General features: G+C 41.9%; 1 long non-coding RNA gene and 1 pseudogene across 1 annotated transcript; both read right to left on the reverse strand.

The window, feature by feature from the left end:
• Positions 1-44076: 44076 nt before the first annotated feature.
• On the reverse strand, positions 44077-119678 carry LOC140206368 (uncharacterized). Its single transcript, XR_011888129.1, has 3 exons — positions 119577-119678; positions 89617-90056; positions 44077-44135 (listed from the first exon to the last, which is right to left on the reverse strand). It is a non-coding gene; the product is annotated as an uncharacterized lncRNA (long non-coding RNA).
• On the reverse strand, positions 86475-87608 carry LOC140206367 (sin3 histone deacetylase corepressor complex component SDS3 pseudogene; annotated as a pseudogene).
• Positions 119679-144179: the final 24501 nt, after the last annotated feature.

The following is a 144179-nucleotide window of genomic DNA, read 5'->3' on the forward strand; positions in this document are numbered from 1 at the left end:
CCCAGAGGATTGTGGATCTGTGGAATGCTCTGCCTCAGAAGGCAGTGGAGGCCAAATCTCTGGATGCTTTCAAGAAAGAGTTAGATAGAGCTCTTAAAGACAGTGGAATCAAGGGATATGGGGAGAAGGCAGGAACGGAGTACTGATTGTGGATGATCAGCCATGATCACAGTGAATGGCGGTGCTGGCTCGAAGGGCCGAATGGCCTACTCCTGCACCTATTGTCTATTGTCTATTACTTAGATTCATTGATGATTCAGAAATCTGATGGCAGAGGGGAAGAAGCTGTACTGAAACATTGAGTGTGTGTCTTCAGGTTCCTATCCCTCCTCCCTGGTGATAGCAATGACAAGAGGGCATGTCCTGTGTGATAGGTGTCCTTAATGATGGAAGTGGCCTTCTGGAGGCATCATCTTTTGGAGGTGTTCTCGATGCTGGAGTAGTTAGTGCCCATGATGGAGCTGGCTGAGTTTACAACTTCCTGCAACTTCTTCCCATCCTGTCCAGTGGCCCCTTCATATCAGAGAGTGATCAGCGACCCGTTAGAATCCTCTCCATCAAATATCTGTAGAAATTTGACAGTCTTTGACTTACGCCTCCTGAAACTCTTATTTATAGCCACTGTCATGCCTTCTTTGTAACTACATCAAGATGTTGGGCCCAGGATGCTAGATCTTCAAAGATGTTGACAACCAAGAACTTGAAACTGCTCACCCATTCCACTACTGATCTGTCGATGAAGATTGGTGTGCATTCCCTTGACTCCTGGCTCCTGAAGTCCACAATCAATTCCTTGGTCTTACTGATGAGTGCAAGATTGTTGCTGTGACACCACTCATCCAGATGATCTTCCTCACTTCTGTATGCTTCCTTCTCACCATCTGACATTCTTCCAACAACAGTGTGTCATAGGCAAATTCATGGATGATGTTTGAGCTCTGCCTAGCCAGACAGTTGTGGGTGAAGAGAGTGGAGCAGTAAGTTAAGCACTCAGCCTTGGGCTGCGCTAGTGTAGGTTGTCAGCGAGGAGATTTTATTTCTGATCAGCACTGACTGTGGTCTCCAGGTCAGGAAGTCACGGATTCAGTTGAAGAGGGAGGTACTGATGCCCAGGTTTTGGACTTGTTGATTAGAACAGGGTATAATTGGGATGAACACTGAGCAGTAGCCAATAAATAGCAGCCTGATGTAAGTACTGTACTACTATTGTCCGGGTGACCCACGGCTGAGTGGAGAGCCATTGAGATTACATCCATTGTAGACCTATTGCAGTGATGAAACTGCAGCAATTTGTCCACGTGTTTGCTTCGGCAGGGATTGATCCTGGCCGTGCCCAGTCTCTCAGTACTTCATTACAGTAGTTGAGTGCGACTGGGGACAGTCATTGAGGCAGCCAACCCTGCTCTTCTTGGGCACTGATATAACTGTTGCCCTTCTGAAGCAGGTGAGAACCTCCGACTGCAGCAGTGTGAGATTGAAGGTGTCCTTGATCACTCCCACCAGTCGGTTGGCACAAGTATTCAGTGCCTAACCAGATACCCCAATGGGCTGCAGAACATTTTGATACTCTGCTTTTAATGATTGATTTTAGGATGGAAAGTTGTAGTGGAAAGCAGTGTACAACCTGATGAAATTTCTAGTCCTTGAACATACCATAAATGGTAATGAATCTGGTCACCTTGTAGGTTCTTTCAAATGAAATGAAGTGAGGCGCTTTATGTTTACTGAAAACCGCAACACATTTTATTGAACTCCTAAACGTAAGCACGTGCTAAAAATCTTTACGTAATAAATTTATCACGGCAGACCAGCTTCTCAGTGAAACCCCAAATCGATGTCAGTGGTTATGAACTGTGTACATTTTTCCCAATAATGTTACCATGTTACATCACGCAGCAACCCTGCCCGCACCCCCCTCATCAGGATTGTGAGCCTGTCTGGGGCTTGGATGAGCCACCCGGCTCGGGTCTTGTGTTCCATGGGTGGAGGAACCGCAGGTGCCTGGGGCTCATCCAGAGATGCATTGACATGCTCATGATCATGTTGTGATGCCAGGAGCATGGCAGTGGAATACGTCAAATCTTGGTGGGCCTGTTTAAGGAGATCTATTGAAATATAGATTCAGGTTTGCCCTCTTATCTATGATAAAAAGTCTTTCCTCCCTGCTCGAAACCATGGAATGGACCATCATTTGGGAGGTTGTACATCATGGCTGACGTAAACAAACTAGGTGAATGTAGGTCAGCAGGAACCCAGCAGTGCTGTATTCCATGATGGAAGATAGGAATAGGTGAAAAGGAATTGCATTTACCAAGGCAGATGGAATGCCGTTGACAGGCTGACCAGGTGGTCGTGGTTTCAGGAATGAAATCACCTGGCAGTTGTACTGGTTGCTTGTATACCAACTCTGCCACAGACAACCCAAGGTTTTTTTTTAATCCTTTTTAAAGTTCTCAGTCCTAGCAGGACCTGTCAGAGATGATCATGACAACACTTATTGGTCAGTGAAACCCTCAGAGCAGCCCCTAAGGAAGCAGTGAAAGCAATCACTTAGGCCATTGGATTGTGGGTGATACGCCGTGGTGTGATGTAGCCTAACACCAAGGTTCTGGGCCACCACAGCCCAGTGGTCTGAAATGAAGTGGTGACCACGGTCTGAGGAAATATCAGATGGAGTGCCAATCTGAGCAACTCAAGTGCTGATGAACGATCGAGCCACAGCTGCGGCGTTGGTACACCATGGTTAGATGATGCATGAAACTGCGGAAGAGAGGAAGAGGACAAACGAGGTCCATATTAACACGGTCCAACTGTCACTCAGGGACCTCAAAGAGCATCAATGGTGCCTGAAAACGACGGTTGATTTTTGCCTGCTGGTACTCCACACAGGCTGTGGCCCTTTCTGACACTGTGTCAAACAAACTCTAGTGCAACCAGTTTCTGTGAGGCCTACCAGCCCGGAGGCAAGAGGCTATGTGTGGAGTCAAAAACAGTCTGCCTCCAGTTTGTGGACACTATGGGACGAGCACGACTAGTTGAGACATCACACAGTGGAGAAACCCCAGCTTCCCCGAACTTAGTGTCATTCAACTGCAGGCTCGTGGCTGCTGTTCAGTAAGCCTGGACCTCTGGGTCAGTAACTTGGCTGGCTGCCATGTGAGCATAGTCAAGCCCTATTTGTACAGCTTCAACAGCTGGCTGTGAGAGGTAATCAGCCATAGCAATAGTTTTCCCCTTGATATGTTTAAATGAGTTGTAAACTTGGATACATTGGTCAGATGGTGTTGCTGTTGTGCAGACCAAGGTTCTGATATTTTGGCCATTGCATACACGGAGGGTTTGTGGTCAACAAACACTGTGAAATGGCAACTGGGTAGAAGAAAATGAAAATGCAGACAGCCAGATTGAGACTGAGAAGCTTACAGTCAAATGTGTTCTACTTCCTTTCAGAGGGACAGAGCTACCAGTTGAAGAAGCCAAGTGGCTGCCACGCGCCTCTGACCAACTGCTCATGTAGAGCACCCACAGCATAGTCTGAGGTGTCAGTAGTACTGGCTATAGGTGCGTTGGGGATCAGGAGTGTCAGTGGGGCTGCGTTAAAAAGAGCTCATTCGGTATTATCAAATGCCCTGGTCATGTCCGCTGACCAGTCAAGCATTTGATCAGGGGTTTTACCTTTAAGCGCACTATACAGAGAGAGCACAAGTTCAGCAGCTTGCAGAATGAAGTGGTGATAGAAATTTACAATGCCTAAAAACTCCTGAAGTTTTTTAGTGGTGCAGGGCAGTGGGAAATCCGTAATAGCAGCTACTTTTGAAGGGAAGGGTTTTGCATCTTCTGTGGAGATGCGATGGCTGAAGAAAGTCAATGGTTGACATCTCAAAATGGCATTTAGCAGGGTTAGTAATCATCCCATGTTGGCTTAAGCCTTCAAAATGTATGGAGATGAGATGTATATTCAACTTCGGATGCAGTGGCAACAAATATGTTATCCAAGTGAACAAAAAGAAAATCTGTCTTTTAATACAGAATCCATCAGCCATTGGAAAGTCTGTGCTGCATCTTTCAGTCCAGATGGCATGCACAGAAACTCAAAGGCCAAACATGGTTATCACAGCTATTGTGGGAATATACTCCAAGCCAACAGGCACCTGATGGTAGCCCTTAACTAGATCGAGTTTGGAAAAAAAAATTAACTTTCCACCTAAACGTGCCAAAATGTCTTAAATGTCTGGGACTGGATAATGTTCAGGATGGCGGCAATGCATGTTGGAAAACTCATCCTTCATGGTTGCCAACTTTTCTGAGTCCAGTCTATGCACATGGGCATGTACTGATAGGCCAGTTGTGGGAATGTAGTGCTCAATCCCACGTTTTGTGACTGAAGTGGAGTTTGTGGGCTTGGTGAGGTTTAGAAATTCACCCAGCATTCGAGTGAACTCACATGTGGCGGTGCATATGCTTGACAGAGTTGACGTGGGGAAATTTCTGGGGAATAGGGTATCAACCCAAATTCCTTGACATCCACTAGCCATCAGTTCTTAAGATCAACTAACAGTCTTGGGCACACAAAAAATCTGCACTAAATAGAGGTCGAGCCACCTTAGCCAAGATGAAGTCCCATGTGTAATATCACCCACTGGAGCAGAGTGTCACAGTCTTATCCCGTAAGTCTGGATCCTGCTGCCATTGGCAGCCTCCAGTGAGGTTTCATTGCTCATTGCCTTCTCATCAATAGGCGATACTGCAGCACACTCGCTTATCACCCTTGTTATACAGAAAGCGCTTCTGTGAAAGAGTGTCCATAATGAACAGTAGATGACCTTGGCAGCTGCAGCCCATGGTATTCACAGACCTCCGATGTCCTAGTGCACTGGCACAGTTGAACCTGTAAGGTGGTCGGCACTTCTTAACATTTCTGCCAAAATAAGTGTGGTAAAAACACAGACCTAGCGTAGTCTGTTGCACAACTGCAAGCATTCTTATGTTGGGGGTCCTTGCTGATTGGGCTTATTGAGGTAGAGAAAGGAGGTGGAACGATGAACCATTGCATAGCTGAGTGTAGACTATCAGCCTTTTTAGCAAGCTCCCTATAGTCCTTCCCGTGTGCATTAGCAAGGGCTATGCGAACTTGAACAGACATTTGTTCACTGAAGAGTTCTTAAAAAATAAAACGAGGATGGTGATTTCCCCAGCAAAGACAGCATGTGGTCCATTAGCTCCAAAGGTTTACCATCACCGAGGTTGGGCAAGGAGAGGAACTGTTTGGTGCACTCAGACTCCAATTGTCCAAAAATCAGTAAAAGGTGAGTTTACAGTGATCAGCATTTATCCTGTCAGGTGGGTGTTCCAGCAGAGTCAACACCCACGCTGTCATGGAATTCCTGAGCAATTCTACCATGTAGCAGAATTTGGTCTTGTTGGTGGAGATTTCTCGCGGAAGTCATGGTCCGATCCGTGAAGTCCGCATTCCGGTTCACGGTCCGGTCCATCGACCCTTGCTCTAGGTTTTCCTGTCTACCCTGTTTCTGTTCCTGTTTGAGCACTAATTGAGGCAGCTGTTTCTCATAGGGGCTGGCTGCATAAATACCTCCAGAGACCAGGGCAGGGTGCTGGATTGTTCTTGTCCTTACTCCTCGTATCCCTTCCCCTGCCTTCTGTTTCCTCACCTGAAGCCTTACCTTCTCTTGCTGGTAACTCTCGCGTTGCCTTGCATTGCCTGAAGCCTTGCCTTGTCTTGCTGGTAACTCTCGCCCGAAGTCTTGCGTTGGAGCGACCCTGTACCTAGCTCCCTTCCTGTCCCTCGCCTCCGTCAGGTAAGCCAGGCCAGATTGCCGTTACCCTGAGGTGGGTCCTGTCCCTTCCTGTCCCTTGCCTCCATCGGGTAAGCCAGGCCAGATTGCCGTTACCCTGAGGTGGGTTCTGTCCCTTCCTGTCCCTTGCCTCCGTCGGGTGGAGATCCGTGCCCTGCCCAGGAGTACTGCGTCCTGCCCAGGAGGAGCTTCAAGCCCCCAAGCCTCGACTCAAGTCTCAAGCCGAGCCGAGCCCCAAGCCAAGCTTCAAGTCTCTGGTCTCAAGCCTCGCCTCAAGTCTCTGTTCTCAAGCCTCGCCTCGAGTCTCTGGTCTCCAGCCTTGCCTCGAGTCTCTAGTCTCCAGCCTTGCCTCGAGCCTCTGGTCTCAAGCCTCGCCTCAAGTCTCTTGTCTCCAGCCTCGCCTCAAGTTTGAAGACTCCAGCCTCGTCCAGCCTGCCAGCCAAGTCACGTCCTTGTCTAGTTCCGGGGTCTGAGCCAGAGGCAAGACCCAGGTTCTGGGTCCTTGTCCAGTCTCTGGCTCAGAGTCCAAGCCCGGGCCCCTAGCTCTCTTGTCCAGTCCTGTTCTGGGTTTCGGGTTTTCGTGTCCATGTCCTAGTTCTCACCCTGTATCCTAGTCCTGTCCCTAGTACTTCAGTGTCTGTGTCTTGCACTTGGGTCCGTTCCCAGCCACGCCCTTATGACAGCAGAGCGAATTGGGCCTCAACTTGTACAAACCAAGCAATGGCATTTTGCACCCCAAACTCCAGCAGTTTCAAAGCGACAGCGTTGTCCGAGATGTTCAATAACTCTGTAATTGTCCTAGAGAATCGGGGTCACCAATGTAGGTTTTTGCAAATAAAGCAAAGTGAGGCGATTTGTGTTTAATGAAACATGTAACACATTTTATTGAACTCCTGACCCTAAACACAAAAGAGTGCCAAAAAGCTTTCATGTAATAACATTGTCACATCAGACCAGCCTCTTAAAGTGAAACCTCAACTCAATGTCGGAGGTTGTGAATTACTGTATGTACCTCTGTATGTACCTTATGTAATTCTCTGAATTATATTACCCTACAAGAAAAATATCAATAAAATGGAAGGAAAACAGGCAACATTTATAAGATTACTGCTGGGATTTGAGGATCTGAGTTGTAGGAAAATATTAGCAACACACATCAAAGTTGCTGGTGAACGCAGCAGGCCAAGCAGCATCTGTAGGAAGAGGTGCAGTCGACGTTTCAGGCCGAGACCCTTCGTCAGGACTAACTGAAGGAAGAGTGAGTAAGGGATTTGAAAGTTGGAGGGGGAGGGGGAGATCCAAAATGATAGGAGAAGACAGGAGGGGGAGGGATGGAGCCAAGAGCTGGACAGGTGATAGGCAAAAGGGGATACGAGAGGATCATGGGACAGGAGGTCCAGGAAGAAAGACAAGGAGGCTCCTGTCCCATGATCCTCTCATATCCCCTTTTGCCTATCACCTGTCCAGCTCTTGGCTCTATCCCTCCCCCTCCTGTCTTCTCCTATCATTTTGGATCTCCCCCTCCCCCTCCAACTTTCAAATCTCTTACTCACTCTTCCTTCAGTTAGTCCTGACGAAGGGTCTCGGCCTGAAACGTCGACTGTACCTCTTCCTACGGATGCTGCTTGGCCTGCTGTGTTCACCAGCAACTTTGATGTGTGTTGCTTGAATTTCCAGCATCTGCAGAATTCCTGTTGTTTGCGTAGGAAAATATTAAATAGGTTAGGATTTTATTCCTGGAAGCCTTGGATAATGAGGGGAAATTTGATGGAGGTATACAAAATTGAGGGGCATAGATAAGGTAAATGCCAGTAGGCTCTTTCTACTTGGGTTGGGTGAGAATCAAACTAGAGCTCATTGGTTAAGGGAAAAAGGTGAAATAGTTAAGGAGAATATGAGGAGGAACCTCATATCAGAGGCTAGTGAGAGTGTGGAACAAGCTGCCAGTATAAATGGTGGATGTGGGTTCAATTTCAACATTTAACATCAGTTTGGATAAGTACATGGATAGGAGGGGTATGGAGGATAATGGTCTGGATGCAAGTCAATGGGAGTAGGTAGATTAATAGTTCATCATGGACTATGTGGGCCAAGTGGCTTGTTTCTGTGCTGTCATGCTCTATGACTTTATGAATAAAGGTAACCCACTTTGTGTTGTTTGCTGTTTTAGTTTCATTCTACACTACTTGCTATGTAGAATTTGGGCAACTTCAGGGATGAGTAAGAATGACAAAGGAATATCTATGGGAAAGTTATCAAATCAACACCAAGCTTTTAAGAAACTAAGGCGTCTTGATAAAGAATGTCGGTCACAAAGGATAATTGTTTCAGCTTTATTTTAAATTGTATTTCAAAACATTTGTTTTGGTCTTGAATATACAGTCTACAGCCATTATAGGCTCCCTGGGATGAGCAGTTAAGGGAGAAAGTGTCTGGCTCTTTCACATCACACGGATATAATTTTATTGTTAGACTATTGATATTTCTGTTGTGCTTGCACAGACTGACGGCCATTCACACCCTCATTGTACCTAAAATAGCGTGATGTCATCCAAAGAGAAGTTGGAGACTGATATAGGAACAAACCTCAAGCCCCCTTGAAAGAAGTTGAAGGTGGCAGGCACGTGGCTTCTGGATGCAGGTCCAACCAAATTTGATGTTGACGTATCTACACTCACTTCAAAGGCGACGTCATTAGTCCCCAGGACCATCAAGTTTTCAAAGTCTAGGAAGATCACCCACAGAGTAAAGATCCACTGATCCTGTCTGCCTTTTTTATTATTACCCACATTGGGCACCAACAAACTCTATATCCAAGGAAAGCAACTGACTCAGTTTTTGTTGGATTATGGTGGCCCTAATTCATTGCATACTGTATGTCACAGCTTCTCATCATAGTGCAACCAATGATACAAAACTTGCAAGTCATTTTATTCCTGTGTCATGCCCAATTTTACAATGTCCTCATTACTCCAATAAAACTAATCTTCAGTCGAGGCAAATCACATCTTTCATGTTTCGGTTTCTGAATTTAACGATTTCAGTTGATCAGGATTCCAGCAATTTTCTCCCCAAGATTTTCAAGTCTAAAGTTCACATTCAAAGGAATTTTATTCCCAAAGTTCATATGTTACCATTAATACCTTGAGATTCATTTTCTTGTAGGCATTTACAGGAAAAATAAAGAAATACAATAGAATCTATGAAAACCATGCATAAATGAAGACAGAAGAACAACCAATGTGCAAAAGAGGAAATAAAATAGAGCCCTGGGGGCTCCTGTGTTGGGGGGGCAGAGGTGAGGGTGCCCATCCTTACCATCTGCTCGCGATCCAACAGGAAGTCCAGGATCCAGCTGCACAATGTGGAGAGCAGGTCAAGGTCTCTGAGCTTTTTGTTGATCGGGGGGGAGGGGCACAGGGGAGTGGAATTATGGTGTTGAATGCTGTCCAAGAACAGCATTGTAACATAAGCATCCCTCTTCTCCAGGTGAGTGAGAATGGTGTGTAGTGCTGTGGCTATGACATTGTCTGTTGATAGGTTATGTCAGTAGCTGAATTGTAGGAGTTTCCAGTGTGGGTGGTAGCATGCTGCAGATGTAGGCCTTTGCCAGCCTCTCAAAGCATTTGCTTATGATTGAGATGAGTGTGACAGGACGCCAGTCGCTCTGACATGCTACCTTGGAGCGAGATCTAAGGCTTCTGTACCTCCTGCCTGATGGAATTAGTGAGAAGAGTGCATGCCCTGGTTGGTGGAGATCTTCACGATGCTGTTCCCTCGTGGCAGCCCTTCCATGTAAATGTACTCAATGGTGGGGAGGGTTTTGACTGTAATGGACTCCACAACTTTATGTGGTCTTCTCATTCCTGGGCACAGGTGTTTCCATACCAGTCTGTGATGCAACCAGTTAGGATATTTTCCAATCCAGCTACTGATTTCCAGCATTTCCTCCAAACTTTACACTGCCATTCTGCATTTTCTACCCATATGGAGATTTTTTTTTTTTCCCATTGTTACATGCTCAAGGAGATCTGTTCATTTTAGTGAGAATGATGTAATGGTTTTTTGGAGGTCATCTGATGTGATTTTCCTGCTGATGTGAGGTCACGTGATGACATGTGCCCCGTGACTATATAAGAGTCAGGTGACGCAGTTGGTTTTTTTAAGTTTGTAGATTTCCAGGTAGAATGTGTGCCTCCATTTCTGTTGCATTTGTTTTTGTGACGCAGTTTCATTTTTAAAACGGTTGTGTGTTTTGTTGAAAGATTCCATATTATTTGGATTGGAAATTTGTGGCTGGATGTGCCAATTTACTCAATTCCAACAGTTGAAGGGAAAGTGAAGAATTTATCGAAGGATCGAGAGAAGTCGGCATCGTTTGGCAGTTTAATAAAGAATCGACTTATTGAGTCTTCGTCGGAGGAGTACTTGCATCGAGATAACTCTTGCCAGAAAGAGCAAGGGGTTCATGCAAAAAGGTGCTCTCTTTCTCTAAAGGAATTTAAGGTCAGTTGACTTAAACTGTTTATTTTCGGCATCGTGAATCCTGTGGACAGAACCAGCAGTAAAGGTGCGTCTGTGATGAAATCTTTCACCAGAGAAGTCTCTCCCAATTGAATGTGTAAAACTGTTGGACTTTCGAAGTTATTGCTTTAAGAACTATATCTGACTGTATCGCTTTAAGAACTGATTTCGCATTTAACGCTTTAAGAACCAGAGTCATGTGGCGAGTTGGTGAATGGCTGCATATCTGTTAACTTCCGGTTAAAGTTTTTGTTTGTTTTTTTCCCTTATCGTTTATACATGTTTAATAAATGTTTGTTTGTTTTTATATAACCTGTCTCAATTGATATTCATTGTTGCCATTTATGTAACACCATGCACTATCAATTCCTTTACCATTTGATCTTTCTGCCTTCCAACGATCACAGACCTTCTCTTTGGTTCTCTCTCCTCTTCCTCTCTCAGCAGAATTATATTGCCTGCTGCTAACTAATCCCACATCTGTTGAGAGATCATTGCATCAGGCCTGCACAGGTAGGCACCTCCTAGTCTCCACCCAACTAACAGGAATCACCTGCCACTCATTTCCAACTTATCACCGGCAGCCTATTTAAACCCAGTTTTCATCCACAGTCTTGTTCACCCATCAAACTAGCCAACCTCAACCATTTGCTTCTGGCCTTCAGTTACCTTGTTGCCTGTAGTCTGTAGTATCTGTTCTCACTCATTTTGTGGTTTGTTATCTTTGCAGTCTATTATTAAGCTTGTCATTCATCCTGAATCATCTCTGTTAGCTCTGCTTTTGAGTCAAGCCTCTTCTACATTTCCTGACAAGATGGGTGTAATGGTAATTGACCCAGCATAGTTTGCTTGGCTAAGAAAGTCATCTGCTGACACAAGTACATTATCCAGGTGCAGAAGCAAACTATTGACCATCTGCTTGCCACTTATAACCAACTCTTTCTCATTACAGAAACCCCTCATCAGTCAACCTTCTCCCTGAGAAACCCTGATTTCAGAACCCGAATGTTTTGATAAATCCCAAACCAATGCTGTGACTTTCTATCCCAGTGCATCGTGTGCTTTGAACTCCAGCCATTTATGTATTCTACAGACCAAGTCAAAATCAGCATCTCTTCCTTGCTGGGTGATCTCTGACCTGGGCTACCACTGAGACATTAACACCACCATATGCAACAAATATGAAGAATTCACTGCTGAGATGTGCCAGGCTTTCAACCATCCAGGAAGTGGAAGAGAGGCTGCAGATCAGATACTTCACTTGCACCGAGGCCCACATTCTGCGCTGGATTACGCCACAGAATTTGGGTCCCATAGTGCAGCAGGACTCTGGGACCACTACTAGATCATTACTATCACAGTATCTCGGAGCACTTGAAAGATGACCTATCTACCTGGGAGATGCCCACTGACCCTAAAGGCCTCATCACTTTGGCCTTTCGTATTGACAAGAGTCTAATGGAATGACTATGCAGAACCAAAGTTCCAATCCCAGAACCATTTCAGGCTGCGGGACCCCTATCAGCAGTGCCTCCAAAACCAGGCAGTTAAAAATACTCCCCCCCCGACCCCCAGAGTCCCGGACTGTGAGCGTCAGTGAAGAAAGTACTTGTTCATTTACTGTGGAGCAACGAGTCTCCCATGCATCAAATGTCCACTGCATCCAGGAAAAGGGACCACCAGGTAGAGACGAGTGGCCTTCTATCTAGTAGTCTCCCCCTAGCCCCTCATTTCTGCACCATAGTTCAACTCACTCTCTCTGGCCTCATCCATACCCCGACGGTTCTACGCACAGGCGAGGTTCTAGTGGACTCCAGCACAGGAGGCAACTTTCTGGACTGAACTTTCTGTGTGCTTGGACTCCCTACCAACTCTATTTCTCAGCCCTTCTGCATTACGGCCATTGGCAGACATCCTTTGGGGCTTGGATTGGTCAGAGTGTGCGGATAACCTTTGCACACGAGCATTGGAGAGCACCGCGAGTCCATTCAATTCCTCTTTGACTAACCCAACACTTCTCTCACCTTGGGTTACCACTGGCTCTCCACTTAGGACCCTCACTTCACCTGGTCTTCCAGATCACTGCTGAGATAGGGACCCACCTGCCTGCAACGTCAATCAACTTCACTCTGTAAGTCTGTGGAGATGGAGGAAACCCTCGAGCTCACCGAACTCACACAGAAATAACGTACAGTGACTTGGTGATTTCCTTCAGTCAAAGGGAAGGCAGCTCCCTGCCACCTCACAGACGACACAACTGCTTAATCGACCTACTACCGGACACCAGGCCTTCCAACATCGTCTGCTCTCCCCCTCCCCTCCTGAGACCCAAGCCATAAATGATTACATTGCAAAAGCTCTACAGCGCAGCTTCATTTCATTATCTCATTCCCAGCTGGCGCAAGGCTTTTGTTTTCCAAAAAGAAAGATTGGGGTGGGGGGAGGGGGGTCTCCATCCAAGCATCGACTACTGTAGACTCAATAAATTCACCATTGAGAACCATGACCCTCTCCCTTTGATGGAACGTGCGTTCAAAACACTCCACAAGACCCAGATATTCACGCAACCTGATCCGCATCTGCCAGGGGGATGATTGGAAGATGGCATTCATAACACACGTTGGCCACTATGAATACTTGGTGATGCCTTTTGGACTTTGCAACAGTCCAGCCATTTTCCAAGCCACCTTAATTAGATCCTCCAAGATATGCTACACAGGTATGCGTTCATCTACTTTGATGACCTCCTCATCTTCTCCAAGAACCCCCAAGATCACACCTGTCACTTCTGTTCAGTTGTTCATCGTCTCCTCAAAAACCAACTGTACTGCAAGTTAGAGAAATGTCAGTTCCACATCCCAGTCACTTCCTTCCTGGGTTATATCCTTTCACCCCAAGGCAGAACCATGGGCCCAGAGAAAGTGTGCAACATCATTGTATGACCTCAGCCATGCCCCCTCAAACAGCTACAGCGTGACTTGAGTTTCTCCAACTTCTACCACCATTTCATCAGGAACCATAAACAAGTCACTGCTTCTCACCTCCTTCACCAAATCACCTACCTCACAAGTAATCTAGTCTATTGTGGCAGACCATGCTTTCAAGGAGCTCAAGAGATACTTAACCTCTGCTCCCATTCTCCACCATTTGAAATTCTTTACCTTTTGTGGCAGAGGTGGATGCATTTGAGGTGGGCAGCAGGGCCATCTTCTCCCAGTGAGAACCAGATGGGAAGACATGCCCTTGAGCCTTCTTCTCTCACAAGTTCAACTCTACATAGTGCTGTTTTGAAGTAGAAGACAGCGAGACACCGACCATTAAATGGTCCTTTGAAGAATGGAGTCACTGGTTGATGGGAAACACTAAGCCCTTCCTAATCTGGGCTGACCACCATATCCATAGAACAAACCCACCAAATTAACCCATTAATTAACCCACCAAATTAATCTGGGCCCTCTTCTTTGAGCAATTCAATTTCACCATATCCTACCGACCTAGCTCCAAGTACACTAAGGTGAATGCCCAGTCACAACCAGTCGACCCTCAGTCCATCATTCCATCCTCACAGATTCTCAGCCAATCATCTGGGATCTTGAGAACAAGATCTGCCAGGCCCTACAGTACATGCTTGCACTTGCCAACACCTGACAACAGCATCTACACCTCAGTGGCTGTGCACTCTCAGGCACTCCAGTGGGCCCACTCCTCACCACTTCAGCCCTCACTGGCCACCCAGTGTGCATGGCAGGCTCTGGATTTTCCATTATACCAGCTCTGGTGGGCCACCATGAGCACAGATGTATGTCAGTTTGTTGCTGCCTGTCCTCAGCACCAGTCCAATTCCTCAAAAGAAAAGAAGTAGCCTTCTGTTCTCCCACTGTCCTTGCTGGCACCCCAATACCCATTGTCCCACAATCCATGGATTTCATCACGGGTTTGCTTCCTTGCGATGGGGCCACTGATCATGACAGTGGTGGACCGGTTCTCCAAAGCAGCCCACTTCTTTGCGCTCTCCAAACTTCCGTCAGCTGCTGTGATAGCAGACCTGGTTCTCCAACATTTAGCTTGCCTCCACAGTATCCCTCAGGATATTATGTTGGACTGGAGCCTGCAATTCTTCACTTACTTCTGGCAAGCCTTCTGTTCCCTCCTCTGCACCTCAGTGGGTTTGTTCTCTGGCTATTATTCGCTGACCAACCTTCAGTCAGAAGGTATCAATAAGCAAGCCGAAAAGTGCTTTACTGCCTCTAACTCTTCCACATGGAAGAAGTATCTGCTATTGACCAAACTGTCCTACAGTCTGCACATCTTCTCTGCTAAAAGTGCCTTATGGCTAGGAAACCCATTGACCCCCATGGAGGAGCGAACTGTGAAGGTCCCGTCCACCATTTGTCGTTACTGGAATGCCTGGAAGTGGGCACAGAGGGCACCCTAGCTGACAACCATACTTACTCCTGCTAAGCCAACCACTGGTGGTGCACATCCAGACTTCTCCAGCCTGGGACCATATTTGGCTATCCACCCGAGATTTGCCCCTGTGCACTGACACCCACACGCTCTTGTCCTGGTGCACTGGTCCCTTAAAAACTACCCATCACATCAAACAAGTCACGTACCACCTCCAGCTGCCACTGACTCTCGGAATCACATCTACCTTCCACATGTCTTACCTCAAGCCAGTTGTCCATGGACCACTACACTCACCCTAGCCTACAGCTCCGGAACCTAGGATAGTGAGCTGGTCCAGTATGCACAGTTCACTGATTGATAGATTCATGTCATAATGGGCAGGGTGTGCTATACCTGGTCGACTTAGAAGGCTACAGACTGGAGGAGAGGTCTTGGTGCTGTCTGGTTTCATCCTGGATCCATCGCTCATTCAGGAGTTCCACCAGACCTGTCCAGATTCTCCTGGGCTATTGCCAATGAGCAAGAATCACCTGCTACTTGTTCCCAAATAATGACCAACAGCCCTTTTAAACCCAGCTCTCAGCCACAGTCCTTGTTCACCCATTGAACCAGCCAGCCTCAACAAGTTGCTCCCTGCCTCCAGTTACTTTGCTCCCTGTGGTGCTTGATATCTGTTTTCTCGTGCTTTGTAGCTACACATAGCTTTTAAGTTTTGCAATCTATTATTAAAGTTGTAATTCATTGCTGAAACGTCTCTGCTGCTCTGCTTTTGAATCAGGCCTCCTCCACATTTCCTGACACATTTTGCGTTTGCCAAAATATTGATTCTGCTTCTCTCTATAAATGCTGAGTGTTAACAATTGTATTTCTTATTTAATCTATTTTCGCAGTGTTGTATCTCTCATATCACTCTTCTCTTCTGAACGCCAACGTTTATCAACTTCCTTCACAAAAGTCCAAAAAAGCTAGGCAACTATGGAGGTAGAGTCTGGTCGGTACATATCCCTTCCTTCAAACTCTTTAAACCGAACAGCACTGTGGGTGTACCTGCACCTCAGGTTCAAGAAGGCAGCTCGTCACCACCTTCTCAAGGGAAGCTAGGGATGGGCAATAAATACTGGCCACATCCTGTAAATGAATGAAAAAAAAGAACTCATTTGGTTGCTGACAACAGTGACGAAGTGCGGAACAACGCACATAAAATGCTGGAGGAACAGCTATGCAGGGAAATAAACAATCAACATTTTTGGCCAAGACCCTTCATCAGGACTGGAAAAGAAGGGGGCAGAAGTCAGAATACCATGGGGGGAGGGGGAAGAGTACATGCTGACAGGTAATGGATGAAACTATGTGAGGAGAGAAGTGGGTAGATGGACGAGAGGTGGGGGGTTTGATATGAGAAGTGTGGGGGTGATAGGTGAAAGGAGTAAAGAGCTGAAGAAGGAATCTGATAAGAGCACAGTGGATCATGGAATAAGGAGAAGGTGGAGGGTAAACAGTGAGGTGATGAGTAGGTGAAGAGACAAGAAGGGATAAGAGGCTAACCAGAATGGTGAATGAAAAAAGGAGGAAGAGAGAGAAATTATCAGAAATTGGAGAAATCAATGTACATACCATCAGGCTTGAGGCTACACAGATAGAATATGAGGTGTTGCTCCTCAATTCTGAGCTTTGCCTCTTCGTGGCAGTACAGGAGGCCATGATCAGACATTGAGAATGGAACATCTAACTGAAATGAGAAGTCACCGAGAGATCCTGCCTTCATCTCTGCTGCCACCTTGCACCACATAGATTACCATCTCTGTTTTCAGGACTCCTAGTTTGGGCCCAGCGAGGATCCCAGGTAAAAGGTAGGATCACTCACCTATTTCTTACATCTATCCCATCTTACTTCATCCCCTCCTCCACATATCTACCTTCCCCCTCAACTGGCTTCATCTATTTCCTGCCAGTTTGTATTCCTTCCCTCCTCTCACCTTCTTAGTTGGCTTCTGCTGCTTTCCTTTCAAGTCCTGATGAAGGATCTCAGCCTAAAACATCATTTATTTATTCCCACCATAAATATTGCCTGATCTGCTGAGTTCCTCCAGCATTTTGTGTGTTGTTGTTGTTCCTTTCTGTGCCTTTAGAATATCAGCCAGCAAGCTTGCCCTTTCTTTAGCATTTTTCTGTTTTTATGAGGCTGAGTTGCTAGCCAGACGCTCAGACCAGCAAGGATGAAAAGCGTGCAAGAAACTAGCCAGATTCGAACCTGGGGCCACTCACCACTACACCACTGGCTGGCATTTTTTGTATGTTGCTGAAGAATTCCAGCATCTTTACAAACACAGGAGATTCCAATGTGATCAACTGCCCTTTTCTGGCATTGTCATACATCCAACCATGCATTTAAAAAAAAGGTGTATTCAATTGCACCCTCTTTCTCTTAATTGCAGTCATTCATCCCTTATTGTCTTTTATCCTACATTTGCCATTTTCTTCCAGGTTGGCTGTGAAGGCTTGTCAATGAGGGCAGAGCAAATTGCAGAAAATTTCCTTTGCTATTTATACATCATTGAAGAACTAAAAATTCATTGAAAATGACACAGAAATCCATCCCCATTATGCTGCTGGACACTAACCAAGAAATTTAATACACAAATAAAAGAAATGAGATTAAGAGAATGCAAACAACAGGAATTCTGCAGATGCTGGAAATTCAAGCAACACACATCAAAGTTGCTGGTGAACGCAGCAGGCCAAGCAGCATCTCTAGGAAGAGGTGCAGTCGACATTTCAGGCCGAGACCCTTCGTCAGGACTGACTAAAGGAAGCGTGAGTAAGGGATTTGAAAGTTGGAGGGGGAGGGTGAGATCCAAAATGATAGGAGAAGACAGGAGGGGGAGGGATGGAGCCAAGAGCGGGACAGGTGATAGGCAAAAGGGATACGAGAGGATCATGGGACAGGAGGTCTGGGAAGAAAGACAAGGGGGGGGACCCAGAGGATGGGCAAGGGGTATATTCAGAGGGACAGAGGGAGAAAAAGGAGAGTGAGAGAAAGAATGTGTGTATAAAAATAAGTAACAGATGGGGTACGAGGGGGAGGTGGGGCATTAGCAGAAGTTAGAGAAGTCGATGTTCATGCCATCAGGTTGGAGGCTACCCAGACGGAATATAAGATGTTGTTCCTCTAACCTGAGTGTGGCTTCATCTTTACAGTAGAGGAGGCCGTGGATAGACATGTCAGAATGGGAATGGGATGTGGAATTAAAATGTGTGGCCACTGGGAGATCCTGCTTTCTCTGGCGGACAGAGCGTAGGTGTTCAGCAAAGCGGTCTCTCAGTCTGCGTCGGGTCTCGCCAATATATAAAAGGCCACATCGGGAGCACCGGACGCAGTATATCACCCCAGCCAACTCACAGGTGAAGTGTTGCCTCACCTGGAAGGACTGTTTGGGGTCCTGAATGGTGGTAAGGGAGGAAGTGTAAGGGCATGTGTTGCACTTGTTCTGCTTACACGGATAAGTGCCAGGAGGGAGATCAGTGGGGAGGGATAGGGGGGACGAATGGACAAGGGAGTTGCGTAGGGAGTGATCCCTGCGGAATGCAGAGACGGGGGGAGGGAAAGATGTGCTTAGTGGTGGGATCCCGTTGGAGGTGGGGGAAGTTACGGAGAATAATATGTTGGACCCGGAGGCTGGTGGGGTGGTAGGTGAGGGCCAGGGGAACCCTATTCCTAGAGGGGTGGCGGGAGGATGGAGTGAGAGCAGATGTACGTGAAATGGGGGAGATGCGTTTAAGAGCAGAGTTGATAGTGGAGGAAGGGAAGCCCCTTTCTTTAAAAAAGGAAGACATCTCCCTCGTCCTAAGGGAATTAAGAGAATGTTATTTTGTCCATTAAGTCAGATTTGTCTTTCAATAAGATATGAAGTGATCTTCTCTATTTTCTCTCAATACTTTTTCCTCATTGGATTCCATTTGTATCCAAAAATCTGCTTTTTATCCTCGTCATATGAGCATCCATACCTTTCTGCTGCAGAAAATTCCAACAATGTGCAACAACCAAATGCTTCTACATCTTACTACTGAATGACCAGATCTGTTCTCAAAGCCATAACCCTTGATTTTCAACATGCCAACCTGAGGAAATAATTTTTTCAGCATCTTCTCTGTCAAACCTTCTGAGAATCTTTGAAGATATTCTGCCTTCTAACCAATGGCGAATACATTTCTACTCCACACGATTTTTCTTGAGACAGTTCCCCTGTCTCAAGTATGGTTCGAGTAAAACTTTGTTGGCTTTATCTCTAAAACAAGCAAGCCTCTTTTTTCTTAGATGGGGAGAAGAAAACTATTTATAATGTTCTAAGTCTGATCGCACCAAAGTCCAATATTATAGCAATGAGACTTATTTGCTTTATTATTTCAGATTCCCTGAAATAAACTCACATATACAGTTTGCCTTTAGCTATTTTAAATATAAGTAGTGGAAAAAGTATTTCCAGTGTCTGGTGCCTAGCTAGCAAATAGGATCATGGAATTACACTGTGCAGATAAAGGCCTATCTGCCTACCATATCCGTGCTGACCTTCAAGTAACCAGCTACACTAATCCCGCTTTCCACTTACAAACACTAGCCTTCTGTGCCTTGGTGACTCAGAGCTTGCCTAGATCCTTAAATGTTGTCAGAGTACCTGTTTGCATGATTAACTCAGAGAGCAGTCAAAATTGTAGCTGAATTGAGCCAATAAATAAACTCCAGTAGGTCAGGTTAAAGGCAATTACTCTTCTTTTTAGATCTTATCCAGGTATTTCCTGATACTTTTGTGTATTTTCATTAGGAATCAGCACATTAGGCTGGCTAATGACTTTGGCAGATGATGCAGACTCACTATGACATTCTGAAAATGTTTCCAATCTACATTTTGCCTCAGATTGAACTTTCACTCATCCAAAATCATTTGACCAAGGTACACTTCCAAACTCTGAACACTTCTCTGGTTGTATTTGTCCCCACATCAGATCAAACAAAACCGTTTTACTCCATTGAAGCAGGAAGACCATCTTACAACCCAATGATTCATTAGCCTCCTCGACGGTAGGGTTGCAGCTCTCTTATTTTTTGCATGTCATTATTAATTTTGGAATCAGATGGCAAGTAACATTGCTGTCCAATGATACTAAACATTAACCTGGAAAAACTGCCGGCATTTTGGTTGCTTATATCTCCCTCACAGTTTATAATCCTTCTTTTTGCTGGCGATTTACTCCTCTCTTGGTGGTGATCCTCCTTCCCAGCTACTTTTAATTTCCCACATCCTGCCCATTCAACAAGTTCTGCAGAGTGTAAGTGTACATCAGATAACTGGGTAAACTATATGGTATGACTTTTGATTCACAGTTGTTCCAAACAATGCCAGGGAACTCACAGAAACTTGCTAATTTTACCATTGTTTGTTTTACTGAAATTACATTGTATGGTGTACTGTATTACAAATGTTTAGGCAGTAGTGTTTTGAGGTCCAATAGGTAGTCAAACAGATCTTGTAAAATCACTGACTGCAAGGTGCCACAACACAGGTAAGCATTCGAAGGATCTATCTGATGCTACGACCTTTGCATATTCTAGCTCCAATATTGCTTCTAAAGTGTAGAGCATGGAAATGTTAGATGGCTGTAGATTTTACTAGCAACTCACATGTTCTTTTGGGTCTATTTTTGCAGCAGTACTATCTTTAGTGAGTCATCTTTATACCAATCTCAATGTATGCAAGTTTTTCTTGCTGCATCCCCAACTAACCTCCTGTGTGCTGAATACGACTGTGGACATAGCTATTGCTTTGCTGTTTAATGAAAATATACATGTTCTATGTACAAAGAAGAATGCATTGAGTAGAAAAAGTAAAACATTGCCTGTTCTGGTAGAAATCTTTTATACAAACATTGTGAGAAAATTAATGTTGTTAAAAAAAGAATTTAAAACAATTGAAATGTCCAGAGTTCATGAAGGATGCCATATAAGGGCAAATTGATTATTTCTCATATTTGCATAGAATCATGGAGTTCATTGTTCTTAGAGTTTATGGTCATTTGGAACAGCATGAAGATTGCACCAAACTCGCTTGACTTGAGCCCGGTGGAATATAGCTGCTCATTCCCATCAGTTCCAGTGGTAAAACTGGTGTCGGGCTTCACCACATCACACTCTCCCCATCTGCTTCTTTCCTAAGTCTTTAACTACATTTTGTATTTAACTGCATTTGTAGATACTATGCCAGTAATGAAATCCCTTGAGGGTAAAATATTCTTTGTGGTAGTTTGCGGTAATGTGCTTGAATATAACAGGGAAAATCTTGAAAGTTGTTGAAAAGAAAACAATATATATTGTTTTGGGTAATAAAGATGATTTCAACATCGAAACAACATTCAGACCAACTTGCACAGCATGACTTTTTTATGTTTCCCTGCCTTATAATAATATTCAAGGAACACTAAACTTTCAAAGCTCTTTCTAGAATTTAGTTTGAAGCTTGAGCTATTTTAATAGCAAGAGCAGTTTTGCAGAAAAACATAAATTTTAAAGATTTTTTTAACCTAACCAATATTTAAAAAACTGGAAATGTTCCAGACAAGAAGATACCCAAAGACTGATAGGAGGGGCATTGCTTGGCATCTATAAGAGGATGCTTAAAAGTTAATCTGTGCGCACTTTTAAATATAAATTAATTGTTGCAAGGTCAAATGCGACAGCTGAATATTCATTCCACACCAGAACTGGCTGAGGCTTCTTTGTAAACATTTACATGTTGCTCTAGAAGAATGGCAAGGTTTATTAGTCTTGAAGGGCATGGATCAAACCAGATGTAGGTGATCAGGCACTGTAACAAGTAAGTGATGAATCCTCCGCTTCTGAATTCAGTAATCTGAACCAATCATGAACCTCATCATCATCATGAAATCCTGGTCTACATACAAACTTCATAGAGCTATCTTTAACTTGCCCCCTGGAAATACAACTCTGTGGTTTATGAGCAGTGAACTTGATTTCTGAATGTTGCTGCAGCCATCCTGAAGAAGGTTAAAATAAATGAAAAGAAAATTATAAATAATATCCCTATGCTTGACAGAAGTTTCTGTGAATTTGTTCTACTTCAGAATTTAACTTGCTATGTGCTAATTTCACTTGTAATTTCATTCTATCAGGTAGCAAAGAACCTGCAAAAGTGTTAGCCAAATGGTTTTTCTGCATTCTAAAGACAGCTGCTCAATTATCCTTTTAATGCTTAACTTTTATGTCTCTTGCATTGAGTAATATTTAACCCTCATTCAATATATTTTGGTCATGATCACTTTGCAACTTATGACCACAGTTTTTCCCATGTTTCAATCATGCCTATTTCAAAATGACTTCATTGTGTTGCTATTCCATGCCAGAACATGGAATAGATGAAAAGTTCATTATGTAAATGCACTCCTTTTTTTGCCTTAATTCTGCTTTTAACCGTCAGATGCCAAAAACTTAAAATGGATTCTTGATGATGCTGGGCAATTCCATTACAATCATGAGTGGATAGGCAGCTCCGCAAATGGAGAGGGTGCAGAGAAGAAGAGAGAAAAAAAAATAAAGGCCGCCATATTTATAGTTAGCTTTTTAGGAGAGCATCTCATCTTCAATAAGTTTCATCAAGAGGCAATCTGTGAGGTATTTTCACATTATCAAGGAAACTCTGAACAAGGGTTTAGCTACTGCAATGATTAAGCCTGGAAATTTAATCCATTTATGTCTAATGTACCAATCAGCTCACTTACAGATGCTGCATTTAGGAAGTTTTAATGTGAAAGCGACCATATCTGGTGGAAGACCTGCCCCTTGGGAAATGTTTGAAAGTTGTTCAAATCTGTATGCCTTACTTTTTCATTGTGTCAATCATACACTTGATGACATCATCATCACCACTTTACTGAGGGAAACTGAAGAATACTGTGCAACCAACAATTTTTGTTTTTCCCTCCCAGTAAAGCAAGTAGCAAGCCTCACATCTAGGAGATGTCCACTAAAGGGTCCTGAATGAGACATTACTGTGATTTTATCTGCTTTTGTCAAGCTGAGTTTTCAGTGCAGAGTACATAGCTGCATTGGTGCTGGGTTTCACAGTGCTCACTGCAGACTTTCAAAATCATACACTGCAAAGTTTGTCTGAATAACAAACCTACAGTGCTAAAAGTAGGACAGAACTCTGCCTTTGATGTCAACTTGGTTTATATGCCCCTCCTGGAAGAAAGTATATTCACTGTCTTGATTGATCTACATAGTTTCATATTACTATTTAACTATTTATGGTTTTATTACTATTTATTACTTACGGTGCAACTGTAACGAAAACCAATTTCTCCCGGGATCAATAAAGTATGACTATGACTATGACTATGACTATACTATGACTATGATCTAATTGGCCATCGCTTACTTAGAATGTCCCATGAATACATGGTAGCTCACCTCCCAAACAAACTGTCCTTGGAGTATACAGTAGCTAATCTTCAGAAACTAGCAAGAAACTGTTTAATCTGCAGTGCCCACACACCAAACTGAGGTGAGCTGAATTTAGTAATTGAGTTGTAGTATGTAGATGATGCTCATACTTGTGCATGCACAGAGGCCGATCTCCAAGACATGCTTTTACTCGCTCACCAAAGCATATGATGAAATGGGTCTTATTCTCTACAGCCACAAGATCAATGGAGACACAAAAAACTGCAGTTGCTAGAATGTGAAGCAACAAACAATATGAGCAGAGTAGGCAGCGAGACAGAAAACAGAGACAACCTTTTATAAGAGCAGAGAAAAGTTAACATGCTTACTGTTCAGATAAAGGATGGAGTAGGAAAAAATAAAAAGGACAGTCTGTGACTGGATGAAACACAGGAAAAATTAATTGATTATGAGACTGCTGGATGGTGAAAGAAGGTCATGAAAGAGTAAAGAAACAAAAAGATTGTTCTGGGGAGGTGTCGTTTCAGAAGCACTTTAAGCTTGCAGTTCAATGGCATCTAATAAAATCAACACTGAAAATACACAGCATACCATAATTAATGTTATGGGTATGGCCCTTCACCTCACGGTGTAATCAGGTGACAGAGGACTGGAGGATAGCTAATATTGTTCTGCTTTTTAAGAATAAGTCAGGAAATTATAGGCCGGTGAGCCTGACATCAGTCATGGGTAAATAATTGGGAGGTATTCTAAAGGATATGTTATATAGTATTTGGATAGGCAGGGCCTGATTAGAAATAGTCAAAATGGCTTTGTGAGGGGCAGGTCATGTCTCACAGCACTTTTCAAGGCAGCTACAAGAAGGTTGGTGACCAGAAGTTGTTGCATGGACTATAGCAAGGCCTAAGATAAAGTCCCACATGGGAGGCTGGTTCTGAAGTCACTTAGCATTCAGGATGAAATAGTCAATTAGATTCAACATTGGCTTGGTGGGAGAAATCAGAGAGTGGTGGTAGATAGTTTTCTCTCTGACGGGAAGCCTGTGATTACTATTGGCAGCCAGGATCAGTGCTGGGTCCATTGCTGTTATATGAATTTAATGCAAATAACTGTGAGGTGTTGCTCTTTCGGAGGGTAAGACCTCAAACGAGAGTAAGGCTTACACAGTGAATGATAAGGCACTGAGGTGAGTGGTAGAAGAAATGGACCTGGGAATACAGATCTATATAATCCCTTGAAAATGGCAACACAGACAGTTAGGGTCAAAAGGAGAGTTTTTGACACATTGGCCTTCATAAATCAAGGCTATATGAGTTAGAATGTTATGCTGAAGTTGTATAAGACTTCAGTGAGACTGAAATTGAAGTATTGTGTGCAATTCTGGTTATCTACTGCACCTACAGGTAAGAAAGATATCAATAAACTTAAAAGTATGCAGAGAAAATTTACAAAGATATTGCCAGGACTTGAAGACCAAGAATTAGAGAGAAAGACTGAACAGGTACCCTCATCATTAATCAACAAACTTCAGAACCTAGGTCTCTGTACCTCTCTGTTCAAGTGGATCATCGGAAGACCACAGTCAATGCAGATCAGAAATACCATCTCCCCCTCTCTGAGAATCAACACTGGGATGCATCAAGGATGCGTGCTTAGCCCACTGATCTGCCCTCTCTACACCCATGACTGTGTGCCTAGCCACAGCTCAAATGCCATCTATGAATTGGGTGATGACACAGCTATTGTTTGCAGAATTTCAGATGGTGAGAAGGAGGCGTACAGAAGTGAGGTAGATCAGCTGGGTGGGCGGTGTTACAACAGCAATCTTGCACTCAATGTCGGTAAGACCAAAGAGTTGATCGTGGACTTCAGGAAGGAGAAGTTGTGGGAACACACACCAGTCCTCGGCAGTGGAGAGGGTGGGCAGTATCAAGCACCTTGGTGTCAACATCTCTGAAGATCTATCCTGGTCCAACATATTGAAGCAATTACAAAGAAGGCATGACAGCAGCTATATTTCATTAGGACTTTGAAGAGATGTGATGTGTCACTAAAGACTCTCGCAAATTTCTACAGATACTGTGGAGAGCATTCTAACTAGTTGCATCACTGACTAATGGAGGGGCCACTGCAGAGGACTGGAAAAAGCTCAATCATGGGGAGTAACCTTTCCAGAATCAAGGACATCGTCAAAGGACAATGTCTCAAAAAGGCAGCCTCCATCTTTAAGGATGGCCATCACCCTGAAAATGCCCTCTTATCATCAAGGAGGAGATACAAGAGCGAGAAGACACAATGTTTAAGGAACAGCTTCTTCCCTTCTACCATCGGATTCTGAATGGACAACAAACCCATGTATATTACCTCTCTAATTTTTTCCCTCTCTTTTTGCATGACTTATTTAATGTTCTTAATGTGGCTTGTAGTGTTTTCTTATTTTGTCTTGAACTGTATGCCAATGATATTAAATCTGATTCTGAGATGAGGACTTTATTCACTGGAATATAGGAGAATAAGGGGAAACATAAGGCATACAAAATTATGAAGGGTATAGATAGAGTGAATGATTGCAGGCCTTTTCCTATCAGTTTGTGTGAGACTAAAACTAGAAGAAAATGGTTAAGGGTGAAAGCAGAAGTGCTTAAGGGGATCCTGAGGGAAGGCTTCTTCACTCAGAGGGTGGTACAATTGTGGATCAAGCTGCCGGTGAAAGTGATAGTTGCGAGTTCAATTATAAAAATTAGGAGAAGTTTCGACAGATACATGAATGAAGAGAAATGGAGGCATTGCACAGGTAGATGGGACTATGTGGAATACCAGGCTGGTAGATTTATGGGACTATGCAGAAGACCTAGCTGGTGCTACATGGAGGGTTTTAAACTGGAGTTGCGGGGGATGGGAACCAGAGTACATAATTGATAGTGGAGAGGATGTGAACCTCAGACAAAGTCAGGAATCAAAAAGTTGAGCATGGTGCAATTAATGTCCTGAGCTGCATATACATCAATGCAAGAAGCATCATAGGAAAGGGAATGAGGCAGGGAAGGAGACAAAAGTCTGTGTGGGGGATCACAATACCATTAGTTTCAAATTCATAGACATAGGTCAAATATGGCTATGCAAAGCCATAGGTCAGGTCCACAGGTTGAGATTCTAAATTGGAGAAAGGCCAGTTTTGATGGTACCAGAAAGGATCTGGCAATGTGGATAGGAACAGGTTGCTTTCTGGCAAAGATGTACTTGGAAAGTGGGAGGCCTTCAAAAGTGAAACTTTGAGAGAACAAAGCTAGTATGTATGTGACTGTCAGAATAAAAGGTAAAGATTACAGGTGTAGGGAACCTTGGTTTTCAAGAGATATTGAGAAACTGGTTAACTGAAAAAGGGGGTACATAGCAGGTATAGACAGGTAGGAACAAATGAGGTGCTTATGGAGTATAAGAAGTGCAAGCGAACACTTAAGAAAGAATTCAGGAGGCTTAGAAGAAGGCACGAGTTTACCCTAGCAGACAAGATCTGTAGAATCCCTTGGTATTCTCCTTCGCAAGTTAAGAGCAAGAGGATTGCAATGGACAAAATGGGTCCTCTGGGAGATCAGAATGGTAATCAATGCATTGAGCCAAAAGAGATAGGGCAGATTTTAAATGATATTTCTGCATCTGTATTTACTCAGGAGATATACACAGAGTCTATAGAAGTGAGGCAAAGTGATATCAACTTCATGGACCGTATACAGATTACAGAGGAGGAGGTTTCTTCTGTCCTGAGGCAAATTAGGGTGGATAAATTCCCAGGCCCTGACAAGGTATTCCTTTGGATTCTGCAGGAAGCGTGTAGAAATTGCTGAGCCCTAGCAGAGATATTTACATCATCCTTAGCCGAGGAACCAGAAAATTGGAGTATAGCTAATGTTGTTCCACTGTTTAAGAAAGGCTTTAAAGATAAACCAAAAAATTATAGGTCTGTGAGCCTAACATTAGTAGTAGGAAAGTTATTGGAAGGCATTCTAATGAACCAGTTACTGTATCTGAGTACTTGGATAGACATGTTTGATTAAGGATAGTCAGCATGGTTCCATGTATGATAGGTCATGTCTAACCAAGCTTACAGAATTTTTCGAGGAACTTACCAGGAAGGTGGATGAAAGTAAGGCAGTGGATATTTTCTACGTGGACCTTAGCAAGGCATTTGACGAGGTCATGCATGGAAAGTTGGTCAAGAACCTTCAGACCCTTAACAGTTAAGTTGAAGTAATAAATTGGATTAGACATTGGTTTTGGGGGAGAAACCAGAGAGTGGTAGTAGAGGGTTGCCACTCTGAATGGAGGCCTGTGATCTGGGATCCTCACGGATCGGTGCTGGATCTGTTGTTTGTCAACAATATCAATGATCTGGATGATAATGTGGTTAACTGGATCAGCAAATTTGCAGACGACATTAACATTGACGGTATAGTAGACAGCGAGGAAGGCTATCATGGCTTGTAGCAGGATCTGGACCAGCTGGAAAAATAGACTGAAAATTGGCGGATAGAATTTTATGCATTCAAGTGCAAGCTATTGCATTTCAGTAGGACCAAGCAGGGTAGGGCACAGTGAACAGTAGAGCACTGAGGAGTGTGGTACAACAAAGGGATCTGCAATACAGGTCCACAATTCATAAGACAGGCATATCGGGTCGTAAAGAAAGCTTTTGCCACATTGGCCTTCATAAATCACAGTACTGAGCACAGAAGATGAGATGTTATGTTAAAGTTGTATAAGACATTGGTGAGGCCTAACTTGGAGTGCTGTGTGCAGTTTTGGTCACCTACGTACAGGAAAGATGTAAATATGCTTGAAAGAGTACAGAGAAAATTTACAAGAATGTTGCCAGAAGTGGAGGACCTGAGTTATACGAAAAGATTGAATAAGTTAGGACTCTAACAGGTGGGCTGAAATGTCTGTTCTGTGTTGTGTGCTCTATGACTTTATGATTCTACGCCCATATAACTGTATTAGGTTTTCTTGTACTCTAATGTGGAAGTTTAAAAAATACACATAAACTAGAGCTCTCAGCTAAACAGCTGTGAACAATGCACTATCAGAAGTAGCAACCCCACCAATCTAGAAGTAACAGCTAATAAACATGAGCATCAAACCAATATACATATACTTACTAACCCTGAAATTCTTCAGTTGTTGGACAAGTGTAAGCATTCATCCTTTATTTCAGCCAGATGTCTCAAAAGATTAATTATATCTAACTAATAAGCACAGGAGATTATGCAGAAACTGGAAGTCCTGAGCAATGCACACAAAATGTTGGAGGAACACAGCAGGTCAGTCAGCATCTATGGAGGGAAATAAGCAGTTACATTTCAGGCCGAGACCCTTTATGAGGACTGGAAAGAAAGGGATGCAGAAGCCTGAATAAGAAGGTGAGGGAGGTGGGGCAGGTGAAACCAGGTGAGGTGGAAGGTACATGGGGGAGAGAGATGAAGTGAGATGGTGAGAAGTGATAGGTGGAAGAGGTAAAGGATTGAGAAAGAAGGGATCTGAAAAGAGAGGAGAGAAGACTATGAGAGAAAGACAAGGAGGAGAGGCACCAGAGCGAGGTGGTGGGTAGGTGAGAAGATAAGGGGTAAGAGGGGTGTCAGAATGGGGAATATAAAAAAGGGAGAAGGAAAAGGAGGAGAAAATTATCAGAAGTTAGCAAAGTTGATGTTCTTTCCTAACTTAATGTAGTCACTTGCATTTACACTGTCATTTATTTCATTTAACCTTCGGTCCATTTGCTTTCTGAACTTTGGTGGAAGCTTACATCCTAAATTAATGACCAATAAGCAGAGGCTTTGAAATAATATTGTATAAACCTTACAGATCAGCATTGGGCATGATCTGCCAAAAGTCACAGCACAAAAGACCTTTTTATTCTATTATTTTAATGGAGTTGTTAATTTGTTTAAAGTGAATTAATTAACCCTTCTGCTAAAGTAGCAGAGAATATTCCCAACTATGTATACAAAGAAATCACACACTAGGATTTTATTAAGTAATTTCAAATCGTGCCTGCGGAAGTAATGTTAATTTTCTCATATGACAGGACAGATGCACATTAGGTTGTTGAAATGAGCAATTGTCCACTGCTGAAGCAATATTTCATTGTCACCCAAAACTTGACCGTTTATTAAAAGTAATGGCCTAGAAATTCAATCAAATAAGAGCATGATTTTTAATTGCTACCTAATTGTTTCATAGAGTAAAATCAATCATGAGACATGATCGCAACCTAAGAGATTGCATAACACAAAGCGACTTTCAATTCTGGGCTTCTTTGCGAGAGATGTACCAATGAATAAAGCTTGTGGAGTGTGCCTCGACAGTATCTATCTGCAATAGACTACTGGAACTTGTGAAATTAAATTGCTGATATATAATTGTCACCTTGCCCTGTTTAAAACAATGTCAATAATTTGCAGGTTTGTTGGGAAGTCATTTGAAGCTCAGTTTATTCAGTGTTTTTATGATGTTTTCCATTCATTGCAGGGTATTTCTGGTTCTGTTGAGCATTCAGGAACAGGAAAAGAGTAGCCAAAGTGGAATTGGAGGAAGGAAGTTAAAGATGTTCTGGTTAAATTTGTCTGTCTCCCCTGCAATGAAAACCATCTGCTGGAAGAAACCAGCAGGTCAGGCAGCATCTGTGGAGGCAAAAGGACAGTCAACATTTCAGGTCATGACTGTCCATCGTCCCTCCACACATTCAGTCCTAAAGCTGGGTCACCATCTGAGACATTGTCTATCTCTCTGAGTTCCTCCGGCAGTTTGCTTCTTGATTCAGATTCTATCATATGTAGTCTCTTGTGTCTCCTCCTACGGTGCATTAAGAAGTAGTCTGTAAGCCAGTCTAATAGAGCTGATAATTACAACATATAATTATCTCCAGGAGACATCAAGAGCTTCAGAACATTCAGAACTTCATTACAGACAAACAGTAACCAGTCCATGTGCTTACTTTACATATACATTGTAATGATTGTGATGAATAAATATTTTTGTTAATCTAATGAAATTAAAAAGCATATAACCACCAACTAAACACTTCTGTGCAAGTGCTTTCTGCCTGTCTTTGCTGCTCTATTACATCCGGTCAATATTTTCCCTGGAGCTAAAGTGAAATTGGAAATGGTCACTGTTCAACAGAGGAAGAAGCAGCAGCTAGCTGTGAAAAGTGATTGATAACGCCACTGGGATCAAATGACCTGTTGTAAGACTGCAATATCTCATGCTGAGAGGCAACGTCATGGGTGTGCTACCTGAATGGAAACTGCAAGGACACAGTCAAAGTGGCAATGGTGCGAGCACAGGTGGTGTCACCCTGAGAGAGAGAGAGAGAGAGAGAGACAGAGACAGAGAGACAGAGAGACAGAGAGAGGACAGCCACCTCCGCCATCATAGAACCACTGCTGATATCTCAGATCTGGTCATCTGCTTCCCTGCTTTCTGTTGGACTGCTGTCAGAGCTGTGAAGCCTGTCACGACTGTGGAAACTAAAGCTTAGCGAGAGCCTATAGTCCAGCACTCAGACGTTGAGTGGTGTCTGGCTGTGTTGCAATGCAAGCTGTGATCTTTGCAATAATATACACAAACTTGGTATCACAGTCACAGTAAGGGAGGGACACCCCAATAGCAGCAGGCATTAAGGTGCAGATGGGGAGGCAGCTTTTGGAAAGGTGCAAAAAATAACAAAGTTGTTCTCATGAGTAATTTCGGGTTCCCTAATATTGATTGGCACCTCCTCAGCACAAAATGTTTAGATGTGGTGGAATTTGTTACATGTGCCCAGGAAGGATTCCTGGCACGGTATGTAGACAGGCTGACTAGAGGAGAGGCCATAATGGACCTGGTGCTACGTAATGAACCTGGTCAGGTTACAGATCTCTTGATGGTGAGCATTTTGGAGACAGTGTCCACAACCCCTGACTTTTAAAATAGCCTTTGACAGGGATAGGAGAAGACAACATGGGAAAGTACTTAATTTAGGGAGGATGAAATATGATGCCACTAAGCAGGAACATGGGAGCAGATGTGCTCCAGAAATGCACGATGGAAATGTGGAGGTTGTTTAGGGAGCACTTGTACAGGACTCTGGGTAGGTTGGTCCCACTGAGGCAGGGAAAGGATGATATGGTTGACTAGATATGTGGAATATCTAGTCAAGAGGAAGAAAAAAATTATTCTTGAGGTTTAGGAAGCAAGAGTCAGACAAGACTCTGGAGAGTTACAATGTAGGCAGGAAGGAGCTTAAGATTGCAATTAGCAGAGGTAGAAGGGGGCGGGGGGTTCAGAAGCCCTTGTTGTGTAGAATTAAGGAAACACCCAATTTTTTCTAAACATATGTGAAGAACAGGAAGATAGAATGATCAGGGATAAGAGAGGAAATATGCCTGGAGTCAGAGGATGTGGTGGGGGGGGGGGGGGGGTGGTCCTTAATGAAAATTTTACTTCAGTGTTCACCAGAGAGAGGGACCTTGAGGAATGTAACGTCAGCACAGAACAGGCTGATATGCTGGAACATGCCAATGTTAAGAAAGAGAATGTGCTAGAACATTTGAAAAACATTATGACGTGCACCAGGTTACTACAGAAAGTGAGGGAAGAGATTGTTTCGAGGCTTTACATCCTCACTGGCCACAGGGTGTAGCAGCAGAGAATTGGAGGGTCGCAAGTATTATTCCTTTGTTCAAGAATTTAAGAGGAATATCCCTGGTATTACAGCCCATGGAGGAAGCAATAAAACAAATTGATGAAGGCAGAACAGTGAATTTGGTGCATATACATTTTAGTAAGATGTTTGATAAGGTTTCTTATGGTAAACTTATTCACTAGTTCAGGAGGCATGGGAGCCAGGGAGAATTAGCTGCATAGATTCATAATTGGCTGGCCTGCAAAAGGCAGAGAGTGGTAGAAGATAGAGCATATTCTGTTTGGAAGTTGGTCACCAGTAGTGTTCCACAGGGATCTGTTCCGAGACCCCTGCTCTTTGTGCTTTTTATACATGACCTACATGAGGAAGTGGAAGGATGGATTAGTAAATTTGCAGATGACATGAAGGTTGGTGGTGCTGTGGATAAGGTTGTCAGAGGTTACAATGAAACTTGAAAGCAGAACACAGGGTTAATTGCAGGATTATTAACTGTGGAGGAACAGTGGTATCTTGGGGTTCACATCGATAGATTCTTGAAAGTTGCCACACAGTTTACAGGGTGATTAAGGTGGTGTAGAGTGTATTGGATTCCATAATTAGGGGATTAAGTTCCAGAGCCTTGCGGTAATGTTGTTGCTTTATTAAACTCAAAAAGTTCAAAGGTTCATTTATTATCAAAGTATGTATGCAGTATACAACCCTGAGATTCCTCTCCAGGTAGGCACAAAACCAAGAAAAACCATGGAAGTCAGTTCAGAGAGAAACAGCAACTCCATCGCTCACACGAATGAAGAACAGCAACACAGTCATCAACCTCCAAACCCCGCTCCCCCTGCACAAAGCACAGCAAGAACATGGGACCCCCAAACCCCCCTTCTCCTCTCACAAAAATTAACAAAGAACGCAACAAGAGCATGGACTCACAAATCCCTCTACCCCCACCCCCAAACAAGAAAACAATGAGAAAGAATGGGCCAAAACACAGAATATAAAAACCATAAGACTGAAAAGGTCCATAGACCACAGCCCAAATCTGTAAACAGAGGACATTGGTAACATCCTCCAATGTCATCGAAAGAGGAAGACCTGCAGGGGCCTATCCTCCGAGCACAGCGATAGACCACACAGGCTCCTTGTCCAGCAGCAGAGTCGTCGTAGGCCACACTAGCTTCTTCTCCTTCTCTTTCTCCAGATCAGCAAACCGAAGGCAGGTAGTCGTTACTCACCTTCTGCATTTGCCTCGATGTTTCAGTCTTCCTCGTCACTTTAATCAGGAAATAATGGAAGCTTTAATCAACGAAATTGGGTCGGACGTAAGCCCTCACCCCATCTTATAATTCCTTCGCCTCGGGGCTTGCGCTTGCTGCCTCTTCTCGAAGACAGCAAAGTGCTGGATCTCTCAATCGATCTCCAAGCTGTAGGCCACAGGCTCTAACAGTTCCACAAACACATTTAAGATGAAGAACAGTCATACAAACAGTGAAATAAATAGTTTCATGGTCTATAGAGAAGATATTAACCGAGAAAGCGTTTTACGCAGGTGGCATCTTGGCTGGAGGGTCTAATTAGACCGAAAGAGGCCTCTGTGAAATATTGTGTCCTAGTTGTCTAGGTATGCAAGCCTGAGCAGTATAATATATGGAAAGAAAGCTGTTACCCATGTCGCAAGCTCCCCTTCTCTGTGCAGCTGATGAATCCAAAGGAACGGCAGAGTTTAACGTAGCTTTACACCAGCAGCATTGCAGGAGTTGCCAGTCAGCATTGAACTGTCTTAGAGATTCCAGCTCCTGACTTTTGCTTGGGATTTACTCCCGAAGCCTTCCACATGAGTGGGAATAACTGCAAGGTAGTGCAGGTTTGAGATCAGATTTTGCTTTATTTATTTACTTATTGGGATACAGCACTGAATAGACCCTTCCGGCCCTTCAAGCCGTGCTATCCAGCAGCCCCCGATTTAATCCTGGCCTAATCACCGGACAATTTACAATGACCAACTAACCTACAAGCAGTACAACTTTGGACTGTGGGAGAAAACCAGAGCACCTGGACGAAGCCCATGCAGTCACAGAGAGAACATACAAACTTCCTACAGGCAGCAGCAGTAAGGAGTTTGCATTTCTAGATGAACTGCCACCACAGCTGACAAGCCCCATGGGCCCAAAGTGTCTGGTTTTAATGCTGTTGCCCCTTCTCCTGTCAGTAGAAATGATTCTGCCAGGCTTATTAGCTAAGTCACATGTGAAGGCCAGGAGCTGGACTTGGTTGTCAGAGGCTATTTGAGGTGCATGCCATTAGGAGCATTTAAAAGGTAGTGGGAGTTTGTCCCCATTACAACCCTTGGTTATAGCAACCTGAAGGAACTCTAGTGAGACTACACTTGGAATATTGTGTTCAGTTCTGGTCACTTCATTATAGGAAGGTTGTGGAAGCTGTAGAGAGGGTGCAGAGGAAATTTCCCAGAATGCTGCTTAGATTAGAGAGCATGCCTTATGAGAATACGTGATTAAACCTGGACTTTTCTGCTTGGAGAGAAGGAGGATGAAAGGTGACTTGATAGATGTGTACAAGATAATAAGAGGCATAAACAGAATGGAGAGCCAGTGTCTATTTCTCAGGTGGAAATAGCTAATACAAGGGGGCATAACTTTAATGTGTTTGAAGGAAAGTATAAGGGTTTGTTAGAGGTTTTTTTTACACAGAGTGGTAGATGCAAGGAACGTGCTGCCGGGGATGGTGGTAAAGGCAGATACATTAAGGACATCCAAGACACTCTTAGATAAGCATATTCATAAGACAAAACATTTGGGAGGGAAGTGTTAGATTGATTTTGGAGTAGATTTTGGCACAACATTGTGGGCTGAATTTCCTGTACTGTGCTTACTGTTCTTTGTTCTATGTTAGAAGGAGGCTGAACATCATCTTATTGATGTCAGAGATGGGATCCGAGCTCTAAGAAAAGTTTGAACTTAAATTCGTCCATGTATTTAGACATTTCACAGAGGGTATTGGGAAAGTCATACAATGCTCTAAAAATCTTGCACACTTTCTGTCTGATATCTACGTTACTGATCCATATCTGACTCTTTTGGGGCAGTACTTAAATTGCTAAGGCATAAAAGGCTATAGACCAAGTAATGGCAAATTCCAAGATCTGACTTGAAGCATGAGACTGACGAGCATACTAACATTATTCTTCCTCCGCAGAAAGCAACAATTCTACCCTCAAGGCCAAGCCAACTGATAAACCTTGATTGACGGATGTGAGAAAGGCAGAAGGAATGTTCATGGCAAGGAGAGTGCATATGAGTGTCCCACAACAGGCGTTTCAGCTATTGTGGGCCTGACATAGAAATAATAAAAGGCATTATTGAAGCTGCAAATTGTCGCAAGTGAGATTTACTTCAATTTCAATCACTGCAGCAGAGAATAGGGAAATGGCTCTTTAATGCTACAGTAGAGAACAGGGAGATGGTCTTGTAGCAGAGAGATAAAGGGGAGTGCTACAGGACTGGTACCAGACTGGGGTAGCCTGAACCAGTTCAAGCTGACCCAAACTACAGGTTAAAAGCTAAAGTGAACTATTGTAAATGTGAGCCTTCTTTGATAATAAATTTACTTTGTACTTTGAAATTTTTGCACCTTGAGATAGAAAATCACTCAGCTCGTGTAGCACATGAGACACTGAAGCCTGGTAGTGTAAAATGCTTACTTCACTCTATGTATATACACAGTGCATGTGGGTAGAGATAAGGGCGGCAAAATAGATTAGAAATAGTAAGAGAATAATAGAAACTTTGGATTGTGGAGCAGTCATTCCAGGATGAGTGAATCTGCTGTTGATGGCAGCTTGCAAAGAAGAATATTTATTCTGAAGGTAAACCTCAGTCTCCCTGTGAATTCTTTTCATCTACAATCACAAAGCATTGAAAACCGAACAATAATATATAATCACATTTAAAAGAATATGATATTAACCACCTGCTAGGAGATGGTCGTTGATTGCTACATGTTCTCTGGTGTATACATCAGGAAATCAAATTCATGTTAATTATGCCAAGTCAAGTTATTCATTGGTGGGTTCCAAATCCTGTCCAAAAGTTTGATCACAGTGACATCAGCATCAATTGCAGGATATAAAATTTAACAACAAAAAGCCATGAAATTCAGGGCTTTCAACTTTAGATGATTTTGGTTGGAAATTGATTTTGAGTGCAAATGATGTTTTTCTTCCTCTTCACAATGTGTCACTGAAGCCTGGTTTCTGGTTACAAATATGTTTTTCTCAGATCTTTACTTCCTTTTCCACCTTCCTGTTCCAGAAAGCACTGTTTTGCTAACTTTTTCCCCAGGAATCCTTCTGGTTTCTACTAAATATGCCCATACTATGGCAATCTCTCCCAATTTCTTCGATGCTTTTTTAAAAAGATGTTTAAAACAGAAAGAAAAACAGAATGCCATCAACTAATAGAGGATTTATTCTTAAGGATTCACAGGTTGAAGTAAACTTCATCTAATATGTTTTCTTACAGTCTGACGTCTGACCTTTACTGTTTATATCATCTTTATTGAATGCAACATAAACAGATGGGCTTCATAAATCAATGAATTATTTCTTCCCTTATTGCCTCATAACCTCTGGGGGCAAGATCAGCCCCCAGATGTTCATCTCATAGCTGTTCGTTGAACTTTGACATGAAACAACTGGTCTTTGCAATTTTCCCACAAATTGGTCACTACGCTTGATTATTGAGCCATAAGCTACAGAGCAGGAGACACTGAAAGAATTTGTAGAACATCAGGCTCATTCTTGATTCCTTTCTACATTCAAACTCAACAGCTGGTGGACATTGTAAATTCAGATAAATAAATCTGTATTTTATTTTAAAGCCAATCACTGTAATGGTAGCGATGAAACTGCAGGTTTGTTGTTAAAGCCCATCTGGTTCACTAATGTCCTTCTAGGGAGGAAATCAACCATCCATCTTGAGTCCAGCCTGCATTTAATTTCAGACCTTCAACGATGCAGTCAGTTCTTAGTGTCCCTCTGCGAGCCATATAGTACAAGGGCAATTAAGAATTAACAATAATTCCTCACCCTGACAGCATCATGAATGAATAACAAAAGAAATTCTGAAATAGTTGAAGAGGACTGAGAGTTTTGAAACAAAACAAGCAATATGATACACAGACATCAAGCAGGGAGAGGATTTGAGATCCAACCAGTGGGCAAGAAAAGCTGAGACAATTAAAATAGCATATGAAGTGTAGCATACAGTTGTACAGAAAGGATATTGAGACTCTTCTAAGACAGGTTTTGTCAACTATTACGTTGTTTAGGAAGCTTTTGAAATATAGGAACAGTTAAATGTCATGTAGAAGAACAAGATTACCGGAGGTATCAAAGAGCAAGGCTATTTATATACCATCGTTAACATTTCTGTCAGGACATCTCTAACACTTTTTACCTATAACGAGGCTTAATCACTTTTGTGGGAAATAAAGCAGCCAATTTATCCACTGCAATCAAAACAAGATAATTTGTCTTTCTGTAGAGTTGATTAAGGAATAAGTGTTGACCAGGAGATCAGACATAATATTCCTGCTCTTCTTTAGTCACATCCTACTTATGACAAATCCCTCAACATTCATTCCATAAACGCAAAACTACTGAGGAATACTAATTACGATATTATTCTTTAAGATGCTGTCATATTACCTATTTCAGTCACCAGACCAACACATGGGATTTGATGTCTCAGAACCATATATCACATTTGTGTACAGATCAGAGATCTCTCTTACGGGCATAGTTCATAATTCCATATCCAGTGAAGTATTTGCAGATAAAGGCAGAAAGCAGTAAAGAGGTCAAATGGATGACAGAAAATTTAATAGATCAGACTGTATTAAAGCTCAAATTATCACAACTGCCACTTCTCTACATCATGTCACCACAGAGAAAGGATTGGCAGTAAAAGGCCATTAATGCATATGTTGATGAGGTGGGGCAAGCTCCTCGAACCTCTCCTCATGATGCTGGTGTACTGAGTGGAAATGAAGTCAAGCAAAAGAATCATTAACTTGCTAACATGTGAAGAATGTTATATATAATTGAATGGTTTTAAACAAGTAAAAGTGTCAAAGCCATAAATAAACCCATGTGGACGGTTTCCAATGTCTCAGAAAGTGTGGCTCCAGGGCAGGATTTCAAGTAAGACTGAAGTGCAGGATCCTAAAGTCCCTCTTCCCCAACTCCCTTGTGTTACAAAACTGTAACGTTTTAGAAATGAACTCAAGAGAGTTCACACTGAGTCAGGTTTTAATGTTAAAACCACTATCTTTATTAGTATCTACTCATAACATAGTAACTCAACCAAGATAAACAAAAGCTAACAGTGTTATGTGTATATATGTGTGTAAATATAGCTCGCAAACTGTCGAGCTTGGGGGAGCAAGGCTTAGAGTCTTGAGATGGTAAAATAGGAAAGTTCAGTCATCAACGTAATAATCGATGAGAGAGAGATATTTGTAATCCAAGGTAAAATGTAGAGAAAAGTTAAGTACGAAGTATTCCACAGTTTCCACGTCAGGTAAACGAAGTAATAGTTGTCGAAGATCTTGTCCGTAGAATCTGTCCACATACGAATTATCACCAAAAGTGACCTGTCACAGGAATATTGTCTTCGATTGGTTACCACACAACATACCCAGGCAAGGGTTAACACAAGTGGTCCCACAGGGTATTTCCAAAATCCACTCCTATGGATTATATGAAGTGACAGTCACACATTCGTTGTGCCCAGTATCGTCGATTAACCCAATCTTTTGGGTAATGGGAAAGCTTTAGACTTCACCCATTCTGGAGCAAACTTGCCTCAGCAGTTCGTAGTTCCATGTCTTGCAAAGACTGCGAGAGTAACTGTTCCCTCTCTCTGTCTGTGCCTGTGTTTTTAATCTGCACAGACTGCGACAGTCTGTGACTGACGTCATAGTCGTCTCACTCAGGTGCTCTTAAAGTAACACTCACAATATGAGCCTACATATCTCATAACACTTGCATCCTACTGGCTAATGTACCATCATTAACAAACAAGATTGCGGACTGCTGAGCAGGTTGCCTTATCAGATGGACATAAGGGATAGTTGTTTCACAGAGTCATGGCTCGTTTCCAATTTTCCTGACACAGCATTCCACCTCAAAGAACCATTGCAGGGACCAGACAGCAGTGATGGGTAAGGGAAAAGGTGGTATCTGCTTTTTCATACACCCATTATGGTGCATGGATGTGGTGGACTTGCCCCATTCCTGCTCCCCTGACCTCAAACATCTGGCAGTGAAGTGGTAATCATTAATCTTCCATGAGGGTTCTCCACCGGTATCTTGAACACAGTCTACACCTCTCGTGAGGCAGATATCAACTTCGCACTTGAGGAACTTATTGCTGTGATCAACAAGAATGAAGCAGCATACCCAAATACTTCCACATTGTGGTGGGAGACTTTAATCTGGCTAGTTTGAAAGCGTCTCTGCTTAACCACTATCAATACATCACCTGCAATACTAAAAGACTCAACCTACTCTCTCACTGCTGTGCCGCCATCAAGAACACCTACTGTTTCATCCCTCTGGCACTCTTTGGTAAATCTGAGCATCCGGCTGTGTTTCTTCTGCATGTTTGCAGACAGAGATTGAAGAGCACAGCACAGGAGAAGAGGACCATAAAGAGCCGGACAGCAAAACCATAGGAGCAAACTTGGGATTACTTTGAATTGGGCTGGAATATGTTCAGGGATTCATACGCAGAGCCAGATGAATATGTAACAGTCATCACCAACTTCATAAGGACATGCATGGATGAGTGTATCCCCACAAATACATTCTGAGACTTCCTCAACCAGAAGCCCTGGATGAACCAGGAGATTCATTTTCTAGTGAGAGGTAGATCGTGGCCTTTAGGGCTGGTGACCTAAAGTTATATAAGAAATCCAGGTATAATCTCCAGAAAACTGTTGTCAGCACATGGAGTCAATTTCAGACTGAACTGAAAACACGGATGTTGTCAGGAACCCTACGGACCTGTGCACATGTACTTATTAATTGTCTTATCTGGAGCTGTTAAGCCTTCGAGCTTTCTGTTTAATCTTGTCAAGTTTATTTTGACTGTCACGGGTTTTCCATGTTCTGTGATTATTTAAAGGAGTCTCCCAATTAGCACCTATTGCAGGGTCCTTGTATTTCAAGAATGACTTGTCTCGTAGTGTTGGAATTCCAATGAATAAGCTCTTGTTTCTGTATCTACATGTTGTTCCTCCACACCTGGGTTGAGTCATTTGTCAGCATACACCGTGACAGTAGGACCCAGCCATAGATGGACCCAGCAGAGCTTCAACGGTGGCTTGTACATCGGTCGGCTGGAGGCAAGGGTGCCTTCTATTCTCAGTGCTTGTCCTAAGGTTATGTTCCAAGTTTCCCAAGGCTACTTTCTGAGTTTCTCAGGTCCATTTTCTGAGCTTCTCTAGTCTACATTCACGTACAGGACCTTGTGTCATACGGAGGTAGCTGGGATCGGACTTAAGTGCAAGACACAGACACTGAAGTACCAGGGACAGGACTAGGATACAGAGTGAGGGCAGGGACATGGACACGAAAACTGGGAACCTGGAACAGGCCTGGACAAGAGAGCTAGGAGCCTGGGCTTGGACTCTGAGCCAGAGACTGGACAAGGACCCATTACCTGGGTCTTGCCTCTGGCTCGGACCCCAGAACTAGGCAAGGACGAGGCTTGGCTGGCAGGCAGGTCGAGGCTGGAATCTTCAGGCTTCAGGCTAGGCAGGCTCCTCCTGGGTAGGGCGCAGATCACCTCCCGACGGAGGCATGGGACAGGAAGGGACAGAACCAACCACAGGTAACGGCACGACAGCCTGGCTTACCTGGGTGGAGGCAAGGGACAGGAAGGGAGCTAGGTACAGAGTGGCTCCAGGACAAGACTGCAGGTGAGACGAGGCGAGAGTTACCAGCAAGACAAGGCAAAGCTTCAGGCAATGCAAGGCGAGATGAGAACTTCAGGTGAGGTGAGAGTTACTGGCAAGACAAGGCAAGGTTTCTGGCAAAGCAAGGCAAGACGAGAACTTCAGGCTTGGCGAGAGTTACCGGCAAAACAAGGCAGGGCTTCAGGCGAGGAAACAGAAGGCAGAGGAAAGGATACAAGGAGTAAGTACAAGAACAATCCAGCAGCCATGTCCTGGTCTCTGAAGGTATTTATGCAGCCAGCCCCAACGAGCATCAGCTGGCTCAATTAGAGCTCAACAAGAACAGAAACAGGGTAGACAGGAAAACCTGGAGCAAGGGTCGATGGACCGGACCGTGAACCGGAATACGGACTTCATGGACCGGACCATGATACCTTGCTATAAATGGACTCAGCAGAGTTTCAACAGTGACATCTACATCAATCAGCTGGAGGCGAGGGGCCTTGTATTCTCAGTGCATGTTCTGAGGCTAAGTTCCAAGGTTCAGGTGTCCATATTCTGAACCTCGTTCAATGTTGTCAAGGCTTCCTGGGTCTCCCATGACCCTCCAGGTTTCCAGAAACTATTCCAAGTTTCTGAGGACTATTCTATGTTTCAGAGTTTGATTCTATGTTCCTGAGTTACATAAATGTTTCTGAGTTATATGCAATGTTCCCAAGATTACAAGCCCTGTCTTGAGAGCAGCAGGACTGTCTTGAGTTCCCCAGAGCTCCCTGGGTCATCAGGCACCAGCCTTGGGGAAGAAGGTACTATCTGGAGCTCTGTGGGCCTGTTCATTGGCATTTGTTAATTGTCGTCTTATCTAGACTCATTAAGCCCTTGTGCATCCTGTTTAATCTTATCAGGTTTATTTTGACTGGCATGGGTTTGTTGTGTTCTATGATTATTTTAAGGGGTCTCCTGATTACCGCTTATTGAGGGGTCCTTGTGTTTTGAGAATGATTCACCTTGTGGCGTTGCTCAGTTGAACCACTGAAGTTCTGTTGAAATTCCTATGAATAAGCTCTTGTTTCTGTCTTGACATGGGAGTCTGTCATTCCTCCACAACTGGGTTCAGCCATTAGTCAGCGCATACTGTGACAGATGGATGCTTGACAAGTGTGGCAAAGCTTGCTCAATATAACTTCCTGCAAAGCGAGATCAGGTGGCATCAAGTGTCAATGATTCACCATTTCTGAATGAGCTCAATGACTTTTATGTATGTATTGATAAGAAGAACTATCTCACACCCACACGATTCTCCACATCTCCAGTCAACCCTACAATTTCAGTTTCTGAGGCTGACATCCAGACGTCCTTCAGAAGAGTGATTCCTCGAAAGGTGCCTGGCCCAGACGGCATACCTAGCCAAACACTAAATATCTGTGTGGTCCAAATGGCTGGAGTATTTCTTAGACAGAGTTAACCTCTCACTTCAGCAGTCCGAGGTTCCCAACTCTTTCAAAATTGTGTCTATTATGGTGAAGAAGAGTGTGGTGACCTGCCTCAAAGGTCACCATCCAGTGGCAATAGCATCATCAGTAATGAGACCTTTGAGAGGCTGGTTATGGCACAAATGAATTCCTGCCTCAGAGATAACCTGGGTTCTCTCCAAGTTGCCTACCATCATAATAGGTCAACAGCAGGTGTAACTCCTCTGTGTCTTCACTCTGCTCTGGACCATATGAACAACAGAAACTCACACGTCAGGTGGCTGTTCATTAACTGTAGCTTGGAACTCAACACAATTATCCCCCCCAAACTCGACACCAAGCATCAAGACTTTGGCCTCTGCAACTGGATACTCAACTTCCCGATCAGCAGACCTCAATCAGTGAGGATCAGTAAAAATATGGGTGGCAATGGTAGCATAGCGGTTAACGTAACTCTTTACAGCACCAGTTCAATTCCTGCCACTGTTTGTATGGGGCTTGCATGTCCTCCATGATTCTCTTCTGAGTGCTTCAGTTTTCTTCCACATTTCAAAGATGTACGGGTTAATAAGGGTTAGTAAGCGAAGGGCAAGCTCTATTGACCCTGGTAGCATTGTGACAGCTGTAGGCTGAATCCAGACTGTATTAGGTGATGTTGCAAAACGACACATTTCATTGTGTGTTCTGATGTTCCTCTGTACTTGTGACAAATAAAGATAATCTTTCTCTTATCTATTAACATCTCTTTCTCGCTGGCCATCAACACTGGGGCACCTCAAGCTTGCATGTTTAGCCCCCTGCTCTTCTCTCTATATTCACATGTCTGTGGCTCAACACAGCTCCAGTGCCATTTTCAGATTTGCTGGTGACACTACTGCAAATCACAGGTGGCGATGGCTCAGCTTACTGAAACAGGATAGGTCACCTGGTTGAAAGGTGCCATGACAATAACATCTTCCTCACTAACAGTAAAACTAGAGATGATTGATGACTTCAGGAAAGGGAAGGAGGACAAATGTGTACCAGTCAACATTGGAGAGAGACAGCTGCCTTAAATTCCTGGGTATTAACATATCCAATGATCAGTGAACATAGCACACAGATGCAATCATGAGGAAAACACATCCACATCTTTATCTTCTTAGGAAGCTCAGCTTATTGTCAAACACTCTAACGATCTTCTTCAAATCTACTGTCCAAAGCATCCTGACTGATTGCTTCATGATCTGGTATGGTAATTTGAAAGAGCAGGTTTCAAGAAGCTGGAGAGAGTGGTGACTCAGCCTGGTGCCTTGTGGATAGATCCCTCCCCGCCATTGGTACAGTAGGTGCTGCTGCAAGACAGAAACATCTATCATCAAAGATCCCCACCATCTGGGTAATACCACCTTTCTGCAGCTACCATTGGGCAGAAGGTACAGAAGTATGAAGTCCCATACCATCAAGTTCAAAAAAATACTTCAACCATTTGGTTCTTGAACCAATTACACAACCCTAATCATTACAGTTTAGCAACACCCTGACCACCTTTCACTAAAATGGACTTACCTGTTATTTTCTTGTGAAAATCATGTATAATTTTTGTTTAATTTATGCTTTTCTTGTGAATACTCCTTGCATGATGCTATGTGTCCGTGATGGTGTTGCAACTAAGTGTTTCATTGCACCTACTCTATGCAGACACGTACTTTTGCATATAACAATAAACTTGACTTTGACTTCCATATGTGTGGTAAATGCATCCAATTCACCATGTGCAGTGGCAATGGCTTGCAGGAAGATTCTTCTGCCTAGGACAACAGAAAAATCAGCAAATAACATAGAGTAGGATAGATTTTTAACTCTGATAGTTTAAAGCTCAGAGAAGTGGCTGAAGTGTCAACAAGTGAGTTGGCCCAAACTGCCTACAATTGCCCATTCATGTTTGACTTGGGGCTTATGGAAATCACGTCATGACATTTAACAAAAGGAAGACGCTAAGATTTTTAGATTCAAAGAAGTTTGATCTAAAATTAATGTAGAAAGCTACGGAACTGTGTAGGACTTAGGCACCTTTGACACGTTGTGAAACTGAATTCATTTAAACATAACTGTGCATTAAAGCAATCCAGAAGACCTGTTCATTACGCTATTGTGAATAACATTACCATCACTAGGCTTTTCACTGATATTAAGGGAAACAGAAAATCCGAAGAACTTAGTGAGTCAGTCGTTTATGACATCTTCAATACGTGAACTATGGTGGAAAGAACTGACCGTTCATTGATAGATTGGTAAATTCTGTAGTGCAGGAGGCATCTGTCAGGCAAAAACGTATAATTCCTGCTTATACAACATTAAATGAATGGCTAGTGGATGAAACTCAAACGAAAAACCAAGAATGTCAGGGATCAAACGCAGAGATTTAAAAGACAATGAAGAGAATGCACAGAATAAACATTATAGAAACTGGGGGATATTTTGTAATGTGAAAAGCTGCATTTTGAAAACTTGATAATTGGAGGTTAGATTGGAGAAAGAAGAACAGAAACTGCAGCCACAAACAGAGAAGGTGACATACATCATATATTATTATTTTGACAACTGTATTCACCCCACTTGTTCATGATTGGTTCAGATTGCAAGGTATTCTTATTTACATTTTCATGCAAAGAACTTGCATATTCTGCTGTTGTTGTTATAGTCACAGCTGGAAAATGCAAAACAGTTGCATTTTGTTTTTTTTTTATTCAAGAATCAGCCACGATTTGCAAAGTACTGCTGGCATATTAAATATGTCTCACACCTCTTCGTAACTATCTGATACAATTTGTAATTTTGTGTGGGAATTGCAATAATTTGAGTGAACAAATGCATTTACAATCAGCCTCATATTATTTCCTTCTGATTCAAATGGGTTTCTATTGGTTACCTGAGGGCAATGACAAAGCAATTATTTACATTATTTTTAATGTGAAATAAACTAAATGATATTGGATCGAGAAGTGCCTTAGTGTGGATAAAGCACAATGTTCCAAATAGGAGAGTAGATGAAAAAAAAATCAGTTGAGAAGATACCGGTGTTTGGAGGTTACTGTACATCCAAAGTGACACCTGGTTAATGTGAGGTGTTAGCTGTGGTGGATGATGTGCACACACAGGGAGTGTTGTACCCCAACTTACCCAGACAGGGCCAACACTTACTCACGCCCACATGCATCAAATCAGCCACCATCATCCCCCTTCACCTTCAGAACTAAAACAACATCCACCCTGCAGCTCTGACACCAATCATCATGAAGTGCTTTGGACAAGCTGATAATGGAACATATCAACAACTCCATTCCTGCCACTTTAGACATTCGCCAATATGCTTACTGACAGAACCATAGCATCTGTCTTGCACCAGGCCCTGACACACCAAGAAAACAAGGATACTTATGTTAGAATCATCACCAACAATGATGAAATGGTCTAAGAGAGGAAATGGAAACGCTCAAAGCCAGGTGCCAGGCAAGTTGCCTCTTCCTTAATGTCAACAATATAAAGAAGATGGTTATCAACCAGGAGAACTCATACCATTAACACCCAGCGACTTCTAGAGAACTCGCACCACTTTCATCCCGCTTTATGTTGGTGGCACAGCGGTGGAAATTGCAAGCAGTTTGAAACTCCTGGAAGTGCACATCTCACACAGCCTCTCAAGGTCCCAGAACACATCATACAAAACCAAGAAAGCTGATCAATCTTCTTTCTGAGGAGGCTGAAAAGAGCTGGACTATGCATGTCCATACCACTGTTGTTCTGTAGATGTGCAGTAGGATGCATCCAAACAAACTGTATCACTGCATGGTGCAGAAACTGCACTGAACGGACAAGAAGGCTCTACAACACATTGTCAGAGTGCCTAATGCATCATTGGCACTAGCCTACCCACCATCAAAGACCTGCAGTATATACAGAGAGGTGCCAGGAAAGGGCCAGTAACAACATGAAGGAACCCACCTGCCCTGCTCATGGGCTGCTTGTCCCACTTCCATCAGGGAGAAGGCTACCTAGTGTCCACAAGTCTCAATAATAGTTACTTTCCCCAAAACAGTAAGGCTGATCAACACTTCCACCCACTAACTCCACCACTACTTTGTGGTTACCTGTCATTCAGCTTATATACAGCTTGGTGTCACTTTATGGACACACAATCAATCTATGTATATATGCAAACACGAGGAAATCTGCAGATGCTGGAATTTCAAGCAGCACGCATAAATGTTGCTGGTGAACGCAGCAGGCCAGGCAGCATCTCTAGGAAGAGGTGCAGTCGACGTTTCGGGCCGAGACCCTTCATCAGGACTAACTGAAAGAAGAGCTAGTAAGAGATTTGAAAGTGGGAGGGGAAGGGGGAGATCCAAAATGATAGGAGAAGACAGGAGGGGGAGAGATGGAGCCAAGAGCTGGACAGTTGATTGGCAAAAGGGATATGAGAGGAACATGGGACAGGAGGCCTAGGGAGAAAGAAAGGGGGAGGGGGGGAAAAACCCAGAAGATGGGCAAGGGGTATAGTCAGAGGGAGGAAAAGGAGAGAGAGAAAAAGAATGTGTGTATATAAATAAATAACGGGTGGGGTATGAGGGGGAGGTGGGGCATTAGCGGAAGTTAGAGAAGTCAATGTTCATGCCATCAGGTTGGAGGCTACCCAGACGGAATATAAGGTGTTGTTCCTCCAACTTGAGTGTAGCTTCATCTTTACAGTAGAGGAGGTCGTGGATAGACTTATCAGAATGGGAATGGGATGTGGAATTAAAATGTGTGGCCACTGGGAGATCCTGCTTCCTCCGGCGGACAGAGCGTAGGTGTTCAGCGGAACGATCTCCCAGTCTGCGTCAGGTCTTGCCAATATATAGATGGCCACATCGGGAGCACTGGATGCAGTATATAGGCTATTTTACGTATTTATACTTATTGTGTTTTATTATTAGTATTAGTATTGCGTTCATTATCTCGTGTTTTTTTTATTTTGTGCTGCATCGGATCTGGTGTAATACTTACTCTGTTCTCCTTTACATTTGTATACAGGAAGTAACATCGAACAATCTTGAATGATGTATGAGCTGTTGCATTCAACATGTGCATATCAGATCTCTGATAGAATCATGCAGTGTGAAGTATCAATAAGTGCACAGTGTTGATTGGATACCTGAGCTGACATTTTGGAATTAAATGCTTCAGTTATGCCCTCTTGTAACCATGTAGAGAGACTGTGAGGAACGTAAGGCAGTTGATGAGGCAAAATTGCCGTCAGTTAGATGGGTTGAAGTGTGTTTATTTTAAAGCAAGAAGTATCAGGAAGTGCGATGAACATAGAGCATGGGTTAGTACATGGAACTACGAGGTTGTGGCCATTACAAAGAATTGGCTATTACAAGGGCAGGAAGGGCTGATGGGTGTTCTGGGATTTTAGATGTTCAAGAACGGCAAGATGGGAGGTAAAAGAGGTGGGGGAGAGGCATTGATTATCAGGGATAATATCACAGCCTCAGAAATAGAGAATGCCTTGAATAAATCATCGTTTGATCCCGTGTGGATGGAAGTCTGAAAGAGGAAGGGAACAATCACCCTATTAGACAACAGAGACCCTGAGGAATAGATTGAGAGGCAGATTTCAGAAAGATGCAAAAATAACAGTGGCTTCAAATTCCCTAATTTTGATTAGCACCTCCTTAGTCTAAAATATTTAGATGAGGTGGAATTTTTTAGGTGTGTCCTGGAAGGATTGCTAACACAATCTGTAGACTGGCTGTCTAGAGGAGAAGCCCTACCGGATGTGGAACCAGGGAACGAAGCTGGTCCGATGTCAGATCTCTTTGTGGGTGAACTTTTTTGAGACAGTGACCACAACTCCATGACCTCCTTGTGGGACAGGAGCAGACGATATGGGAAAACACTTAATTGAGGAAGGGGAAATTATGATGCAATTAGGCAGGCACTTGGGAGTGTAAATTATGTGCCACACATACGTGAGGAACAGGATGATGACTAGAGTGAGGGTAGGACTAATCAGAGATAGAAAGAGGAAGCTTGGGCCTGGAGTTAGTGGAGATAGAAAATGTCTTAATGAATACTTTACCTCAGTATTCAGCAGTGACAGGGACTTGATGTTTGTGAGGACAGCAGAAAACAGGCTGATGTGCTGAAGCATACTGACATTAAAAGAGAGAATGTGCTGGAACTTTACATTAGGATACGTAGGTTCCTGGCACCTTTGGTGATGATCTTTGCATTCTCAATGGCCAGAGGACTGGATGGTTACAAATATTATTCCTTTGTTCAAAAAAGGTAAAAAGGATAACCCTGGATAATGTAGAACAGTGATTCTTACTTCAGTAGTGAGAAAATTATTGGAGAGAATTCTTAGAGACGGGACTTATGAGCATTTGGAGAATCATAGTTCAACTAGGGAATCATCAGCATGGCTTTGTGAGGAGCATATCATGCCTCTTGAACCTGATTGAATTCTCTGAGGATGTGACAATGCACATTGATGAAGGAGAACAGTAAATGTGGTGTATATAGATTTTAGGAAGGTGTTTGATAAAATTCCCCATGGTGAGCTCATTCAGAAAGTCGGGAAGCATGGGATCCAAGGAAACTTGGCTGTGTAGATTCAGAATTGGCTTGCCTGTAAAAGGCAGAGGGTGGTAGTAGATGGGGCATGCCCTGCCTGGAGATCTGCGACCAGTGCGTTGCAGGAACCCTGCTCTTTGTGATTCTTATAAGTAACTTGAATGAGGAAGGGAAAGGCTGGCTTAGTAAGCTTGCAGGTGGCATGAAGGTTAGTGGTACTATGGGTAGTGTACATGTTTGTCGTAGGCTACAATGGGACTTTATTAGAATACAACGCAGGGCTGGGAACTAACAGATAGAGTTCAATGCAGAAAAGTGTGAAGGTCTTTGTAAGGTCGAACTTGAAGGCAGAATTCAGAGTTAATGTCAAAATTCTTAACATTGTGAAGGAACAGAGTGACCTTGGGAACCATGTCCATAGATCTCTCAAAGTTGCAGTGCAAGTGGACAGGGTTGTTAAGAAGGGATATGGTGTGTTGGTCTTCACTAGTTGGGGTTTGAGTTCAAAAGCCATGAGGTAATGTTGCAGGACTATAGACCCTGGTTAGACTGCACTATGAAAATTGTGATCATTTCTGATCATTTCATTATAGGGATGTTGTGGAAACTTTGAAGAGGGTGCAGGATGCTGCCTAGATTAGGGAGAATGTCTTTTGAGGACAGATTGATCAAACTAGTGCTTTTCTCTTTGGAGCAAAGGAGGGTGAGAGATGGCTTGATAAAGAAAAGTTGTACAAGATGACAAGAAGCATAAATTGAGTGGACAGCCGAAAGCTTTTTCCCAGAGTGGAAATGGCTAATATAAGGGTGCTTTTACAAGTTGCAGCCAACCGTACCAGCTTTGGGGGTTTAGACGCTCTAACTCTCCAGAATATGGCTAGCTGGCATAGCCCCTTTTAAAGATTCAGAACCGTCCCGCTAATTGTCACTCATGCCTTGGGCACCAAAAATTGTGTATTCAAAGAGCATCTGAACAGAGCCTCAGTGCTGAGTTGTAAGCCTTACTAGTGATATTGTCTAGTCTTTGTTTTGTGCTCAGTTCTCGATCCAGTTTGATACCGTGTCTCGATCCTAGCCTCAGATAATCCAGCATTTGGGTCCAAACCATCCTCGTCAACAACTCTCGGCACGGTACGATTGAGTCAGTATGGAACCAGTGGAGTATCAGAGTCTTTCTTCCACTATGACCAGCCACAGCAAAAATATTCCCAGACAGAGCCTGGAGATACGCGAACTCCAGGTAGCTATTGGTCAGCTTTTGCAAGGAGGAAGACAAAGCTGCTTGGGAGAGCCAGTCGGTCCCACTACGGTACCAGTATATCTTCCAACCCTGGAGAGATTGGACAGTGACCCGGGCTCATCCTCATTCAATGCTCATTAGTGTTCAAACTTCAGCTGTCCCAGTTCCCTTCGGAGCACGGAAAGGTGGTCTTCATTATCTCTCTTCTGACTGGAAGAGCCCTGGCCTGGGCCACCATGCATTGGGAACAAATGTCAGAGGTTTACTCGGATTCGGAGGAAGTCATGGCTGCCATGAGGAAGGTGTTCCATCATCCTGCTGGAGCCAACTGAGGCTTGGACTGCCAGATGAAGATTCAATAGGGCGGATAGTCAGCAGCCAGCTTTGTTATTGAATTTCAGATGCCCCAGGAGAATGGCTGGAACAGGGAGGTCTTGACCACTCTATACTGCCATGGACTCAAGACAAACTGAAGAATGCCCCCAACCTCGGGAAGCCAAAAGAGGACAGAGGTTCTGGTCGACCAATTTATTCATCTCTATGATCGACTGGCGGAGCATAAGTGGGACTATATCAAGAGGTTGAAGAGAACTAGGCCGAGCCCAGCCTCAATGCATCCTAGTTCCAATCCCTGATCTCGGACAATGACCGGCCCGTATCCTGCTCAGAATTCCATCTAGCCCATGAAAATCGGCCGCATAAGAATCTGCACTGATGAGAGATTCCGATGTTGGAGTCGAGGTTGCTGCTTTTACTGTGGGGAAGCAGGTCACCTGCAGGCTGAATGTCCGAAGTTGCAGCCATCGGGAAGACTGCTAAGACCATCCAGTGTTGGGGGACTGTGACAGTAGCAGTCACTACGCCTAACCTCTTGGATTTTGGTGTCATGCTGAGGGCCGAGATATCCTGGGATATGAACCAACGAGAGGTGAATGCTTTTTTGAACTCTAGGGCAGCTAGAAATTTCCTGGACTTGGGGACCGCCTGTTAGCTCAACACACCGCTGCAGAAGGTGAACCAGTCCGTGCCCACAACTGTCCTGGATGGACATCCGCTTGGTTCCAGGCAGAACCGGCAGCAGACACACATCTTGCGGATGAGGATTATGCAGAGGACATTAGTCTCTATATCATTGAGTCTCCTCACATACCCTGATTGTCGGGCATCCTTGGGTGTCCTAGCATAACCCTTCCATAAACTAGAAGGAAGGGAGGATCATTGCATGGTCCACTCGCTGCAAGAAGTATGTTTTTGGCTTGGTGCTTCGACCCCTAGATGCTTCCAAGACTATTGGCCGACGAGGGGGCAGACTTCTGTTCAGGGTAACTTGGAACCTTCAAGAAACCCAGTCCTACCTTCAAGGGGAGACAAGCCAGCTCCAGCCAACAGGCCCATGCACATCCCGACCCTAGGCAGTCAGGGGTGCGCTGGAACTGGAGAGAGAGGATCTCTAGTTCAGGAGCAAACCAAGGAAGTATCCAAGCAGTTGAAGCCAAAGAGCTCCAGTTACCAGGTCCCATCTAAGGGGAAGGCTTCAAAACAGAGACCCTTGAAACCTAGTCCCAGGAGCACAGGGACCATTTGTCGAGCCTTACTGCCAATGTATGAGGATACGGACGAGAACTTGAACTGTGATTTACCCTCTGTTTCAACTGAAGTCTCTAATGAACCCTTGGAGAAGACCCTTGGGTCTGCCAAATCACCCTTGCTACCTAAGGAGCCTCAGGAGTTGTCGTTAGAGGAAGGTTTTGGGATAATTGCAGCTCCCAAGCCTGTAGAAATACCTTCCATTTACAAGGATTTGGAAGAGGTCTTTAGCAAGAGAAAGGTCTCGATTCTTCCACTACACCACCCCTATGACTGTGCAAAATATCTACTACCTGGTACTTGTCCTCCGCGAGGTCGAATATACACGCCTTCAGGTACAGAGAGAAGAGCTATGGAGGAGTGTATAAAGGAGGCTCTTGCCCTGGGATTCATTCAGCTCTCCACCTCTCAAACTGGTGCTGTTTTCTTCTTCATACAGAAAAAAGATGGGGTCCTGTGGCCATGCATTGATTATAGAGAGTTGAATCGCATAACGGTCAAGAATCATTATTGTCTTCCACTCATGAACCCTTCCTTCGAGATTCCCCAAGGGGCAAGAGTATTGTCAAAGCTAGAGTTGCAGCGTGCGTACAATCTGGTTTGCATTAAGGAGAGTGACGAGTGGAAGACAGTTTTCAAGACACGGACAGGGCACTATGAATACCTGGTCATGCCCTTTGGCCTTGTGAACACGGCAGCAGTTTTCTGGGCCTTTATAAATGACATGCTCTCCATAAATAAGCCTGTGTCTACTTGGATGACTGCACATCACTCACATCAGAGATACTCTAGAAAGGCTTTTTGTTCATGGACGTTATGTCAAGCTGGAGAAGTCCGAATTTCACATAACCACCATCTTATTTTTGGCTTTTGTCATCCCTAATGGCAATCTCAAGATGGACCCTAGTCAGACTCCAGTAGTCAGAGATTGGGCATAACCAATCAGTGTGAAACAAGTCTGACGATTTCTTCAGCTTGCCAACTCTTATTGAAAGTTCATCAGAAACTTTATCTCAGTGGCAGCTTCACTGACAGCACTAACCAAGAGATCCATGGTCCCTTCTGTTTGGACTACCAATGTGGAGGTTGCTTTCACAGTGCTCAAACAGCAGTTCACAACAGCTCCCATTTTGGTTGCACCTAACCCGGACCTTCCCTTCATTGTGGAGGTCGATACCTCAGACGCCAGAGTGGTGCAGTGTTGTATCTAATGACACCTCAGACAATAAACAGCATCTGTATGCATTCTTGTCTGGGCAGCTATCCACAGCAGAGGTGAACTACGACATTAGAATAAGGCAGCTGCTCGCAGTCAATTTGGGTCTGGAGAAATGGCATCGCTGGCTTGAGGGAGCCATCGTATGGACAGACCACAAGAACCTGGCTTATATTTAGGAGAAAAAGAGACAGGCAGGCCAGGCGGTTTTAACATAGAACATAGAACATAGAATAATACAGCACAGTACAGGACCTTCAGCCCACAATGTTGTGCTGACCCTCAAACCCTGCCTCCCATATAAGCCCTCACCTTAAATTCCTCCATATTCCTGTCTAGTAGTCTCTTAAACTTCACTAGTGTATCTGCCTCCACCACTGACTCAGGCAGTGCATTCCACGCACCAACCACTCTCTGAGTAAAAAACCTTCCTCTAATATCCCCCTTGAACTTCCCACCCCTTACCTTAAAGCCATGTCTTCTTGTATCAAGCAGTGGTGCCCTGGGGAAGAGTGCTGGCTATCCACTCTATCTATTCCTCTTATTATCTTGTACACCTCTATCATGTCTCCTCTCATCCTCCTTCTCTCCAAAGAGTAAAGCCCTAGCTCCCTTAATCTCTGATCATAGACTTTAGCTGTTTTAATTTCATTCTGACCTATCGACCAGGATCTAAAAACCCCAAACTAGATGCTTTGTCCCATCAGTTCAATGAACCCGAATGAGAGAAGCAGCTTACTAATGTTTTGCCCCAAACCAAGGTAATAGCACCAGCTTGTTGGGGAATTGACAGACTTGTTCATGAGGCCCAGGCACAAAGGGAGATTCCTCAGAATTACGCTCTGGGTCGGCTGTTAATTCCGAGTCCCATCCAGGCTTAGGTTCTTCAATGGGCATTGAGAATGACAGCTTAACCAGGGATTGCTAGGACCCTTGGGTACATTAAGAGAAGATACTGGTGGCCTGGAATGGTGAGGGAGATCCATCAATATGTGCAGGCATGCAAGGTGTGCACCTGAAACAAGGAGCCCGCACCCAACCTCAAGAATTCCTTCACCCTCTGCCTTTCCCCACAGACCATGGGCTCAGTCTCCATGGACTTTGTCACAGGTCTTCCTCCTTCCAAGGAAAAGACCATTACCATGGTAATTGTGTATTTTTTTTTAAGGCCCATAAATTCATCGCCTTCGACAGATTACCATCCAAAACCAGATCTTCAGGATCCACGGTTTTCCAGTGGACATTACGTGGGATTGTGGTCCGCAATTCACATCGTGTTTTTGGAGGGTGTTTTGTAAGCTGATTGGGGCAACAGCAAGTCTTTCCTCTGGGTTTCACCCACAGTCTAACGCCCAGGTGGAGCAGCAGAACCAAGATTTGGAATGAACCCTAAGGTGCCTGGCCTCTGAAAGACTGAGCAAGTGGTGCCACCATTTGATGTGGGCAGAGGTTATCCACAACACTACATTCAGTGCATGGGATGTCCCCTTTCAAATGCCAGTTTGGGTATTCTACGCCCCTCTTCCCTGAGCAAGAGGCTGAGGTTGGGGTCCCTGCAGATGAAGATCAAGTCTAACACTGCTAGGAGAAATGGTCTAGGGCAAAGGAGATTTTGTTAGCTTCAACCCAGAAGGCTGAATTAAAGTCTAACCACAAGAGAAGACAGGGACCAGTTTTGCAGCCTGGTTAACAGGTCTGGCTGTTGACTCAGGATTTGCCTCTCCACGTGGAGTCAGGAAATTGGCGCTGGTTTATTGGACTCTTCAGGATTCTCAGGAAAGTAAACCCAATGGCTTACACCTTGCAGCTCTCCAAGGCCTTTGAGATCAATCCCACTTTCCACATTACCGATTTAAAACCTGTCTGCATCAGTCCCTTAGCCCCACCAACACCACCCAGGCTTACCGATGGAGAACACGTCTTCACTGTGAGAAGAATTTTGGATTCATGAACTGATTGAGGTGTTCGGCAGTTCCTTGTTGACTGGGAAGGACTTGGACCTGAGGAACAGTGCTGAGTTCCTGAAAGGAACATCTTGGATCCGGTTCTCATTCATGACTACAATCTTCTCTCTCTGAGCAGCCAGGGCCATCAAGAGTCAGCCATAGGGGAAGGGGTCTTATACCAACACACACCTAACTACCCCAGCTTCTGGGGTTTAGATGCTCTAACTCTCCAGAATATGGGTTTTGGCCTGAAACATCGACTGTACTTTTTTACGTAGATGCTGCCTGGCCTGCTGAGTTCCTCCAGCATTTTGTGTGTGTGTTTCTAGGATACCCCAGCTTTTGGGTCCAAACCATTTTTGTCACAGGTGCATAATTTTAAAATGATTGGAGGAAAGTATAGAGGGGATGTCAGCAGTAAGGTTTTTACATATAAAGTGGTGGGTTCATGGAACATGCTGCCAGGGGTGGTGACAGAGGTAGAAAATTTTAGATGGACATATGGATGATAGAAAAGTGGAAGGCTATGTGGGAAGAAGGGTTAAATTCATCTTAGAGTAGGTTCCTTTGGCAGTTTGATGTTGTTTGCAACTTTACTCTAGCAATCTCTGCAACGATACTACACTTGCCCTTCCCTTGGACTACATCAGTGACGTGAAGAGGGGGAACCCGCTGCATAGGCAACAGCCGGTTATTCAAATCTTCCCACCCAGGCTTGTGCCCCGGAGAGGACACAGTCCCTGGGATCAACGGCTGCCTATGACTAGAGTAGGTTAAAGATCGCGTAACAGAATGGGCTGAAGGGCCTGTGCTGTGTTTTAATGTTCAAAGGGATAATGTCCGACAGGCAGAGATATGGAAAATAAGAAAGAGATTAATAAGCAGGACCTCAAAGTAGCAATATCCAAGTTACTACCAGAGTCTTGTGTTCGTGAGTACAGAAATAGGATGCTAAAGAAGATGAGTGTGTGGCTGGAGAATGTGTAGAAGAGAAGGCATTAGATTCCAGAGGAGCTAGAATCAGCTCTTGGGCAACATAAAAATATAAGAAATAGGAGCAGGAGTGGGCTATCTGGCCCGTCAAGCCTGCACCGCCATTCAATAAGATCATGGCTGATCATCTCCACCTACCTGCCTTTTCCCCATAACCCTCAGTTCCCCTATTATGCAAAAATCTATCCAACCTTGTTTTAAATATATTAACTGAGATAGCCTCCACTGCTTCATTGCGCAGAGAATTCCACAAATTCATTACTCTTTGGGAAAAGCAGTTCCTCCTCATCTCCATCCTAAATTTACTTCCACAAATCTTGAGGCTATGTCCCCTAGTTCTACTGTAGTCTCACCTACCAGTGGATACAACTTTCCTGCCTCTATCTTATCTATCCCTTTCATAACTTTATACGTTTATACGTCTCCTCTCATCCTTCTGAATTCCAGTGGCTGAAGTCCCAAGCGATTCAATCTCTCCTCATAGTCTAACCCCCTCATCTCTGGAATCAATCTGGTGAACATCCTCTGCACTTCCTCCAAAGCCAGTATATCCCTCCTCAAGTCAGGAGACGAGAACTGCATGCAATACTCCAGATGTGGTCTCACCAGTACCCTGTACAGTTGCAGATTCACCTTCCTGTTCTTAAACTCAATCCCTATAGCAACAGAGACTGTTGCAAGCCAGGTGGTTACATCACAATTGGAATGGGACAAATCTGGTCTGAGGCAGTTTTGATAGTGTTGTTCGGTAGGACTTCTGGATCGGTGAGGAGCTGGGAAACTGTAATTGGAATGGGAACCTAAGACTGAAATCAGAAAGGAGAAAGGCTATGATGCAGATAGAATAAAGAGGTTCAGGTGAAGAGATGTTTAGCAAGAGAAACAGAAAGCAAAAATGTAGAGGGCAACAACCAGGGAAACAATAATCAGTGAAGAAGAGTCTACAGGTATGAGACTTCACCAGCAAATAGAGTGAGATAAATGAAAAATGATGAGACAATACTCTTTATCTGACTGCACACATATTGTATAACAAAATAGCTGAGTTAACAACACAAATGAATATAAATGGGTATGATCTTATAAACACTACAGAGATATGATTGCAAGATGACCAAGGCTGGGAACTGAATACAGAATGTTTCAATACAAAGGGATTTGGGGGTTCTCATACATAAAATACAGAGTCAGCATGCAATGACAGCAAGTAATTAGAAAAACAAATAGGATGTTGGGATCTTGACTGCAACGAATATAGAATAGGGAAGATTTGAAGCTACATTACAGGATGCTGGTGTTTTATTGTCCACATTTAAGGAAGGGTATACTTTCATTAGAAGCAATGAAGCTGTGTACATACATCTACTGATGCTTCTGGACACATTTTCAGTGATGTTCCTGGAATCATCGGGTGTTTCCGGTCTTTCAACATCATACAACCTCCTCCAGGTGACCCAGCCGGGGCTGATCAGACCCCAGCTTGTGTCCAGATGGCTAGCTACTTATCACTCCATGGCTCCCCTCTTTTGAGCCACTGGAACTATATTCTGGGCTAAAGAGACATAGAGTTGATGAGGGTCTATATTCTTTAGAGTTCAGAAGGTGAGAGATGAGATGATCTCTCTGAAACTTGAGATCGGTTGACAGAGTGAATACCCAGAGACAATGCAGAATTAAGTGGCATTGTTTCCAGTGGTGTGGTTGACCAGAGCCAGAGGTCAGAGGTTCACAAAAAGGGATGGTCTATTTAAGGGTGAGATGGGGAAGATTTCTCCTTTTTGGAATTCTCTGCCCTACAGACTGGTGGAGGGAAGTATAATCACTGATTTATATTCATGGTGGAGACTGATGAACACTTGAACAGCAAGAGAATCAAGCATTATGGGGAGAGGGTGGGAAATCTGTTGCTGAGACCAAGAATAGATCGGCTGCAATCCTTTTGAATGGTGGAACACAGCTGAGCAGTTGAGTGGGCAATTCCTTCTCCTGTTTCTTAAATTCTTATGCTAATCAGGAATTGCAATCAAGTACCTGTTTCCAGAAACTATCAAGTTTTGCCTCCATACTACTCATGCAAATTTAACAATAGAAGGTTAAAAGATTCTAATAGTTCCCATTAGAAAAGTTACTGTTTCATTTTATTCTCTATCTTTCAAATATATGGAGAACTTCAACACTGACTTTGAGACAGAGGAAATTAAATTCTGCAATTAGATTGGTTAAGGAACTCCTAAACTGGTATTTTGGCATGTAATCCCAAGTGGAATACAACCTGATTCCCTTCAGCATCCTACCCCCGATCCAACAGAGACTGGTGACAAATAAAATGTCTCTGACACAATGGCTTTTTCAACCTATTTAGAATAGGCAGTAAGTTAATAAAAATGTTGCTCAGTAGCAACAGAGATTTGAGCTTAGAAAAGCTGTAAGATCAAACTCTAACCTTATGCACCGTTCCGCCTCATCTCTCCTCATTAGGCAGATTTCTGGATCTTAAGATCAGGCTTGTAGATGCAGCTCTGCATGGTAATAGAGCAGTTCACTTAGGAACAGCCACAGCTGCCAAAGCTATTGGCGACCTGCACAAGTGCACTTACTGTCAAACAGTCAAATAACAGCTTTGATGTGACTCACGTCCATACAGCCAAGAAAATTTCCTTCATGTTGCCTTAACGAGGAACCGAGGTAATAATGACAGGCAAGAGGGAGAAAATAATTGACATGTTTACAGAGGAATGGTTTTTGCTGAAATAAAGTGGGAATTGAGATTTCCAAGCAAGTTGCTTAGGAGGAATATTTTCCTGGAATCATGCAGCAGGGAGTAAAGGGTGGATGGAAAACAAATCTGGAAAGTTTAACCTGAAGTAAAGATATTGGCAACAAGCTCTTTGCTGCTACTAAGAAAATGATGCAGAAAATCAAGTCCAAAAAGATTAGACTTCTTTTTCTTTAGGCAGATTTGAACCCCTCATCCTCAGAAAATAGTTCTACCAGTGCATGGATTTAAAATATTTTAATTTCTTATCTTAGTATCCAGCTAAGGTATCAATTTGCCTCAGATTAATATGAAGGTTTGATTGTGAGTATGTGCTCCAGTGAAAACATGTTTCATTATCCTGGGAGCAGGATCACTATGTGATCACTAAAAAAAAAATCATTGCTAGCCTGTCAAAGAAATAATATTAAATACACCTACACTTCTGAGTGTTATACTTTGTAGTGTTAATAGAACTAAAATTATTAATATTGCTAAAAGATTATTGTTTTATAAATGGCTTCTAGACAATTGGTACACTTGCATAATCAATACTTAGATTCCTAATTTTCTGGCCATATGGTTGGTAAATTATTCAACTGGCCAGACACAAAAAAAAAAGACAATTTATGCCCGACATTTAAATGAATGTTTTTGGTGAATGTCCTAGAGGAGCTCTCTCTGAATTTCTGTTGCATAATTAAAACCAGTGAAGCTTGTATATTGGATATGTGGCAGAAACATGAGAATTATTGAATAATTCAGTCCATATTAAGATTAAGGGTTTCAAGGAGATATGTTCACACAGTTCCGTAAATACAGATAAAACTGAAGGAAAAATATGCCACAACATCTAATTAATGATGCAATATCTTGAAAGTGAATTGCACCTGTTTAGGCACGGTTCAAAAGTCAGTTTAGGCACACCAGAAAATACTTTGTTCATGCATGGGTTGGTGGGAAATGAAGCAGCATGGTCTGTCTTTGTGGATCAAACAAAGGAAATCTGATGGATTTAGGTTTTGAGGGCTTGGAGGGAGAGTAGGGGTGGGAAGTGCAATAAAAGTCCAGACTATGGCATTAGGGTAATGGAGTGGAAGGTAAATTGGGTCAAATGGGTGGATGGGCTGATCAGTGAGACAGTAGGAAAGGGGAAACCGGCAGCCGCTGGGGCATGGGTTGGTATTGAAAGGGTTGGTCTCACTTGTGATGATGGGGTCCTTGGAATTGGGAAGATTGGTAGCTAGTGGTACGTTAGGGTGATCTTAGGGAATAAGGGGGGAAGGGAAGCTTGGTGAGAAGGATACAGTTTACCATTAGATGGAGTGGAGACTTGAAAGAGAACCAAACAAGGCATCTAGGAGTGTATTCATCAGAACTGAATCTTGTTTTAAAAGGAATCAATTGCTAAATCAGGGTGCAGCGATATGGCACAGAAATGCCTTCGTTGAGCATATTGGGGGATAGATAGTCAAAGTTCCTACATGATAAAGGAACTTCATGGTAAAAATAAAGGGCAACTGTTTCCTGTAGTGTAGGAAGCAAGTACAATAACATATAAGGTCATATAAACTATTTCAGGTACCCTATATTGTCATTGAGAATGTAACTTAGAGAATTCACACCACACTTTTTAAGTCAGTCTCCAGAGGAGTTCCACTTTGTACCATTACAAACTAGAAGCACATAGAAACTATTATATCTGTTCTAAATAAAGGACATGATTGTGTATTTCATAAGATATTCTATTCCATACCTGTTATTGTGGTTGGTAAGTGTACTGGGACAACTGTTTTGCCTTCCTCCATACAGATCTGGACAGAAATTATCCTAAGGCGATACTGCTACACTGATTTAAGCTGCTGGAAATTGTGGGTAACTTGTCCTTGCTGCAGGCTAGCTTATGTTCAGGGTTTGAACTTAAAATTCAGGACAGAAGCTGAGCTATTCCAGTTGGTCTGAGTGAGCTATAGCAACAGAAACTGTTGTTGGTCTCAGTTCTTTCTGGCTGCTGTCCAAAGACAATATCCAGAAAGCCTTCAGATGCGAAAGCCCAAATAGAGACAGCAAAAAAATGTTCCACTGTCTTTTTTTTTTGCATACCCTTCTTTGGTAATTATCTCTCTCAAATCTTCTGTGGTGATAAAATCTGCCTTAAGATCACTATTCATTCATTTCAAATGGGAAATAAGACACAAGGCTAAAGAATACCTTTTGCTCTCTCTCGTCTGTGGTTGCTCCCTCCATCGTGGGTCTACAGAGATCCCAGGCTAGAATAAAGGGCCAAAAACCTTCTGTTTCTCTGGAAAGAAATATCAGCCACAATTTTTTATTACAGTAAGTATTTTCACTGTAATCTGATTCATGTGTTCCTGATAGACCCATTTCATTAAAAGGTAGGGTCTCCTACAATTTAAAGTGGTCCACAGGGCCCATATGACCAAGGATAAGTTGTCTCATTTTTAATTAGATATATCTCTGTATTGTGATAAATGTTATAATGGAGAAGCTTCACTCATTCATATGTTTTGGACATGTCCGAGTCTTAGAAAATATTGGAAAGACGTATTTCAAACTTTCTCGATACTTTTTAAAGTAAATTTCAAGCCTGATCCTTTAACCACTTTATTTGGTATTGTTGGGGGAAAGGATATTATTCTGGAGCCATCTGATTTGCACATCTTGGCTTTTATTTCTCTTATGGCCAGAAGGATGCTCTTGCTTAAATGGAAAGATGCAGCCCCTCCTATTCACCCCCAATGGTTACGTGATGTGATGTCATGTTTAAATTTAGAGAAGATTCGATGTTCAATCTCTGAATCTAGCCAAGACTTTCAAACATTGTGGGGACCTTTTTTGAATTATTTTCAAAACCTTTGATTTGCTGTTAAAGCACAGATGATGACTCATAATTTTTTTTCCCTTTTTTTCTTTTCTAATCAGCTTCGGTCTTGGTAGTGGGTTAGATCTTTTAATATAATAAAATTACTATATTTCAATGTTACAAATTAATTAACCTGTATGAATATCAGGTAAGGAGTCTTTATATGCGATTTAGTTTAATGTATTGATATATATTTTTCTCTTGTACTCTGTATTCTTATATGTAAAATTAATAATTAAAATATTGGAGGGAAAGAAAAGGTAGGGAGATAATTTCATCCTTTCACCCACTAGATGTGCACACAGTGTTACACTGGTGATAAGAACCCTGTAGGTTTTAATTTGTTAGTCAGCTTATCAAAGACATTCACTTTGTGAACTGAGCTACTGCTCAGACATTTCAGCTTGAAGTACGGGGGTGGGCTGACAACTCAATCTATGTTACTGCTACCACATTACTTGCTAGCCAAAGAAAACAGAACTCCATTTGTGGGAACTGAGTTGTTCAGTGAGTAACATGGAAAGCTTTCTTTATTCCAGTTACTGATCTCCTGCTGTTGATAGAAAGATACACTTTGCATCTGAACATAGTCTCAAACCGCTCTTCAAAGTTCAGTCTGAGCAAATTCAAACTCAACATGTAGCAGACATCTTTTGTTAGTGCACTGCATCATCATAGTGTGCAAGAAAACTGATTAACATACAATTTAATATTCCAGTGGGTGATGTTGACAAGTCTATGGCTCATTTTAGCATCTGTCCTGAGTTAAATTTTGACCAGTATAGTAACTGTATTTCCAAAAGTGAAGTTGATAGGAAATTCTCAGCTACTGTTTGAGCACTGAGAAAAGAACAGGGATGTGAATCCAATTTAGCACATATGTAAGTCGAAATGGATGGTGGAGACCCCAACGTTGTAACCTGTTGTCTTTGATGCAGAAATCTTGAGAAGGATTGCAGATTAAGTCTAAAAAAAAAGGGGAAGTCATAGCTAATGTAAAAGCAAAAGAGAGGGCATACAACAAAACAACAATCAGTGGGAAGTCGGAGCTGGACAACAATCAGTGGGAAAACAGAGGATTGGAAAGCTTTTAAACCCCTTCAGAGAGCAACTAAAAGAATCATTAGGAGGGAAAAGATGATATATGAAAGCATGCTAGCAAACAATATCAAAGTGGATGGTAAAAGCTTTCTCAAGTATGTAAAAAAATAAAAGGGAGATGAGAGTGGATATAGGACCACAAGAAAATGAGGCCGGAAAAATAATAACAGGGGCTATAGAGATGGCAGATGAACTAAATGAGTATTTTGCATCAGCCGTCACTGTGGAAGACACTAGTAGTGTGCCAGATGTTGAAGGGCGCGAGGGAGGAGAAGTGAGTGCACTTACTATTAAAAGGAAGAAGGTGCTCAAAAGCTGAAAGATCTAAGGGTACATAAGGCACCCTAGGGTTCTGAAAGAAGTAGCTGTAGAGATTGTGGAGGTATTACTAATGATCTACCAAAAATCATTGGACTTTGGCATGGTGCTAGAGGACTGGAAAATTGAAAACGTTATTCCACTCTTTAAGAAAGGCAGAAGGCATCAAAAAAAAAATTATAGACCAGTTAGCCTAATCTCAGTGATTGGGAAGATGTTGGAGTCAACTGTGAAGGGTGAGGTTATGGAGTACTTGGTGACACAGGACAAAATAGGACAAAATTAGCATGGTTTCCTCCGGGGAAAATCTTGCTGGATGAACCTATTGGAATTCTTTGAGGAGATTACACATAGGATAGATGAAGGGATGCAGTGGATGTTGTATATTTGGACTTTCAGAAGGCCTTTGACGAGGTGTCACACATGAGGCTGCTTACCAAGTTAAGAATCCATGGATTACAGGAAAGATACTGAATGATTAGAGGCTGATTGGTAGGAGGCAGCGAGTGGGAATAAAAGGATCCTTTTCTGGTTGGCTGCCAGTGACTAGTGGTGCCACATGGGTCGGTGTTGGGACCGCTTCTTTTTATGCTGTACATCAATAATTTGGATGATGGAACAAATGGCTTTGTTGCCGAATTTGCAGATGATACAAAGATTGATGGAGGACAGGTAGTGTTGAGGAAACAGGTTGACTGCAGAAGGACTTATACAGCTTAGGAGAATGGGTAAGAGAGTGGCAAATGGCATACATTGGTCATGCACTTTGATAGTAAAAATAAATGTGCAGACTATTTTCTAAACAGGGAGAAAGCTCAAAAATCTGAGATGCAAATGGTCTTTGGAGTCCTTGTGCAAAACACCCTAAAGGTTAACTCGCAGGTTGAGTCAGTGGTGAGGAAGGCAAATGCAATGTTAGCATTCATTTCAATAGGTCCAGAATACAAGAGCAGTGATGTGATGCTGAGGCTTTTTAAGGCACTGGTGAGGCCTCACCTTGAGTATTGTGAACAGTTTTGGGTCCCTCATCTTAGAAAAGATGTGCTGGCATTGGAGGGGGTTCAGAGGAGGTTCACAAGAACGATTCCAAGAATGAAAGGGTTATCATACAAGGAAATACAAGGAATGTTTGATGGCTCTGGGCTGTACTCGTTGGAATTTAGAAGGATAAGGGGATTCTCACTGAAAACTTTCAAAAGTTGAAAGGCCTAGACAGCGTAGATGTTGAAAGGATGTTTCCCATGTTGGAGGAGTCTAGGACAAGAAGGCATAGCCTCAGGATAGAGGGGTGCCCATTTAAAACAGAGATGCGGAGAAATGTCTTTAGCCAGAGGGTGGTGAGTTTGTGGAATTTATTACCACAGGCAACTGTGGAGGCCTGGTCATTGGGTTCATTTAAGGCAGAGCTTGATTTATTCTTGATTGGACACAGCATCAAAGATTACAGGGAGAAGCCTGGGGAGTAAGGTCTGGTGGGGGGCGGGGGGCGGGAATGGATCAGCCATGACGGAATGGTGGAGCAGACTTGATGGGCCAAATGGCCTAATTCTGCTCCTCTGTCTTCTGGTCTTAAGGTCTTAAATTCCAGATATCCATTTCCTGACAAGGTAAAGTTATTCACTGCTGAATTTCCACTCCGTTAGACAGTCTGTCTATTTTATTTAGATCTGCGCCATTCATATCTAATGTAAACTTCCAATCTTATCCTTAACCATTAAATTATTTCCAATTGTTTTTTGAGTTCAGAAGTGTTTCAAATGCCATTAGGGGATTGTCCTGAGTGTCTGCAGATGATGCTCTACAAACTAGCATTAATACAACACACTAATGTCAGAAGTGCTTCAAAGCCCTCAAGGTACAAGCTTGCTTTAATACTCCTTTGAAAAATGGAAAGGCATCTGGTGATATAAAGACAATCCTTAAATTACAAGGGCTGGAACAGCTTCAAAACATCTGTTTTAATCTAACAACAGACTTCATAAGCAAGAAAAAGCAGAGTAATTGGTTTGTCAGGAAGGAATCATTTTAAAATGTAAAATGCACTCCCACTATGCTTTAAAAAGAGGAGATGCCTCTGAAAGTGTTGGTTTCCTCAAACCTTTGATCATAGAACATTGAAAATAGAACAGTACAACACATGAACAGGACTTTCAGCTCACAATGTTGTGCCAAACCAGCTAAAAAGTAAATTTAAAAAACCTCAAAACTAATCACTCCTCCCTACACAATGTCTTTTTCCTTCCATTTTCCTATCCCCCCATGTCCGCTTTGAATCTAACCCCTCTCACCTTCAATTCATGCCCTCTAGTATTGGATATTTCTACTCTGGGGAAAAAGATACTCCCTGTCTGCTCTATCTATGCCTCTCATAATCTTATAAACCTCTATCAGATCTTCCCTTAGCCGTCACCACTCCGGAGAAAACAACCCAAGCTTGGCCAGCCTTTCATTACAGTACATACTCTCTAAACCAGGCAGTGTCCTGGTAAACCTCGTCTGTGGCCTCTCCAAATCCTGAACATCATTCCTATAGTGGGGCGACCAGAACTAAGCAATACCCTAGTTGTGGCCTAACCACGTAGCCAAGTGGTTAAGGCATTAGACTAGCGACCTGAAGGTCGTGAGTTCGAGCCCCAGCCGAGGCAACGTATTGAGCAAGGCACTTAATCACACATTGCTCTGCGACGACACTGGTGCCAAGCTGTATGGGTCCTAATGCCCTTCCCTTGAACAACATTGGTGTCGTGGAGAGGGAAGACTTGCAGCATGGGCAACGGCTGGTATTCCATACAACCTTGCCCAGGCCTGCGCCCTGGAGAATGAAGACTTTCCAGGCGCAGATCCATGGTCTCGCAAGACTAACAGCCTAACCAGAGTTCTATAAAGTTCCAATGTAACATCCTGACTTTTGTACTGAATGCCTCAACTAATGAAAGCAAGCATTCTATAAGCTTTCATAACCACCCTATATCTCTTCCCTACGTATAGGATGGTTCACCACCCTATACCTATACCTTGTGTATAGGATGGTTAAACATCCTGTGTAGCCATTTTCAAGGAGCTATGAACTTGGACCCCAAGATCTCTCTGCTTAGCAACACTTTTAAAGATCTTGCCCTTAACAGTGTACTGTCAGAATCAGAATCAGAATCAGGTTTATTATCACCGGCATGTGACGTGAAATTTGTTAACTTAGCAGCAGCAGTTCAATGCAATACATAATCTAGCAGAGAGACAGAAAAAATAATAAAATAAAATAAAACATAATAATAAATAAACAAGTAACTCAATTATGTATATTGAATAGATTTTTTTTAATGTGCAAAAACAGAAATACTGTATATCAAAAAAAGTGAGGTAGTGCATTTGCCCTTGCATTTGCCCTGCCAAGGTGCAACACCTCACATTTATTTAGGTTGAACTCCATCAGCCATTTCTCTGCCCATATCTGCAACTGATCTATATGGTGCTTTATTCTTAGCCAGTCTTTTACATTATCCACAACTCCAATGATCATGGTATCATCTGCAAACTCACAAACCCACCCATCTACATTTTTATCCAGGTCATTTATATACATCACAAACAGCAGAGGTCCCTGTGCAGATCCCAGCAGAATTCCACTAATTACAGACCTCCAGCTCAAATAAGTCTCCTCAACGATTACCCTCTGTCTTCTACGTGCAAGCCAGTTCTGAATCCAAAAGCTAATTTGCCCATGGAATCCTAATCTTCTGGCTTAGCCTCCCATAAGGGACTTTGTCATTGTTAAATGAAGCAAAACTGGGAATAAGATTAAATCCAATTTCAATAAAATAAAATGTATCCACATTAGTAGAACTGGAGGTTTAACCGAATTTTGTACACCTAAGCTGTGTTGACAATTCCATCTGCATATTTACTCAAATGGCAAAGCATGACCTTTTTAGAGGGATGAGAAAAGTAGCATGTTAAATACAGTTCAAAGGAGATAGCATGGGCAAGCCGTTGTGCTCTCAGAAAACATCAATGCGAGCTGAATGGCCTGGATCTTTGCAGCAGAAATTCTAGGAAGCTCTTGATGAAAGACTCAGGACTCTCATTTGTTCTCACTGATGACCAGTAACACAGCTAGATGCTGAGAACATTAATCAAACCCAGGGTTAGATAATGCTCAGTTTTAACATACAAATCATGCAACAATCTAGTCATACAATTCATAGAACAGTCAAACAATATTTGTGGGTAAAAGTGATCCTTGGGAAATTGTGTTAGGCTCTTTGGTGCACAATTCATGTTGATGCATCCAAAATTTTTCTGGAGTCCAAGCCATTGCTTTAAAATTCTCTGCAGGCTGCTCAGTTGCCTTCCAAAGTCTACAGTGTACTAAAGCTTATTTTCTGATATACTCATCCAATGAGTGACTTCACTAACAGTCCTCCAAAGGCAGCATTTCTATATGAAGCATAATCTACTGCAATGCAAGCAGCTGCTGTACCAGGGTGACTTATATTCACAGAATAAAGGACATGACTTGCCTCGAACAAGAATATTTTCGAATAAATACTAATGTCTTCCAAATCTTTCACAACAGCAAATAAAATGAAATAATGATTAAAAAAAAATCAAGATTGATTGGGCTTGAACTCTCATAGCCCAGTGTCCTTCCTCTTTCCAGCATTATATATGGATCTTGATACTTGAGCAATATAACCTTGCGTCACTTCAGTCTTGCCTCCAAAAGCTGTTCTTTTCCCTACGAGTTTCCACAGATGTCCTTGATGATCTACAAAAAAAACAATTGCCTCAGATGGGTTGGTGTCAGACTGGTTTCCATGGCTCAGTTAAGGAGTGCTCTGGGGTGACAATCTGTAGGGTGCAGTGTGAACATACCACCTGCTAGATCAGAGTGGGAAGGGACCTCTGTGTTTATAATGGGTGGGTAGGATATCACCAACATCCTGAATGTGCACACAAGGCAGCATTTCAGGGTAGAAAATGGTGCCAAATTTTGTTGGTAGTCACAGTGATCTACCATTGGTTCAACCTTCAAACTTAGAGCAGATCTGACTAATAAATTGCCTGCTATCTGCTTCCTGTGGTCTTCACCTTCCTCATCTGAGTCATCTCCCTGTGCTCTCTGAGCAGACTCTGCTCATGATGTGTGTGAGTTCCAGTGGCAATGGGAACCTCCGCTCCTGTGGTTGAGAATGACTTGCCAAGTTACACAACTCAGCCCAGGGGCAGCATGATAGCGTAGTGGTTAGCACAGCACTTTACGGTACCAGCGGCCTGCTGTTGCCTGTAAGGAGTTTGTATATTCTCCCCGTGAGTTTCCTCCAGGTGCTCCGGTTTCCCCCCACAATCCAAAGCTATACTGGTTGGTAGGTTAATCGGTCATTGTAAATGGTCCCGTGATTGTTGTGAGGTACAGCTCGAAGGGCCTTTTCCACGCTGTACAGCAAGCAAGCAAGCAACAAATAAATAAATAAACAAACAAACAAACAAACAAATAAATAAATAAATGGCCTGCTCCCACATGGCACCTCACAGGTCATAAAGGGGAGCCTTCTGCTGATATCCTTCACCCTTCTGGCTGTGGAAGACAACTAGTTCCTCGCACACTAAGTGCATTTCGGGCCACCCCTGCGTAGCACTCCTGTTTCCATTAGGAGTAGGAATCTGCTCACGAAAAACATTGCTCCTCTCACGGGAGACATCCGGCTGATCACTGGTGACATGTTACTGTTCCTTCAGATTTTCAAGCTGGTCCCACATGACGGAGGGCAAACATTAACTTGGATCAGGGGAAACTGTGAAGGTGCTGAAAGACTTCATGCAACCTCAGTCTGTGCCTCCATTGCAGTTGTCACCTAAACCAGTAGGCTGATCTCCAGCACAGGTCATTCATCGCCTGCTGACTCTGAACCACCTCCAGTGAGAGCATGAAGATAGACTCATCCAGATTCCTTGTCCTCACCACATCAACCTGCATTCTTATAAGATTTTTTGGGACAGAATCCAAACTTTGGCCACATATGAGCTTTCTAGCAAATCCAAATGGGTGGACTTGAGATTGGATCTTGGGACTTTGTGTGTGCTTATGATTATGTGTATGTCAGTGTGACCATCAATATGAGAGCAGTAATCCCATTGGTATTGACTTCATATCTGGTCAGGTTCTGAAATTTTGAGCAGCAAAGAGGAATAATTTCACCACCTTCTGCTAGAGCTGACAGTGATCTAATGTCCCCTGCCTCACCTTAATGCACAAGAGGTTCCTCCAGGTATGAATCCCACTGACAAGCTCCTCTATGGGCTTCTTCCCCACCTCTCACTCCACACATCCTCCACCCGACTTCCCTCAGTCCTCTCCCATTGGCTACCTTTGGGTGTGTGTCTTTAAAGGTTGACATTCCATGAGTGGTGCACAGTAACTGCACTGAAAGTAGTGTGCTCCGCATCCCTGTCAACAAAGCTTTACTTCGTGAGACTGGGTGATAAAGCAGTTTCAGCTTCAAACGGAATTAAAATAATTAATGTGAAGGATTCATCCTTTGCGACGCTGAAGAAATACTAATTATCTTCACTTCCCACAGCAGCTGAATTTGCACTTTTCAGAACATGCAAGTTCAGAGAACCGAAGCAGGGCAATGAAATTGAAGATGAAGTATACGGCAAATATGTAATGCAGTCAAATCACATAATGAAAACGATACAGAAAGAAGTATAATGAGCCGCAAGAAAATTAATCACATATTGGGTCATCATTTTGCAAGATCCTAATATGTCAGGAGTGAGAAAATCTACAACAAAGTATATTGTTCATCTGATGAAAGTCACTTAAACTTCTGTCACCAAGCAACACTATGTCAGGCAATCCATTTCGAACTGAGTACGTGATGATGAACAATCTCAAATTTTGTAACAAGAAAGAAAACCTTCTTTGAAGTGATTAATAGCAGCAATGTTATTTGCTAACTTTGAGTTTTGAATTGCTTTAATTAAACAAAGAAGCAGAACTGAGAAGAGCAGTTCCTGAATTAAAAATAAATTTTTAAAAAGTCCTTAAAAAGGTGAAAATTTTTACTTGGTAACAATAAAAGATGGACAAAGTTGCCTAAAATATTCAACCAAGCTGATTATTTTTATCAAAATGGTGCTTATTTTCTTCCTTGTTTTGCATTCACTATCTTATAATTCCTTCTGAAATTAGAAGAAAAGGTTTACAGGCAGAGGGGATTATGAATAAACTCTTCTCGGGCTACCAACTGGGTACAGGTATCAATTATAACCAATGTTTCAATCACAATCTCTGTCGCTTTCTTCAGGAATGATGCCTGGGTATGTCTAGTTCAGTGGTAATTATACCCCTATACTCCATCCCTCCTGATTTGTTAGTCATCATCCAATCAGGTTTCTGCTCTCCCACCTTGTTTACAATCTAATTCAGTTCTTATTTAGAGTGAGACCTTCGTCTTTGTTAAAATTCTTTCCCTCTGGTTTTACTTCAATTGCTTCCTTTACTAGGCAGTCCCAAAAGCCATTGGCATGGCACAGTAAATTTGTGCTGTCAAAGTCAATCTTATGGCCATTACGAATGTAGTGTTCTGCTGCCGCTGATTTCTCTGGGTAACACAAAAGGATACACCTCCTGTGCTCCTTGTGATGTGTTTCTGCTCTGTGTCCTGTCTGGCTGATATACGCTGTCCACATTAACGGGAATCCTGTAGATGCCAGTCGACCTGCCTAACCTGTGATTTGAGCTTCCTTACAGGTTTGTGAATGGTATTAAACCGGCTTTTCTTCAGGATCCTGGTGATCCTTCTAGAAACCATGTAAATATAGGGAAGACAGGTGATAGCAATGGGTTCCTCCTTGTTCTTTGGTTTTCTGGTTTTCCTGTTGGCCCTTTTAAGGGCCCAACTGATTTCCTTCACCTTGTAGTCCCTGGGGAGACTCTCCAGATCTGAAATAGTATTTGCACGGTTAATCAAAGCGCTTTGGGAGGTATGATAATGGCTGTTACCGTTGAGGTATAAACCCATGTCCGAGGCTAGTATCTGGTTTGTGTCATATTAGAATGACCAGGAGCGGGAGGCAACCATTCTCCTTTATCTCCATTGTAAATTGAATGTTTGGATGTATACTGTTCAGATGGTCGTGGAATTGTTGGAGTGCCTGGAGTCCATGAGGCCACATTATGATGTATCTGAAGAAACATTTGGGGTGTAAGGACAATGAACTCAAAGTCCTCCATGTAGAAATTAGCAGTAGCCAGTGACAAGGGCAATCCCATGGCCATGCCGTCCAATTGTTCATATTAGTCTATGTAGACCTCTATCTTTACTTCCTCCAAGGTATCCGGTGGGAGTTTACGGATTGCTCACTCTACTCTGATAATGTAGTCCCGATGAGGTACAGCCCTGGGGACCAGAGTGAGGAGGGGATTATATTTAATTTGGGGTCGTGCTATCTACTTCCATCGCCTGGATGTGAAGAACAACATGTCCTTGGAGCCTTTGTGGATTCTGGCAAAAGAAGGCAATTTCATGGACTTCAGGTTAGCAAGAGATCTCCGAGTTTCCCTGGTCCACCTCAAGCAACTGTTATGGCCATGGCTCTGGACAGAAGACCTCTGGGCCATGGGAGGATCTGCCACCTCACTGCTCCCATTTGTCTAACATATAGAACAGTATACTGAGACTATCCAGTTCCACCTTATTCATTCTCTTGAGCTCCTGTTGATCTTAGGACACCCCTGGTTAGCCCCCTACAACCCACAAATTGACTGGTCCACCAGTGTACTCCACAGATGGTCTTCCCACTTCCAGTCTGCCTGCCTACCCATCTCTCCCCAGCTGTCCAGAATTTATTCTGAGTGTGCAGATCTGCTGGAGGTTTTTAGTGAGAAAAGGATCACAACACCCACACTGACAGGCGAAAGCTGTTTGACAGGTCCTTCAACTCTTACTCTGGAACCAACTATTCGTCAAACTGGAGAAGAGTGAATTCACATAACCACAGTCTTCATCCTTATGTTTACTGTCACTAAAGGGAATCTGCAGATGGACCCTATCAAGACAAGACTATCAGGGATTGGCCACAACCCACCACAACAAGCAGCTTCAGCGGTTTCTGGGGTTCATTAATTTTTACTAGAGGTTCATCCACAACTTTAGCTTCTTTGCAGCACCTCTACTGCTCTGACTAGGGGGACCTCTGTCCCATTTCACCAGACAACAAGGTAGATTTCCAGGAATTGAAGTCACGTTACAATGTCCTTGTTTATTCCTGACTCAGAGCTGGTAGTTGTCATTGAAGAAGATGCCTCAGACATCTCCAGTTGCCCACATACCATGTGTATCAGTCCTACCTTCTATCTTTCCCACCTAAAATCCCTTCCGTGCAATCTGCTGGCTTCAGTCCCGAAAAGGCCTCCAGCTCCCTGCATCATTGACAGTCAGCTGGTGCTCACCTTTTGTCGGCTTCTGGACACCCGTCCAGTCCATTGCCACTCCAGTACTTGCTGGATTGGGAGGGTAACGGTCCAGAGGAAAGGTTGTAGGTTCTATCCAATGACATCTTTAACCTGGACCTGATCCAAGACTTCCACTATCACCACGTAGATCACCCTGGATTGTCAGATGCTGCCTGAGGAGAGGGGTGGACGTTCTGAAGTCTGATCACCAGGGGGAGCTAGATTCCTCCAGGTCCCGACACTCCTCCTGCCCTGAGTATTAATTGATCATTTTCACCTGTGTTTTATTTTTATTGACAGTGAATTAAGCCTTGTTTTGTTTCTATATTATTTGGAGGGGTAGAGCTTAGGATGATAGCGCCTAACAATGCCTCCTTTGCTTGCATCTTCTGAAACAGCTCTATTTCTATCTTTGATATCTCTTTTTTACCTTTTTAGGCTCTGTTGAAGACACTGACCTGGAGTTACACGCTGACTTCGGTTCTCTGAGGAAATGGGACCCGCTCTCAAGGCTACACAACCAGCCGCTTTTCGATAAGCCAAGGACATAGCCTGGGAGCCTAACACACCTTCAGGGTGCCGGATTTTCATGGCTCTGGAGACAGGCTGATTCAAGGCTGTGGCCACTGTCTGATGTGTCATGGAAGTACCTGGAAGATCAGAAACAGGGAGCTGGCTGCTAGCTATGTGCCCAGAGACCTGAGTTCTTTGGGCACTGAGCTCAGGAAAAGTGATGCAACAGACTTTTAACAGTGTAAGGGGTTTCTTCTTTTATGTTACTGTGAAGACTAACAAAATGGCTTCTTTGTACGTTATAATAAAATAGCTTTTCTGTAATAATAACAGCGATGTAAGGAGTTCTCTCTCTCGCTCTGCTTGTTTGGGTTATGTAATTGATAAGAGACAGAATGAACCAATTGGGATAGATGTTATCCTTTCTTGTGTGTCTGTAAGCTATTGTTCATGGGTTTTGGAGCAGAAGGTGGATGGGGGCAAAGAGAGGAGGCGCGATTCTGTAAGCTGGGTGGCGGGACGGACCCCGAGCAGGAGTCCGAGGCCCAGGGTCTTCGGCAAGGAGAGGAGATGAAGACAGACTCGTGTGGAGTGTCTGGTCGACCACCATGGTTGGTCCCAGGCGGCGGGTCGAGGAGGTCGGAGGGGATCAAACAGTGGAAAGAAGACACCGTTAATTGAGCTCCAGCTGTTGTGCGTGAAGTGGTTGAACTTTGATAAGTTTGGCGCTTTTTATTTTCCTTTTATATTTTATCTCTATTAATTACATAGTTCCAGTAAGATCTATAAAGTGTAATCATTTAATCGCCTATGGTTTATTGTCTGTTATTTGGCGGGGTACATCACACAGCATCCACACAAACTTGATTACCCATTTTGGCGGGGCTGAAGGCTGCTCCCCCTAGACGAAAGCAAGCTAAGCGAGCCTGAGGCTTACCAGGAGGCTACAACAGCATAAACCAGCGAGTTGTTTTGTTATGTCTCCCCTCTCGCTGTGAAATGGGACACCTCTTTTTCCCTTATTAGGGAGAGAGAGAGTCTCTGGTATATCGTATTACCAGGTGAACAAGTAGTCTTTGGAGTACTGCAGGTCTGTGTCTTTATTGATGCTTTGCTGCTGTGACAACAAACCAAGTTATCAGAAGATTGATACTGATGAGAGAGATAAGGGAGACAATGGAGAAGCGTTCAAAATGTTAATGAGAGAGGAGAGAGATAACGGAAAAGAAACACAATTAAGAGTATTGACAGACCGGTTGCTTTGAACCTGAACTGTTTGAAGTTTGATGGACAGGTGATACCCCGGCAGGGGGATAAAAAGAACAGGTTCACTAAGACACGGGACACACCACGAGATCACAAGATAACAAGACCCTGGAAGAGCGGTGTGCCCCCACAAGTTGGTGGGGGTTTGGGAGTTTGGAGGTCTGGTCGTGGGAACCAACCATAGACGCACAGGGTGAAAGGGTACGATCGGCAGGAACCTGGTGTGTGTGTCCGCCCTTGCCTGGGTGCCGGGTTCACCGCGGAAGAACGGTCGTATCCGGAGCGGAGGGGTCACAGTCGGTGACCACAGAAGACATAACAAAGGGTCCGCCGGAGAGCTAACTGCGAAGAACATCAAAGGTCTGCTGAATCAGATTTGAATATCTCTATCTCTCTCTCTCTCCAATGGCACAACAGCGATTACTGCGAACTGTACTAAGCTGAACTGAACTCTGCGTCACTTGAGACTGATCATTTTACCCCTAGACTGCGATAGAGCTTGGTTGATTCCTATTACCCTAGTTCTGTGTACATGTGTGTTTTATCATTGCTAACCTGTTGCATTTATATCCTTACGATTAGAGTACTGTGTTACTTATTTCTTTAATAAAACTTTATTAGCTTCTGTTAAACCAGACTACAACTAAGTGATCCATTTCTGCTGGTTTGGTAACCCAGTTACGGGGTACGTAACACTGCACACCTGAGTGCTTGGTGGGGGTGTCAATGCTTTTTTTCTTGGTGGGGGAGGGGGGTCGTTGCTTTGCTGCTGCTTATGTATGGGGGCAGTTGGGTGGGATTTTAAGTTTCTAACATTTAGCTGTCATTCATTCTTTGGGGCACTCCTCTGTTTTTGTGGATGGTTGCAAAGAAAAAGTATTTCAAGATGTATATTGTATACATTTCTCTGATGTTACATGTACCTAATGAAACCTATTGATATTTATGTTCCTGCTGTTTTGTTTGTCTTTGCTTGTTCTTGCATTCACCTACTTTGTGTGTGGTGATTCTTACGTCCTAGGTGTGTTCTCTACAAACCAATCCTCAGGTAAAAATTCTTTCTTCAACTCCATGCTCGTCTCTGGTCTCTTCTGTACTTAGGTCCACTTGGTCTATGTCTCTCCTTGTAACACAGGTTGAAGACACAGAACCTTACCATACAAACCCGATTCAACCCAGCCTAGCAACCACCTCCATTCCACCACTGTGGGTCTACCCTGCTATCGAACCCAATACGTGAATCCCCAGCAATGCTGCTTGGGAATCTCAGTACTATTCAGTTATGATTGAATTTCCTTTATGCTTGGGTTTCTGCTTTAGATAATACTTATATGGAAGACTTGGACTTGCTTCCATTTAAACAATCAATTACCAGCAAGATCTGGGTGCAAAAAAATGATTAAGATCTTTCTAAGTTTGGCATATTTCAGGCAGTTGCAATCTCTCATCCAGAAAACTGGAATCTAATTTGGTGTGACAAGCTTATTGAATCAAATTTTTGAGTAGTGCTGAAAAGGGGCTCAGGACTGGGGAGCTTTGAAATCAAATACAAAGATAAAAAGATTCATGAAGATAATGATTTGAAGTGGCTTGGAAAATGCTAGCTCAGGTCAAGACTAGCCTTGAATAAAGAAAACTCAGATCTGGCCACATGAAGGTAAGTGGAAATTGGAAGTACACAATATGAGTGAACATAAATAACGGCATACACAAAGAGATCAGTACAGTAGAATCAATTATTTCCATCTGCCAGTCACCTCCCCCCTATTGGTTTCCATTCACACTTCCTTTACTTATCTGATCCTAGCACTGGTAGCCTTTTGAGTTTCAGTTTATCACTCTCCAGGAGCAGTTTCCAGCATTCACTCTCCTCTCCTCTCCCCCCATTTGCTTCTCATATTCTTACTTTTTTTCTCTCCATTACCTTTCTTCATTTTATCTATCTTCATCATTGTTGGCAGAATCTCAGATGACAATGAGAGGGCATATAGGAGTGGGATATAACAACTAGCTGAGTGGTGTCGTAGCAACAACCTTGCACTCAGTGTTAGCAGGACCAAAGAACTGATTGTGAACTTCAGAAAGGGTAGGACAAGGGAAAGCAAACTAATCCTCATTGAGGGAGCAGAAGTAGAGAAAATGAGCACTTTCAAGTCCCTGGGAGTCAATATCTCCCTAAGGATCTAACCTGGTCATAACGTATTGTTGCAGCTATAAAGAAGGCAAGACAGTGTCTATATTTCATTAGGAGTTAGAGGAGATTTGGTTTGTCACATAAACACTCAAAGACTTCTACAGATATACCATGAAGAGCATTCTGATTGGCTGCGTCACCGTCTGGTATAGGGGGTGGGGGCAACTGCATGAGATTGAAATAAATTGTAGAAAGTAGTAAAATTAGTCAGCTCCATCATGTGTACTAGTGTCCATAATATCCAAGGCATCTTCAAGGAGTGGTGCCTCAAGAAGGTGGCGTCTTTCATTAAGCTGTTACACGCCTCAAGGAGATCTTGTGACTTTCTTGTGAGAATGATGTAATGGTCTTTTGGAGGTCACCTGATGTAATTTTCCCGCCGATCTGAGGTCACTTGATGACATGTTCGCCACGGGTATAAAAGGGAATACCTCTGGTGACGCAGTCAGTTTTCCAGCTAGAACATTCGTCAGTGTCTCCGTTCCGTTGCGTATTTGTTTTATGACGCAGTTTCATTTTTACAAGGGAGTTTTACGTTCTATTGTAAGGTACAATAGTGCTGGACTGGCAATTTCTGCCAGGTTTGTTGATGTACCTTTTCAGTAGTATTGGAGAGTGAAGGCTTTATCGAAGTACAGGACCTGAAGGATTAAGAGAAGTTGGTATCGTTCGGCAGTTTAACAAAGGATCGACCTTATTGCATCTTCGTTGAAGAAGTAGCGACCCGTATCGAAGATAACTCCTGCCAAAAGAGCAAGGTAGTTCATGCAGGATTTGCTCGCCAGAAGAAAGGTCAGTTGTTTTAAGCTGTTTATTTCCTTCATCGTGAATCTTTTGGACAGAACCAGCAGGAAAGTCACGTCAATGAATAAATCCTTCTCCAGAGAAGTCTCTCCCAATTGAAAGCATAAATCTGTTGGACTTTCGAATTCACCATTTTAAGAACTGTATTCGACTTTACCGCTTTAAGAACTGTTTTCGCATTTATCGCTTTAAGAACCAGTGGCGGGTGACGATCTGTTGAACGGCCGCATAGCGGTTAACTTCCGGTTAGGGTTTTCATTTGTTTTCTTTTATTGTTTATCCGTGTTTAATAAATGTTTAGTTGTTTTTATATAACCTGCCTCAATTGATATTCATTGTGGCCAGTTACGTAACAGAAATTGTGGGGGCTCGTCCGGGATCTTATTCCAAATTTTTGAGCTTAAGTTCTGGTTTAATTGCCATTCTGATTTGGGAAAGGGAAATACTTGGTTTTTTTTTTGTTTGATTGGTGTGTGAGTGGTATTCGGCAGCAATGAATATTGATGACTTTATGGATTCGCCTGACCCAGGGTTTTTAGTGAATGCGAGAAAACTTGTTGTATCAGAGATTGCTAGGAGGTTGGATATTAAGGGAATTGTGAAGAGTACTACAAAGGCCTTAATTCAAAGAAAAATCGCTGAGCATTATATCAATTTGAAAACGTTTGAGGATGAGGTGTTAGATAGGTTTCCAATGAGTAATCTGGAAATGCAGGTACATCTTGAACAAATAAAGTTAAAGCAATTAGAAGCTGATTTGGAAAGAAGTTGGTTAGAAGGTGAAAATAAACAGAAGGAATTTGAGGCTGGAGAGGCCCATAAAATAAGGGAATTTAAAGAAAGAGAAGCTGAAAATCAAAGGAAATTTGAGCTAGAGATGGAGAAATTAAGGATGGGAAATCAGTCTTCTGGTTATAAGAAACATTTTATTGCTAGTCGTGAGGTTATTTTGGCTCCTCCATTTAAAGAAGCTGAAGTGGACAAATATTTCCAGCATTTCGAAACTGTTGCTCTAAGGCTAGGGTGGCCAAAAGTGCAATGGCCAGTGATGTTCCAAAGTGTAATTAAAGGCAAGGCACAACAAGTTTATACAGTTTTAAATGTGATCAAGCACTGGATTATGATACTGTTAAACAGCTTATATTGAAGGCATATAAGTTGGTTCCGGAAGCGTATAGAGAAAGATTCAGAAATTTGAAGAAATCTGTGGAAAAAACTTATGTGGAATTTGCCTATAAAAAATCTGTGTGTTTTGAGAGATGGGTTTCCTCTAAAAATGTGAATGGGGAGTACAATACATTAAAAGAGTTGATTTTACTGGAGGAATTTAAAAGAAGCATTCCTGTTGAAGTAAGAACGTACTTAACTGAAAGGAGACTGCTAAATTATCTGATAAGTATGCTTTAATTCATATGAATATGTTTTCTCCAGGTAGAAATTTTAAAAGGAAAAATAGCACAGAGAGTCAAAGTAAACCAGAAATTAAATCTGAAGTTAGTGAGAAAGTAAGGATGAAGGGAGACATGTGAAAGAAAGACATTTTGGTATTATTTGTAATTATTGTAAGAAACCTGGATATGTAGTAGCTAACTGTTTCCGATTGAAAAAGAAAGAGAAGGAAGCAGTCCCAGATGCTTGTGTGCAGCATATTGAAACACCCGTAAAGCCACAGGGTTCAGAAAACACTAATGAAGATTCGTCAGAGTCTGACCAAGTTAAGAGGGGATATGAACATTTTATAACAGAAGGATTTGTATCCTTGAAAGAAGGATCCAATTCAATGCCAATAAGAATACTTAGAGATACTGGAGCTTCTCAATCACTAATATTAGACAGTGTGCTAAAGTTTAGTGATGAGCCTGACATTGGTGAGGTAAACTATATGAGCAGAGCTGGGAGTGCCCTTGTGCCAGTACATTTACATAGAGTAAATTTAAGGTCAGGATTAGTTACAAGGGTTGCTAAAGTAGGACTACAATCCAGTTTACCTGTGAATGATGTTTCTCTTTTGTTAGGGAATGACTTAGCAGGTGGACAAGTTTTTCCTGAAGTGTATTTGACAATAAATCCCAATTCTGAGGAACCACAGAGGGATTCTAACACAGATTCTTCCTGTGTTGTAACAAGAGCTATAGCTAAAAAGACTGATGTACAGGATGAGGTTGTTACCCATGACAGTTCAACTCAGGATGCGAATTTTGAGTATGTATCAGAAAATTTCTTACCAACATTATTTGATCAGGATTTTGATAGTAAGTCTGACCATGAAGATTTGTCTTTATCTCGGAAGGAGATGATAGCAGAGCAGTGTAGAGATCCTGAGACAGTTAAATTAAAGGAGCAAGCTCTTCCAGATAGTGAAATTGAAAAGTGCCAGTAGGATATTATTTTGAAAAGGGAGTATTACTGAGAAAGTAGAGATCACCTACAATTCCTGCTAGTGAGGAATGGGAAGTTAATCATCAGGTAGTAGTTCCTAAAGTTTATCGAAATGAGATTTTAACTATGGCTCATAGTATACATTCGGGTGGCCATTTTGGTGTAAAGAAAACTATGAACAAGGTTTCTAAACAATTTTACTGTCCTAGTTTAAGAAAAGATGTATCGACATTTTGCAGAACGTGTCATACGTGTCAAATTGTGAGTAAACCTAATCAGGTTACTCCAGTGGCCCCACTGCAACCAATTCCAGCATTTAGTGAGCCGTTCTCGAAAATCATTGTAGACTGTGTAGGTCCTTTGCCAAAAACTAAAACTGGACATCAATATTTATTAACTATTATGTGCACAGCTTCTAGGTTTCCAGAGGCAATTCCTCTTAGGAATATAGCAGCCAAAACTGTGACAAAGGCCCTTATAAAATTCTTTACTTATTTTGGGTTGCCTAAGGAAATACAATCGGATCAAGGTAGTAATTTTATGTCTGGATTGTTTCTGAAGATAGTTTATAGACTGGGAGCAAAACAGATTATCTCAACAGCCTATCATCCAGAATCGCAAGGAGCCTTGGAGAGACTAATCATAGTTTTATATTAAAAACTATGATTAGGACATATTGTGTGGAAAATGAAAAGGACTGGGATGAAGCTATACATTTACTACTTTTTGCAGTAAAGGGAGGCAGTACAGGAATCATTAGGTTTTAGTCCTTTTGAACTTGTGTTTGGGCATGGAGTTTAAGAACCTTTGGCCTTGTTGAAGGAACAGTGGATTAATAAAGAGGTACACACTAATTTGCTAAATTATGTTTAAAAATTTAAAGAAAGATTATATAAAGCTTGTACCTTGGCAAAGGAAAATATAAAATTGGCTCAAGAGAAAATGAAGACTTGGTAAGATACGGAAGCTAGAATGAGGTTATTTAAGCCTGAAGATAAGGTGTTGGTTCTTTTCCTGGTGCAAACAAACCCGTTACAAGCTAAATTTCATGGTCCTTATGAGATTAAATCTAAAGTAAATGATGTGGATTACATGATAAAAAACCCAGATCGAAGAAAGCCAACACAGCTGTGTCATATAAATATGATAAAACCGTATTATGAGAGAGAAGCTGCTACTATGACTGCCATGATCAATAATGAGTCTGATCTTTCTAAAAACTTAATGGATGATTCATCTGAAACTCATTTTAAACCCAACATTATTTCTGCTAGGTTACCAAATTCAAAAATTCTAGAAGATATTGATGAAAAATTAGCTCATTTATAGCCGGAACAGAGAGAGCAGATGAAACAGATAATTTTTAAATATAGAGATTTATTTCCAGACGTCCCTAGAAGAACCACCGTAGCTGCACATGATATAGATGTTGGAGATGCAAAACCCATAAAACAACATCTATATCGAATGAACAGTGAAAAATGTGAACTTGCTGAACAAGAAAATAAGTATATGTTAGAGAATGATATTATTAGACATTCTAATTTGAATTGTAGTACACTGTGTGTTATGGTGCCTAAACCAGACAATAGTATTAGGTTTTGTACAGATTACAGGAAGGTGAATGCTATGACAAAAACTGGTGCATATCCAATCCCTAGGTTAGACGATTGTGTGGATAAAGTTGGACAAGCCAAATTCCTTCCAAAGATTGATTTGTTAAAAGGTTATTGGTGTGTTCCATTGACAGATAGAGGTAGAGAGATTTCTACATTTGTAACCCCATCTGAGTTATATGAATATAATGTTCTTCCATTTGGAATGAAGAATTCACCAGGTACTTTTCAGAGGATGATTAATAGTGTGATTCAGGGATTAAAAGATACAGCTGCCTATATTGGTGATTTAGTTACAGGAAATAATATGTGGAAAGCACATATTACTGCGGTGGAGAAACTATTTGAGAGACTTTCAAAAGCTAGTTTAACTATTAACTTAGCTAAAAGTGAATTTGGTCATGCCACAGTGACTTACCTTGGTTATGTTGTGGGTCAGGGAAAATTAGCTCCTGTTCAAGCAAAAGTTCAGGCAATTTTAGAAGTACCCACTCCAACTGGTAAGAAAACTCTCAGAAGATTCTTGGGTATGGTAGGATATTACAGAAAATTTTGTAAGAATTTTGCTAATATTGCTCTTTCATTAACTAATCGTGAAGAAAAATGAAAAATTTGTTTGGACGGAGTCTTGTCAGGAAGCATTTGATAAATTGAAAACTATAATATGTAGTCAAACTGTACTCAAATCTCCTGACTTTGAAAAACCATTTTCATTTATTAGATGCTAGTGATGAAGCTGCAGGAGCAGTGTTACTTCAAAGAGATGATGGTGTTGGAGTTGATCATCAGGTAGCTTATTTTTCTAAGAAATTTAATGCCCATCAAAGAAATTATTCAACAATAGAAAAGGAATTATCATCCCTTGTTTTGGCTTTACAATATTTTGAAGTGTATGTTAGTAGTATTCATAAACCACTTACAGTTTATACCAATCATGATCTGTTAGTGCCTTTGAGTAAGATGAAAAACAAAAATAGAAGATTATTAAATTGGAGTTTAATGTTACAGGAGTGCAATATTTTGATCACTCATATTAAAGGGTAAAGATAATGTGATCGCTGATTGTCTATCTAGATGTTAAATGTACAATGTAATTTTTTTATGGAGTAGTATTTTAACATTTGTAACACTCATACTATATATTAGTTTGTAACGTGCTGAAAGATGATACTGTGTATATTGTGTATGTTGTAAATTTCATCCCTTTGTTTTTTTTTAGTAAATTGTTAATTGTTAAAATTTTGTTCCTTAAGAGACCAAAATTTTTTTTTTTGGAGGGAGATGTTACGGACCTCAAGGAGATCTTGTGACTTTCTTGTGAGAATGATGTAATGGTCTTTTGGAGGTCACCTGATATAATTTTCCCACCGATTTGAGGTCATGTGATGACATGTTCACCACGGGTATAAAAGGGAAGACCTCTGGTGAGGCAGTTAGTTTTCCAGCTAGAACATTCATCATTGTCTCTGTTCCGTTGAGTATTTGTTTTATGATGCAGTTTCATTTTTACAAGGGAGTTTTACGTTCTATTGTAAGGTACAATAGTGCTGGACTGGCAATTTCTGCCAGGTTTGTCGATGTACCTTTTCAGTAGTATTGGAGAGTGAAAATTTTATCAAAGTACAGGACTTGAAGGATTATGAGAACTTGGTATCGTTCGGCAGTTTAACAAAGGATCGACCTTATTGAGTCTTCGTTGAAGAAGTAGCGACCTGCATCGAAGATAACTCCTGCCAAAAGAACAAGGTAGTTCATGCAGGATTTGCTCGTCAGAAGAAAGGTCAGTTGTTTTAAGCCGTTTATTTCCTTCATCTTGAATCTTTTGGACAGAACCAGTGGGAAAGTCGCATCTCTGAAGAAATCCTTCTCCAGAGAAGTCTCTCCCAATTGAATGTATAAATCTGCTGGACTTTTGAATTTACCATTTTAAGAACTGTATTTGACTTTACCGCTTTAAGAACTGTTTTTGCATTTATCGCTTTAAGAACCAGTACCGAGTGATGATTTGTTGAATGGCCGCATAGCGGTTAACTTTCGGTTAAGATTTTCGTTTATTTTCTTTTATTGTTTATTCGTGCTTAAGAAATGTTTGGTTGTTTTTATATAACCTGCCTCGATTGATATTCATTGTGGTCGGTTAGGTAACCAAGCAACCTCACCACACAGGACATGCGTCCTTCACATCATTATCATCAGGAAGGAGGTACAGAAGGCTGAAGAAACACACTCAGTAATTCAGGAACATCTTCTTCCTCTCTGTCATCAGAGTTCTAAATGGAAATTGAACTTAGGAATATTACCTCACTACTTTCTAATTCTGCTTTTGCACTACTTACTTAATTTAAGCATTTAATACACATATACATACTTACTGTTATTCAGTTTTTTTCTATATTTATCATGTATTGCATTGTACTGCTGCCTCAAAGTTAACAAAGTTCACAAAATATGCCAGTGATATTATATGTGATTCTGATCTATCACCCACCTGCCACTGACTCCCAATTCCAACTGCTTTACTCTCCCCTGCCTACTGCAATCTACCTGCCAGCTCTCACCCCTCCTCTGCTCCTCTTTCTACTGCTCTTTCCCCTCTCCATTCCGTGCATTTTAACCTGAGATACTGACAATTCCTTTTCCCCCACAAATGCTAATCAATTTGCAGAGTTTCTCCAGCAGATTGCTTGTTGCACCAGATTCCAACATCTGCAATCCCGTGTGTCTCTTGTAGAATAAAGAAACGGAGAATGAATCTGTTACATTGAGATAATGGTCTAGAGGAGAGAAGCTTGCTATTTCACAACTGGTGTTTGGCTTCAGCCGGGTGGAGATTATTTAACCAAATATAATGCTCCTATAGTGATTATTGTAGTGATGATAGGAACATCAATTTACAAAAAAAAATGATTGTAAGAAGAATATAACATTGAAGCAAAAAGCCAAGAGGGCAGGAAACACGGCGATAAAACAGGGCCAAGTGCAACATCAGTCTTTCCTTGAATATATCATCGCACCCAAGCCTAGCAAACATTATTATGTACTGTTCAGCATTTTCCGGATCATTTAAAAACATGCCAGCATTTATGGCTAATTTCCAATGAGATACAGACAAGGTGTCTAGTATGTCAACTGGTTCAAATTTAGCATTCCTTACTCCTTAAACATTACCCCTGTGAATGTACTGCCCTCTACTCGCTCAGCACTGATCCCAACCTTATTATCAAACCCATAGACAAAGGGGGAGCTGTTGTAGTGTAGCAAACTGAACTCTACCTTGCTGAAGCCAGGTACCAATGCTCAGATACCTCCTCTTACTTACCCGTTGAAGAGGACCCTACTCCAGGCCATCAGAATATTGTCTCCAACACCATCACTGACCTCATCAACCCTGGATAACTCCCATCTGCTACCATCAACCTCATAATTCCTTTACCCCGCACTGTACTTTGTACTCTGACCTCCTACCACCTACCCAAGATCCACAAACCTGACTGTCCAGGAGTCTCTGCTCTGCCTACTCCTGCTCCACTGAAAAAGATTCTAAGGTTCATATTATTGTCAAAGTATACATGTACAACACAACTCTGATATTTGTCTTCTCCAGATAGCCAAGAAATACAGAGTGTTGTGTACGTGGCCTGGTTACACAACAATGCTATTAATAAAAACACTGGAGATGGGAGCTAAGGTTCATGGTTCTTTACTGGCAGAAACCGAACTCGGCACACACATACAGATCAATACATGCCTATAGCGCATGCAACGACGTGCCCTACAACATAAAGTAGTCCCTTATTATACTGTAGGCCATACAGTACACTCCTTCCCTTTTATTTTAATAGTGTATCAACTTTTTTTTACTGGGACACTATGCTAAACAAATATGTCTACCCTTAATATACAAACGCCTACCATTTGTTTACTTAGTAACTTAATAATATCAAATCATAACAAAGTAACACAATAATGTCAAATTATAACAAGTCTTTTTTTACTTTTGGTCTAAGACCCATTTATAACTCAAGTCTCTGCGGGAGGGTCTTCTCTGCCTCTCTGGGTAACGTCTATCAATAAACTTGCTTGCTTTAATACAGATTTCCATATGAAAGTCATGAAAAGTTGACCTCTGAGTATAAAGAGTTAAGAAGATGTGCGCTGATTCTGGTGACATCATCATCCGGAATGGCAGCTTAAATCAACAGCTCCTCCGGAAAAATGCATTTTGCCCCGTGAATCCACCAAGTGTAAGATCTTTCGAAAATATCTGAATTGATAAGGGAGACAAGAATGGTGAAAAAGAATGAAGATAAAAAAAGCACCACTGCAGAGCATATGGAAGAGAGATGTGCAATGCGCAGCTCTCCTACACGTGCGCGTGGTGGCGAAGCTGACACTGGGCCTTGTTCAGGTGAAGCGGCAAACATGATAAAGATTCTAGAAGAGATAAGGGAAGTCCAAAAAGATATAAAACAGCAACTCAATGATATCAAGTCAGAGCTCGCCAACGTCAATCAGAAAATGGTGGTGGCAGAGACTCGAATTGAAAAGGTGGAAGATCACGTGCAAAACGTGCAACGGATACTAAGTAAGATGATAAAAATATTAAATCAACAGGGAAGTAAATTGCTTGACCAGGAGGGAAGATTGCAACAGAAAAATATCAGGATTTATAATGTTCCCAAAGGAGCGGAGGGATTGTCAATGACGGAGTTTATAGAAAAGTTGCTGTGGGAAGCACTGGAGATTCCCCTGACTATGGAGATTGAAAATGAGAGGGCGCATCATGTGCTCGTCCCACGGCCCTCCGGAGACACAGAAAGTAAGCCGTGCTCAATAGTAACACACATCAAAGTTGTTGGTGAACGCAGCAGGCCAGGCAGCATCTTTAGGAAGAGGTACAGTCGACATTTCGGGCTGAGACACTTTGCTTTGATTCATACTGGGGAAAAATGGTTTAAATACATAACACCTCATAGGCCTGATTTTATTCTCACAAGTCAATGATTATGTTGTAAAAAAAAAGATCACTCCCTACTTTGTACATAGTTTTCTTCTTTTGATTGTTCTTTCTTTCCTCTCCTTTCTATAAGTGTTTACCGCAGATAAATATTATGTGGAGATTTGTGACAAATATGACTATATGATATATATGTACAGTATCTGAAATGCGTCTTCTGGAAAGTTTTGTTTGATGATGAACTTCAGTAAAAAATAAATTACAAAAAAAATGATGTGCGCCTCCAACTTGCTAAGGGTTCTAGGCAGCAGATCACCTCCGTATAATGAAGACTCCTCTGTGCAGCTGTCCTAGAAATATACGCATCTTTGTGCTATCACTTGTCTTCCTTACCCATATCTCATTTGATCCAACTGAGCTAATTACACAGCCAATCTTCGTATTCTCCTTAGATTCCAAATAGATAGCCTGACTTGTATGATACCATTTCTTATCGTAATATAATTTTCCACCTTCTATTCGTGCTTCATATCTTTGTGCTGGTGATTCAGCAGGACAGCTGGGAAGATGCTCAGGAGAAGATGGAGATGCTGGTCTTTTTGGAGATTTAAGCTTATTGAGAGTTTGCAGATCTTCCATTATCTGTTCATCTGTTAACAAGTAATTTAACTGCACAGGTGCAGGTTTTCATCTTTTGTTTGTAATTGGAACAGGGTCATTAGGTTTCCTCCTTAGTTTCCTAGTCATTATTGGCTTTACCTCCTTAGAATCTCCTGTGAGTGCCATTGTTAGACTCTCATTCTTAATCATCTTTTTCTTTTCTTCTAACTCAATCTTTTTATCCTCAAATTCCTTCACTGCTGCTTTTGTCTCTTTAATATAACTCCTTTCCACTTGTTCTGTCTCCAGTTGCAGAAAAAGCCCTTCATTTCGTATTCTTCCCTTGTATTGTTGATCTAGTTTCTTCATCCTTTTCTGATACTCCTGCAAAGTGACTTCCTGTAACTGCTGTAGCTGTCTTTTGAGAGATGTCAATTTCTCCTGGTGCATCTGCACTTTTACTTCCAGGTAGTCCTCATCATCCTGCTTATTGACAATATCTGTCTCCCTTGCATCCTCTGTATCTTCATCTAAGTCGCGGCCACAGATACTGTGTTCATCCTCGTCGTCGATGCTGTCTAGCTCCTCCTCATCATTGTAATAGTTGACAATGGATGAGAGGAGAGCTGTGGACATCTTCCCCACTGAGCTGCCCTCCTTTGTTGACATATCTCGTGCCTTAATGGTGTGCTAATCTAACTGGATTTTCCTGAGCCATTCACGTCCCAGCATCAGTGGTCCTCCATTTCTCAGTACATAGAGGTTCAGCTGCTGTGTTTTGTCTCTGTAGGTCACTGTCACTTTAATTTTACCTTTGGGATACTCTTTCTGTCCTGTGTAAGTCTTTAGCAGCAGTTTAGTTCATTTCAGAGGTATGTGAGAAAACACTCATTTGTAATCACGTACAGAGATCGCTGTTAAAGCTGAGCCTGTGTCCAACTCCATTTTCAGTCTCATACCTGCCACTTGTGGAGTGATCCTTATTACTCTTTGATCATCTGTCTCTTTCATGCTGTGAGGTTGCAGACAAGGCAATTCACTTTCATCTGAGTCATTTTCATCAGAACTACTTTCTTCCATTTTGTGTACATTGTTGTGTTTTCCTTTCTGGGGTTTCTTATTTCTCTGTATTTTTTCCTTTTTCTGCTGTTTACTAGCTTTGCATACTCTGCCAATGTGGCCCTATTTGCCATAGTTTCTGCATTTTTTGTCTTTAAACCAACATTCATCAGGGTCATGTGACATGTTCCCACAACAGTAACATTTCTTTCCTTCATTCCTGTTCAGTGACATTTCATTCGTAGCATATTCCAGAGATTTTTGTTGTATCTCTGAAGCACCCCGTGTTGCTATTTCTGTTGATATTGCAATGTTCAGCAGCTTCTCTAATGTGAGGTCTTTTCACACAGGAGCTTCTTCTGTGTGGTTTCACAGTGCATGTCACACATAAATCTGTCCCTCAATGCGTCCGATAGACCAGTTCCAAATTGACAATGTTCTGATAATTTACGCAATTCAGCACGATATTCAGAAATGCTTTCATTTTTGCTCTGATTCTGTTTGAGAAATTTAAATCTTCCAACAATGACCAGTGGTTTGGGGTTTAAGTGCTGTTGGAGAGTGTCTACTATTTGCTTGTATGTTTTGTCAGCTGGCTTTTCAAAGGTTAACAAGCTCCATAGCAGGCCGTGTGTTTTTGCTCCCATAATACTGAGTAAGACGCTGGCTTTCTTTTCATCATTAACACCGTTAGCCTTACGATATAACTCCACTCTTTCAATGTAAGTTGCCCAGTCTTCAATGCCACTATCAAATGCTGCAATGGTTCCAATCATCACCATTTTTGTTATGTTATTTATCTCCTCTTATTTTCCTTTTTGACTCACGTGTCCATTTTGCTAGTGCCACGAACACACTAGATGTCTAGATGTGTATGTGTTCCTCCTTTTTTTCTCCCTTCTGGGGCAGGCAGACCCTCAGCCCCTGTGGGTTAGCACTGACTGTGATCTCAGCTGGATGTGCTGCAGCTCCAACTGTGTCTCTTGGTCTACCGACGTTCCCGACCCCAGCTGTGCTCCCACTTCCTTTCAGACTCGTAGCCTCACCCTACCTCCTTCTCCTGCTCCTTGGCTCGTTCCTTGAACTCTTCTTCTGAGTTTCGTTATCAATTAAAACACAGCGTTCCGATACGATATAGGTTAACCTCGTCGCCAATTTGTTGTGTATGTGGCCTGGTTACACAACAATGCTATTAGTAAAAACGCTGGAGACGGGAGCTAAGGATCATGGTTCTCTACTGGCAGAAACCGAACTCAGCACACACGTACAGATCAATATGCACCTAATAGCGTATGGTCAATACGTGTATAATAGCACATGCAATGATGTGTTCCTACAACATAAAGTAGTCCCTTATTATACTGTAGGCCATACAGTACACAGAGAAACCATGGAATCATTGAAAGAAAGACATCAAACCCCGCCCCCCAAAAAAAGGAAAAGCTAAACTCACCAACCACAACCCGCACCCTCTCCCTTGCTCAAAAAACTAACAGATTGCCCGCGCGAGAAACGGCAGCTAGAACATCAAATCGTAAACCTCCCGACCCTTCCCTCACACAGAAACTTAACAGATCACCCACATGGAAAATGGCAGCTATAACATCAAACCCCTAACCCCCAACCACCTCCCTTGCAAATAAGACATCGACAATAGCATTGATCCCCCAACCCCCCTCTCACACACAAAAACAAACAGGCCACCCACACAGAAAAACCAATAAGAACACCAGACCCCAAATCCTCAATCCCTCCATCACACAAGAACTAACATATCACCCACCTGGAACCCCAACCCACCGGTTGGCAGCAAGAAGGAAAACACAGGAAATGGAAGGAGAGCAATATAAACTGCAGCCAAATAATCACATCAGTCTTAGAATTTCGAAAACCTCCTCCCATCAGAATCGAGGAGAACGCCCACTTGAACACAGTCCTCTCGTGAAGAGCAGCCACTGAGCTGCCAGTCTGCGGCTTTCCGACTGACGCTGGCTCAGCTGCCAACCGCCATCAACCGTGGCCTCCATAGAGAGCTACTTTTGACCTCCTCCACATTCACATCAATGCTTCAATCTTCCTCAACACTTCGAAATGGAGTCGATCATGGCCTCGTCTCTGGTCTTCTACCTGAGGCAGCTTGTGCTCATGGTCCTCTTCAGGGACAGCAGAGTAATAGATCATCCGATCGAGTTCCAAACTACACATCACAGGCTTCAACAGCTTCTGAAACAAAATCAAGACAAAAATGTCAATCAGAAGGCATAAAACATGTGTCCTTATACCTCTACTGCATTCTAATGCCTTTGGTTCAGTCCCTTTCCACCTACATCCATGACACTTCACGTGTTCTCAATCTCCTCAACAACTTTCAATTCCCTGGCCCTGACTGCATCATTTTCAGCTTAAATGTCCAGTCCCTGTACATCTCTATGCCCCATCAAGAAGGCTTTAAAACTCTCAGCCTCTTTCTTGACAAAAGAACCAACTAGTTCCTCTCCACCGCTACCCTCCTCCACCTGGCAGACCTAGTGTTCTCCTTCAAAAATTTCTCCTTTGGCTTCTCCCACTTTCTTCAGACTCAATGGGTAGCCATGAGCACCTGCATGGGCCCCAGGTATGGCTGACTTTTCGTTGGCTGCGTAGATGAGCCTATGTTCCAAGCCCTCATTGGAAATGCTCCCCAAATCTTCCTCCAGTACTTTAATGACTGCATTGGTGCTGTTTCATGCACCCATGTGGAGTTCATCAATTTCATCAACTCCAACTTCCACCCTACCTTTAAATTCACTCGGTCCATTTCTGAAACCTCCTTCCCCTTTTTTGATTTTTCTGCAGACAATCTGATGAGCAACATCTTATTATAAACCTACCAATTTCCACAGCTATATTGATTATACCTCTTCCCACCCTGTCTCCTGTAAAAGGGTGTTGGGCACGTGGCCAAGTGGTTAAGGTGTTTGTCTAGTTACCTCAAGATCGCTAGTTTGAGTCTCAGCTGTGGCAGCATGTTTGTGCCCTTGAGCAAGGCACTTAATCTCACATTGCTTTAGTGTCTGTGCGAGGAGTAGCGCCCCACACGGACTTCCAATCTGCGCCTTGTAAGGCATGAAAATGCCGGAAGCAGGCCTCTCATGGTCTGAGTCGACGTTCCCTCCCTCCCTCCTGTAAAATAAAAATGTTATTTTTCTTTTCTCAGTTCCCTCATCTCCACTGCATCCAGGATGAAGCTTTCAATTCCAGGATATCAGGGATTCTTTCTTTTCTTCCACCATTGATGCTGCACTTGCCTGCATCACCTCCATTTCCCAGACATCCATGCTCACTCAACTTTCACCACCTTAACAGGGATAGAGTTCCTTTTGTTCAAACCATGAACCTCTGCATCCAATACATCATTCTCCACAACCTCCGCCATCTCCAAATGGATCCTACCGCCAAACACATCTTTACCACACATCTCAGGATTTCTGCCTGTGTCACACGACAGTGAGTATAGGAATAGAGTGAGGTGGAGGATAAATGTGTGACTGAGGGATTAGAGCAAGGGGCAGGGATTCAGATTTCTGTATCTTTGGGACCTCTATTGGGGCAGGTGTGACCTGCACAAAACTGAGGGGTTGCACTTGAATCCCAGGGGGCCCAATATCCTGGCAGGGAGGTTTGCTAAGGCTATTGGGGAGAGTTTAAACTAGGATTGCTGGGGGGTGGGAACCAAACTGAAGGGATGGAGAAAGGGGCAGTTGGCTCACAAATAGAGGAAGCTTGTAGACTGTGTGAGAGGGAGGATAAACAGAAGATAGAGAAGGGATACGCTCAGAAAGATGGCTTGAGTTGTGTCTATTTTAACCATGGTGGGAAATTTTGATTACCCCAATATTGATTGGCATCTCCCTAGAGTGAGGGGTTTAGAAGTGGTAGAGTTTGTTAGGTGTGTTCAGGAAGGTTTCTTGACACAATATGTAGATAAGCCTACAAGAGGAGAGGCTGTACTTGAGCTGGAATTGGGAAATGAACCTGGTCAGGTGTCAGATCTCTCAGAGATCTCTTTGAAGATAGTGATCACAATTCTATCTCCTTTACCTTAGCATTGGAGAGGGTTACGAACAGACAAGTTAGGAAAGCGTTTAATTGGAGTAAGGGGAAATATGAAGCTATCAGGCTGGAACTTGGAAGCATAAATTGGGAACAGATGATCTCAGGGAAATATACAGCAGAAATGTGGCAAATGTTCAGGGGATATTTGTGTAGGTACGTTTCAATGAGACAGGGAAAGGATGGTAGAGTAGAGGAACCATGGTGTACAAAGGTTGTTGAAAATCTAGTCAAGAAGGAAAAAGCTTACAAAAGGTTCAAGAAACCAGGTAATGATTGAGATCTAGAAGATTATAAGGCTAGGAGAAACAAGCTTAAGAATGAAATTAGGAGAGCCAGAGGGGGTCATGAGAAGGCCTTGGCGAGCAGGATTAAGGAAAACCCAAAGGCATTATACAAGTATGTGAAGAGCAAGAGGATAAGATGTGAGAGAATAGGACCAATCAATTGTGACAGTGAAAAAGTGTGTATGGAACCAGAGGGGATAGCAGAGGTACATAACAAATACATTGCTTCAGTATTCACTACGGCAAAGGACCTTGGCGATTGTAGGGATGACTTACAGCTGACTGCGAAGCTTGAGCATATAGATATTAAGAAAGAGGATATGCTGGAGCTTTTGGAAATCATCAAGTTGAATAAGTCACTGGGACCGGATGAGATATACTCCAGGCTACTGTGGGAGGCAAGGGAGGAGATTGCTGAGCCTCTGGCAATGATCTTTGCCTCATCAATGGGTTCAGGAGAGGTTCCAGAGGATTGGAGGGTTATAGATGTTGTTCCCTTATTCAAGAAAGAGAGATAGCCCAGGAAATTATAGACCAGTGAGTCTTAATTCAGTGGTTGGAAAGTTGATGGAGAAGATCTTGAGAGGCAGGATTTATGAAGATTTGGAGAGGCATAATCAAGGTCCAAAGGTTCAATTTAGAAAAATGTATATAGTATACATCTTGAAATGCTTTTTCTTCGTAAAACATATAATTAGGAATAGTCAGCATGGTTTTGTCAAAGGCCAGGTTGTGCCTTATGAACCTGATTGAATTTTTTGAGGGTGTGACTAAACACATTGATGAAGATAGAGCAGTAGATATGATGTGTATGGATTTCAGCAAGGCATTTGACAAGGTACCCTATGCAAGGCTTATTGAGAAAGTAAGGAGGCATGGGATCCAAGGGGACATTGCTTTGTGGATCCAGAACTGGCTTGCCCAGAGAAGACAAAAAGTGCTTGTAGGTGTGTCATATTCTGCATGGAGGTCGGTGACCAGTGGTGTGTCTCAGGGCTCTGTTCTGGGACCCCTTCTCTTTGTGATTTTTATAAATGACGTGGATGAGGAAGTAGAGGGATGGGTTAGTAAATTTACTGATGACACAAAGGTTGGGGGTGTTGTGGATAGTTTGGAGGGCTGTCAGAGGTTACAGCGGGACATTGATAGGATGCAAAACTGGGCTGAGAAGTGGCAGATGGAGTTCAACCCAGGTAAGTGTGAAGTGGTTCATTTTGGTAGGTCAAATATGATGGCAGAATATAGTATTAATGATAAGACTCTTGGCAGTGTGTTGAATCAGAGGGATCTTGGGGTTTGAGTCCATAGGACACTCAAAGCTGCTGTGCAGGTTGACTGTGTAGCTAAGAAAGCATATGGTGCATTGGCCTTCATCAACCCTGGGATTGAGTTTAAGAGCCGAGAGGTAATGTTACAGCTATATAGGACCCTGCTCAGGCCCCACTTGGAGTACTGTGCTCAGTTCTGGTCACCTCACTACAGGAAGGATGTGGAAACTATAGAAAGTGAGCAGAGGAGATTTACAAGGATGTTGCCTGGATTGGGGAGTATGCCTTATGAGAATAGGTTGAGTGAACTCGGCCTTTTCTCCCTGGAGCAGCAGAGGATGAGAGGTGACCTGATAGATGTGTATAAGATGATGAAAGGCATTGATCATGTGGATAGTCAGAGGCTTTTTCCCAGGGCTGAGAGGGCACAGTTCTAAGGTGCTTGGAAACAGGTACAGAGGAGATGTCACAGTTAAATTGAGTGGTGAGTGAGTGGAATGGGCTGTTGGTGACTGTGGTGGAGGTGGACACAATAGGGTCTTTTAAGAGACTCCTGGATAGGTACACGGAACTTAGAAAAATAGAGGGCTTCGGGTAGCCCGAGGTAATTTCTAAACTAAGAACATGTTCGGCACAGCATTGTGGGCTGAAGGTCCGGTATTGTTCTGTAGGTTTTCTATGTTTCTATGTTCTACCTCACCCCCCTCCAACTCTGTGATCTCTGCTGTGATTACTCCCTCTTGATTCCCTTATCCATTCATCCCTCCCCACTGATCTCCCTCTTGGCACTGATCTCTGCAATTGGCTAAGGTGTGACACCTTTCGAGCCCATTCACTTTCGCTTTCACTTCCATTCAACTCCCTAAATGTCCTTCTGTCTGAGGTCACACTTCATCTATGAATCTATTGGGGTCGCCTATTGTATTCAGTTCTCCCAAAGTGGCTTCATTAGTGTGACTCGTCGTAATTTGGGGTCTGCTTTGTCAAGCAGCTCCACTCCATCTGCCAAAAGTGGAATTTCTGGTAGCCAATCATTTGAATTCTTATTCTGACATGTTGGGTCTATGGCCTCCTCTTGTGCCAAAATGAAGCCACTCTCCAGGTGGAAGAGCAGCACCTTAGATTCTGGCTGGTAGCCCCAATCTGATGGCATGAAGATTTTTTCCTCCTTCTGGTTAAAAAAAAATTTCCTGTCCACCCCTTTCCCTCTTCTTCTATTCCCCACTTGGTCCTCTTACCTCTACTTCCCTGCCTACTGCCTTCTCCAGTGGCCCTTCCTGCTTCCCTTTCTCCCTTGGTGCAATCTCCTCTTCAATCAGATTCCTTCCTCTCCAATCCTTGACCTTTCCTAATCACCCATCACCCTCCAGCTATCCTCCTTCCTTTCGCCGTCCCCAATATTTTTCTTCTGGCGTCGTCTCACCTTCCTTTCCAGTCATGAGGAAGTTGCTCAGCCTGAAACATCGACAATTTACTTATTTCCATAGATGCCACCTGACCTGCAAAATTCTCCAGCATTTTATATGTATTCTTCCCTGTACTGTCATTTTGTAAAAACACAAATTTGTACAAAGGATAGTGGAGAGAGGATCTATCAAATATCAGAGGTTTTATGGAAGTTTGAAGCATCCCACTTTGGATTTTTCTGCTTGAGCGTTTTGGAGTTGATGCAAGCCAGCATTTAACATATCTGTGCAATGCTCATTTAATGCAACTTGGTAGCATTTTGGTATTTGAGATATACTGAATGCACATATTAGCAAGTATGACGAGTTACTGTACAGTTCAGTATCTCTCATCTTAGGTAATATAAATGCCTCCTTTCATTGCAACCAACTGATCAAAAACATTTAAAGAAATTCTTTCCGACCATTGTTATTTATAACTGAAATATTTTCAGTATAATTTACTTAAATCACATTCACTAGAGAACAAATTGGAGGACCAGCCTTATTTCCCTAAAATTTCATGGTATTATAATTTAGTTATGTTACACAGCAACAGATACATTAAGCAAATATTTTATTTGCAATTGTTGCTTACAAAAACCAAAGAACCCCTTGGTGCCTTCATGAAAGACAGCATCGGTGACTATCTGTCAAAAACAAAGTTTACAATGGGGATATTAGTCTGTTGCTAACTGTAGAATGCATATACACAGCAGTAAAGGCAATTGGAGAAAATTACTGAAAAGTATATTTGTCTGGCCGAGTAACAGTTGCCAGCCACAGTCCTCTGCCAGGAGCGTGATTTTTATGAACACAAATAATTGGTAAAATGAGCTTGTGGTCATTAAGTGGCAGTAAATATTGAATAAACAGTGCAGGGAAACAAGAACATAGACAAGGAGAGAGCATAATCGGAGAAGACATCTTATGGCTTGAACATTTGCTTTAGGATTTTAACTGCCTCCCTTTTTTGATTAATTAACCCCATTCCAGGTAATTCAATGAGTTTACAGTTGATCTTCTAATAATAGTTTCATCAAAATAATGATTTTTTTCTCAAAAATAATACATACTTATATAAGACTATAAGACATAGGAGCAGAAATAGGCCATTCATCCCACCTAGTCTGCTCTGCCATTCCATCATTGCTGATTTTTTAATTTCTCTGAATCCCATTTTCCTGCCTTCTGTCTGTAACCATTGACACCTTTACTAATCAAGAATCTGTCAACCTCCACTTTAAGTATACCCAGTGACTTGCTCTCACAGCCATCTGTGGCAATGGGGTTCTCGGCCCAAAATGACGACTGTACCTCTTCCTAGAGATGCTACCTGGCCTGCTGCGTTCACCAGCAATTTGATGTGTGTTGCTTAACATTGCATTTGCCTTCCTTACTGACCTGCAAGTTAATTTTTAGAGAATCCTGTACACCAAAGGACTCCCAAGTCCTTTTGAACCTCTGATTTTTGAATTTTCTTGACATTTACTGTAGAAAATAGCCTTTGCCTTTATTCCTTCTACAAAATTGCATGCCCATACACTTCCCTACACTATATTCCATCTGCCACTGCTTTGACCACTCACTAAGCTAAGTTCTTCTGCAGACTCCCTGCTTCCTCAACAGTATCTGCCTCTCTACTTATCTTTGTATCACCCACAGACTTAGCCACAAAGCCATCAATTCCACGATCAAATTGTTGCCATACAGCATAACATGAAAACGGTGGTCCCTGCAGAACACTGCTAGTCACTGGCAGCTGACCTGAAAAAGCCCCCTTTATTCCCACTCTTTGCCTCCTGCTAGTCAGCCAACTTTCTACCCATGCAGGTATCTCTCATGTAATACCATGGGCTCTCATTGTTCAGCAGCCTCATGTGCAGCTCCTTGTCGAAGTCCTTCTGAAAATCCAAGTAAGTAACATCCGCTGACTCCCTTTTGACTATTCTGCCTGCTTTTTCTGCAAAGGATTCCAATAGATTTATCAGGCAAGATTTCCTCTTGAGGTAATTATGCAGACTACGGCCTTATTTCATTATGTGCCTCCAAGTAACCCGAAATCTCATTCCTAATAATGGACTCCATACTTCACAACCATTGATGTCAGGCTAACTGACCTATAGTTTCCTTCCTTTTGCCTCCCTCCCTTCTTAAAGAATGGAGTGACATTTGCTGTTTTCCAGTTCTCCAGAACCATTTCAGAAGCTAGTAGCACTTATACTATCAGTACTAATGCCCCCATAATCTCTTCAACCATCTCTTTCAGAATCCTGGGGTATAGTCCATCTGGTCCCAGTGACTTATTTACCTTCAGACCTTTCAGCTTTCCAAGCACCTTCTCCTTAGTAGTAGCAACTACACTCACTTCTGCACTCTGACACTTGAATTTCTGGCATACTGCTGGTGTCTTCCATAATGAAGACCAATGCAAAATACTTATTACATTTATTTGTCATTTCTTTATCCCCTATTGCTTCCTCTCCATGGTTATTTTCCACTGGTCCAATATCCACTCTCGCTTCTCTTCTATTCTTTATATATCTGAAAAAGTACTTTTGGTACCCTTGTTTATATTACATTTGATAGCTTACCTTTATATTTCTTCTTTTCTATCCTTATTGCCTTTTAATTGTATTCTGTTGGTTTTTAAAAGCTTCTCAATCTTCTTGCTTTCCACAATTTTTTTGCTATATTATGTGCCTTCTCTTTTGCTTTTATGCTGTCTTTGATTACCCTTCTCAGCTGCAGTTGCCTCATCCCCTCATTAAAATGCTTTTTCTTCTTTGGAATGTATTTATTCTTCGCCTTCTGAATTGCTCCCAGAAACTCCAGCCATTGCTGTTCTGCCATCATACCTGTTGGTGTCCCCTTCCAATTAACTTTGGCCAGTTCCTCTCTCTGCTGGGTTGGATGCTGTCCCACCCATTATTTGCTTGGTGGTACAACAAGTTGGCCAAGAACAAAATCCCATACGCCATCATTCTACAGCCCATTTCTTTTAGGGTGTTAAGTTATATCATGTTTTTGTGACTGCATGTTTTCTGCTATCATAACCATATGTACTATGCACTCTGTGTTACTGGTAATATGTTTTACACCTGGGCCTTGGAAGAATGCTGTTTCGAATGGTTGAATGATAATTAAACTTGAACTTAATTCCCTTTACTCCACTGTAATAGTGATTCATATGATTTTTGCTTCTTCCTTTTAAATTGCAGGATGAATTCTATCAGATTATGATCACTGTCACTTAAGGGTTCCTTTACCTTAAGCTACAAATTCTGTTTATTGGCATCCAGCACCAATTTTCCCAATCTATTTGCATATTGAAATTCTCCATGACCATCGTAACATTGCACTTTTTACATGACTTTTCTATCTCCCTTGTAATTGTACCCCACATCCTGGCTATTGTCGGATGCCTGTATATAACTCCCATCAGGAAATTTTTACCCTTGCGGTTTCTTAACTCTACCTACAAGGATCTACACCTTCTGTTCCTATCTCACCTCTTCTTAAGGATTTGGTTTCATTTTTTAACCAATGGAGCCACACAACTCCCTCTGTCTACCTACCTGTCCTTTTGAAACAATGTGTATCCATGGACATTAATCTCCCAACTATGTTCTTATTTCACCCATGACCCAGATATGTCCATAACATCATAGCTGCCAATCTCTAACTGCATACAGGATCTTCTACAAAATTCCATATATTCCTTAAACTCCCTCATCAAATCTGGTTCATCACACAACACTCAATCTAGAATTCCCTTTTCCCCATCAGGCTTAACCACAAGCTACTTTTAAAAGCCATTTTATAGGCATTCTACAAATATAACACCTTCAGTCCTGTATTGAATTGAATTGAATTGACTTTATTACATTGTGCTTCCATCGAAATGTACAATTTGCAATTTATAGTAATTTATAATAAATTGTATGTACAACAGGACTGTCAATGTAACAGAAATACAGTTGTGCCAGCATGAATTAATCAGTATGATGGCCTGGTGGAAGAAGTTGTCCCAGAGCCTGTTGGTCCTAGCTTTTATGCTGTGGTACCATTTCCCAGATGGTAGCAGCTAGAACAGCTTGTGGTTGGAGTGACTCAGGTCCCCAATGATCCTTTGGGCCCCTTTTACATAGCTGTCTTTGTAAATGTCCTGAATAGTGTGAAGTTCACATCTACAGATGTGCTGGGCTGTCTGCAACACTCTCTGCAGAGTCCTGCGATTGGAGGAAGTACAGTTCCCATAGCAGGCAGTAATACAGCCAGTCGGGATGCTCTTAATTGTGCCCCTTCATCACCCCTTTTGATTTTGTCCCCACATTCCACTTAATCTCTTCCCACTGACCGCAATTTTGTCCTACCATCTGCCTACCCTCCCTCACAGTCTCACTGCATCTACATTACAGAGAGCTAAGCAGCCGCATTCTTAACTCTATCATTCTGGTTCCCATTCCCCAGCCAAATTAGCTTAAACTCTTTCCAGCTCTAGCATACCTACCTGCAAGTACATTTGTCCTGCTCAAGTTCAGGTGTAACATATCCTTTTTATACAGGTCATGCCTTCCCCAGAAGACATCCCAATGATCCAGAAATTGAAAACATTGCCTCCTGCAGCAATTCCTCAACCATGCACTCACCCGCTAAATCATCCTATTCTTACGCTCACTGGCACGGGACACAGGCAGCAATCCAGAGGTTGCTACCCTGGAGGTCCTGCTTTTCAACTTTCTACTTGACTCCTTATATTCTCTCTTCAGGACCCCTCCCTTCTCCTACCTATGTCATTGGTACCAATATGTGCCACAAATTCTGCTTGTTCACCATCCCCCTTTAGAATACTATGGACCTGATCCAAGGTATCCTTGACCTGGGAGACAACATACTTTCTTGGTGTCACTTTCACACCCACAGAATCTCCTGTCTGCTCCTCGAACTATGGAATCCCCTATAACTACTGCATTCCTCTTCTCCCCCTTCCTTTCTAAGCCACAGATCCAGACTCAGTGCCAGAGACCCAGTCACTGAGGCTCTACACCAGCTGCCTAATCCCTTTCCTTCTCCTGGCAGTTATCTGAGCAACGTGCCTCCTGCAACTTAGGTGTGACCATCTCCTCATAGTCCTATTTATCACCTCCTTAGTGTCCCATATGTACTGAAGGTCATCCAGCTGTAGCTTGTGCAGGCTTAGATATGATGAGGCCTGAGGTCTTCTGGCGATCCCACATCTCACATAAAGAATACGCCACTACTCCTGGCTGCATCTTCACCATACTATCTATTAACTAATAGACAAAACAAGAAAAAGAAACTTACTGGAAAGTTATTTAGAGCATTCTCCTCATCCCACCCAAGCCTTTTCTACCAAAGCCTGACCACTCTAACACTGGCCACTCACACTGGGGCTGCTCTCACAGCGGCCACTCCGCTGACACCTCATTCTTCTTTATTGCCTTTGCCAAGTGCCTAATAGATCATGAAGATTGAAGCCTGGCGAAGATTCCTAAAGGCCTCAGCTCTTTTTAAACTGATGGGACGGGTTGCACCTGAACTGGAGGGGGACTAACATCCTTGCTGGAAGGTTTGCTAGTGCTGCGCTGGGGGGTTTAAACTAGATTTGCAGGAGTAGGGGAACCAGAGTGTTGGAGCAGATAGTGAGGTGGAGGAGGATAAAGTTCATGCGAGAACTGCAAGTATAGTGCATGGAGTAAAGCCAGATCTAACATATAAAGAGGCTTTGAGGAAAGAGAAGCAGAATAAAGGGTGTAAAGGTAGAAGGGCTAAAGTGTGTGTACTTCAATGCAAGAAGCATCAGGAACAAAGGTGATGAACTGAGAGCTTGGATACATACATGGAATTATGATGCTGTGGCCATTACAGAGACTTGGCTGGCACGGGGGCAGGAATGGATTCTCAATATTCCTGGATTTCAGTACTTTAAAAGGGATAGAGATGGGGGAAAGGGGAGGCCGGGTGGCATTACTGGTCAGGAGTACTATTATAACAACAGAAAGGGTGGGTAATTTAGCAGGATCCTCTTTTGAGTCAGTATGGGTGGAAGTCAGGAACAGGAAAGGAGCAGTTACTCTATTGGAAGTATTCTATAGGCCCCCTGGTAGCAGCAAAGATACCGAGGAGCAGATTGGGAGGCAGATTTTGGAAAGGTGCAAAAATAACAGGGTTGTTATCATGGGTGACTTTAACTTCCCTAACATTGATTGGCACCTGATTAGTTCCAATGGTTTAGATGGGGCAGAGTTTGTTAAGTGTGTCCAGGATGGATTCCTGTCACAGTATGTTGACAGGCCGACTAGGGGGAATGCCATACTAGATCTAGTATTAGGTAATGAACCAGGTCGGGTCACAGATCTCTCAGTGGGTGAGCATCTGGGGGACGGTGACCACTGCTCCCTGGCCTTTAGCATTATCATGGGAAAGGATAGAAACAGAGAGGACAGGAAAATTTTTAATTGGGGAAGGGCAAATTATGAGGCTATAAGGCTAACCTTGCGGGTGTGAATTGGGATGATGTTTTTGCAGGGAAATGTACTATGGACATGTGGTCGATGTTTAGGGATCTCTTGCAAGATGTTAGGGATAAATTTGTACCGGTGAGGAAGGTTAAGAATGGTAGGGTGAAGGAACCATGGGTGACAAGTGAGGTGGAAAATCTAGTCAGGTAGAAGAAGGCAGCATACATGAGGTTTAGGAAGCAACGATCAGATGGGCCTATTGAGGAATATAGGGTAGCAAGAAAGGAGCTTAAGAAGGAGCTGAGGAGAGCAAGAAGGGGGCATGAGAAGGCCTTGGTGAGTAGGGTAAAGGACGACCCCAAGGCATTCTTCAATTATGTGAAGAACAAAAAGATGACAGGAGTGAAGGTAGGACCAATTAGAGATAAAGGTGGGAAGATATGCCTGGAAACTGTGGAAGTGAGCGAGGTCCTTAATGAATACTCTTCGGTATTCAGCAATGAGAGGGAACTTGATGACGGTGAGGACAATATGAGTGAGGTTGATGTTCTGGAGCATGCTGATATTAAGGGAGAGGAGGTGTTGGAGTTGTTAAAATACATTAGGACGGATAAGTCCCCAGGGCCTGACGGAATATTCTCCAGGCTGCTCCACGAGGCGAGGGAAGAGATTGCTGAGCCTCTGGCTAGGATCTTTATGTCCTTGCTGTCCATGGGAATGGTACCGGAGGATTGGAGGGAGGCGAATGTTGTCCCCTAGTTCAAAAAGGTTAGTAAGGATAGTCCGGGTAATTATAGACCAGTGAGCCTTACGTCTGTGGTGGGAAAGCTGTTGGAAGAGGTTCTTAGAGATAGGATCTATGGGCATTTAGAGAATCATGGTCTGATCAGGAACAGTCAGCATGGCTTTGTGAAGGGCAGATCATGTCTAACAAGCCTGATAGAGTTCTTTGAGGAGGTGACCAGATACATAGATGAGGATAGTGCAGTGGATGTGATCTACATGGATTTTAGTAAGGCATTTGACAAGTTTCCACACGGTAGGCTTATTCAGAAAGTCAGAAGGCATGGGATCTAGGGAAGTTTGGCTAGGTGGATTCAGAATTGGCATGCCTGCAGAAGGCAGAGGGTCGTGGTGGAGGGAGTACATTCAGATTGGAGGATTGTGACTAGTGGTGTCCCACAAGGATCTGTTCTGGGACCTCTACTTTTCATGTATTTTATTAACGACCTGGATGTGGGGATAGAAGGATGGGTTGGCAAGTTTGCAGACGACACAGAGGTCGGTGGTGCTGTGGATAGGGTAGAGGATTGTTGAAGGTTGCAGAGAGACATTGATAGGATGCAGAAGTGGGCTGAGAAGTGGCAGATGGAGTTCAATCCGGAGAAGTGTGAGGTGGTACACTTTGGAAGGACAAACTCCAAGGCAGAGTACAAAGTAAATGGCAGGATACTTGGTAGTGTGGAGGAGCAGAGGGATCTGGGTGGACATGTCCACAGATACCTGAAAGTTGCCTCACAGGTAGATAGGGTAGTTAACAAAGCTTATGGGATGTTAGCTTTCATAAGTTGAAGGATAGAGTTTAAGGGTCGTGAGGTAATGATGCAGCTCTATAAAACTCTGGTTAGGCCACACTTGGAGTACTGTGTCCAGTTCTGGTCACCTCACTATAGGAAGGATGTGGAAGCATTGGAAAGGGTACAGAGGAGATTTACCAGGATACTGCCTGGTTTAAAGAGTATGCATTACGATCAGAGACTGAGGAAGCTAGGGCTTTACTCTTTGGAGAGAAGGAGGATGAGAGGAGACATGATAGTGGTATACAAGATATTAAGAGGAATAGATAGAGTGGATAGCCAGCACCTCTTCCCCAGGGCACCACTGCTCAATACAAGAGGACATGGCTTTCAGGTAAGGGGTGGGAAGTTCAAGGGGGATATTAGAGGAAGGTTTTTTACTCAGAGAGTGGTTGGTGCGTGGAATGCACTGCCTGATTCAGTGATGTAGGCAGATACACTAGTGAAATTTAAGAGACTACTAGACAGGTATATGGAGGATTTAAGGTGGGGACTTATATGGGAGGCAGGGTTTAAGGGTCAGCACAACATTGTGGGCCGTAGGGCCGGTACTGTGCTGTACTATTCTTTGTTCTTTAAACTTTGCACCGCCTCTCCAACAAGCTAGTGCTTGCGATGATTGAAGCCTGAGAACATATGTTAGAAATTAAAACTATATATTTTATGAATTTACTGCAGCTAAAGGTTAATAATGAATTGAATTTATATAGTGTAATGAGAAAGCCAAGGAAAATAATTCTTAATATTCACAGTGATAACTCTTTATTTTCATGTATCAATACAGCCGAATGTTTGTAGACATTTTCCTGACTTTTTATGCACAGCATGTGGTTTAATTCAGTTTGGTTCAATTTTACCTTTTGTCCCTTCATTCAAGGAATAAAATTTCTGTAAAGTTGTGCGGTCTCACATACAAGATACATTAAAAATTCATTAAAATTATAAAAATACTTATCTGCAGAGAACAAATTGAAAATTATGTGAAGTTACATTATGGTGAAAATTAGACCTGGACACAGCATGAAGGTGCACTGCCTTGAGATAAAATAAAAACATTGGAAATTTTGTTCAAATCAAGAGTTCAAATCAAGCTGAAAATATCTACACATTATTGATATTCTGTTCATATTAGCCAACAAGTAGGTTCAGCTTTTATGATAGTTTAAGATGTAAAAAGAATTCATTTCTTCTGTTAATTTTGCCTTTGTTTCAATGTAACATGTTAACAATTGTAGCTCATAATACGATCAAGCCTGTAAGAAGATTCCAAATGCTGCCCAATTCTCTACTCAGTCACTAATGCACATGACTGAGTATGGAACATGCACATACACAAAAAATAAATTCAATTCCAAAAATGGCACATTTAACTAACTCGAGAATTACCAATCTCACAAATTGTGATCTGACAGGAAAAAAATTAATTAAAAAATGACAATTGAATTAACACTATTCAGTAAACTAATCAGGGGACCGTGATGGGATGGTAATTATTTGGATTGGGTTGGTTTCCTGAAACAATTTCCACAGTTATGTAAATGCCAACATTGCAGTTGTAATGGAAAAGCTAGGCTAACAGTGCAGCTAAATTTTCAGCACTGCAGTGCTCTCAGACATTTATTGATAAAATGTGGAAAGAACAAAAGACTTTATGCTGTCTTTTGTTATGTTTTGTAACTCCAAGTACTAATCGAAAGAAAAACATCTGAGCTGGGGATATAGGGTTACTTACATATATGATGTGGTGATATGATGATGTATGCCATTCACATACTTCATTATATAACCCATAATGAATTTTGTAAGCAAACAATGCTTAATCAAACAACACATTTACAATACTATTCAAGTATTACTGAAATCTTAAATACACTGCAAATAATATTGTGCCCTCAAGAAGGCTAACATGAATCATACTCTCAGCTCCACTAGATGAAGATGGCTGCAAGCACTCAGCTTTGCTGTTGGTTCATTTGGTATCGGACTGCTCAATTTTGTTACACAATGCTTTTGCTGTTTAACACAAAAACAGTACAGTGTTGTAATACCACCAGATTGGCCTTTTGGTTTTAGCAGTGCCGAGTGCTTCATTGAGATGTAAGAGATTGCAGATGCTGGAATCTGATTCCACATACTACCTGCTGGAGGAAGTCAGTGAGTTGTGCAGCAGCTAGGACGGAAGGAATCCCTGTGCTTCAGGTTGAATCGGATGCAGTGTTGTGATCTGAATCCTCAACAACTCCTTTTTCCTCATAGATATGGCTTGATCTGCTGTTGCTCCAGCAGATATGTATGCTTGGTACTGTTATGGCGTCTAATGGTTCTGCATAGATCTGCCACGTACCAAGCAAATACTAAGATTTATCTATACTTACTGAAGCTTAGAAGCAAAAGAAGTAATCTCACTGAGGCAAGTAAGATTCAGGGAGGATTGACCAGGCAGTGGCTGAGAGATTTATTTTCTCTCAGATAAAGGTAACTTCACATTAACTACTATATCCTTGCCAAAGTTTAGTGTCCAAAGTAAATTAGCCAAAATTGACACAGCTGAAATGTTATCCTTGTGGCTCAGTCTACCAGCTCCAAAATTGCATCCCAATTGTTTGATAAGCTGTCAGTCAACAGAACAAAGCAGAGGAAACATTTCTTTATCTGGCAGCTATTAACCTTTGGAATTTTCCTCACTGAAATGCGGTAGATGCTTTATCACTAAATAGATTCAAGACTGTCCAAAAGAGATTTTTGGAAATAATGGGAAGCAAAAGATGTGGGGTACTAAATCAGAAGCTCAAGAAAATCTGCAGATGCTGAAAATCCAAAGCAACACATACAAAATGCTGGAGGAACTCAGCAGGCCAGGCTGCATCTATGGAAAAGATACAGAAACCAGATGGCACTCACTCAGCAATTCAGGACCAGCTTCTTCCCATCTGCCATCTGATTTCTAAATGGACAATGAACTCTTGAACACTATTTCAGGTCTAAGTTCAGTTTTTGCTCTACTTATTTTTGATTTAATTACTTAATATACATATGTATACTTACTGTAATTCAGTTTTTATATATTTATCGTGTATTGCATTGTACTGCTGTCACAAAGTTAACAAATTTTACGACGTTTGCCAGTGATATTAAACCTGATTCAGAAAAGAGTAAACAGTTGACATTTCAGGCTGAGACCCTTCGTCAGTACTGGCAAGGGAGGAGAGAAGTCAGAATAAGAAGGTGTGGGGAGGGGAGGAAGAAGTACAAGCAATAGGTGATAGGCGAAACCAGGATAGGAGGAGGGAGGGTGAAGTGAAGGGCTGGGAAGTCGATTGGTAAAACGGTACAGCACTGGAGAAGGGGGAACCTGATAGGAGAGGACAGAAGACCATGGAAGAAAGAAAAGGGGGAAAGAGCATCAGAGGGAGGTGGTGGGCAGGTAAGAAGGGAAGGTGTGAGTTGGGAAACAAGAATGGGGAATGGTGAAGGGGGGGCAATTACTGGAAATTTGAAAAATCAATGTTCATGCCATCAGGTTGGAGGCTATGCAGATGGAATATAAGGTGTTGCTCCTCCAGCCTGAGTGTGGCCTCATCCTGGCAGTACCGGAGACCATTTACTGATATGTCGGAATGTGAATTGGAAGTAAAATTGAAATGGGTGGCCACTGGGAAATCATGTAGGGAGTGGGCATAAGTGGTATTATGGTCCAAATCCCATCATGGCCTTACTGAATAGTGGACCAGGATTGAGGAGCTCTATGGCTGATGCATGCTTCAATTTTATTTGATCTTAAACCAAATCCCGAATTCCCCTTGAATATAAAATATACCAATCCCTGTTTTGACAATACTTGATAAGAGATCCTCTACGGCCCTCTTAAGTGGGGAATTCCAAAGACTCACTACCTTTGGGTGTTGCTCAAATGTAGCAGCGAATGAATGTGTGTGAAAACTATGTCTATAGAGCACAATAATCAGCTTGCAGTACCCAAATAATACTGTGGATAGTTTATACATCTCTCAGTGGGCTTGGCTGCAAATATGTTTGGGGAAATAAAAGGGTGTCTGCACTTTCTTTTTCTGAAATAGCCTGTTTAAGTTTTGAAATGACCCAGGAGGTATACTCTTGTCAAAACCCTGCAATGAGGGACATATTTGAATGCCATGGCATTGAATCCAGCATCATATCTGCACTGTTATTGTCAAATATCTGAATTGTTATGGTGCAGAAACAACTCTGCAGTGACAAGTCATGCTACTGCTGCATATTTACACATTAAAGATGCATTATTGACACTAGCAGTTCCATAGCACTGTATTTTTTTCTACAGATGCATGACTGTATCAATGTTGCACTATTTCTATAACATAAAACTGGGGATGCTTAATTAATTGCATTGGTTACTCACTCATTAAGTAATATTCACTGGACTGAAAGCCCATTGTGAGAGTGGACAGAGGTGTACAAGTTTGACAAATGTTTTTCCTCAAGCAAAGTATAGTTCACCTCTTTCCAGCCCACCAGCTCTCAAGCAAACTATCACATACTCAGTGATAGTTTGTCCGAGAGCTATCAATCTTTCTCTTTTCTTCTCCCCACCAGTTCTCTAAAGAGATTGAGAAAAAATTCTGTGTAAAGAGATTCCCTTTTGATGGTCATTGGATCAAAGACTAGACTATGTGTCAACTAGGAGGCAGCAGAAACATCATTAATTAGTAGCTCACAGCAGTGGTTTGGAGAACATGTAATGCTTTCTCATACAGTGCAAAGTTACTGCTGTGATTGAAATGCTGTTTTGAGTTTTATTAGAATAAGAAGCTTCATTTCATTCATATAGTCTATACAAGAGCATAAGTATTTAAGTTTTGCCCAGAGTTTACAATGATCAGTGAAATATAACTATATTTAATATATACTTTAGCTTGTTATGGTTTCCATTTCATCTAGAAAATTACTAACACAATAAACCTATCTGGAGCGAACTGCTGAAATCGAGTTAGTTATGGGTTTGAAGAAACATTTTAGAAAAATGGAAAGGAAAAGTTTGACAAAGACATAAAATGTCAATATGACAGCAACTACCGAAGAAATTGCAAGACTATTTCAATGTTTTTCATCCATGGAGAAAGATTCATATAACCAATTGTCCAAATCCAATTTAATAGAGCCTAGTGTTTAATATAATTCACCCTGGAGAGAAGGGAAATGTTCTAATATAAAACATCTGGGCAGATAAATCAATTTCAAAGCCGTAAAAAAGAAATAGAAAAGATAAACAAAGATATTGCAAATATCATGAGTGGAATAATAAAATAACACCACATATGAACGAAATCAGCAGAATATTCATCGACAGAGGTATTTTCCACCAATTACCTTAGCAATGATGAAAATATTCTGAAGATATTCTGATGATTTTAGAAGCTAACATGCAATGTGTCCATGAATAAAAGTAAAACATGGGATACCCACCTCTTTGACATTGTTTTAAGACAAATGGCTATAATAGTCCAACGTGATCTTCAAAACAGAGATAGCTCTTGCTTCTCTTGTGTAACAGGGTAGATTTCATTTAAACAAAAATAATTCAAATTCAAACCCTTGATCAGGCAAAGGCAGGAGTATTAGTTTCAAGCTTTACCAAAATTCTTCAAAATTAAGGACTTTGTATGTATCTTGGACTTTATTTTATGCTGGATTTTCTGAAGCTTTTCATTGGTCAAGGTTATAAATCTATTTGTTGGGACTGCCTTGATGACTGGTAACATTAATGGTGATATCAGAATCAGGTTTATTATCAATGATATATGTTGCAAAATTTGTTGCTTTCCAGCAGCAGCGCAGTGCCAGGCATAAAAATTACTATGAACTATAAGTAAATAGCTTACAAGACATATAACGAGGTAGTGTTCATGGGCCTTTCAGATCTAGTCCGGTTAGGATGCTGCTGAGCTGTGATCTCCATTGAGGTCGTGGTTCAGACTTAGTTGTGTTTGTAGATTCAGTGGGATGGTTTTGGAGACAGGCAGAGGATTAGGGGTCAGATTAGGTTATGGGGACAGGGATAGGTTCTCTGAAATAGTAACACTGAGGAATTTAAAGTTGCCAACCTTCTTCACCTCTGACTCATGGATCTCTGCTTTCCTTCTCCTGAAGTCAATAATCAGCTTCTTGGTCTTGATGACATTGAGTAAGAGTTTGTTGTTATGGCACCACTCAGCCAGATTTTCAATCACCCTACTATGGGCTGATTCATTAATACCTTTGATTCAGCATATGACATTGGTGTTGTCAGCAAACTTGAATGTGGCACTGGAGCTGTGCTTAGCCACACAGACATAAGTGTAAAGTGAGTAGAGCAGGGGGCTAAGCACACAGTCTTGTGGTGCACCTGTACCGACAGTGATTGTGGAGGAATCTGAACTGTTGCCAATCTGAACTGACTGGGGTCTGCAAGTGAGGAAATCAAGCACCCAATTGCACAAGTATTGAGGACAAGGTCTTGGAGCTTATTGATTAGCTTTGAGTTGGTAGAGCATCCCAGATTTTTGGTGCATAAGAGCAAAAGGCTGTATCACCACTAAAGGCTGCATTATTGATAACCAAAAGGACACCAAGCTCAAAGTGCCTGTCAATATATACTGCATTGACACAGTTTTAACATGGGCAATATTTGCTAAGGCTGCTGGACCTAGATGGCACATGGCTAAAGTGGCATAGCAGTTGGCACAATGCCATTACAGCTCGCAGTGTTCTAGAGTTCAGTTCCAGTGCTATTCTGTAAGGAGCCTCTGTACGTTTTCCCCGTGGAATGCATGGGTTTTCCCTGGGTGCTCCGGTTTCTTTCCACAGTCCAAATACGTACCAGATAGGTTCATTAGTCATTGTAAATTATCCCACAATTAGGTTAAGTTTAATCACGGTCATAGGGGTGCTGAGGCAGTGTAACTCAAAGGCCCTACTCCATGCTGTAAAACTAAACCACAAAACAAAAGACACCATTCCCAAACAACATTCAAATGTGACAGGAGGAAATCTCCTTCAGTGCTCAGTATCAGAATCAGGTTTATTATCACCGGCATGTGACATGAAATTTGTTAACTTAGCAGCAGCAGTTCAATGTAATACATAATCTAGCAGAGAAAAAAATAAGTAAAATAAAAATAATAATAATAAATAAACAAGTAAATCAATTACATATATTGAATAGATTAAAAAAGCACACAAAAACAGAAATACTATTTTTTTGTTTTAAAGTGTGGTAGTGTCCAAAGATTCAATTTCCATTTAGGAATCGGATGGCAGAGGGAAAGAAGCTGTTCCTGAATCACTGAGTGTGTGCCTTCAGGCTTCTGTACCTCCTACCTGATGGTAACAGTGAGAAAAGGGCATGCCCTGGGTGCTGGAGGTCCTTAATAATGGACACTGCCTTTCTGAGACACCGCTCCCTGAAGATGTCCTGGGTCCTTTGTAGGCTCGTACCCAAGATGGAGCTGACTAGATTTACAACCTTTTGCAGCTTCTTTCAGTCCTGTGTAGTAACCCCTCCATACCAGACAGTAATAAAGCAAGTTGCAGTTAAAATGACTTTTAAAATTTCCATTTCCTTTCAGCTGGATAATTTCATATTAAAGCATCTTACTCCTTGATCCTCAAGAAAGTGTTCTGAATTAGCCAGAAAAAAAAGCTTTTGCTTTTCTTAATTAGACAGGAAACCAGGAGCTTAAACATTGATGGTCTTCCCTGTCTCACTGGCCCTACCAATAGATAACCAATTAAATTATCCTTTGAGTACAAGTCACCTGGAAACTATCATTTGATGTGCTTAAATGAATAGGACCATTAAAAGAATAGTTCATTAGACTCCTGATACACCGTACAGTGCTGCTTTGCTTCAAAAACACTTCAATATGTTTCAGTCAGGTGTTGAAGGTTGCAGGGTATTTGCATACTCAAATTATCTCATTATATTTACAGATAAGCAGGAATGAGTGGATAACTGTGATAAGTCTTTTAAGTATGTGTTTTGTAATTAAAGTTAATTCACCATTATATAAATCTTATACATGAATACCTCTCCGTGCTGGGGAAACATGCAGAATGCTAAAAAAAGAAAAGAAAATAGGAATGAAACTGGGGTAAATCAAGTTGCAATAATTCGGAACTGTGAAGCTTGAATTTCAAAGTTGTGGTTTTCAGAGAAGATTCACAGGGAAAGCACTTTATGACCCTACAGATAATGTATTAGATCATTGGTTCCCAAACCTTTTGAGGAAGGCCTGCTTAGTCACACTTGGTAAAATCACACCCAATCCTCATTAATATCTGATAACATCACAAACTGCTCATTTCAGGGTTGTGGAGATTCCAGAGGTCTTTTGGGAGCCTTGGAGCTTGTACAGCTGCAGTGCCCAGCTATTCTCACTCTATACTTATGACTGTGTGGCTAAGCACAGCTCCAATGCCGTATTCAAGTTTGCTGCCCACACTATTGCTGTAGGCAGAATCAAAGGTGGTGATGAATCAGCCTATAGGAGGGAAATTGAAAATCTGGCTGTGTGGTGCCAGAACAACAACCTCTTTCCCAATATCTGAAAGATCAAGGAACCAACTATAGACTTCAGGTGAAGGAATCCAGAGGGCCATCAGCCAGTCCTCGTCGGAGGTGGAGAGGATTAGCAACTTTAGATTCTTCAGTGTTAACTTTTAGGAGGATCTGTCCTGGGCCCACCACATAAGTGTAATTACAAAGAGCGCCTCTAATACCTTAGGAGGTTGCGAGATTCGGCATGGCAATTAAAACTTTGACAAACTTCAATAGCTGTATAGTGGAGAATATATTGACTGGCTGCGTCATGGCATAGTATGGAAACATCAATGCGCTTGACAGAAAATCCTACAAAAAAGTAGTGTTTATGGCCCAGTCCATCACGGGCAATGTGCTCCCCATCATTGAGCACACCTACACAGATCATTGTCACAGGAAAGCACCATCCATCATCAGGGACCCTCACAATCCAGACATCCTCTCTTCTTACTGCTGCCATCAGGAAGAAGGTACAGAAGCCTCAGGACTCACACCACAGGTTCAGGAACATTTATTACCCTCAACCATTATGGCTCTTGAGCCAGAGGGGATAACTTCACTCAACTTCACTTGACCCATCATTGAAATGTCACCACAACCTATGGACTCGTTTTCAAGGACTCTTCATCTCATGTTCTTGATATGTATTGCTTATTGATTGATTGATTGATTGATTGATTGATTGATTGATTGATTGATTTATTTATTTATTTATTTATTTATTATTTCTTCTTTTGTATTTGCACAGTTTGTTGTCTTTTGCGCTCTGTTGAATGCCCAAGTTGGACACCCTTTCACTGATTCTTTTCTGATTATTATTCCGTAGATTTATTGAGTCTGCCCACCCACAACAAGATCAATCTTTGGGTTGTATATGGTGACATATATGTAGTTTGACAATAAATTTGCTTTGAACTGTGAACCCTGAATAAAAAATTAACACAAGCGCATTAATTAGTATGCTAAAAATGTCAACCATTCAAACTTCCAAGGGAGCTAATAATCCTCCAGACATTGTAATAAAATGGAAATTGAATGGAAAATCCTCTGAATCATGATGTATTAAAGTTGCATTGAAGTTTATCAATTTGGTACACTGTCAAAGAATTTGTCCCTTTTCCCTACCTTCAAAATAGCTGAAAGGTCCAAAATTAACAATGCGCTCACTCATTAAAAGTTGTCCAATTAGTAATTGAAGACTTTTCTCTAATTAGAGTTAAAAGTTAATGGAAAAAACATATGCTCAGAATGTGCTTTGGAAAACTGGAAGGAACAGGTAATGAAGTGAAATATTGGATAAAGCCAGTATGCAGAGAAGTAGGGAGCTAAAATAAATGCACAAACTTGTGCAGCAAAGGAAGTGAAATGACCAGGTGGTCTGATGGAGGTAAGGTAAATACTTTTGAAATGCTTTTGTGGTAGTAATGTACAAATGTGAGAAGCCTAGGAGAAAAAGAAAAAGACGTGGAAACGCATTAGCCAATTTTCAAACAATGAGACCCCACCTACAGAATTGAATAATGACCAGAGCAGGCAGCGGTAAGGAAACCTATGTTTGCTGACATTCAGCATGCCTTTAGCACCACACAAATACATTTTATAAATAGCATTGCATTTCAGATGTTTGTCTTAGTCATAATATTTCTTCTTCACTCCTAGTGAACTGCTCAGGTTGATGTACATGTGTTGCTGTAAGTACAAAATTATGGTTGGCGGGTCATATTTGTAGCAAAAAGCCACTAAATAATTGCACAACCTACATTGGAATGTAGCATTTTACTTTTTTGGCAAACTCTTTCAAAATTAATGTCCTGTTCCTATAATCAATGTGCATATACTTCACAAGTGATGCCCAGCTAATAAAGAGTATAAAAGGGAGTCTTATTGTTCTAAGGAGGAGGGAACGTCAACTCAGACCATGAGAGGCCTGTGTCGGGCATTTTCATGCCTTACAAGGCGCAGATTGGAAGTCTATGTGGGGCGCCACTCCTCGCACAGACTAGAGCAATGTGTGATTAGTGCCTTGCTCAAGGACACAAACACGCTGCCACAGTTGAGGCTCAAACTAGCGATCTTGAGGTAACTAGACGAACACCTTAACCACTTGGCCACGTGCCCAACACAAACATGTTATTGTTCTAACATGGGCTGCAAAATGTTAACACAGTGCTTTGCAGAACATTTAATTATACTGGGGAGGGGTGTGTGGAGGGGGAGGGGAGGTGGAGGTTTGGGGGGAAGGTGTACTCATAGAATAGCAGGCTGTTCCAACTTTTCCAGTCCTGGTTATTTGCTCATGGTGAAGTTGGTAGAGCTGCTGTCTCACAGCTCCAGTGACCTACATTCAATCCTGACCAGAGAGTGGATTTTCCATGTTTACAGCTGTGACCATGTGGGTTTCCTCCAGGTGCTCCAGTTTCCTCTTGATTCCTACAGATGTGCAGGTTTATAAGTTAATTGACCATTGTAAATAGCCCAGCCCCCCCCCCCAGTGTGTAAGTGAACCGTAGAAAATAAGGGGACATTGATGATAGTGGGGAGAATTAAATAGAATTAATTTAGGCTTAGTGCAGATAGGAAGTTAATGTTGGGCACAGACTTATGCTGGGCATCTCTGTTGCTCTGAGTAACTCAGCATATTATTGTGTGGTACATGTAACTGGCTCTTCAATTAGGCATTAACTGTAATTCAGTGCATCACCGCCAATGCATAGAATGAAGTGCAACTTTCAGCAAACAGATTACTTTGTGGGTAACCTACCCACTTCTCCTTAGCAAACCAGAGTCAACTTTTAATTTATCTCAGATAATAAGCCATGGGCAAGTCCACAGGTGCATAGATAGGAACCTTCTAATTTAGTAAATCCATCAAAATTGTTGGATTATATTTGAAATAAAACATCCTGATGCACATAAATTAAAGAAAATCCATATTTTTGCAAGATGGAAAAACACGAAGAGATTATGAAAGGGTAATAAGCTTAATAAGCAATGTCATATTGAAGGTTAATTTTATACAGATAAAAATTATGTAAATGAGTTTCTGTATAAATATTATGTGATGCTTTCATTTCACAGTGTCCTCAAGACTGGTCTTAATTGTGCCGTAAGGAATAGGATTATGTTTCTAACTGAGCTAAACAGGAGAACTTTGGCAGGAGGATAATCCTGAAGGAAATGTTATTAGTTATTGAATAAAATATTTACCTTTCTTTTTAATGAAAAACATTTCTTCATCTGTGATTAGTATTATTCCTTCTTGGCCTACCTCATGCACACCACATGGATAAGTGTTCTTAAAAGGCATCTCCACAGCAGTAATACTACCATTCAGAGTCAATTTAATAAACCTGAGGAGGTTCACGTGGTGACTCCAACACCCGGCAGTTGTCTATGTAACCCTCAAGTTTGGCCAACATGCGTTTGTCTCGGAGAAGACAGCCTCTGGCCCCGCCTAACTTGAGAAATCTTGTCTGTGTGGATGCTGCATGATGCGTTGCCCAGTTACAAATTCATATCACAAACTATCAAACAGTACACCATAAGCAATTGTACGATTGAGCTTTATAATTCTTAATTTTACTATAGGGTTAGCTAAGAAAGCAAAAAGAAAAAAGAGCCCATGTAAATGAAACAGTCTAATGTGCACGTTGGAGCTCATGGTTTTCTGTCCCTTCGTTCCCATCGACCTCCTCCGAGCGTCTTTGACTCCCAGACCCTCACTCCAAGTCCACTCCATTCTGCAGTCTACCAACTCGCTCCACTTTCTTTATCTCTCGCCAACAAAAGACCACAAAATCCCTTCTCTTGGGCACATAAGAAAGAAAAACGCCTCCCATCATTGGCCAGTGCACATTCCTCAGCCTCTATTATCACTAGTCATAACCCAAACACTGCAGCTACAGAGAAGCCATTACATCAGCAGTGAACCTTTTCCCAGGGTGTTACATCTGTATAACAACACACACAAAAAATGCTGGTGGAATGCAGCAGGCCAGGCAGCGTCTATAGAAAAAGGTACGGTTGACATTTCGGGCCGGGACCCTTCATCAGGACTAACTGAAACGTTGACTGTACCTCCTCCTATAGGTGCTGCGTGGCCTGCTGCGTTCCACCAGCATTTTTTGTGTGTGTTGCTTGAATTTCCAGCATCTGCAGATTTCCTCACACCTGTATAAGGAGCTTTTGTCAATACTAACCCTGGGCCCTATTTTTTTTTTAACAAAGGAAAGGTCGCAATTATTTTGTATCCTTTTTGCAGTATTTCAAAATAAAATCAACTTTAATTTATATGGCTTCAGGATATCCATTATATCATTTTATTGTTAATTAAGACTTGTGAAATTGTAGTCACTGTTATATTAATGGAAATACTTCAACTAACCTGCCCACAGCAGGTTCCCACAAACACAATGAAATAATGGAGTCATAGACTCAGAAGGCACTGTGCTAGGTGAGGTAAATAAAACAGAGAGGGAAATACTCAGAAGGTTTGGCAGATTTGTGGAGAGCAAATCCGAGTTAAGATTTTAGATCTATGATTTTCCATCAGAATTAGAAATGTGAAAAAACAGTGTATAGAGGGGTCTACAGTGTATAGAACAGTCTTAGAGGGGTGGATGGAGTAGAACAACCAAAGGGCATGTCTTTGGTAGGGTGCAGATTAGCTTAAACTAATTTTGTTCATCATCAACATCCTTATGTTCCATGTCGTATGACGTAGGCCAGGGGTCCCCAACCTTTTTCACACTACGGACCGGTTTAATATTGACAATATTCTTGCAGACTGGCCGACTGGGCGGGGGGGGGGGGGGCGGATAGGGTTGCCTACAGACAAGAGTAGCAGTCAAATACGTTGCGTTTACCCCGAGAAAGGCTACCATGACTATGAAGCCTTGTGCGGCACCAGTGCGCATGTGTGACCTGCGCATGCGTGTACGTGCCGATTTTTTATCCACAAATCGTTTTTGGCAATTCTGTTCGGGGGTGGGGGTGTTAATCACAACTGGAATATAGGTGGTAAGTGGCTAATACACTCAGTTTCATTTCTAAAAGGGTTTAGCTAACGAAATTAACATTAAACACACAGCGCATATTTTCCTCGCATGAATATAGTGATAAGTCAATTATCAGGGGAGGACAGGGGAGCTTGAAGTAAGTGTTGAACAAACTTTCAGTAAAAGTGGTAGAGGCAGGTTCGATATTATCATTTAAAGAAAAATTGAATAGCTATATAGACAGGAAAGGAATAGAGGGTTGTGGGCTGAGTGCAGGTCGGTGGGACTAGGTGAGAGTAACGTTCGGCATGAACTAGAAGGGCCGAGATTGCCTGTTTCCGTGCTGTAATTGTTATATGGTTATATAAGTCAATAGCATCATAACATTTTAAGTAATGTTTGGATATCAAACACACAGCACATATTTTCCCCATATGAACATATAAAATAATTGCAACACACCAATATTGCTGAATCAGTGGGACCCCTGGGCCGCATACTTGTTCCCTGCAACAAGACGGTCTTATCGAAGGGTGATGGGAGACAGCGATACTCGAAGGGGGTTCCTTATGTCCAGTCTATTCTGCAATTTAGTTTTCGTTGCATTCATTGCAGAGATATGTTGGAAATGGAAGCAATGTTTTCAGTGCTTTCGTGGCTACATCAGGATATTTAGCCTTGACTTTGATCCAGAATGCCGGCAGAGATGTTATGTCAAACATACTTTTCAGCCCACCGTCATTTGCAAGCTCAAGGAGTTGATCTCCTTCCCGCGCTGACATGGATGATGCGTGCGTAATGACCTCGTGTGCGTTCAAGCTCAACGGTGTGTGACAGGGAATGAGGAAAGGCGCAGCTGACTCATAACGCCAAATCATATCGTTTCCTCGCGGCCCGGTAGCGCATGCTCTGCAGCCCGGTACCGGTCCGCGGCCCGGTGGTTGGGGACCACTGACGTAGGCAGTCATGACCATGATTGTTCTTGGCAAAATTTTCCAAAGAAGTGGTTTGCCATTGCCTTCTTCTGGGTGATGTCTTTAAAAGATGAGGGACCCCAGCCATTATCAGTACTTTTCAGGGAGTGTCTACTTGGCGTTAGTGGTCACATAACCAGGACTTGTGATATGCACCAGATGTCATATGACCATCCACAACCTGCTCCCAGGGCTTCACATGCTGTGATTAGGGGACTAAAACAAGTGCTACAGCATTCCCAAGAGTGACCTGCAGACAAGCGGAAGGAAGGAACGTCTTACACCTCCTTTGGTAGAGATATATCACCACCCCGCCACCCAGCGGTTTTGATACCATCTGGTTTATTGATGGATATGATTAGATGGAGGAAAGAAACAAACAAACGCACGAGACCTTGCGGTACCGAATATAGTAATGGATGGAAATTTGAAGAAAAATAGGATGCCAGAAAGAGCTGGCAGGTCAGATAGGAGGTGAAGAGGGAGAAAAACTGCATTATTGTTACAGGTGGATGGCCATGTATCAGAAAAGGAGAGTGTTTATATAAATAGGAAAGATAGTTATCTGAAATTATTAAATTCAATATCAAGTTCCAGGAAGCAGATGAGGTTCTGCTCCTTGAGCTTACATTGGAATCATTGGAAGAGTGTAAGAGGTCAAAGACAGGAAATAGTTGGAAAATTATGATGACAACCATCTGGAAAGTCAGAGGCACCTTTGCAGACTGAACTGGGGCAGTTTGCTAAACAGTTACCCAGTTTATAAGAACACCACATGATGAGCTCTAAATGGAACATGTTGCATAGGAAAAAATGCAAGTGAATTGCTCCTAGTTTGGGTCCCTGAATGGTGGTAAGGGATAAAGTGAGAGGGTAGCTGTGGGTCAAGATCTCCGTAGCCTCCCTAGCATTGCATACAGTGCTCACAATATGGTCTGCTTACTTTGGAAGACCAAACACGGATTGGCACGTCCATTCCGTTCTCAAGAGTGACCCCAAGCTTCCATTTGCCTATCTGTTTAGTTTTCAAACTTGCTCCCAATCTGACCTCTCCATCTTTGAACTCTTGTTCTGTTCCAACAAAACTCAACACAAGTTTGAGGAACAGCAAGGCTTGTTGCAACCCTCAGATCACTGTCTCATCTGGACATCCTTGATCTCTATCCTATTGCAGACATTTCCTTTGTTCTCTTCAACTTAAAGCAAGCTTGTTTACTCACTTTTCTGCTTCTGAAGCATGAACTCTGTCTCTCCTGCCACTAATGCTGCCTGACTTGCTGAACATCTTCAGTAGTTTTGTGTTTTTATTTCATATTTCCAGCATCTGCAATTGTGTTTTTCCCAATTAATTTTAATTGGGCTGGGCATCAAAGTTCGAAGTAAATTTGTTATCAGACTGTATATACTGTATACATCTTTGAGATTCATCTTCTTACGGGCAGCCACAAAACAAAGAAACTCAATAGAACCCATGAAAAAATGAAACCATTAAACACCCACTGTGCAAAAAAAAGAACAAATTGTGCAAACAATGAAAGGTAAGCAAATAACACTCAGAACTAAAGTTCATGAAAGTGAGTTCACAGCCACAAGGCCAGTCACAACTGATCCAGGAGCCCGTTAGTTGCAGGCCACTGCCTCAGTTCAGCGCATAGGCGAGTAAACCTCGCCGAGCAGCAAGCTGAACACTGGCCTGTACCTCGCTTCCAGCCCCAAACCCTGACCTTTTCAATCTGGCCCGGCACTTAAATCAGCCAAACATCAGCTCGTTCCTCACTCCAGGACTCAGGCCCTGCGCTTCAATATGCTCTCGGGCCTGGGTCCTGCCACCCCAGTTCAGCCATACCCAACTTCCCAATCTGGCCCAACACTTGAATCAGTCAAACATTGACTCATTCCTCACTTTTGGGGAAGAGTTCCTGAGGATCTTTTAAATTAGTGACAGCAAACTTTAACTTCCTTGTGTATAAGTATTTTGAGCCCTCGTTCAATATCTTTCATTCAAAAAAAAAGAAATAAACATTGATTATCAAAGGAACTTACTTCCTGATATTCAGTTCCATCGTTAAAACTTGTAAGTGAGAATGTTTTCCAGCCCAGTGTCTCAAATGGAGAGACTCTCTCTTAGAGGTAGTCTGAAACATTAGCTGATATATGCTGGAGCTTCTGATCAGCCAACTGATTCATGGGACAGTCACGAGTGAGCTGTGGCTTGCATCACTCATCTGCCAATTCGTGGGAGCTGCAATGTTATTCAGCCAAACAATGTTGAAAACTAAAAGCTGATTAGACAAGATTCCAAGTTTCAACAGATCCCTTTCAGGCATGATTGAAGGAATATTATGTGAGGATTTTTACAGATCCAAGGTCACCAGTTTTTAATAACAAGTTGAAATCAAATCAATGTCTACTCAGTGTTTATTGAAAAGTTTTGTATTCAGGCTTCTGTGAAATTATGAAATTTTCCCATATAATATTTTGTATGGGTTTATAGATTTGAAGAAATAAGTTTCTGATCTTCGGTTTAAGTGCACTTACCTGGACAATAATTCACAGACATCCATCACAGAAAAACTTCAGGCTAAATCTATTACGAGCACATTTCATTCAAAAAGTATATATACAAAAAAGTTGGTAATATTCACTACTAATGTAAAATTTAATTTTCTTGTTCAAATGTTGGAGAATTGTGACAGTCTGAAAAGGACTTAAATGAAAATACTTCAAATTATATGGGAACAAGGATCTATTCTGATATTTATCAGCCAATATCATTGCTTTCTTAATCAATACTAATCATCAAATTAGGAAGATAAACTATGTGACTGTCAATGAGGAAACAAAGCAAAATGTCATGCATGATTTAACAAGTTTAAATGGTAATTCTGAATATGCCTTCACAAAACAGGGAACAAAAAGGGAAACAAAAAAGAAATGTAGTTAATTGACCTTTTATAAATATCACATTAACAAACTCACAGTGCCAAAGGAATTTGTATTTGGCATTGTTCAAATATTCGATGGAAATCAAAGGATTGTGTGTAGTACACAGCCATGTAGTGACTATAATACGAAAAAATGTTTACGATTTGAGTTCAATATTATTTAAATCAATGATAAAAACTAAATTTTAACAACTCATTCAGAACATCAAGAACTGCTGATGTTCACAATAAGGAACCCTTTTAAAACTAAGTTTCTCTCATTAAACATTGTGGCCTAGAATTTCAGTTGTACATACAAGTGTAAGTCGAAATCACACCTTAAGGGAGGTGTATGATGGATTGTACAGCTGTAGATGGTACAAAACTTATTTTGTAGGTACTTGAAAATTGATAAGACCATAATGCTCATGTTAAGTTGGAATAGTTTAAGAATTCCAAGCACCAACTGAAGTTAATGTGCCTTTCTCAAAATGAGGACAACTCTGAAGACTACAATAAAGATTTAGTTGAGAAAGAACCAGAAGTGGATGCTTAATTTTCCATTTTTTTTGGTTGTTATAGCAAAGGCAGTAATAGTGGAACAGTGAAAGGGGGAGAGTGTTGCACTATTAATGAGGGACAATATCACAACTATGCTTAGAAGGGACATTATAGAGGGCTCATCCACTTAGTCTATAGAGTAGAAATTAAACACAATTAAGGTGCAATCACTCTGATATGATTACACAGCTGAATCCCAAACAGCCACCAGGAAATTGAAGAACAGATGTGCAAGTGAATTTGAGAAAGATGTAAAAGCTACAGGGTCATTGTAGTTGGTGACTTCAACTTCACTAATATTGATTGGCACCTCCTTAGAGCAAGAGGTTTAGATATGTATGTTAGGTATATCCAGGAATATTTCATTAATAAATATGCAGATAGCACAACAGGAGGAGAGCCAGAGAGGCCTACTAGACCTGGTGTTGGGTAATGAGCCTGGCCAGGTGACTGATTTCTGTAGGAGAACAGTTAGGGAACAATGACCACAACTTCTTAAATTTTAAGGCAGCTATGGATAAGGGTAAGTATGGACTTTGCAAGCGAGTATTAAATTGGAGCAGGGCAAATTATACAATATTAGATAGAAACTAGGGAAAGGTAATTGGGAACAGTTGTTTTTGGGCAAGTCCAAAAACAGCTGTGGAGGGTGTTTAAAGACCGAACGTTCTGAGTACAGGGCAGGTGTATTATGTTCCAGTAAAAAGGAAGGAAATGGAGACAAGTTAAGGGAATCATATGTCGCAAGAGGTGGTAGATTTAGTCAAGAAGGAAAGAGAAATATATGTAAGTTTCAGGAAGCTGAACTCAAACAGAGCCTTTGAGGATTATAAAGAAGCCAGAAAAGAACTCAAGAATACAATTAGAAAAGGCAGGGAAGGTCATGAAAAGTCTGACCAAGAAGAATTAAAGAGAATCTCAAGCCATTCTACACATATACAGTATCAAGGGCAAGAGGATAACAAGGAAGTGGGTAGGACCACTTTAGAGTAAAGGAGGAAACATGCGCTTGGAGGTGGAGGATGTGGGTGAGGTTCTAAACGAGTACATTGCATCAGTATTTACCAAGGAGAAGAGTGTGGGAGGATGTGGAGATTAGTGTGGAGTGTGCTAATTTGTTAGGCCAGTTCAAGAATCTGAAGGATATAGTGTTGGATCTCTTAAAGAACATTAAGGTGGAGAAGTGAACAGGGACTGATGGGATAAACTGAGGTTATAGAGAAAGGCAGGAGATAAGAATTATGATTATGATTATGAGGACACATAGTCCCCTTTTATTGTCATTTAGTAATGCATGCATTAAGAAATGATAAAAATATTTTTCCAGAATGATATCACAAAAATGCATGACAAACCAACTTATAAACTAACAAAAGCCACATAATTATAACATATAGTTACAACAGTGCAAAACAATACCATAATTTGATAAGAACAGACCATGGCACAGTAAAAGTCTCAGAGTCACTCGAAAGTCCCATCATCTCATGCAGACGGTAAACCTCCAGCGCCGCCAACTTGCCGATGCAGCATCCCGGAAGCATCCGACCACAGTCCGACTCCGAGTCCGTCCGAAAAACTCCGAGCCTCCGACCACCTATTTGACACCGAGCACTAAGCACCATCTCTGCTGAGCGTTTCGACCCCGGCCCCGGCAACAGGCGATACGCAAAGCTGAGGATTTGGGGCCTTCGTCTCCGGAGATTCTCGATTGCACAGTAGCAGCGGCAGCCAAGCAGGCATTTCAGAAGTTTCGCCAGATGTTCCTCTGCTCTTTCTCCCGGCTGTCTCCATCAAATCCGGATTGATGCACGGCCCCCTAGTTATGCATATCGATAATCATTCGGAACGGCTGCGCATGCTGCGTCGCGTCGCCATCTTCTCCTCCCTCCTTTTATCAGGCCTTGAGCAATGTCTTTGTGGACTTTTTAACCACAGGCAAGGTTCCAGAGTACTGGCAAGTAGCAAATATTGTTGGATTATTCTAGAAGGGAAATAGAGATAATCCTGGAAGCTACAGACTGGTGAGTCTCATGACTGCGTAGGGAAGTTATTGGAGATGATTCTTAGGGACATGACTTATGACCATTTCGAAAACCATAACCTAATTAAGGACAGTCAGCATGCTGCGGTGCAAAGAAATTCATGGCCTACCAACTTGAATGAGATTTTTGAGGAGCTGACGAAAGTAGTTGATGACAGTAGAGCTCTGGATGTTGTCTACATGGATTTTAGTAAGGCATTTGACAAGGTCCATAGACATTACAATGCAAGGGATATTACCTATAGAAGACAGAGGGTAGCGGTCAATGGAACTCCTCCATTTGTAGAATGCTTTTTAGAGCAGCTTGTTGTTGAGCCCATGAAGGAAAACACAACTCTGAATTGGGTGTTATGTAATAAACCAGATTTGATTTGGGAGCTTTAGGTTATGACAGTAATCATAATATGATAGAATGCACCCTTCAATTTGAGAGGGAGAAGCTAAAATCAGATGTATCAGTATTACCATGGATTAAAGGAAACTATAGAGGCATGAGAAAAGAGTTTGCCAAAGTTGATTGGAAGGAAACGCTAGCAGGGATGATGCCAGAACAACAATAGCTTGAATTTCTGGGAGCAATTTGGAAGGTACAGTACTTCCAACAGAAGAAGTATTCTGATGGGTGGATAAGACAGCTGATTCTGACAGGGGATGTCAAAAACAACATAAAAGTAAAAGAAAGGGCATATAACATATCAAAAATTAGAGTGAAACTAGAGGATTGGGAAGCTTTTAAAAAACAACAGAAGGCAAATAAAAAAGGCATAAGGAGAGAAAAGATGAAAAATATAAGCTAGCCAATACTGTAAAAGAGAATACTAGAAGTTATTTTTTTCAGATATGTAAAGAGTAAAGAGAGGTGAGAGTGGATATTGGACTGCAGGAATATGATGCTGGAGAGGTAGTAATGGGGGACAAAGAAATGGAAGATGAACCTATTAACTACATTACATCAGTCTTCTATGTGGAAGACACAAGCACCATGCCAGAAATTTGAGAGAGTCTGAAGGCAGAAGTATGTGTAGTTGATATTACAAAGGAGATGTGCTTGGGAAGCTGAAATATCTGAAGGTAAATAAGTTACCTGGACCAGATGGACTGCGCTCCAGGAATCTGAAAGAGGTATCTGAAGAGATTGTAATAGCACTAATAGTGATCTTTCAAGAATCATTTGGTTCTGGAATGGTTCTGGAGGCCTGGAAAATTACAAATGTCACTCCACTCTTTAAGAAGGGAAAGAGGCAAAAGACAGAACATTATAGACCAGTTAGCCTGACTTCAGTGGTTGAGAAGTTGGGGTCCATTATTAAGTATAAGTTTTCAAGGTGCTTGAAAGTACGTGATAAAATATTCTGTAGCCAGCATAGTTTCCTTAAGGGGAAAACCTATCTGACAAATCTGTTGAAATTATTTGAGGAAATAACAGGCAGAAGAGACAAAGGAGAAGAATCAGTGGATGTTGCTTACTTGGATTTTCAGAAGGCCTTTGACAAGGTGACACATATAAGGTTGCTAAATAAGATAAGAGCTCGTAGCATTACAGGAAACATACTAGAATGGATGACTGGCAGAAGGCAAAGAGTGAGAACAAAGAGACCTTTTCTGGAAGACTAATAGTGATTAGTGGTGTTCAGCAGGGGTTGGTGTTGAAGTCGTTTCTTTTCATGCTCGTCGTCGTGTTAATGATTTGGATGATGGTATTGATGGCTTTGTGGCCAGGTTTGCAGACAATACAAAGATAGTTGAAGAGGCATGTAGTAGTGAGGAAGCAGGGAGTTTGCAGAAGGATTTAGCCAGATTAGGAGAATAGCAAAGACGTTGCAGATGGAATACAGTGTGGGGATGTGTATGGTCATTCAATTTAGTAGAAGAAATAAAAGCATAGACTATTTTATAAACCAGGAGAAATTTCAGAAATCATTGGTGCAAAGGGAATTGGGAGTCCTCGTGGAGGATTCCCTGAAGGTTAATTTGCAGGTTGAGCCGGTTGTAAGGAGGCAGATACAATATTAGCATTTATTTCAAGAATACTATAATATAAAAGCAAAAATCCTGGAAACTAGACCAGTGAGTTACAGATCAGTGGTAGTGAAGTTACTGAAAAGGATTCTTAGGGATAGGATTTATGAGCATTAGAAAATCATGGCTTATTTAAAGGTAACCACCATGGTTTTGTGGGGCAAGTCATGTCTTACTAAATTGATAGAGTTTTTCAAGCTGTCAAAGCTGATTGATGAAGATAGAGTTGTCGATGCTGTCCACATGGACCGGTGTGGCATTAGACAAGATTCCCCATGGAGGTTCATCTAGAAGATTAGGATGTATGGGATATGCAGTGAATTGGCCTTTTTGATTTAGAATTGTCTTCCCCATAGAAGACAGAAGGTAGTGTGTGCTGGAGATCTGTGACTAGTGGTGTTCCAGGGATCCGTACTGAGAGTTCTACTATTTGTCAAATACATAAATGACCTAGATATACAGTAAACATATATGGAAGGGTTAGTAAGTTTGTTGTAAGAATAGTGGTGTTGAGGATAATGTAGAAGTCTGCCAAAGGATACAGCAGGATATAGCAGATATGGGCACAGAAATAGCAGATGGAGCTTAAACCAGCCAAATGTGAAGTATTGTATTTTGCAAGATCAAATGTAAAGGAAGAAAACATTGTTAACGGCAAGACCCATAATACCATGTCGGTGTGAAGATGGAATTTGGCATCTATGTCCATGGTTCCCTGAAAATGGCTAAACAGGTTGATAGGATGGTAAAGAGGACATTTGGCATACATAACTTTATTAGTCACAGGAATGAGTTCAAGAGTGATGAAGTTATGTTGTAGTTTTATAAAATTTTAGTTAGGTCACTTTTGGAATATTGCATTCAATTCTGGTCACCCCACTATAGAAAGAATGTTGAGGTTTTGGAGAAGGTGCAGAAGAGATTTACCAGGATGCTGCCTAGATTACAGGCCATGTGCTCTAACAAAAGATTGCACAGAATTGTGATGCTTTTTTCTGGAGTTGCAGAAGTTGAGTGGAGATCTGATAAAAGTTTATACAATTGGGAGGGGCATAGATAGAGTAGGCAGTAGCACCTTTTGTGCAAGATTGATATGTCTAATACCAAAAGGCAGGCACTTAAGCTGAGGCAGGCAAATTCTAAGGAGATACACAGGGGTAGTTTTTTTTAAGCAGAGTGTTTGGTGTCTGGAAAGCACTTCCAGTGGTGGTGCTGAAGACAAATACAACAGAGACATTAAAGAAGCACTTAGGCACATGAATGTGAGGAAAATGGAAGGATGTGGACATTCTGTAGTTTGGTTAACCATTTCACGACTAATTTATTTAGTTTGGCACAACACTGTGGGCTGAAGGCCTGTTCCTGTGCTGTACTGTTCTATATTCCATGTTCTAAGTAGGGTTAGGCCACTTGCCATTCAGTGAGATCACAGCTACTCTAATTTTAACCTCAACTTTGCAATTCCTCAAACTAGTAAACTCTCAACCCCTTGGTCATCATCCCTTTATATACAGCAGTAGGCTGGAGGGGCACAGCTACACCCAGAAGCTGTGTTATTTTCCAAGTAAAGACGAACAATCTATGACTTGAATACCAAGCCACCCCACACCCCCACCATTTCAACAAACAAATGGCAAGCTGCATCTCAGAATTCAGCAAGACTTGCAACAGTGGCCTTCATGGAATCAATATCACCTCAGGTCTAGCTGATTGTCACTTACTGATAATCTCTTTAAATAGTGCACATTAAGTCTTATTCTGGCAGAAAAGACCTGCTCCCTTAGATGTATGGCACACTGACTGTTAATTGCATTGATGTGAACAACCTCTGCAGCCGGGTATCTTTTGGACGCTGCACAGCATCACCCTTGCACTCTTTACCCCTAGAACTATGAAACTAAAAATTTTCAGTTTTTCTTATGTTGCCTATTTAGAACAGGTTGTATTCAGGGATTGAAGTTTTACTGCAGTACAATGGTGTAATATATAGAGCATATGCACTTGTAATTGAATTTTAGCTTATGCACCTTTAACTGTGAGTCCCAGGATTAAACTCAGCCTTCAAGGCTTTGTCCCTGAAGCTGTAAAGAGCCATAATTAAAACAGGTTTAATGAATCTCAGTACCAGAACGAGTAACTACAAAAATTTGTAATAACTAGCATCAATGCAGCAATAGATTAACAAAGTGTTATAAGTGCTGGGACCATCAAAATGTCATTGGTGGATTTCAGCAAAGTAGGTTGCTATGCTATACTGATGTTTTGTGTTTGCTAGATCAGCAAAGGGATCTGAAGAATATTTCACAAAGCCTGTCACTTGGAATTTTTACCTACAATTAGTCACCTCTGTCAGAAGTATCAGGCTGTGAGATTAGCTCAATAGCAGTTGTTATGTCGACACTACTGATGCCGATTTCCTTCCAATTCTTCGCAAAAGATGTAAACATCCATTTTTAATGAAATTTTGTCATCCAGCAAATTGGTTAGTGTATGTATTTTGTGCATCATTAGCAGATGCCAGAAATTTGCAGAATATGTAAATCACATCAGCTGCTCTTCTGTAATCGTGATTTGACACCAGTGATACCACACTGCGCCATGACGAATGAACTGATGTCTTGTGTTAAGCACATCCAGGGCTCACAGAGCTCATCTGCAACCCGCACTAATTCAAGAGGTCCTCAGCATCATTCTGCAATTTCACGAATGATTGGAAGGAAAGTTAAATGTGTATATTTACCAAAGCTTTGCTTCTGAGTTGTTGGAGTTTCAGAAAAGTTGGGAATGTTCTGTAACCCAGACTTGTGGAGTGAAGAGTTCCTCAATTTTTGATTCCATTCTCTTCCTCCAAGTAAAAGGTATTGCAATAGGAGCTTCTCGTTGTGGAATACCTCTATTCACTCCCCAAGCAGTGTGCCAAACATCCAGTTGCCTATTACTTTCATTATTCATCCCACTTTGACTTATCTGTCCTCGCCCTCCTATATTATTTCAGTGAAGCTGGGCATAACTTGAGAAATTGCACTTCATCTTCCAACTAGGCAAATTATAACCTTCAAAACCTCTGATATCCATTTGTGTTCATGATATCCACTTCCAGCATTTCGGATCTACCCAAGTTTCCTCCCTCAAGGTGGGGGGAGGGTGTTCAATTTCCACCACTGTCTGTAATGAGTTTGCATGTTCTCCCCCGTGAACATGTGGTTTACTTCCAGGAGCTCCAATTTCCTCCCATATTTCAAACATGTATGGATGAGTAAGTGTGGGCATGCTTCTTAGGCACTGGAAGCATCGCTTTACTAAAGGACGACCACCAACGTATATCCAGACGGTGTTAATCGTTGATGCAAACAATACAGTTCACTTTATTTTTCAATATTTTAATGTACATGTGATGAATAAAACTAATCTAATCTAACTTGGCCTATTCTCCTTGGAGCAATGGAGGATGAGAGGAATAAGATGATGAGAGACATTGAATATGTGGATAGACAAAGGCTTTTTCCCAGGGCTGAAATGGTTAACATGAGGGGGCATAGTTTTAAGGTGCTTGGAAGTAGGTACAGAGAGGATGTCAGGGATAGGTTTTTCACACAGAGGGTGGTGGCTGTATGGACTGCATTGCCAGTGATGGTGGTGGAGGTGGCTACAATAAGGTCTTTTAAGAGTCTCTTAGGTAGGTATGTGGAGCTTAGGAAAGTAGAAGGCTATGTGGTAAGGTAATTCCAGGTAGTTTCGAGAGTATGTTACATGGTCAACACAACATTGTGGGCCAAAGGGCCTGTAATGTGCTGTAGGTTTCTATGTTCTATGTTCTTTTTTGAGTTGACAAGTGGTTGTATCAAACATCCTTCTGTTTGAACACTAAGTTAAAGATTTCAATAACATTGCTGCCAGTCCCACCCTGCACTTCTTTCCTATGGTTCAGCTCTTGCTCGTCCTTTCCTCTCCTCAATTTCTCTCCACTGTCTTTTTGCAATTTCAGATTATGGGGAATGCATTCCATTGCGTTAAAGTTCACCATTTGTTCCAAGGATACAGACTCCTGCTGCGAGTTTGGCTTCCAGCACATCATCATCGATCACTGTGGTCTGTTACAACAGAGCTGGTCATCTGTACTCTCAGTGCAGCTTTGACAGACAGTGGCACCCTATCCCCCAGGGCAAAGAACTTCCAAAGCTTTTAGTGTTTTCAAAATCATTAAATGCTGCAAATGCCTTTGACAGTAACAGCTCGTAACATATGGGACCTGTTTTTTTTAAGCTGAGGTTAAAAATATAATTTTCTCTTGCATTGAAAGCACTAAAAGTGAATGTCATACACCAAAAGTTAATTAAAAACAATGAAACTTACGTAAATAAATAATAAGAGAGGCTGTACACCTTTCTTTCAGCAGCTGATGCCTGCTGCTTATTTTAAGAACTGTGTTCATATTAGATTTAATCAGGCACAGTCTCAGCAGATGGGTTACATGGAGCTAGGTTCCTGTGAATTTCATGCTGCTCTGGTAAACAGGTGGTGACAACAGGGGCAAAAGGTGTTACTGCCAGCTTAGGCCAACTCACTGCTATGTAGATAGAGCAGGTCTATGGCCATGATCTTAATTAATGGTGGAGCAAGCTTGACAGGCCTGATGGTCTACTTATGTTTTTATGTAAGTGGGGAGTTCCACAAGAACTTGTATAGGGCCAATGGATCTGCCTGAAGGCTTTTGTTCCCCTCATTTACAATTCCTCTAGACCAGTGGTTCCCAAAATGGGTGATATTACCCAATCCCAATGGGGGTGGTGGAGTTTCCAAAAGGGCAATGAAGATAAAAGGAGCAGTTGGGGGGGGGGGGTGTGATCAGTAGCAAGGGAGGCAGCTGAGGGATTAGAGGTTTAATTTAAGAAATAAATTTCTTATGATAATAAGTTGATCCTCAGTCCCTCATAATTAACTACAATGGTCATGTAGTTACCTCACCTCTTGCTAGCTAGTATGATTTCCGTACTTTAATCCCACAGTAATGCAATTCCTGTGAATTAGGGTATGGCATTTAATGGGGTGAAGTTCAGAACCTGCCCTTTCAAATGGTCTTAATTGCACTTCCGTAGCCCACAGTCCAACCAAGATATTGCTTCCCCCTTTATGTTCCTTCAAACAGAGAGTCAGATTTTGCCTCAGCTATAATTGTGTCATAATTCTCCCCTTTACTGATTGCAGTACTTAAGGTTAGCCTCAAACAGTGGTTGATTGACCATTGTCATTAATCCATAACAAAAATGGCAAACACAGACCAAATGAAAAAGAAGCGTAGACAGTATAGTGCGGAGTATCTACAATATAGATGTCTATCAGCACCAAGCAACCAACCGCAGCCAATGTGTCTATTGCATAATTTTTCTTCTCAAATGAGGCTATGAAACCATCCAGGTCCTTGAACATTTAAACAGAATACACTCTGATAAAGCAAGAAATAACTTGGCTTATTCTCTGTCTCCGAGAAAACTTTCAGAAATGAAACACAATTCAAAATGCTTTTGCTAGCACTTCATAACAAAACAGTTTGCATGCTTCATACAACAGTTAACTGCTCGTTGCTGAATCTGGAAAGCCCCATACAATTGGAGAACTGATTCTGCCAGCGTAAGGGAGGTTCTGAGTATGATTTTGCATAAATCACCTGATCAAATAATTAAAATGATTCTGCTCAATGTTAACTCTGTTCAAAGATGAATAGATGAAATGTCTGAAAATATGTGAAGACATGTTGTGCAACATTTTTAAGACAACAAAATTTGCTCTGCAGTTGGATGAGTCAACTTTGGCAGGCAATGAATCTTCGCTTCATAAAAGATAAAAGTATGGTTGAAGAGTTGTTATTTGTAAGTGGACAAGACACAGATATGAAAGGGAGGTCAAGAATTTGGGTTGTTGAGCAATTTTTCAAAGAGAATGACATTTCACTTACTAACATTCTTGCTTGGGCACCATCAATGACAGGCCCCATCATGGAGTCATTACATTCTTGAAAAAAGCTGTACCTAACATATATACCGCTCACTGTGTAATTCACAGACAACATTTTGTCATAAAAAACCTCAATGATCAGCTGCACAAATCATTAAATACTGCTATGACAGCAATAAATAAAATCAAGTCCCATGCTCTCAGTTCTCGACTATTTCAAGAGCTTTGTATTGCGAATGGTGAACAGTCTGAATACTTGCTGTTGCACACAGAAATCAGATGGCTCTCAAATGTAAAACTGCCTGAGAAAATTTCATGTGCTTTTTGAAACTGTGATAAAATTCTTTGAAGAGTCAAATGCTTCATTCAGAAATCAACTCAAGAATGCTTGGCATGACATTGCTTATTTGTCAGAATGATTCACAAAGATTAATGAAACCATCCTTGAATTGCAAATAATTTATGAGAGCCTTATCTAAGTCAAATTACTCATCTCCACATTTTTGTCAAAGTTAACCCTATTTGAGTGCAATCTTTTCCAATTTCTAATTCTCCCGGAGATGGAAGAGAAAGCAAGAATACCAGATGATGATCTTTTATACTGTGCCCAACTGGATGAGCCGCATACAGACATGTCAGAGGGATTTCAGGATCTGTTCTCGATCCAAATTCCAGATTGAGTAATAAATCCATTCCTGAACACTTAGAGTCATAGAGTCATTGAAAAGGCTGCACAGAAACAAGTCCCCAGGCCCATCTCATCCATGGCAAGCCATTGTCATGAAGAATTAACAGGAAGGCTGGAGGATGAAGGCTTTAGGACAAGAGGGCATGACTTCAGGATTGAAGGACGTCCTTTTAGAACTGAGATGCGGAGAAATTACTTTAGTCAGAGGATGGTAAATCTGTGGAATTTGTTGCCATGAGCAGCTGTGGAGGCCAAGTCACTGGGTGTATTTAAGGCAGAGAAAGATAGGTTCATGATTAGCCAGGGCATCAAAGGGTATGGGGTGAAGGCAGGGGAGTGGGGATGACTGGAAGAATTGGATCCGCACATGATTGAATGGCAGAGCAGACTTGATGGACCGAATGGCCTACTTCTGCTCCTATACCTTATGGTCTTATACGAAGTGATCTTGCTACAAACTGACTTTGAGCTGAAGCCAAGGTTCAGAAAATTATGTCAAGATTTTTGGTTGTAGAAAGAAACCTTTGAACACTATCTGCACTGTGGAAAAAGGTCAAGGTGATTTTATTGCCTTTCCACCATCCTACTTAGTGGAGTGCAGTTTCAGTGCAGTCACCCAATTTCTCTCCAAGCAATGAAACAGACTGCAAATTAGTGAATGTGGGGATCTGAGACTCCTTCTGAGTGACACTCAGCCCGATGTTGAGAAACTGATATCACTGCACCAAGCCAATCCATCCCAGTGAAGGTTGAAAATGTAATAAAGTAGTGAATAGTTGGACTACTAATATACCGTAAGCTCTAATATGCTGTTGAAGAAAATGTTTTTTCCTGTAGTTAAATTCAGAAATAGTTCTATTTGTAGATTTAAATAATTTTTGCAATTATTTGTCACTACCTTGAATTTGCAGGTCCCATTTTCTTTCACTGTGCACCATTGATCAAAATTCCTTATAGTTTTTATGTAATGGCCAGAAAGGGAGAGAGGTGCTCTGGGAATGTGGTCTGGGAGCCAAAGAGGTGGTAACCAAAAAAAGTTTGGGAATCACTGCTCTTGACTATATTACTACTTTACCTTCTGCTGTTACTAAATTCTAACAACATACACTATCATCCCATCTGTAATTTAACCTCCCCTATTTCTCACCCGCTCACAGGACTTTGTGTTTTGTTTACTCCTCTATTTCCACACTTCATGTACTTTAAACCTTTTTTTAATCCCAAACTATTGCCATGATAAGTCATTGACCCCAAGATATTAACTGTATTTCTCTCTCCATAGACGCTGTCTAGCCAGCTAACTATTTCCATTATTACTATCTTTATTTGAATCTTCACTCAAGTCCCAATTCCCCACCCTCCTTTGATGTATTATACTTTAGGAGTAATGTTATTAAGCATTTTTATCCTCAGACATATACAAAGCTGCTTTTGGTTGTCTGAATATTGGTTGCCCATCATACCCCATTCCCACTATTTGGTGGCATTGACTTGTAACACAGTGCTGAATAAAATTGACGACTACATTGGAGCTGCTTCATCCACCCATGCTCAACTTGTCAATTTCTTCAACTTTGCCTCTAACCTCCACCCTACCCTTAAATTCACTTGGCCCATTTCTGATTCCTCCCTCCCCTTCCTTGATCTCTCTGTCTCCATCTCTGGAGCCAAACTGTCAGCTGATGTCTTTTATAAACCTACCAAGTCACACAATTATTTTGACTATACCTCTTCACGCCCAGTCTCCTGTAAAAATGCCATTCCCTTTTCTCAGTTCCTTTGTCTTTGCCACACCTGTTCCCAGAATGAGGCCACCGTTTTCAGGACACCAGAGATGTCCTCCTTCTTCAAAGAAAGGGGTTTCTCTTCCTCCACTATTGATGTGCATCTTCTCCAATTCCCAAACATCTTTGCTCACCCCATCTTCCCGCCATCTTAACAGTGATAGAGTTCCTCTTATCTTTACCTACCACCACACAAGCCTTCACATCCAACATATCATCCTCGGCAACACCTCCAAACAGATTCTACCACAAAACATACATTTACCACACCTCCAGCTGCTTTCCACAGAGATAACTCCCCCATTGATTCCCATGTCCATTTGTTGCTCCCCACTAATCTCCCTCCCAGCACTTAACCCTGCAACTGGCCAAAGTGCTACATTTATTCATTTACCTCCTCTTTCACCTCCATTCAGGGCTCTAAACAATCCTTCCAGGTGAGGCAGCATTTCACTTACAGATCTGTTGGGGTCGTCTGTTGTGTCTGGTGCTCCCAATGTGGCCTCCTCTACATTAGTGAGACTGCCATAAATTAGGGGACCACACTGTCAAACACCTCCATTCCATCTGCCAGAAGCAGAACTTTCTGGTTGCCAAACATTTTAAATCCAATTCCCAATCCCATTCTGACATGTCAGTCAATGGACTCCTCTTGTGCCAGAATGAGGCCACTCCCAGTATGGAGGAGCAACAGCTTATACTATATCTGGGTAGCTTCCAACCTGATGGCATGAATATCGATTTCTGCTTCTGTTAAAAAATAACTCCCTCCTCCTCCCTCTTCTTCTATTCCCTACTCTGGCCTCTTGCATCTTCTTACCTATCTATCACCTCCCCCTGGATTTCCTGCTCCTTCCCCTTCTGCTATGGTCCACTCTTCTCTCCTATCAGATTCCGTCCTCTCCAGCCCTTCACCTTTCTTACTCACTGGGTTTCACCTATCACCTTCGAGCTATCCTTCTTCCCCTACCCCCACCTTTTTATTCTGTCTTCCCCCACCCCCCCATCTTTCCAGTCTCAAAGAATGGTTTTGGTCCGAAATGTCGACTGTTTACTCATATCCATGGATGCTGCCTGACCTGCTGAGTTCCTCCAGCAATTTGTGTGTGCTGCTTTGAATTTCCAGCATCTGCAGAATTTCTTGTGTTGCTGAATAAAATGGTTGTAAATGAACTTGCAATAGAATTCCAGATAAAGTCTGTCACTGATAACAATATAACCTAAGGCAACAAAATATCCTGTAACACAGAGGAATAAATCTTTCTATTTGCTGTTGCAAATCTTTAGAATACATTTTCTGTGCATTAAGATGTTTGATATGAAGTGTTAACTGCTGTCCTCTCTGAGCTAACCTTTTGTAGTAGGTAATCAGAAGAACTGAGTTGGATCTAATTGCCTTTTCCAGCAGGTAATCTGAACTATTAAAGAAGATTTGATTGGTGTTTAACCATAGCAGGTCCAACAGGCAAGCTCTCATTTCAATGATTTGGGGGAAATAGCCTCAAGATTCGTGGGAGTAGATTTAAGACAGAGATGAGGAGGAACTGCTTTTCTCAGAGAGTGGTGAATCTGTGGAATTCTCTGCCCAATGAAACAATGGAGTAAATATATTTAAGACAGGGTTCGATTGATTTTTGCATAGTAGGGGAATTAAGGGTTATGAGGAAAAGGCAGGTAGATGGAGATGAATCAGTGGCCAGATCAGCCATGATCTTACTAAAAGGCTGAGGTGGCTCGATGGGCCAGATGGCCTACTCCTGCTCCTATTTCTTATGTTCCAATGTTCTTAAAAAACGGATTTTCCTGAATTTGGACCTTATAGTTTGCTATGTCGTGATGCAATAATCAGGTTTTTCTGATTCCATGGGGCAGAATTGCTGCCAGCGATGATCAGTTTGCACTTGTGGCAAGTTGGAACCTGGCCTTCCTTTAACCAACAGTGTCGATTTCCTGCCTGATGGTCTTCCAATCTAAGGTGTCAGGTGGTACGATGGTGCCAAGCTCCTGTCCTTCACATGAAGCCCTGCTATAGTGACATTACCCTGGCTAAGCTAAATGTCAAGCCTTGATGGAAACTCACAATTAACTCAAAAAAATTGCAAATTACCTGATAGCTATATAGCCCATGCAGTGTGCATTTGCTATCTCCTTGTATTTTTTCCACATTATATTCCAAATTGCTATAATGGATTGTTTAAAGCTGGGGGCACTAATCCATGTGGTACATCACTAATCACTACCTGCCAGCCAGGGAATGATCCATTTATTCCAACCTCTTGCTTTCTGTCTATAACTAACTCTCATTCCATGTCAGTATATCACCCCAATTTCAGTTGCTCTATCTTTGTTAACTAACTTCCTGTGAAGAACTTGTGAAAATCCAATGTGCCACTGGTTCCTCAGCAGCTATTCACCGTTCACATTCTCAAGGAACTCCAGCATATTAGTCAAATGTGAACTACATTCCGTAAACCCATTTTGAGTCTGCTCATTCCTATTATTCCTTTCAAGGTCTTCTGTTGTTACCTTCTTTAGTAAACATTTCAATGTTTTCCCAGAAGACTGGATATCTGAGAATGTGGGATAAGTAGGGACAGAAGGTTGGAGAGTAGGCAGGTGGAGAATGTGAGTAGCTGCTAGATACATTTTAGTGAAGACTGATATTCTGTAGTAGGTTTAATGCGTTTTGAAAGATTTGGGGCGTAGCACATATAATGCACGTGGTTGAATATTCCGCTTCTCACTGTCACATAGTTAGGGAGAAATATCCTCCTTCAGGGCATTACAGCCAGTTGTACTACACCGATGAGCTGGCACTAAAATAAAGAGCAGCCTCATACTGTTGAATTATCAAATTTCATGTTTACCGATTTCCTTTATATTCTCCACTTGAAGTGGATTCGTGTCTTATCACCGTGTGTGTGCAGTCTAATTTTTCAGTAGATACTGAAGTTAAATGACAATGCAGTGATAAGGTTAAAAACCTACATATAGGCCTGTAAAACTTGGTTACCCATGTGGTAAAAATAGCTTAACCCTCCACTTTTTATTCCCTATCCCTTTTCACCCAACCTGTTGCAACCTTCTTCATCACCATTCTTTTCCAAGTAGACAAGGAGTTTAAAACACAGGACAATGATTCTATTTTAAATACAGTTACTGAGGTTTTTTTTGCTGACAGAAGGGAAACAAGGTTAGAATCAAATGAATTCAGGACTTCTACTTGTGTCACAGTTTGCGATGATCAAATTATTCTCAAAACTGTAATAACCCAATGCTTCATCTTTACCCGGACATTGGACAAGTTTTAGTTCATGCGGAGAATATATGAGTGGAAAACAACAGAGTCACACCAAAACAGAATTCCACTCAAAAAGGGAATGGATTTTCAGGGCAATGTTGAGAGAATTCTAAATTGTTTCCGACTTTTATAATACCTAACTGAGGAATGCTTGATGTTGTTGATCTGTAGGGATGAAAAAAATGCTCTGTTCTCCAATAATGTCATCCATCATTTTGATAAACGCAAATATATACCGAGAGCAACAGTACCATTTCCAAAAACTGAACATGCACGTAAACAGAACCAGTCAAAATATTCCTTGGGGAAAAATAATTAGTTTTTAAATCTAATGGTTGACTACTTGTTTCTTTTGGCTGTCACAACTTTAAAGGTAATTTTTCCTGTTGAAGAAGCATAAACTATCTGTTCGTTGTATGTTTTTGAAGGAAAGTTCTGGACTTCTTCCAGGTATTGCAACCAATATTGATCCCTTCACTAGCCATTATAATGGACATAAAATGTACAAATTGTATGCTCCTATTCTTTGTTAGATCCCTGACTGCCTTCAAAACCTCCTCCTCTATTCCGGGTCCATCATTGTCGCCTATCAGATTTATTCTTCTTCAGCTCTTTACCTAGACCATAAGACCATTAGACATAAGAGCAGAATTAGGCCACTCAGCTCTTCCAGTCTGTTCGGCTATCATGGTTAATTTAGTATCCCTCTCAACTCCGTTCTCCTGCCTTCTCCCTGTAACCTTTGATGCCCTGAATGAACAAGAGCCTGTCAAACTCCACTTTAAATACGCTCAAGGACTTGGCCTCCACAGCTGTCTATGACAATGAATTCCACAGATTCACCACCCTTTGGCTAAGAAATTCCTCCTCATCTCTGTTCTAAATGGAGTCCATCTATTCTGAGGCCATGCATTCTGGTCCTAGACTCCCCCATGATAGGAAAAATTTTCTCCACATCCACTCTGTTTAGGCCTTTCAATTTTTGATAGGTTTCTTATCCCTCTTCATTCTTCTAAACTCCAGCAAGTACAGCCCCAGAGCCATCAAATGTTCCTCATATGTTAACTCGCACAAGATGCTGGAGAAATTCAGCAGGTCAGGCAGCATCTATGGAAAACAGTATTGTCGACGTTTCAGGCCAAAACACTTTGGCAGGACCAAAGTCAACAATACGCTTTTCCATGGATGCTGCCTAGCCTGCTGAATTCCTCCAGCATTTTGTGTGTGTTGCTCAGATTTCCAGCATCTGCAGATTTTCTCTTGTTCATATATTAACCCTTTTATTTCTGGAATAATCCTTATGAACAGGCTTGAGATCCTCTCCAATAACAGCACTTCTTTTCTTAGATAAGGGGCCCAAAACTGCTTGCGCTACACCAAGTGTGGTCTGACCAAAGCCTTAGAAAGCCTCAAGATCACATCCTTGCTCTATGTTCTAGTCCTCTCAAAACAAATGCTAACATTGCAATTGCCTACCTTGCCACTGATCCAACTGCAAGTTAACTTTTAGGGAATCCTGCAACAAGGAGTCTAGTCCCTTTGCGCCACTGATTTTTGGATTTTCTCCCCTTTAGAATATTTCCTTCTGATTTCTCTCCCCACTCCTACCCACTTGTGTTACATCTCACATAGTCTCATGTATCAACTGCCACCCTGCACTTCTTCCCCTCCCCACCTTCTTCTGTGCCCTTCCTTTCCAGTGATGATGAAGGGTCTCAGCCCAAATTGTTGAATGTTTCTTCCTCTCCTTAAGTGCTGCCTGATTTGCTGAGTTTCTACGGCATTTTACATATGTTTCATAAAACCCTAGGTATTCCTTTTGATGGTCAGGCTCCAAGTAATAGGTTTTTGGGATAAATAATTTGCTAACTTTCTATTGCTTTTTAAACAGCTCATCAGTGGTCACATGTTGTTGAAAAATTACTGATTTTCTTTTTGGAGTTTGCAGGCTCTAAGCCAGGTGTAAAATTGTGAAACAAACCAATCTCAGCCGCTCAATTATTATCTGTGCCAAGAGTGTCTAAAAGTTGCAGAGCCCATATTAATATACCACACTCAAGATCCTTGCATGGGTAACATCCAATTCACATTTCACTGACCCAATCTACTAAACAAAAAGAGAACTTGCTCCCACTGAGAAAGACTTATTTCAGTGAAATGCACAGCTGACCATTAGCAGTCAATCCCCAACAGTGAGCTAGCCAGAATTGGGGTTGCTTTCCTTTCCTGAGTTTTCAAGTTCTGTCCTGGAATTGGATTTTCAACATTTTATGGTAACAGTAAATATTTGCGTTCATATATGAATTTTAGTTTAAAATGACATTCTAAGTTTAAGAAACAATCAGATAACTATGATAACTGGAACAAAATAGCAGCTACTGATGGCTCACAAAAACCGAGTCAAAGAGGTGGTTTTGATGAGTATTTAGAGGTTGAAAAGAAAGGCAGAATTTGAGATTTAATTATTCAAAGGCATGCGTGTTAATGGTGGCAAGAATGTAGTATGCGCATGGGCAGAATATTCACTTCGATTAATGGGTGAGGAATACGTAAAACTATAGAGTTAGGCAGTATGGATTGGGAAGCGTAGGGGATGGTGATAAATACATATATTACCAAAGCATGTTGTCCTTAATATTTTTTTAAGTTTCAACACATCTTGCATGGTATAATTGCAAAATTAAATCTTAGCGGACTCAGCAATGCTATGTATATGTACCTTTTTGCTGCTGTTATCCCCAAATAAACCTGTGTGTCCACTTACACAGCATCTCATTCTTATTCTTATTAATGTTTAGAACACCAATTGAAAGTACATATATATAATGATGTACAACCCTGAGATTTGTTTTCTTGTTGGCACAGACAATAAATCCAAGAAACACAATAGAATCAATGAAAGACTAAACCCAACAGGATGGACTAACAACCAATGTACAAAAGACAACAAACTCTGCAAATACAAAAAAGGTAAAAATGTATAATATATAAGCAATAAATATGAGAACATGGGATGAAGGATCCTTGAAAGTCAGTCCATAGGTTGTAGGAACAGTTCAGTGATGGGGTGAGTGAAGTTGAGTTTGCATCCATTTTTATGCACCAAAATAGGCTGGATTTCATCCTACATTCAACTGGGTACTCAATATGAAGCACAAAATAATGAAAATCCAGTTTGAAATGATCTTAAGGTGTTTTCTGCCTTACAAAATGTTGAGGTGGAACCTCAGTCAATTCAGTGCATTTCTCAACTTTAGACTTTAGAGAAGGGCACCAACCTTGTAAAGATACCTCGCCAGAACAGCCAAGGAGCTGCAACACAAACATTACTGCCATGAATCAGAGTTATAGCAAAGATGGAAACAGCTCCCCCATTCACTCTAAGCAAGTCACAGTTAGTCAGATAAATGTGAGGAGAAAATTTTCCACCCATTAAAGGCCCAGGGGATGACAGACTTAGCAGGAGGTGAATACAGTCACCTCATCTTGAAAATGCCCACACAATGCAACAATGTCAGAAATTTCATGATCTCACAAGATATGATGGAGTGAATTACACACCACAGTTTACATCCAGAAGGTAAATCCTAGGTATTTCTCATTGCTTTAAGTCTTTAAAGTGAAATGCCACACATCAGAGATATTGCAGCAAGACACTAAAATCATTGGAGATTCACTCCTTCATTAATATGAATTATTTTCAACGCAGGCAGAACTGTCAGAGGACTATGAGTGAGTGATCTGGCCTTGCTAGATGTGGTGATATTGATGTATTATGTTAGTACTAATGATGGTATTGTGGAAGGGGTGGAAATTGTTTTGTAGTGGGGCATTTTACTTTGTAAAACCCTTGCGAAATAAGTCTCCGCATTGATCATAAAATTGTAAGACCTAGGAGCAGAATTAGGCCATTTGGTCCGTTGAGTCTGCTCCACCATTCCATTATGGCTGATTTGTTATCCCTCTCAACTCCACTTTCCTCCTTTCTCCTCATAACCATTGGTGCCCTGATTAATTAAGAACATATCAACCTCCACCTTAAATATTCCAAATGACTTGGCCTGCACAGCTTCTGTGGCAAAGAATTCCATAGATTCGCCACCCTCTGGCTAAAGAACTTTTTCCTCATTTCTGTCCTAAATGGATGTGCATCAATTCTGAGGCTATGCCCTCTGGTTCTAGACTCCCCTATATTGGAATATCCTCCACATCCACTCGACCTAGGCTTCTGAATATTCAATTGTTTTCAATGAGATCCTTCCTATTCTGCTTAACTTCGGTGAGTACAGGCCCAGAACAATTAAATGTTCATCATAAGTTAACCCTTTCATCCCTGGGATCATTCTCATGAGCCTTCTCTGGACTTCCTTCAATGCCATCACATCCTTTCTTAAATAAGGGGGACCAAAACTGCTCACTATACTTCAAGTGCGATCTTTTGCATTTTTCATTTGTGAAGGGGTCCTGAATTACCCCTATAAATTGTGCTCGATTACCCCTATGAACTGTGCTTTTGAAAAGAAAGAGAGAGAGAGAGTTATTTAACACCGACATGTTGTTTCGAAAGAGAGAGAGGGAGACGAAGACTGCTCACAGGTTGTTTATAATTTCTTCAAGGACATGGCCTGCTTGTACATTTCTTACACAGAGAAAGGAAGGAGGAGTTATTTGAGTGACAGCTGCTGTTCAGCATGGGAAGATAAAACAGAAGGTCAGATATAGACCTCAAAGACATGCTTTGGGACACTGAACGAGCTTTGTTCTGCTCGCAGAAAAAGTGGGTTTTTGGAAGATCGATCAGGCAGATTGATCAGTGGCTCTTGCAGTGAAAAGAAAAGGCAGTGACCAGTGGGGAGTTGTCCATGTGTCCACCTTGCCTGGGTGATAGCTCCACCACAGAAAACCGGTCTCCTTAGTTGTGGTCACAGTCGGTGACTTTTTAAAGGATTTCGGAGGACAACGAGAAGATCGACTGCGTCAGCTCACCTGAAGACTCAAATTTCTCTCTCTCTCTCCATCAGTACTCAACTCAATATCACGAACTGAACTGAACTGAACTATACTCATCATCGTTAGACTGCATCTTTTTAACCCTAGACTTAAAGAAGCTTGGTTCTTTATCATATATATTTCCACACTTACTGATATATACATAATCATTGCCAACCTATTTGATTTATCTACATATATATCACTGTATTGTGTAGTTACTAATAAATAGTATTAGTTAATAGCAATACTGGACTCCAAAGTGTTTTCCATTTCTGCTGGCTCTTCATTCCTGCCACGGGGTACGTGACACATTCTAGTCCTCTCACAATGAATACTGACATTGCATTTGCCTTCCTTACCACTGACTCAACCTGAAAGTTAACCTTTAGGGAATCCTGCATAATGATTCACAAGTCTATCTACACCTCTGATTTTTGAATTTTCTCCCCATTTACAAAATAGTCTCTGCCCTTAATCCTTCAGTCAAAGTAAATCACCATGCACTTCCTTATTATACTTACTATATTATATTGAGTCTCTTCTATCCCAGGTGGCCAATGCCTGTCTGCAGTACCCATCCAGAAGATGGGATATTGGATTCTGTGCAGGGACTTCCTTTGGTACCTTTGTCCTGTTCCTCTGGCTTTTGCTGCTTTTCAAGCTCTGTCATACGGCCCACAAGCTTTACGTGACCTTGCTGTTCTTCCTACGGTACAAGATGCAAAATAAAGTCTTCTAGATTGTGTAACATGCAGTCACTGATGAAGAAGGATCCACATCTGCCTAATATGCATTGTCAGCACATCTGATGTGATAAAGAGAATATGATAAAGGTAGACCAACAATGTTTTCCACCATCTTGTACTTTCACAGTTCTCAGTCTACTTCTGACAACAGCAGATTGCTGACAGGTAGGGAACCAAGGAAGGTGGAGATAATTCTAAACTCCCAGGGTCCACCTGTTGGAAATGAAAAAGCCATTACTGATTCCTGGAAGCATGGCTTTCACCATGAAGAATTTCATCCACAATGACCCTCACTCTGAGGAAGTTTAAAATCTTCCTACTCACAGAAATATCCAGACTACTGCAAAGAAAACTTACCAAATTATGAATATGGTCAAAAGCTGTCTGTCCCATAAATGACTGACAATTTCCAATCTCAAATTGTGATCTATTTCTCAATAAAATCACAAGAGATGAAATAATGTCTTTAAAAACACAGGGCCAAGTGATGTTTTCTGATGCTGCATTAGCAGCAAATTGTGAAACATGGCAGAAACCTGCTTTATGTGGAAATATCCTGTGTCAAGGAAGTTGATACTCTTTGCGATCCTGACCTCCCTTTAGAGAACTGTCCAGGCACAAGCGCGCAGCTAAAGGAGTTAGACTATAAGACCATCAGACATAGGAGCAGAATTAGGCCATTCAGTCTGCTCTACCATTCCATCATGGCTGATCCGGGATGCCACTCAACCCCATACTCCTGCCTTCTTGGCATATCCTTCGATGCCCTGACTGATCAACAAGCGATCAACTTCCACCTTAAACATGCATAGACTTGGCCTCCACCACAGTCTGTGGCAGAGCATTCCACAGATTCATTACTCTCTGGCTAAAAAAATTCCTCCTTACCTCTGTTCTAAAGGGTTTCTCCTCAATTTTCACGCTGTGCCTCTAGTTCTGGATACCTCCACTAGAGAAAACATCCTTTTCACATCCACCTTATGTAGTCTTTTCAGTAGGTTCCAATAGCATCCCCATACATTCTTCTAAATCCCAGTGAGTACAGGCCCAAAGCTGACAAATATTCTTCATATGTTATCCCATTCATTCCCAGAATCATCCTTCTGAACCTCCTCTGGACTCTCTCCAATGACAACACATCCTTTCTGAGATATGGGACCCCAAGTTGTTGATAGTTGCTGAGTTCTTGGAACATCTCACATACCTCAGTGAGGATAAACTAAAGAAACATGAGCCTACAGATACATTGTTCATCAAAGAGGTCCAAGTAGGTTTTATTGAAAACTATGGAAATAGACCTCTCACAGATAGGTGTGTCTTTATTTCTTGCTCTGAAATTCCTGGCCCACTTTGAGTAGCCAATCATAAGAGCTAATGTAATAGATATTTTCATAATATAGAGGTTTTGGTTCTAACTTATGCTGGTATGATGGAAATAATGATTATGGGCTGTGTGGTAACACTGTATGGAATTGCCTCACAAAATTTGTGTCTGATATGATATCCAGAAATTATCTCCAGCACTTTCTATCCTGGTTAAAGTGAAAACTGGACTGAGAGTGTCCCCAAACCAGCATATTCTTTATAAACAAGTCAATTTTTGCTTTCAGTAGTTTAATTTATTAATTAGAAATA

The sequence above is a fragment of the Mobula birostris genome, chromosome 12 (assembly GCF_030028105.1).
Source record: "Mobula birostris isolate sMobBir1 chromosome 12, sMobBir1.hap1, whole genome shotgun sequence".
In the NCBI taxonomy this organism is placed as follows: Eukaryota; Metazoa; Chordata; class Chondrichthyes; order Myliobatiformes; family Myliobatidae; genus Mobula; species Mobula birostris.